This window comes from Sus scrofa, chromosome 15, assembly GCF_000003025.6.
Source record: "Sus scrofa isolate TJ Tabasco breed Duroc chromosome 15, Sscrofa11.1, whole genome shotgun sequence".
Classification (NCBI taxonomy): Eukaryota; Metazoa; Chordata; class Mammalia; order Artiodactyla; family Suidae; genus Sus; species Sus scrofa.
In genome coordinates, this window is record NC_010457.5 from 87,324,844 (window position 1) to 87,464,502 (window position 139,659).

Consider the following 139,659-nt stretch of genomic DNA (forward strand, 5'->3'; position numbering starts at 1 on the left):
TCGAGAATGCGATTTGAAGGTGCCAAAAGGTCTACCCAAACACATCACCTTCAACAGTTTACAGCACTGCCTCTTATTCCCACCAACAGAGAAAGTGCTTTGCGTGAAGACGCCCTCCAAAAGGTTATAGTTTAAAAAATATTACCTCGGAAGAATTACCCATTAGTGATAGCAAAACAGGATTGACACATTTTAGGGAGATTTGGATGATAAAAGTGGAAAAAAGAAAATAGAGCTGTAGAGGGTAAACACCATAACACAGGGGAATTAAGACAAAATTCATCCAATATGGCCTTGGTTGGATATGGAAATTATCTATCTAAAACTATCTTCTCATTTGGGAGATATAAACATAGTTTCAAACATTTTAGATAGTTTAAAACATTACCATTTGCAACGGTAAAGTTTAACAGCAAAAATTATCTATGTATAACACATACCTCACCACTTAAACTTTTGGTCAGAGATTCTTAAGTGAGGGTCCTATCGATGGACCCCTATAGGTATATAAAACTTCAAATATGTATGAGAGTCTGCAAAGCACCCTAGGAAGATTGTCCAAAGAGTTCATCATATTCTCCTAAGTAAAATTGGCCCTCCACACCTGTGGTTCTGTCTGCATCCACAGATGCAACCAACCATGGATCAAAAATATTTGAAGAAAGAAAAAATGCAAGAAAGTTCCAAAAAGCAAAACTGGAATTTGCTCCCTGCTTGGCAGCTATTTACATAGCATTTACGTTGTATTTACAACTACTGCCATAGTATTTATGTTATTATAAATAATCTAGGGACAACTTATAGAGGAAGATGTGCACAGGTTATAAGTAAATACTATGCCATTTTATATGAGAGACTTGAGCATTCATGAAATCTGTCATCCTCAGTGTGTATGGGCACGGTCAGGGGTATTCCCCTCAAAGATACCAAAAACGACTGTGTGTATGAATCCCTCAGCATAGTTAAATTAGCACAAAAGTAACCTGGCCCAGCTGCACTTCCTACGTATCACCTAAAATTAGTGTCTGCTGGAGGTGGGCTTTAACAGCAAAGAGAATACAGCATACAACTGTTTTGAATTATGTATCCTCGTGAACATCCAGGGCTACATTCAAGCTGATGTTTTAGAAAACAAAATATGGTATGCAAAATGACCAAGACCAGAGTAACATTACACACCACTAGTTTGCTCAAATTATCTTTCACCTTTTCACTGTGCTTCTGCAAGAGTAGATAAAACTCTTCAGGACTAGGGTTTTAAGTAAATAATATGCAACAAGGAAGTGAGACAAGTATGTCAATAAAAGTTCTTAGGAAAGGATTAGGTGAGTGGAATGGGCAGTCAATTAATTAAAAATACTTCTTGAAATGAACAAACTTATCTGATTTTCTTGGTGAGCTATTACCAGGTTCTTTGGAGTTCTTAAAACATTTTCTTTACTCGGTGTTTAACAACAAATGTGGGCCAATTGCTGTGAGTTAATTGAAAAGGATTGTTTCCTAGTTGCCAAGAAACGGCTCTTTCTTACATTATGCAGGCCATTATGTGCACAGATCAAGCTTCCTGATTTTTCTTTCAGGGTTTAAGAATATAGGCTACTGTGATTTAGTTGTCCCTTGAGGAGAGGAACTCCCAAGTCAAGAAGGATTTCAGGCGGTGTTGTTCCTTTTCAATTTACCAGGTAAGATTTGGATTTGAAAGTACTACCTTCATTCCTAATGCCTAACTTTTCCTAAATCTCTTAAATGCTTTTGTGAGTGAATGAGTGAGTATGAAATGATGATTTTACTTGGGATAATTTCATGTAAAATCATGCTAAATTTATTTTCTTCCAGCTGAAGTTTCTGAGAAAAAAAAAAAAGAGGTAAGAATGGAGGTCTGTAAGATTGGTTTTAGAGTTTGTCTCTTCTTGATTTCAGAATAGAAGATACATGTAAACCAAGGATTCTGAGTTTATTTAGGGTTGAAATTCTGAAATTACTTACTGCTATGGAAGCAAATCTTTTGGAGAATAGATTTCATATCTGACTGGTTCCAGCTGAGAGGTGGGCTTTGTAAGAAAGACTTGTGGGTCTTATATAATAAGTTAGTTACTTGTCTCTTAAAAACAACAAAACCTCTCTCCATATTATCTCATTTCTGTGTTAGCTATTTTCCTCATTATTTTGTCTTAAAGATAAAGATAAAAAATCAGGGTCCTTGCACCCAGTGTAGCTTACTAATACATGTGATATAAACAAAAAATTCACCCTTCTTCCTCAGGAAGGAAAATAGCATTTGTTGCTTCAAAATTGGTTGCTCCCAGGCAATGCAGGGCTCACTGGGTAATAATGTGGGGCAGGTTCTTGACAAGGTCTCTGTGTATTGAGTTTGTTGCGTCAAATCTTCCTCCAACTCTTAAAGCATTCATACTTTCATGGGCTTAGTTTGAACTCTGCAATCCTGTGAACTTACAACACACAGTTGACATAGACTATATATTAAAAACAAGCATTGTCAAATTTGCAGAGGAACCTAGCTGAGTGCTGTTATTGATCCTTTCTTTTGAAGTCATGTTTTACTTCCTCTCCTCCATGGATCTGGATTTCCTAGGAATACATTTCCTTTACAAGGAAGATCATCAAAATGAATACAAGTCAGGTTAAATATTTGTTTTCTCATTAGGTAAGTTTCCATTTGTTCAGTTTGAAGACACCTGAGTATAAAGATGTCCTCTGTAATAGGAACCCTAGTTGATGCTGTAAAGAAATCACTGCAGCATGCCTTTACCTGATTCTGTGATTTGAGTTTTCCACAAGTGAACCAATACTCTCGTAAGGAAACTATTATGCAGAATAAAGTCAATGAAGTGATAGTTGAATATGACATGCAGTCCATCCATTTATTTTTAACTTGTCAAACTGGAGTCTCCTTTCTTGAATTTACATATATTTTAAAAATTAAAATAAAAATCACAGTATCATCAAAGATCGCAGATTCAATACACTATATTTTTATTAATGTAGAAGTAAAATTAAGCAGCCCATTTAAATAAATGCATGGTTTGTAGTTATGTAAATTTGGTGTGACTTTTTACCATTTCTGTTGGAACAGTGCATTTCTTTCTAGGTGAGTTTGTAATTAAATTATTCCATCTATTTAGGGGACTTATGGCACTTAAATAAATCTATGTTGGTATAATCTCATTTGCCAGATTATCTATACTGGTAAAATTTTTGCCTAGTAATTTTTGTATTTATGGGATCAAGTTGGCCGGTGAATATGTGGAATGTGTGGAGTAGAACTGAAGTCAGACAGATAGAGGATCTTAAGGCAGATTTTTTTTCCATCTAGCAAACCAGTTCTTCTTTGTCAGTGTAATAGTGATTGTGTTATTAATAAACTATTACAAATATTTAACAGTGAAACAAAAAATCTTATTTTCATTTCTAAGTGATACTTTTTAAAATAAACAAATATTAACGGACTTCCTTCTCTGTGGATTAAGAATTTTGCAAAAAGAATGATGTTTACCTAGGTGGATAGGAATCAGTCTATAAAATTTTATTCAGCCATAATAAAGAGACTGAATTGCATTGACAGTTTATAGATCACAGTGATTGAAATACTATAAAATGATAGACTTTGAAGGGCACTATTGATTATTGAATCTAATGGCTTTGAAACTTTATTTTGAGGAGTCCTAGTGTTTCCCCCATAGCATAATAACAGGGTGAGACTATGAATATAGAGGAAATAGTTGGCTACTAATGTAGGGAAAACAAACTGTATTATCAATCAGCGTATGCTTTTAGAGTTTGTCAGCAAGAACACAGATAGCCTAAGTATTTGACAAACCCTTTGCTAAAATCAATATACACTTCTCTGACCTACAACTCAAAAAACCTAGTCAAATATGAGATTAATTTGACGTATCTCATTTATAGTATGCTCAAGAAGTCTTTGGGGAGTCAATTCTTCTATTACAGGCACTCAGCATATCTTTGATTGTTCTATTGTTCTAGAATTATTCCAGGGATTCTTACTAAGTAACTTATGAAGTTTTTTAACCACTACCTATTTTTAATTTTTTCTGAAAATTAGGATTGTTTATTTTATAGTACAACTCTTAAAATAATTTCAAAGAATTCCAAAAATATTATTGTGCCTTTGATCATTTTCCCATATGCTTTTGATATTAAATTTATCTAACTTTACAAATCCAGAATAACATGTAAAGTGCTTTCTTACTCTCTTACCTAAAAATGATCTGTTTGTAATATTAGATTATTTGTAAATGAAGATAATGCAAAATATTTTAGTAATTTTAATTGTCCTATTGCCTACCTATACACAATAAGTAACAATCTTTATCTTGCTCTGATAAGTCACAGGGGACATTCCTTTCTTTTGCTCTCAAGGTTTTTCTTTTTTTTTTTAAACTGAGATTTTAAACTTCTCATCTGTAATGATAGGATATTTGAATCACTCTTCTAAGTTCCTTTTTCTGTGGTTGCTTATAAGTATTTCTAAAACCTGATAATGTTGTCTCTCTTTTCCTTTTGGGCAGTCCTCAATTTGGCAATGTCTGAGGATATTTTTTGGTTGCACAACAGAGGGGGTGGGGTACTCCCAGCATCTTGTGGGTAGAGGCCAGGGATGCTGCTAAACATCTCACAAGGCATAGGACACTCCCTGCAACAGAGACATACCAGATTACAAATGTCAATAGGACTGAGACTGAGAAACCCTGCTTTTCAGGCCTCACATACCTTATTGTGGATAAATACATGATTGTTGGTTAGAATTTTTGTTTTCAGAACACACTGAAATCTCATGTGCCTTCATTCCTTTTATTTATTTATTTAATTAGGTCTGTAGGATCGCACCTAATTTTTAATTGAACTTTCTGGAATCTGCCTATATAAAGTCTAGGAATCATGATCTAACTGGATTGTCCAGTTTTCCCTTCCTTGATTATTACCACAATAAACATGACCCATGTCACATCCATATTACTAAATAGTGCTTTGTCTGAACAACTTGTACAATATTTCCCTCACTGCTTCTACATGTGGATAAAGAACTCATTAAGTGAGAAAATGATATCATATGTTTAATTGTGTGCTCCTGATTTCATGTCCAATATTTATTGAACACCTATCATGTTCCAGAAAAAGCTTTTGTTGGAAATTCAGTAGTGGGTAAGATAAAAATCCTACTTTTGTTGTAATTACATTCTGGTGGAAAATCTCCCTTTATTCAACTATTTTTGATCCTGGTCTATTATGTTTTCAAAAAAAAATAACAACAGAATCCGACACATTATAAATAGTTGCAAAAGTTTGTTTGTATATATATTTTTTCATGTAAACGCTCTGATTCTTGGGGACTGCCAAGAAACTTTTTATTAATTTTTGAATTCACTTTCTAATAGATGTCTCTATTTTCAACTTGCTAGATGTGCATCCTAGAGAAGACTGACTTTTGGAAGTAAATTTTGAGTGAAGGGAAATAGAATATTTGATGAGTTGAAATAATGTTAGTAAGAAAAGTCTGTCATTTAGGAAAAAAAAGACATAAAGATGGAAAATTGTAAGTGGCAAGAGGCCAGTCATGCCTGAAATTTATTTTATTTGTTATGCCAAGAAAAAAGGGAAAAGGAAATAAAAGAAAGGGAAAAGAAAAGGGAAAAAAAAGAAGAAAAGAGAGCAGTAATGTTTCTTTTCAGTGTAACTGTAACTCAGTGTTACTCATTTCTTTGGGTGTATATTTCTATCTCTGGTGAATTCTTTAAATTTTTTAAATTATGTCATAGTTTATTCCTCAATAGCCATTGATGAAGTTACTGGTTTCTTCTTCAAATAAAGAATGAGAAGCATAAATGAAGTATTATAATTTAATATTCTAATCTAGATATTTCTTTTGATTTTAATTTATAGTTTTTTTCCTTCCCAAATGCTTTCTTAGCATATGTAAAATCATTTTCTTATTTATACAGAAGTTAAAAATTCTCCTAATATGTTAAAATGTGATAAAAGGGATTTGATGCTCTAAAATTCTTAGACTTTATAATCTTATCAGTTTTAAGTAATCATTTAGCTTATGAAGATTTTGTTTCCCAACAGCTATGATTCTCACCTCTTTCTGCTTTCCTGTTAAAATAAATAGAGATCATACCCAAGTAGGAGGTTATTGGTATAAAAAATTCCAAAGAAACAATATAAATGTGGCTACATAAAGTGTTTAAAAATTCTGTGAGTATATTTTCTGGAGTATACTGAAACATATGAAATTGTCACCTTTATAGGTCAAACTCCAATATTGGCAAATTTCCTATGATTCAACTTAATACATAAAAATTAAAAAGCAAATATTATTTCCCCAATATAATTTTATATGATAAATTCTGACAGAACTTGATAGAGCTAGAATATAAATATAGTTCCATTAGCTGTTTAAAAAAATTATAAAAAGACACTGCTAGAAAATAATATAGTCTTTAAGAGCTTTGAGCAGGGATTGACAATTTTGTCTGGGGCCAAATCCAGCCTGTCTTATGTTTTTGTATAGCCCATGGGGTAAGAATTGTTTTTAAGTTTTTAAACAGTTGAAAAAAAATTCAAAGAAGGATAACACTTTGTGGCACATGAAAATTATATGAGATTCAAATTTCAGGGTCCATAAATAAAGTTTTCCTGGAACAACCCATGCTTACTCATTTACATATTGTGTTAGGCTGCCTTTGTTCTACAAAGACAAAGTTGAGTGAGCAGAACACAGGTATTATGGCTTGAAAAGCCTGCAATATTTATTAATCTGGCCCTTTACAAAAAAAAGTTTTGACTAACCCTTTCTTAGAGTCGAACTGCCAACCTTCAAATGGCATTGACATCACTTCTTAGCTCTGTGGTTTAGGTAAGTTACTTAACCTCTGTGAGCCCTAGTTTCTACATTTTAAAATAGGCATCCTGGAGTTCCCATCGTGGGTCAGTGGAAATGAATCTAACTAGGATCCATGAGGACTCAGGTTCGATCCCTGGCTTTGCTCAGTGGGTTGAGGAACTGGCATTGCCATGAGCTGTGGTGTAGGTTGCAAATGAGACTCGGATCCCATGTTTTTGTGGCTGTGGCGTAGGCCAGCAGCTACAGCTCTGATTCGACCCTTAACCTGGGAACCTCCATATGCTGTAGGTGCGGCCCTAAAAAAAAAGACAAAATAAAATAAGCATCCTAATACCTATTGACCTCATAGGATAATTATTAGGACCTGGTTCATCAAAAAGTACTCATTAAATGTTACTACAATTAGTAATATTCTCCCAAGGTGCTACTGTAAATAATTGGGGGGGGGGGACTATAGAAGCTTGAAAAACTCAGATGGGTGACAACTGTTGGACCACGGTACTATGATATAACAACAGTTGTCAGCATTCTATGGACCTGGTAGTAAAACATAATCATTTTCCCATAGGAATGATTTTAATATTTACACCTCACTCACACCACATGGAACACTTCAAGTTAAAAATATTAAGTTTCTAAATTTGCAAATGCTAAGCAGCAAAATAGGGGCTGTTTTCTCCCTGAGACAGTGAACATCTGCTGAAACAATTTGTCCAAGAGAACATTTGCCTCTGCTGGTCTTCTTTAAAAAACTTTTCTTTTCTTTTCTTTCTTCCTTCTTTCCTTTCTTTTCTTTTCTTCTATTCTCTCTCTCTCTCTCTCTCTCTCTCTCTCTCTCTTTTTTAAGAAATGGAAAAAGGATCATTGTTTAACTTCAACTCTTCTCATCTTCTAAACAATTTCTCTTGGGACAAGACCTAGGATTTGACAGGTAAAGGGGCCTCAGCTTTTTATTTATTTTTTCCTATTTTCAAATAAAGGTGAGTAGAATTTTACTTAGAGTACCATATTCCTTTTTCTTTCTTCTGTGAATATTGTTTGAAAGACCATGGGCCTTTCTAGATGATTTGAGATTTCTGTAGTGAATTGAGCTCCACAGCACTTTCTAGGTCTGAGAAAGACTAAGAGGTGGGGTAGTAGTTATCACACAGCAAAAAAAGGTCAAGTTTTAAATTAGAAAGGCTTTTAAAAAGTTGCTCAGATCTATTACTTTTTGTATGTGAAGTTAGAGTTGTCTGAAGGGAAGATGATCCAAAATCTTGAAATAAAATAAAATGTTCCCAAAGCTAAAATCCAATAGCATCCCCAGCGATAATGGACAGTTAAGTAAAACTGCAGATAAACTTCAATTCTAAGATGTACCAGTCAGGTTACCTCTCCAGCTTTTCTGCATCACTTTCCCCTGGGAAAGGTGAAGAGAGGACGCTTCAAGCGCTCAGCTTTATAATGCATACTTAAGTTGGTGAACAGTAACTATTAGAGTCCTCTGGGTAAACCAGCTTGAATTAAAGGTGCTTCTTTTGTTACTTGCTTTAAAGTAGAGCTTCTGGTCCTTGAGGATTACATCAAGAGCACTGAGTCATATCTGAAATGAGGAAGGGAAAGTGTTGTTAAATTTCATGTTGATTCATAAGAGTAAGCATGAAAAGTTGTTCATAGTATTTCAGTGGGGGCAGGGAGACACAAAGGGAGACCAGAGAATTAAATACCTGAGCAAAGAAGAGTTCCTATTTGCCATAATAGATTGAAGAATTTTGCTGTTTTCAAACAGAGGACTCTGTTTTATGTATATATATCTAGATACATATATATACACATATTATTCCTGATTTTTTGTTGTTTTCTAATTATCATTTTTATTAATAAAATAGTCAAGTATATAAATTAAAAAGAAAATATTTAGCTACTAAGTCAAAAATATTTTGCCACCTGCTATGTATTTTGTAGCCAGTTAAAATCTTTAGCATTCTTTGGTGCAAAGCCTTAAGATGATTGTGGGGCAGAGGGAAATTTTCCTCTGTTAGAATCTTTTGGATGATAGTCAAATACTTCTGTAATTTCCTTCACTATTTTTAGCTCCTTTGGCATCACTTATTTCAAGTATGCCTCTGGAATGTCAAGAAGATGCCAGGTATCATTTTTAATATTGTATTTTAATATCAGGTAAAATTCTTCTTAGAGACTTCAGAAATAAAGGCAGAGTGCTTCTTTCTTATCTTTTACCAAAATGGAGAACTTTAATTAAGACCCCATGGAGTTTATGGTCAATCTCCTACCTGTGAAAGTAGATTAGAAAGGAATTTTTATCCTCTGGCAGTAATAGATTTGCTTTCGGGGGTTGTGTGGGAGGAAGAATTAAGTAAAAGAAAAATCAGAATCTAGTTTTGTCATTTGGGTTATCGAATGGTCCAAATATTTGGTCCAAAGCCAATGACTTCATTGGAGTTGTTTTGTCCTGAATATTGGCATTTGAGTGCTCCTCAGTTAAACTTCTTAGAATAAGGATTCTGGTAATATTTTGGAATAAACTTCTATGGTTATTTCCCCTGTTGAATAAGTGTACAATGAGAAAGGCTATCATGGAATTCCCTTAGTGACTCAGGATTAACGAACCCAACTAGGATCCATGAAGATGTGGGTTCGATGCCTGGCCTTGCTCAGTGGGTTAAGGATCCAGCTTTGCTGCTAGCTGTGGCATAGGTCCCAGATGCGGCTTGGATCCCATGTTGCTGTGGCTGTGGTAGAGGTCGGCAGCTGTAGCTCTAATTTGACCCCTAGCCTGGGAACCTCCATATGCCATGAGTGTGGCCCTAAAAAGCAAAAAAAAAAAAAAAAAAAAAAAAAAAAAGACTATCATTACTATCATTACTGATTACTCTAACTCCCTGAAATAAAACACGTGAATTTTGTTGTGTTGGCACCAACAGGGAAAAGAATGGTAGAGCAGGAGAGACCTCATGGGATCATCTAATCCATACTAAAATTATCCAAAATAGATGGTTCTTTAGTCAAAGGTTTCCAAGGGATTTGTTACACTGGCAACTGCAGTTATGACTAGGCCCACAACAATAAAAGAGGCTTGCTTGCCTTTCTGATCAAGAATCATTGCAATATCAAACAATGGATGAATTCTTTCCTAAGAAGCTTATGAGTAATTCAGGTTTCTACAAGCATTCCAGGAACAAGATTCTTTTTGGTTACCAAGATCATAAGTGTGATTTTGGCTCAAAGGCTTAAAACCAAAGCACATATGCTATGTCTCATTTGTTCTCTGGGCCATTTCTCTTTCCATTCCTCTAGATTTTTTTTTTTTTATTCTATCTTTGTTATATCAAGAAATAAGTATTTTTAGTTGGTCACCTGAATTAATCTACAGGGCCAACATATTTGAACTAAAAACCACAAAAAAGAATTAACAGGGAAAACTCTTTCTAATTCCTATCTCATTGTTTTTAGCTTTACGACCTTAGGTAAGTCTCAGTTGTCTCCTTTGTATAAAATAATAGCAGTAACATGAGTTTAGATGACTGAGAATCTTTTTAACTACAACAGTCTACATCCCATCTATTGTAAAGCAAAACTGTGACCTTTATCATGAAGAAAGGACAGTGGGAGGGGAAACGCGTGAGGAATTTTTTCTCATTTCTCCCACTCCCACAAATTCTGCAAATGGCTGAAACTGGATAGTCAAAACTTGATTAGGTATGTTAATTGTTTGTGCGAAGTTTCACACCAAGTTTTTGAAGCTGAAGAGGTGAAAGAGTCTAAGCTACAATCTTATTTTTCCTATTTTTAACTAATTTCAAGACTTGAAAACTGTTGTATTTTAAAATACTGAGTAACATATCATGTGTTAGTTTCTCAGGAAATAACAGTTAACCTAAGTTAATGGTTGACTTAATATTGACTTCTTCCTTCTAATTAATAAATTATAACTTCTCATCCCCTCCCATTTTTGTAATAAATGTGCTTATCCTGCAAATGCCCAATATTTCCAATATTCCTTTGTTGAAATCCTCCAAAAGTTCAAAATACTCATACTACAAGGAGAAAAAATTGCTAAAAATTTGCTTTTACTTTTAATGATTTCGTTCCATACGTGTAAATAAATACACTCTTCTCTCTTAGAGTCCACCTCTTTATATATGGCGTTGAGGAAGGAGGAGACTCTCTTATTGATGAACCTCCTATTCTGTTCTTGAGATTTTTCTCAAATGGCAGAGAGAATTAAAACTACTGGAGAGGTCTGATAACAATAAAATAACCAGTTTGGGTTAGTGTAATTAACAGAGACTGGGAAAAGGAGCAAAATTGAAAGGACTAGTTACATTAACATTTCCTGAATTGTTATTTCCGAAAACGGAAACATTTTGTCCACTTCCCATTTTGTGGAGCTATTGCATAAATTTTCTGCCATCACAAGTCCTAGAGATAGTGAGTCTTACTTAAAAGTTGAATGTGGAAAGCCTCCTAAATTTCTGCCAGAGTAGACTTGGTTTCATGTGAAATATCTAGGAGAATATCTTTCCAATAAGATGATGTTAGGAACCAGCTTTTATCTTTCAAAGATAAAAAATACTACATTTTGGCTGTCTCCTGCTTAATATGTCAGGCTGATTAAGGTTCGGTTAGCTCAGTGACACTACTGAGCATTACCAAACATTGCAAATAATTGTTCATGGACAGATAAGAAGAGCCAGTGACCAACTAAAATGTTTATGTTTGTATTTTTCTATCATGGCTGAAAAGTAAATAATTTAGAATTTTCTACAGAATCTGTAGAACTTGATTTACTCAAAGTTTAAAACATGATCCATGGAATAGAAACAAAATAATGTAAATAGTTTTATACCTTACATTGGTATACAAACTCAGAGGACATTTCGAATCAAATACTTGTGAATTTACAAAAGCCACATTTTCCAGTTTCTTGTCATGGTATATACTTTTTTTTTTTTTTTTCTTTTTAGGGCCGCACCCAGAGCATATGGAAATTCCCAGGCTAGGGGTTGAATTTTAGCTATAGCTGCTGGCCTATGCCATAGCAATGCCATATCTGAGCTGCCTCTGAGATCTATACCATGGCCCACAGCAACGCTGGATCTTTGAGCAAGGCCAGAGGTTGAACCTGTGTCCTCATGAATACTAGTGGGGTTCGTTATCACTGAGCCAGGACAGGAACTAGAGTCATGGTATATTCTACTAGATCTTATTTGAAAATTAAAATAATTTTAATACAGATTGCATGGGTCTCAACGGGAAGAGAAAATAATTTATTTTTCATTAGAGTTCCTAGTGGTAACCACAGAGAGATCCAGGAATTTCATAAGCGCAATCATTTATCCATGAAAATCACAAATGAAGGACATGATTTTTAAAAGATTAACTCATCAGGATAATTTCCAGGTACATAATTTATTTTCTAAACTGCCCTGCATCAAAGAGTCCTCTCTAGAGAATAATTTAAACAATATGAAAATAAACTTTAAGGACCTAATATATAGTACAGGGAACTATACTCAGTATCTTACAATAATCTGTTAGGGAAATGGGATTCCCTTATATGATATCTGAATCATTTTGCCTGAAATTAACACTGTAAATCAACTATACTGCAATAAAAAATTTTAAAAAGAAAAAAAAGAAACAAAAATCTTTTATTATTATTATTGTAGTTGATTTACAATGTTTCATCAAGTTCTGTTGTACAACAAAGTGACCCAATCACACACATTTCCCTGTGCTGCATAATAGGATCCCACTGCCTATCCAGTCCAAATATAACAGTTTGCATCCTCAAAACCCCCAAATGACCATCCATCCCACTCCCTTCCCTTTCCCCTCCAGGAATGCTAAGTCTACTCTTCTTGGCCATGATCCGTTTCTGTTTTTTTGTTTATTTGCTATTTTTAGATAGGATCATCTGTTCCATATTTTAGATTCCACAAATAAGTGACATCATATGATATTTGTCTTTTTCTTTCTGGTTTACTTCGCTTAGTATGAGAGTCTCTAGATCTATCCCTGTTGCTGCAAATGGCATTAGTTTATCTTTTTATAAGTGAGTAATATTCCACTGTATATACGTACCACATCTTCTTAATCCATTCATTTTTCAGTGGACATTTAGGTCGTTTCCATGTCTTAGCTATTGTGAATAGGGCTACAATGAACATACAGGTGCATGTATCTTTTTCAGTGAAAGTTTTGTCTAGATATATGCCCAGCAATGGAATTGCTGGATCATATGGTAGCTCTATATTTAGTGTCAGTGGGGTACCTCCATACTGTTTTCCATAGTGGTTGAACCAATTTACATTCTCACCAACAGTGGAGAAGGGTACCTTTTTATCCACACCTTCTCCAGCATTTGTTATTTGTTGACTTGTTAATGATGGCCATTCTGACTGATGGGAGGTGGTACCTCATTGTAGTTTTGATTTGCATTTCTCTAATAATTAGTGATACTGAGCATTTTTTCTTATGCCTGTTGGCCATCCATATGTCTTCTTTGGAGAAATGTCTATTTAGGTCTCGTGCCCATTTTTCAATTGGGTTGTTTGTTTTTTAGTTGTTGGGTTGCATGAGTTGTTTGTATATTTTGGAGATTAGGCCCTTGTCTGCTGCATAGTTGGCAAAGATTTTCTCCCATTCTGTGGGTTGGGAAAAAAAAAAAAATCCTTTAAAACATAAGACGTTTAATATCTTTTTCTTCATGATATATTTCACTGACTTAGTAGATTTTCCAGGTAAGAAGGAACAAGTTTTATGCTGAAATTTAGGTACTTTTTTTAGTTTAGAAGTTTTCACTAATAAAAACCTGTATTTTGCTGAAGCTCTGAGACATAAATAAAAAATTATCCAACATTATTTTCTTCTCCAGACAATATTATCTTTTGTGTCCCAAAACTCAGCTCTCCCACCTACTTGGATATCTCATATGTGATACAGATACCAGCTCTTTTAGGGCTTGGAGCCACTAGTCATGTGTCCAGAATAACCTACATTCACAAATAGAATACTTTTGTTTTGCATAGAAATGAAGAATGAAGAAATTCAGAAGTTAGATTTCTGAAAAGATAATTTAAAATATTCTGACTTAGCTATCCACCCATGTATCAGCAGCCTGGTGGCCCCTGTCACCCCCTTTGCTCAGAGTTGCCTACCATAGTTTACTAGAAATGGTCCCACTTTTGCCCCTACCCTGGGTCTCAGAGAGTGAAACATAATTTTGTTTTCCTGCTGCCACCCCCCACCTCCCACCCTCCTTCCCAGCAGATGTGATAAAGGTCAGGGGGTTCGTCCTCCCCCCTTTCCTCTTTGTTTTCAGTTCCTACTACTGCTGAATTATCTCTTTCACATCCTTCCTCTTGTAGCTAACCGCTTATATCCATTCCGCATAAACCCAAATGTAAAGCACATGAATTTTCAGCTAGTTCCCTGAAACACCATCACACCAGGCAGTGGGTTAAAGATTTGTGTGTATATCTTGGGATTTGAGGATGGCACGGCAAATAATGTGAAACTGAACAGCCATCTCTGTGCATTGCCAGTAACCAGAACTTTTGCTTAAGTCTTGGCTCCTGATGTCTTGCAAGGCCATCTTCCCCCCCACCCCAGTGATCCTCCACTGCTTTTCCTGGTCTTGGAATACTTGATTCATCCATCTCTGGTGGAAGCAAAACATTCTTCTCACTTTATTATGCAGGCAATGTTTCCTTTGTCCAATTTTTAGCTGTTTTAGACAAGCTCCAAATGCAGAATCAAAGATGGCTTACCAAGATGCTTTTGCTAAATAAGACAGTTTTTTCCATGAGAAATTTTTTTACCTGCTTTTGAGTTACCCACTTCCACCCCCACTCCAGGTTTTAAAGCACATTCTGCATACTGAAGCCATTCAGCCAGGAGGGTGTTAGGTTTTTGAAGGGCCCTGGGAAGAGACCTAAGATTCATTCCTATGTGTCCCTATTCCCTCCTGCCCATATCCAAATTCCAAGCCCTGATGATTCTGCTGGAAAAAGGTCTCTTCCTTTTACAACTACTCTAATCCAAACCAGCACGGTCTTTTCACAAGTATTAGTTTAACAGCCTCCTAGCCTATTGTTGGGAGGAAAAACTTATCCTCTACCAACTTATGTCCAAGTGGTTGGGGGCCTGCAAATTAACTGAAGACAGATTAATAGGAGAAATGTTAATTTTCACCTATAAGTGAGAGCACCCCATAAAAACAGCTACGAGTGAGGGTTTACATACAAGCTTAATGAAGGGAGTGCAGTGAGTTTAGGGATTCAAAGGATGGAAGATTCTGATGAGGCTTGTGTATACAATTTTTTGGAATGTCCCAGTGCCTAAGACCAGGCATCTTCCTGACTAGAGACTTTCCCAGAGGCTAGGTTTGTGGCAGCTGAATGTCATAAAGCCCTGCACTAGTCAGATAAGAGAAGTTCTGATAAGATTACTCTCTGCAGATGTTCTCATTTTGAAGTATCTGCATACCATTTTGGTGGGTTGATGGTCCTCTACCATCTCCTACACCCAGTCTTGCTTTCAAACCCGTTCACATTGCAGCCAGAATATTTCTGAAACACCTGATCATGACACTCCCTTTCTTAAAAGCACTTTGGTGGCTTTTTGTTGCCAAGGATTATGATTTATAATCCTAGATTTATTGCTTGCCTTAAAGCATAAAGAACCAAAGGATAAAATAGTACACATCTAGCCATGATGGCCAAGTTGATTTACATGGCAGGAAAGGTCAGGCAAGTGGGTAAATTATGGCACAAAAAAATTAATCTTTATTGTCATACCATACTTTGGACCTATGTTTCTCAGATTTTACTTCAGAAATCAGTACTTGGGGCAGTGTGCCAGGTACCAAATCTCTTTCTCTTCCTTTCAATTTTAATTAACATTTTATTGCTTTAGGCCCTTACTGAAATGCCTGGTAAGTAAGTTCATAAGCTTATTCTTACTAGTGTTAATAAGTTAATGTACTATGCATTTTCACATACAGTGTTTCATTTTAATTAGGCCCTTCCTGACTTACTCCACAAGATGACTTATAAAAGGCATTTCAGACCCTGAAGCAACAAGCTGAGAAAATTTGAGTAAATGGGCTTTGAACACCTCTTAAACCTCAGGTTCTTGCTCTGCCCATGAATAGAAATGACCCTGAGTGGAAGAACGCTATTGCCTTTGTATAATCTGCACCCCTCAAGAGAGGGTTTCATGCACCTCTGTATTGCTCTATTATGTAGCACAACTTCAGTGTAGCAAGAGGGATATTTTGCTATCCAGCTGTGATTCCTGCATACTTGAATTGTTTTTTTTTTTTTTTTTTTTTTGTCTTTTTGCTATTTCTTGGGCCACTCCTGCGGCATATGGAGGTTCCCAGGCTAGAGGTTGAATCGGAGCCGTAGCCACCAGCCTATGCCAGAGCCACAGCAACGCGGGATCCGAGCCACGTCTGCAACCTACACCACAGTTCACGGCAACGCCGGATCGTTAACCCACTGAGCAAGGCCAGGGATCGAACCCGCAACCTTATGGTTCCTAGTCGGATTCGTTAACCACTGCGCCACGACGGGAACTCCTGAATTGTTTTTTTAATTTTTTTTTTTAATGCTTTATTTAGGTATAATTTACATGCCACAAAATGCACCCTTATTTAAAGTGTATACTTTAGTTATATTTAGGATATTCTCAGAGTTATGCAGCCATCGCCACTACTTAATTTTCAAACATTCTCATCAGCCCTAAAAGAAACCCTATGCACATCAGCAGTAATTCACTATTCCTGCCCCCATCATCCCAACCCACCTCTAGGTAAAAAATCATCCATTTTCTCACTCTATAGATTTGCCTTTTCTGGACTTTTCATCCAAGTAGAATCATGCAATATATGGACATTTACAACTGGCTTCCTTCACCTAACATAACGTTTTCAAGATTCATCCATGTTGTAGCAGGTATCAGTACTTTATTCCTTTTTGTTGCCAAATAATTCCATTATATGGATGTCACCATTGTTTATCCATTCATCAGTTAATGGACATTGGGTTGCTTCCACTTTTTCATCTATTATATATAATGCTACTCTGAATACTTGTGTGCAGGTTTTTGGGCAGACATGTTTTCAATTCTGTTGCTTGTATACCCTGTGGTGGAATCATTGGTCATATGGTAATTTTATGTTTAACATTTTGAGAAATTGCCAAACTGTTTCCAAAGCAGCTATACCAGTTTATATTCCCATCAGCGTTGTATAAGGTCCAGAGTCTCCACATCTTCGGCAACCCTTATTATTGTCATCCTAGTGGGTGTGAAGTAGTATCTCATTATGGTTTTGTTTTGCCTTTCCCTAATGACTAATCATGTTGATCACCTTTTCATGACCTTATTGGCCATTTTTTAGTATATCTTCTTAGAAGAAATATCTATTTACATCCTTTGCCCACCTTTAATTGTATTATTTATTTTTTATTATTGAGCTATAAGAATTATTTGTATATTCTAGATATAAGTTGTTTGTCAGATATATGATTTACAAAGATTTTCTCCATTCTGTGGGTTGTCACACTTTTTTGTTGGTTTGTTTGTGTACTTTCATTTATTTATTTTTTTCTTCTAAGAGTTTTATAATTTTAGCTTTTAACTTAGGTCTAGGATCCATTTCTGATTAATTTTTGTATGTGGTGTGAGGTGGGTATGTAACTTCATTCTTTTTCATGTAGCTATCTAATTATCCCAAAACCGTTTGTTAAAATGCCATATATTTTTAAACCACACACTAGGAAGCTGTTAAGTTTGCAGTTGTTTTAGCTATCTGTAACTAATTACCTAGTAAGCAAATTCAACTTTGAGAGACTTCAGGTATCAGTGTTTGGTTCTGTAGATTCGAATACACCATATATCTCTTACTGCTTTTTAATATTTTGTGAATTTTGTTCTGTTGAATATCTCAGGTGTTCGGATGCATTTATCGTCCCCAAAACATATAATTTACTATATTTAAAGTTAAAATGGGTGGGAACCACTACAAGTAATTAACCACAAAGAGCTAGCAATTCATCCTTATTTCTTCAAGCAAAACTTAGTGAGTACCTGTGGTGTGCCATGGATATAATGCTGGGAACATAGTAATGAACAAAACATAGTCCTTGTCCTCAAGGAATATTATCTAGAGAGAAAAAGCAAAAAATAGATGAAGTAGATGTATATGTGAGGTGTTGATGTCAACACATGTTTAGAAGAAAATGAAAGCCAGAATAGGGGACAGAGAGTGATGCAGAAAGGTTGCTAGTTTATGCAGTGTCAGAGATCTCTTTGATTAAGACAACCTGTAGTCAGAAACTGGAGGCTGCAGGGAACTATCTATGCAGATATACTATGGAAGAGGGAACAGCAAGTGCAGTGACCTGGGATGGAACTGGTTGGCTTGGCTCAAGTTTTTCTGTAATTCTAACACCAACCGGATAATTTCTCTACATATCCCAATTTCACCACAATTTCTTTTCTAAAAACATTTTGCCATAATGGATTGTATTATTATACCATACCAACAGAGATTCAGTTTGAATGTTCCAAAATTAGATAAATTTAAAATAAGATAAAAGCAACAACCCTCCTCAACCTTTTCCTGACATTTTGTACCCTTGCTGAAGCACCATTTCTGATGTTGCAACTTGAGTCCAATTTAGTAAACATAACCGAATGCCTATGGTGATATTTTCCAAATCATTATTTGTGGACCATATTTGTGGTTCAGAACTTTCACTAGGGATTGACATTGCATAATTAAAGATAGTCAGGCTTCTGTAATGTATAAGTGTGCTTGTTTGCTTGTATTCTGACCATCTGGAATATAGTAAATGCCACCATGGTGACTTAATTCCAAGGACCTATATGTTGAGGAATGTGGATGACTTATGAACAACTTACCTTGAGTGTCATCAGCTATGACACACTGGGTGTGTCTTTTATGGGGTCAGTTCATCACTTATGCCACATATGACTGTGGTAATTTAATGACTCACTGGAGTTAATGTTAGCAAAGCAGATGTCGATTCTTATATGCTATGTTCCCATAGACTATCAGTAACCAAAGAGAAGATATATTTGCTATGAAAATTTCAATGCATTTTACAGACATTACTTTTCTTAAAAAGTCATCACTTTTTGAGAGTAATACCTTGAGAAATCAATGCCTGACAGTTCTCTGTTCCTCCTTGCCCCTGTTTGTTTACTTTGGGCAGTTGGCAGATCTTAAGTGGTCTGGATATGTGAAAGCAAAGTGCTTTGATGCTTTCAATATTTAAACTTGGAATAGTCCAGAATTCCCTAAACTAAATTAAAATGCAAATATGAAATGCCCTTTGGCCCTTTCACCAAATATTCAATTCCTACCCACTGCCTAAATTAAAATAATCCTTCTTGCCTCTGAATGCACATTAAAACACTTTGCTCTTGCCTAGCATTTCCTACGTCTTGTTTTCCACATCATGTTATACATACATCTCTTGACTGCCATCTCCTAGGAGCATATCCTAGGGCTATAGAGGGTTCTTAATAAATATTTACTAATGTATTATTATTATGACCTGGAAGTATTAGGGAGAGAAATATCACAGTGATCCCATGGGGTTCAACTTTGTTACTATTTTGGTTTCTTAGTTTTGAGACAGGAGGGAAGGGGGCAGGGTACAGCCTTTAAAAGAAAGACATACCTGTTGAGGACATAATCTGGTTAGAACCAGTTAGGACCAGATGCTGGAAGATTCAACTTCTAGTGCACCTTGAGCATCATGATACATTGTAGTACATTGGCTAAATGACATAACCACATGCTCCACGACAGTTCTGAGATTGATCAAAAAGTGGGCAACGGTACAATTCCTAGAAATCCCTGCCCCTTCCTCCAAACAGTTGGAATAATTCTCCCACTCATTAGCCTATGAAATTACCTAGCCCATAAAAACCAACCCATATTTCAGAGCCCTCTCACCTTCTGTGATGACCAGCACTCTATATGGAGAATGTTTCTCCCAGGGCCTCTCACTTTCTGAGACAGCCCACTCTCTGTCTACGGAGTGTGTATCTCTAAATAAATCTACTTCTTACCTTACTTTTGTCTCTCACTGAATTCTTTCTGCACTGAGTCATAAAGAACCTGAGCTTCATTAAGTCCTGAACAGGTGTTCGATTTCAGCTGGGAGACTGTGAGTTCAAGTCCCCTACTAAGCCAGGGATTGTGGGTTCAAGTCCCATCTGAAGCATGACTGGGTTCAAGTCCCAATCTGAACTGTGTGGTTTCAGTTTTGTTTCTCTAACTGCTTTAGTTTAAAAAAAAATTGGAGAGGATGAGTGGGAAGAAAAGCTTAAAGTATGTTATTATTTTGGTGATATTTTTTCCTTTGGTTTTACCTGCCCTGTAGTTAGAAATGGAATTCAACTTCAAAACCAAACCAAACCAAACAAACAATGTATTGAGTCCTAATGGCTATTTCCTTTGAATGTGGCCAGAATGATAGTCTTTAAGGGGTGTTACCAGTTTACTGCTTTGCCAAGTAAGGAAGGTGGAGCTGTGTGGGAATGAGGCTTTGTTTAGTCAGGTTGTATATGTTGTGCTGAAACATGTTGGGAAAGGCAAACCAAAGTAATGTGGACTCACTATGAAGTCACAGTCTGAAGCATACCTTATAAAATTTAGAGATTTTTTTTGCCATTCTTTTGGAAATCACATGCTAGAATTGTTAGAGAAAATCAACTCATGTTTTATATAATATATATATGTATGTGTATATATATGTGTGTGTACACACACACACACACACACACACACACCATCCCTTCCCTAATATTCATGGAACTTAAAAAAGAAAACAAATAAAGGCCCACATACACACATCAAGTCATAAATCATGGTAAGTATCTTCAAATAAAATTTGTCCTCTCCTCCTACCTTAAAAAATATACCTTCAGGCAAAGTTTAAATTTAAAATTCTTTGACAACCTTGAAGCTTCATGTTTAAAAGTAGAGATCCTGGAAGAGCCTTGCTCTACAGAGAGCAGCCCAGCAGCCCAGCACCCCCACCCTTGGCTACCTCCCACCCATCCCCAACTCTATCCCACAAGGTGAGAGGTCTCAAGAGTATGCAGGTGGCCATACTCACAGATTCATATCAGATCCCCTGCAAACAACTGCCTCTTGGGCATCCCTCAGGCCTCAGTGTGTTTCATACCAATGGAACAAGCCAAGCCTAGGGAACAGAGCTAGGGAAGAAGCAGGCTCATAGCATTTGAAATTCCAGGTCACCATAGAAGGCACAGAGGCATGGCTCATGCTCTGAGTGGGCACCACCCTTTAGTTCCTGGATTCTTTGTCTTGTGCAAAGGGGTAGTCTGAGAAAAGTCAGAGAGATTCTCTGAAGCAGAAGGTCCAGAACAGAGGCCTGCTTGCCTGGGTCAAGGAGCCTTACTCTGTGTGTGCACATGTATGCCTAACTCTGATTCCTGTATATCTTTTAAAGATACAGGGAGCTCTCCAGTGGCACAGCAGGTTAAGAATCCAGTGTTGTCGCTGCTGTGACTTGGGTGACATGAAATTCCTCATGGCATGGTGCAACCAAAAATAAAATAAAGATAGAAAATTTGACATATACTCATTACTGGGGGGAGGTATAACCTTACCGTTGATTTAAAAGGGTGAACAATACAACAGATTTATCACTGGGTACACTACAGGCATTAATTGCCTGTGGATATCTAAATACTTCAAACAAATAATGATAGGTTATAAAATACCGAGACTGAAGCCCCTTTCAGAAAGGCCTAGAAAGCTGTCAGGTTTTCCTGTTCTAGTACTGAAGGATCAACTCAATCTCATTCCTTTCTGCACTGCTCTGCCCCAGGGAAAAAGAGGAGGATTTTCTCCTGCTGCAAAGAGCCCCGTGGGGACTGAGGGCCTCCTTCAGCCTGCGGTTCCCCACCCTCCCCACCCCCGCCCCTTCGGTATCTTCACAACCTCTTACCTCGAGTGCCCCTGCTCCTCTCCTATGCATTTTGGAAGAGATTTTCTTAAAGTTTCACAACCTGTTAACCTCATGAGCTGCTCTTAAGCAAGAGAGTTAAAGCTCAATCTTTAGTCTTTTGAACAAGAAAATATTGATTTTTGTAGGATGGTGATATTTGAAAAGGAGATAATCAACAAAACAAAGCCTGTGAATAAGAAAAGATTCTTTTTTATGTGTGGATGTGGCTGAGAGGTAATGTTTCAGCTGGTGTCTGTGTCTCAGAGGTGGAGGCATCAAAGATTTGAGTCTAGGTAATAGGAAAAGCCATGAAGGTATGTAAGATGCAGTCAAGGAATTCTTCATAAAATGAATCAGATATTTAAGCAGCTGCTGCAAACACGCATATATGAACCACTCTGGTTTAACACTGTGTTTAATAGTCCTGTGTAACTTGAGGTAGTGCATCTAATCTGCTAAGACTGGTTTGCCAGAATTTGAAATGAGACAAGATATTTTACTCATATTTTAAGCGATCCACATCCTGGATCATGATCCTTATGACTATTTGTAGGGCTCCTTACTACCTAACCATGTTCTCAAATATGTTTCTACTCTGTGAAGAAGACAGGGTATAATTGTCCTACATAAATAAACAGAGGGAATGAGCAAGCATGCGGGCTGCCTGGGGACAAGGACATCTTGCTGCCTCACCATCCTCTTTCCAGAACCTAGATAGAATCCAGCATGGCCCCTAGTAGGGTCCTTGTAAGTATTTGATGGCTAACAAAAGAATAAGTGAATTAATGGAAGTGACTTACATCAAGAACTGACTATGGTCCAGAGATTTGAGTTTTAGTTTGATTAGTATTTTGTATATTACATGACATTAAATCTTGTAAGTGAAGAAAATGAGAATCAACAAGGTTATATAACCTCTCACAATAGCACAAGTTATGAAATGATGGACTCACCTACCAATATACTGTCATTTTATTACTTTTATTCCCTTATAATATTTATACACATCACAAATGCCAATCTCGTTAGCCGTAATTGGCCTATCAAGAGTATGATAGGTGTATATAGTCAGTAGCTTCCTTTCACGTATGGTTTGAAAGAGGGAAGCCAGTAGTCTATAATCTAAAATAGCAAAATTCTGTGCACTAGGGAATCCTGGCTCTTCTGCATCCATGAAAGGCAGGATTCCTGAGCAGACCACTGATTTCCTTCTGGTGGCAGTCAATCATCAGGGACCTATAATGGCCACACATAGCAGGAAGGACAGTGTCACTATTCTCCAGAACTTCTCTTTTCAACTTTGACTTCCCAGACTCTGGGCCTTGATTAGCTAGAACTGTGGCTCTTGCCAGCTGTGCTTGGCGTTACCTGACTTCCCTGGACTCCAGCCTAATGGATAACAGCCTGTGCCCCTCCCCGCCTTGTGTCTCCCTCCCCTAGGTTTCCTGAGGCTCTTGAGAAGTAAGGTATCTGCCAGAATCTACCTGGCTAGTTGGACTCCTCTGCCTGTTCACTTGGCCTGCATAACCTCATAACCACCTAAGCAGTGAACTGCAGAAAACATTAGGAGTCCTAAAAAATAAATGGAAAATAAATTAGCTCTTATTCTAAACTGCCTTCTTTGTTACTATATTATAATACTGATATGGGTCTTCTCTCTGTTCAGATAGGCCTAAGAGATGGCTCTTCAAGAATATAATGAGTATCAAGTGACTCTTTTCTTTTATCTGCAGGTATCTGACATTTGCAAAAAGACTGTAATGTGTGTGTGTGTGTGTGTGTGTGTGTGCGTGCGCACGTGGTGTGGGTGTGTACTGGATCAACTCTGAGTTGTTCTAAGTGTTGTTAAATGTTAGCTTGAACTGAAATGAGATGGTCTTGTGAAAAATAAAATGAAATCTAAACTGTAAATATTGATGAAAACCAAATAAGCCACTATGTGAATAGTGTTCCTGCCATCCACAGTAAGCATCTTTACATAGGATAACTTAGTGACTACCACAGTTTAGAATGAGCAATTAAAAAATTGTCACCAGTTTTTAATGTCTTCAGGGGATTATTGTTTTCCTTGTCAAGGAGAAAGAGGGAGAGGGAGGGAAAATGGTAATTAATTTTCTCTAATAAGAACTTAATGTTACCTATACTGTCTCACTGCAAAATGATGTGTACTAAAAAACATGCATTCTTTAATGTGAATTGTATTCATCATTAAAGCTATTTCAAAGTCCTCATGGGAAAGGCAGAGTGTTTTCTGGTTTCTAACGTGTGAAACCGAACAACAGGCAGATAAAATCTGGGAAGTTGTTCAACTGAACTAATTTATTTTAAATGCCTGATATTAAATATTTGATTAAAATTTTCTTTACCAACACTCAGTTTAGAATAGTAGAAAATGTTAATTTCAGAATGTCTCAGACACTAAAGATACTTGCATGTTGTAACTAAATTGGTTTATACAGAAAAAAGATATTTTCAGACTACATCAGAACTAAAACTGTTGGCAACTGGGAGTTTTGTGAATTTGTGGGAAGGCAGCATGGCTTATAAAATGAGCAGAGCACTGGGAACAAGAATTGCATTTGACTTCTGGTTCCAACTCTGCCGATAACTAGTTTTGGTGAGCTTGGGGAGGTCATTTGACCTCTGTAGACCTCACATTTTTCTCACTGCAAATAAGGGGCTGGGCTCTGACTTCTAAGGTCAAATAAAGTTATGAAATCATGTGATTTTTCTAGAAGTTTCTTTCAAAATACACATTTCTCTTTTATTTATGTCTGGGCCTATCCTACAGGTATTATTGGACTTTATCCAGTCATAGCTGAAGCAAACAATACAGCCACTGAAAAGCTACTTGCGTCACTTGGTTTTATTTTTTCATGCTCAAACAATACCTGGCAAATAAAGAAAGGTTCCCGAATTGTGATTGGCACAATGATACATGGTCAGCTGCACTGAGAATTTAAGCAAACTATATATATCATCAGGGTGCAGAATGAAGGTGAGGGCTGATCTGCAATTACTTGCATGTGTGAACCAAGCCAATGTTGTAAATTGTGGGGGTGGGCCAAAGGCCAAAAGCCCAACTGTGTTAACACAGTTCCTTTATGCATATTTCCAGTGCTGTTATTTTAGCACAATTTCCATCCTCTCCTATTCACTGGCTTTCCCACTAGAATGAACACAAGGTCAGCAACTTTTTCTACCCCAACTTCCCCTAGATCTTCTATGGCTTTTACCACTGTCATCCACACTTTATTCTTTATGTCCTCTTATTTCTGTGGCATCCCGTAACCTTCTACTTTGGCTTTCACTCTTCTCTTTATACCTTAAGTTTAGCCACAATATAAGATATATTCCTAGACCATCTGCACTTTTGTATTGGCTCTCACTCCCTTAGAGTTTTCTTAACAAATTGTCACTGATATGTGGATAGCTCCAGAACTGACATCTTTATTTTTGATGGCCTTTATACAACTTAAAAAATGACTGTCGGGAGTTTCCATCGTGGCTCAGTGGAAGTGAATCTGACTAGGAGCCATGAGGACGCAGGTTCGATCCCCAGCCTCACTCAGTGGGTTAAGGATCTGGCGTTGCCATGAACTGTGGTGTAGGTCACAGACACAGCTTGAATCCCACATTGCTGTGGCTGTGTTGTAAGGCCAGCAGCTGTAGCTTCAATACAACCCCTAGCCTGGGAACTTCCATGTGCCATGAGTGTGGCCCTAAAAAAAAAAGCAAAAAAAAAAAAAAAGGGGGGGGGGCAAAAGAAAAAGTCTTTGTGGTTTTTAGAATGTATTATTTTTCAACTCAAAGGCTCTTGCTCTTGTATATGACATAAGATGCATATGTACTGCTCTTACATGAAACACATTTGTAGTTTCATGATGTAGTTTCATACACCCTCTTCCTCTTCTGCTGTCTAGCACCCTAAATCACTTCCCATACCTGCTGCCCAAATCAGCTCTCCTCATCTTTGTTTGTATCATCCTTTCTTTGGTCACCCAGTCTTACAACGGAGAAACCCTGCCTGCTCTTCCTGTTCCCTCTTCCCCTGTATTCCTTTATCCTGTCAGACAGGGCATGGATTCCTGCATCACATTATTTTTCAAAAGCATCCCTCTGCATTCTCTCTGCTCTCCGCTCCCCCAAGTGAGAACACCCTGAATCTGCAATATTGTCGCAACCTACTATCTACTCACTTGCAGTCTCCATTCTCTAACTCACTTCTATATTCCTCCTGAAATCTGCCAGCTGGAGCTTTGTAAAGCATTTTATACCATGCCTCTGGATGGTCAACAGCTTTCCAATGACCCTAGAATGAAGTCTAAACCCTGAACATCCAAGACCCCCCACAACTATCTGATCCCTTCAAGAAAAGTTAAATTGCTGTGCTTTGAAACAGAAGAGGGATTATTTAGATCTGATAATTTTAATATAAGGGGAGTTTTGACTCTTAGCATCATCTGTTTAATCTCTTATCTGCAGATCTATTGAGAGATAAAATCTTTCTCTGCAGAGAGAAATAAGAACAAACAACTGTGGAAACAGATTTTTAGAAAAAAATACATTGACAAAAGGAATAAGAGGGGCAGAAAGCAGAGGGATTGGCTTCCTGTCTGAGTGAGCCTCCCTCCCAAATCCTTCCTTTGGAAGCCTAGAGAAGTAAGCCTCACATGAAAGCATTTAGTTACAAGGTCAGATGAAAGTGAAGCAAGAATCAGATGTGTTTATATGTTAAGGCCAATGAGAAAGACTTAGGGGTTAAGGAGAGAAACTGCAATTATTCTAAATATTTGCTATTGATCCTTAAGTTGGAATAAAACACCTTTAAGAAGGACTTGTCCTGGAGTTCTCTTTTGGTGCGGCTGGTTAAGGATTGGTGTTGTCATTGCAGCAGCTTGGGTCATTGCTCATTGCTGTGGCACGGGTTTGGTCCTTAGCACAGGAACTTTCACGTGCTGCGGATACAAAAAAAAAATAGAAGAAGAAGGACTTGTTCTTATTACAATCCTTTATGAATTTATACAATTTACTTTAGATATACTCCAAATAGAAATCAAAAGTACTGCCTTGTGAGACTTTCTGAAAGCTGAAAACACATGTAGATGAAGATCCTCAAATACAATATCCTTATGTTATCTAGTAGAACTGGCAACTCAATCTGATTATTTGAACCACACTCCAGAAGTTATGAAAGATAGTGAAATGCAGTACAGAATGTACAAGTGCTCTGCTGTCAGACTGACCAGGTTCAAAGCCTTTATTAGCTGGGTATCTGTGAACAAGTTACTTAATCTTTCTATGTTTCAGTTTCCTTAACGGTAGAATATGAATAATAACACTACCTACCTCATGGGGTTGTGCTGAGGAAGGAATGAGATGATGCACATAAAGAGCTTTAAAAAGTCACCAAATACATATTTGAGTACTTATTTACAATGCTGTAAAGTGGACAGAATTGTATCTAAGAAGCCAAGCCATAGAGAGACTGCAATTTGCCCAAAGTAACGCTAATACTAAGCCCCACAACCTTGACAACTTTCTCCAAGCTGCCTCCTTGCTTTTGTATTGCTGGAGGTATGATAATGGATCAGACACTGGCCCTGTCATCCAGGATAACACTTTTAAAAGGAAGAAAAACAAGAAGTGAGTGGACACTTCTGCACAGTATTTAAGGGCAGTAAAGAGGTTTAAGGGCCTCTTTAATTCTTCCTGCACAGGTTCTCCAGGAACACTGGTAAAAGGACATATAACTCAGCCTGAAAGGGATGGGGCTGGCTTCCTTACAAGATTACAGCTAAACTGCGTCTTGAAGTGTGGGCAGGAATTTGACCACAGGTTTCAGGAGGGTGGAGAGTGTCATAAGCAGAGGAAACAGCAGACAAAGGAGTGGAGAGGTTATTCTGCATGCAAAGGTGCAAGGCTATGAGAGAGGACACAGAACATTCGATGTTTACAATAGACCAGTTTGGCTGGAATGTGGACTTTGGGTAGGACTGGGGAAGAAGGTGAAGCAGTTTTCTTCGACCAGCTATGAAAACAGAAGTTAAGAAGACGCGGTACAAATGCTTGGACACAAGGCACGGCCCCCAAATAATCAGTACCCTTAGATGGACAGACTGGTACTCATTTACTTTGAGGCATAAGTCAGAATCCTTTTAAATATAATGTATGCCTCAGGCCTGGGGAGGTCAGACATGTCATAGGTTGTGTAAGTTTTAAAGGGGAAATGACCTCATTAACTATTGAGAGAAATCTCCACTTCCCTCTTTCAGGTGTTCTTTCCTAAGGAAACTTTTCTGCCTTAGAATTGTATGTTAAAATTCCTTTGTTTCTGAAGGAAAAACATCTTCCTGTGAAAAATACTATTATTGGTGTTTTAATCTAACCATTCTCAGAGCAGTATATCATCTATAGAATATCTAATACCCTGTAGATAGGCTACAGAGAAGTGTTGGTTTAAGGGCTTCTTTAATCCTTGCTCCTCACAGTAGATGATCTAAAAATAATAGTGAGTTTTAATAGTCAAGTTTATTGTTAAAAACATTTAATAAGTCATTAAAATCCAAGCTGGTTGGGCACTTAGGAAATTTCAACACAGTACCTTCCATATTCTGAAAAACAACTGTGTCCATTTGATGCCTCCCTGGACAGCTTGTAGAAAAGTTATTTGCATGGTGACAGCATACTGAGAAATCATCTATCTTAATGCTGTTAATATCAGTGACAGCAGAACTCCTCTTTGTATATAGTCTTTCATTCAGTTTAACCAATAAAGTGTGACTAAGCGCCAGGCACTGTGTTGAGCACTAGGAATGTATATGTGAAAATATAAAATATCCATGATGTAATATGAGAAGTACTAATATAGAAGCATGCATCAAGTCCATGTCTGACTTGAGAATCTAGAGAGAAGGTCCCCAAACCTGGAGAAAACAACAATTAAGCAATTTGGTTATTTTTTCCCTCTGGGATGTGGGAGGGTTGAATCATTTTTTAAATAGATCAGAAAAACATCTGATTAGCACTAACTTGTCTGGGGTTTGATCCTAATTCAAATGAATGATTATGTTACTGGAATTGTTAGTTCTCTTATCTTTTAAAACACCCTGATCTCCCCTTATAAAGTGTTCTAAAAATGCAAATTATGTAATACGTACCTGCTTAACTAGAAATGTTTCCTGTAACATTTATGTAATAAATTATGAAATATTTTTAAAGTCAGGTTCGCTATCTAAAGAATGATAATATTCCTAAGAACACTTAATGTGGATATCGTAATTCATATAGAGATCCTTTGGAGATTCTGAAAGCTGCAAAACCTATTCTTCTAACACTCTGAAGAAATCTTCGTTGCCTTTGAAGTAGAAATGTTTTAATGTAATAAACCAGTGAGCTCTTTGTCACTGTAATCTGAATTCTTTAATCTACTATGGATAATTTATTATGGAAATCACAATTTTTAATCCGAACAGTTTCACATTAAAATAATTTAAAGGAATGTCTTTGTCTAGCCTGGGTCAGAACTTATATTTCCCGCTTTACATGAAATTTGAATTTAATACTTCCGCTAATTTTCCATGTGAAGGTGATAGAAGTGTCCCTTGTCAGAGGTGCTGTTATTGTTACTTTAGCTCATTTCTTTTTTTCCTAACTTCCTCATCCCCAAAATCATATGGCAGTGATATCGATTTGATGGTGTATTAATGGGATTTACATTTCATTTTAAAAATTAGTGACTTCTTGGGAGGTACCGTTGTGGCTCAGCAGGTTAAGAACCCTACATAGTGTCTGTGAGAATGCTGGTTCAATCCCTGGCCTCACTCAGTGGGTTATGGATCTGGTGTGGGCACAAGCTGTGACATAGGTGGCAGACATGGCTCAGATCAGGAGTTGCTGTGGCTGTGGTGTAGGCTGTCAGTTTCAGCTCCAATTCGACTCCTAGCATGGGAACTTCCATACGCCACAAGTGTGGCTGTAAAAAGAAAGAAAATAATTAGTGCTTGCCTATTTTTTTAGGAGTAGAGAAGAGAAAAGAAATAGTGCTGGTCCCATGTATTGGAAATACAAGGCCAAACTATACCAAATTAATTTCAAATAAAATACCTATTTATGATGGAATTAACTATAATAGAAGATCATGAATAAGACATGTTTCCAAATCTCCCCAAATGTTAGAAACATGACATAGTTATCACCTATTATAATATTAAAAAAGGCATCCTGATACGTTTGACAGGTAGGTAATGCCCATTTAACATATGAATATTTTACCATTTCATGTTTGTGATCATAATGCCTTTCGCTTATAGATAGAAATGCTTCTATTTTTTTCCCCAGCTTTGTTGAGATATAGCTGATGGATAACATTGTGTAAGTTAAAGGTGTACTTGTTGATTTGATACTTAGAGTATATTGCAAAATGCTTACCACCCATAGCTAACACCTCTATCATGGCACATAATGACCATTTTTTATGGTAAGTACATTTAATATCTACTTAATTAGAAACTTGCAAGTATTAATACAGTATTGTTCATTATAATCACCATGGTGTACATTGCATCCCCAGAAAGTATTCATTTTTAACTAGACGTTTGTTCCCTTTGACCAAGACTTCTAAAATCCTTTCCAATGTGTTTGATCCTCCCCAATCTCAATATATAATATATATATAATAGTAATATATAATATATATTAACTTTAGGGAGTGGGAACTGTGGTTCAATCACCTTTCTTAAACAGAGAAAATGTAAAATGTTTTTATGTTCTAAAACAGTGGTCAGCAAATTATGGCCCAGAGGACAAATTGACCCATCACTTGCTTCTGAGAATAAAGTTTCATTGGAAGACAGCCCTGCTCCTTCATTTGCCTATTGCCTTTTGTGGTACAGTGGCAGAACCGAGTAGTGACAGAGAACTTTAGGTCGCAAAGCCTTAAAACATTTACTGTCTGGGCTCTTAATAACAACAAAATATTTCTGACCCTGTACTAAGCAATTTTCCCTTAAAAATCATATTTAAATAACCTTTTAAAAACTGTTTTTCTCATGTTATGATGTGAAAATTAATAATGCCCAATACATTATATGTACATTTATTATGAGAAATCTGTGTACTGCAATATGTAAAATATGGAATTTCATAGCATTTAATACAATATTCTATAACATAGGAAGCAGGATATTAAAATATGCATGTTGATAATAAAATAATTAGGAGAATTTTGAATTTTTGAACATGGTGTGACTAGCTTGAACTAGAGAAGATGTTCAAAAAAGTCTCCTCTTAAAAGTGAAACTAATAGAGCCCTTATTTAGTATGGCATGCAAATGCATTCCTATCAACATTTCAGCTTAGCTTATACATAGCTAGTTCCTAACAGAACCAATTATCAAATAATTCTTATAGCCTTAAAATATGCACTAAGGCTGATTTAACCTTACTTTTGGACATCATTTCCTATTTGGGAGTTTTACACTTGAGCACAAATATCTGGTTATTTCTTTAGAAATATTCTCTTCAGATAAGATGTACAATAATTCTGTGACATATAATACAAATTGTACCAATGATAATAGATTCTCATCAGCTGAATGTACACATGAACTAAGTATAGATTTCTGGAAGGCATAGACAACTTCAAATTATTGCCTGCCTTCTTGTATACTCTTAAGATACTTAATTTTAGAGAAATGGGAAAATCCAGACTCCCCTTTATTATTGCTAGAAATTTGAGGAAAATTTAATTTGGAACATAAAATAAAGAACTGATGTAGATAAGTGAAACACAGATGCACAGTAAAGTTAGAGATTGTTTTTAAAAATGAAACAACATTTTAACCATCAGAATGCTTTGCTTTTGGTTTTATCTTGATGTATTTCAGCTATTGAAAAATAATGGGAAGTTCCCTTTGTGGCTCAGCGGTTAATGAGCCCGACTAGGATGCATGAGGATGCAGGTTCAATCCCTGGCCTTGCTCAGTGGGTTAAGGATCCTGGTGAGCTGTGGTGTAGGTTGCAGCCGGGGCTTGGATCCTGCATTGCTGTGGCTGTGGGATATGCAACCAACTTTAAAGTGTCTTTTCATGGCTATGCTATATTTCTTGTGGGCTTTATCAGAAGTAGTTATTTTCAAATGCTTATAGGTAGCATCTATTCCACAAACTTATTCCATAATATATCTTCCGACCATTACCTTTGTTTATCTATTTTCCCTTGTAACTTATAGCTTAATTAAAACAAATGAAAACATTGATGATCTACTTAATTCAAGGCATGAATATAGTTTGAAAGAAAATCTTATTTAAGCTTCTCCAATAGTTTCATGCTAGATACTCTTTTCTCAAGGACTGGTCAACTGGGACAAAGATGAATACAGCCGAGATAAAAAATTCTATTTGTTCATTTTCTACTCCTACTTATACCCCAGTGTTTTCAAAAACTTTCTAGCTGGTTCCCTTTAGGAAGAAACATAATGTCATAATAGACATAAAGTTCAATTGCTAAGGACTCAGTAAATGTTAGTTCCCTTTTTTCTTATCTTAGTTCTTTACACTTCCCCTGTCAGGCTTTCCCAAGTCAAAATCACTCTCCTCACCCTTGCCAGAATTTTTTTTTTCTTTTTTAATAACAGTGCGTTAAAAGCTGGTTAATGTTGGTGCTGCAGGAAGAGGGAGAGAAAGTAGGGCCAAAAATCTCTCACTGCTTCTCTAGGCAAAAAATTTCCCCTTTGATTCATTTCAGACCTTATTTGCTTTTCAACATGTTTAAAGTGATATTTTAAAGCACTTGCCTGTATCACTAAGGTGATAATTACCATATACTGCAGTTCCTCATTATGGACCTCATTAATTTGCAAGTTTCTGGGTATCAGAAACAAAATCTTAGTCCTCATTTCCTATCTGGGTCAAGTAAATCTCCTTGTACAAAAACATAACACCACTATTTATCGAATGAATAAGAATGTACATGGACTGAGTGATTCTTTTTTTTTTTTTTTTTTTTTTTTTTTTTTGTCCTTTTGCTATTTCTTGGGCCGCTCCTACAGCATATGGAGGTTCCCAGGCTAGGGGTCCAATTGGAGCTGTAGCCACGGGCCTACACCAGAGCCACAGCAACTCAGGATCCCAGCCGCGTCTGTGACCTACACCACAGCTCACGGCAACGCCGGATCCTTAACCCACTGAGCAAGGGCAGGGACCGAACCCGCAACCTCATGGTTCCTAGTCAGATTCGTTAACCACTGCACCACGACGGGAACTCCAAGGACTGAGTGATTCTTAATTTAAGTGTATTTAAAATTTTATATAGCCTGTCAGTATAAGGATATTACAGTAAAAAAATAATAATTTTTAGTAAGTTTTATCAACATATTACTTTTATTTGAAAAGTTTATTTCATTTAGGAATCATTTAGCAATAAATACTACTAAAATTATGTGTGTCTACTCACATATATACACACACATACATACACATAGGTGAATCGGGCTTTTCATTGAAATTTTCACATTGTAAATCATTTTGTAAAATAAAAAATTTTGGTAAAAAGATTAATAAAATCAAAAGTTGTTTTGGTCAAGCCAAACTGACAGCTAAGCACTTTTATATTGATAGCTGAGTCAAGTTTATCTGATGGGGAAACCAGAAATTCTAAAAAAATAATGGACATTGGCAGTCATATTGAAGTACTCTGCAGTTAAAAGCAGCAACGGTTTATTTAACAGGTTGCTTGGAATCTAGTGAAACTTACTGTTTTGGTATTTTGCCTGACTTTTTTTCCATTTACAAATGAATCAGTGCCCTGTACAAATAGTTTTTAAAATATAGCCAAAATGAAATGTCCTAATTTCACCAATACATTTTATTAACTGGAATGATAGTACTATTTAGTGGCATTTGCCTAACACTGGGTTTGTGTATTTCTTCACACATTCTGTTAAATGAACACCCGCCAAAGCAAATATCTGACTGATATTTGTACCAGATTGTTTCTATGTAGGAACACTATGTTACACTGCTTGCTTCCTTGAAGAAATACAGAAGATTAGAAGTTGTGAATGTTGAATACAAACTTCGGTTTCTTTTTCTTTTCTTTTTTTTTTTTTGGAAATGCTACCTCAGAATAGATTTTTTTTTTTTTTTTTTAAAGCAAGAGAGATTTATTAAGCATCAGAGGGGCGTGGGCTGCGCTCAAGATGGTGCCAGCTCTGACTGTGAGGAGGTGCTAGGCTTATAAAGGATCTGTGGTGGGAATCCGTGGCTGGATGGAGTTCATGCCCAGAACGTGTGGCAGGAACGGTGAAGAAGGAGGGGAAGGTCAAGGGTGGGGTAAGGGGGTCCAGTCCCATGACAGAGGGTTAATCCTTGAGGAGGTTAATCTATGTAGGTGTTGTTTTCTGCAGGCCATTGTTTCTTGCTGCCCAGCTTGAGAATTTTTAAAACTGAAATTTACTGATAATGAAAGATACTCACAAACCAGAATCTAAATTTCTCCAAATTCAAAACTTTAATCGATCCTTGATACTAATTTTTAATCAAACATCAACCATTTTTCATAAGAAAACATCTAAAACCACTGACCCAATACAACAATAGAACACCAAAACAGTCTAGGTGTGAATTTTTTTTTTCATTTGTTTTGAAATGTACTGCTTGCATTATAAGCCCTTGTAGTTTACACAAATGGTCTCTGAAGATCGAGTTCATTTTTTTTTTTTTTTGTCTTTTTTGGGCTGCACCTATGGCATATGGAGGTACCCCGGCTAGGGGTCGAAGTGGAGTTGTAGCCACCAGCCTATACCAGAGCCACAGCAACTGGGGATCTGAGCCATGTCTGTGACCTACACCACAGCTCAGGGCAACACTGGATCCTTAACTCACTGAGCAAGGCCAGGTATCCAACCCGTGTCCTCATGGATGCTAGCAGGGTTTGTTAACTACTGAGTCATGACAGGAACTCTGAGTTCATTGTTTTTTTTTTTTTTTTTTTTTTCCCACTGTACAGCAAGGGGGTCAGGTTATCCTTACATGTATACATTACAACTATATTTTTTCCCCCACCCTTTCTTCTGTTGCAACATGAGTATCTAGACAAAGTTCTCAATGCTACTCAGCAGGATCTCCTTGTAAATCTATTCTAAGTTGTGTCTGATAAGCCCAAGCTCCCGATCCTCCCACTCCCTCCCCCTCCCATCAGGCAGCCACAAGTCTCTTCTCCAAGTCCATGATTTTCTTTTCTGTGGAGATGTTCATTTGTGCTGGATATTAGATTCCAGTTATAAGGGATATCATATGGTATTTGTCTTGGTCTTTCTGGCTCATTTCACTCAGTATGAGATTCTCTAGTTCCATCCATGTTGCTGCAAATGGCATTATGTCATTCTTTTTTATGGCTGAGTAGTATTCCATTGTGTATATATACCACCTCTTCCGAATCCAATCATCTGTCGATGGACATTTGGGTTGTTTCCATGTCCTGGCTATTGTGAATAGTGCTACAATGAACATGCGGGTGCACGTGTCTCTTTTAAGTAGAGTTTTGTCCGGATATATGCCCAAGAATGGGATTGCGGGGTCATATGGAAGTTCTATGTATAGATTTCTAAGGTATCTCCAAACTGTTCTCCATAGTGGCTGTACCAGTTTCCATTCCCACCAACAGTGCAGGAGGGTTCCCTTTCTCCACAGCCCCTCCAGCACTTGTTATTTGTGGACTTATTAATGATGGCCATTCTGACTGGTGTGAGGTGGTATCTCGTGGTAGTTTTGATTTGCATTTCTCTTATAATCAGCGATGTTGAGCATTTTTTCATGTGTTTGTTGGCCATCTGTATATCTTCTTTGGAGAAATGTCTATTCAGGTCTTTTGCCCATTTTTCCATTGATTGATTGGTTTTTTTGCTGTTGGTTGTATAAATTGTTTATATATTCTAGAGATTAAGCCCTTGTCAGTTGCATCATTTGAAACTGTTTTCTCCCATTCTGTAAGTTGTCTTTTTGTTTTCTTTTTGGTTTCCTTTGCTGTGCAAAAGCTTTTCAGTTTGATGAGGTCCATGGGTTTATTTTTGCTCTAATTTCTATTGCTTTGGGAGACTGACCTGAGAAAATATTCATGATGTTGATGTCAGAGAGTGTTTTGCCTATGTTTTCTTCTAGGAGTTTGATGGTGTCCTGTCGTATATTTAAGTCTTTCAGCCATTTGAGTTTATTTTTGTGCATGGTGTGAGGGTGTGAGTTCATTGTTTTTAAGGTTGAGGAGATGTGTGCAAGCCTGAACAGAGAGAAGAGTGGAGACAAGGCCAAGGTTTCTGCTGTTTTTACACAAAGCCTCCACAATTCCTCCAAGAAAGAACTGGTGGGGGTATGGAAGGGCCAAGGAGGCAGGACCCCTCACCTTTCCCATCATACACATGCAATCTCTTTAACAAGAGTTACTCTGCTGCATCTCTTTTGCATATTTGAAATTTGGGGTAAGAATGAGTTTGGGAAAAGCAAAACTCTGTTCCTAAAAAAATAATTTGAAAACTTCTGTATTACCTCATGCACCCTAAGGAAGACAGGGGGAAATATCATGGACACCTGAATTTGAAATGATGTCCCTGTTAGTAGCGAACATGAGAAACACAAAAATTGCATGCCAAAACAAGGGAAAAGGGGTCCTGAAGGTAGTTCTGTGTGCAGGTAAAATCCTGTTTATTATTTTTATCTTATACTTTGTTGACTTAGTGTTTCTAGAAATTTGAAATGTACAGAAATGAACAATGAATAAACAAAGTATGGTAGATAAACTTCCAAAGTATTTCAGAATGCAGGAACAGGTGGAGCATGTAAGAAAGCACTAGAATGAACTAGTTAACAGAAATCAGAACAATGGAACGTTAAATGAACATCCTGACAGTAAGAGCACCATATGGACTAAAAGACTCAGGAAACGCTTTCTGGAAACGAGCCACTCAAGTAAGAGTAGAAGGTACAGGAGATGGCAACCCTGGTGGAGAGAACAACAGACACGAAGGAGGAAGAATGATTCATTGAAGAGAAAGAGGATAAATCCAAGTGGAGAGGATTGTTTGTGTCAGTGGAATAGGAACTTGACTTAGTAAAATGGGGTTAAATTGAAGAAACACCTTGAAGGCAATTGAGTACATTAAACTTAGTGTATGGATAAGGGCAGTATGGTACTACCTTTGGTACTCAACAAAAGAAGTGCTTTAGTGCTCACACACTGGCAGTGATCCGAATATTCAAGGAAGTTTCTTTTACTGTTTTAAAATTACTGGTGGTAGAAAAAAAGTGTAGGTGCTATGCCACTCTAATAGATGCTAAATTATTTTTAGAGATTTAAAATCACATATGCTGGAGTTCCCGTCATGGCGCAGCAGAAATGAATCCAGCTAGGAACCATGAGGCTGTGGGTTCGATTCCTGGCCTCGCTCAGTGGGTTAAGGATCCAGCATTTCTGTGAGCTGTGGTGTAGGTTGCAGACGCAGCTGGGATCTGGTGTTGCTGTGGCTGTGGGGTAGGCCAGCGGCTACAGCTCAGATTAGACCCCTAGGCTGGGAACCTCCATATGCCGTGGGTGTGGCCCTCAAAAAGCCAAAAAAAAAAAAAAAATCACATATGCCAATAGTAGACACACATGGACATTTTATACTGCTCTCACCACTGCGTTGTCCCAAAAAAAGCTTAGGAAGAATACACCATGATCTAATATACCATGATCTAACCCACATGTATGTAATATATATATATATAATTAAAAATATATTAATTTTTTTTTTCGCTTTTTAGGGCCACACCTGCAGCATATGGAAGTTCCCAAGCTAGGGGTCGAATCAGAGTTGCAGATGCTGGCCTTCGCCATAGCAACAGCAGTGCCAGATCTGAACCATGTCAGTGACCTAGACCACAGCTCATGGCAACACTGGGATTCTTAACCCACTGAGCAAGACCAGGGATGGAACCTGCATCCTCATGGATATTAGTTGGGCTCATTACCTGCTGAGCCATAATGGGAATGCCCTATAGTTAAATTTTTTTTTATCATCCCTTTTTAAGTAACTTGGAAAATAAAGAAATTTTGTTTAATTACCGTTTGAGAAATGACATTTGAAAAAAATTTGTATCTCGTAGGGTAGAAATATTATTTGGATAGAGTAGAAAAATAATGGCTATTAGTAGATAATTAAAATTGAGAAAGGAACTTTCCGTAGGAAGACTAGAATGAAATGACCCTCGAGAAGTATTTTTTCTATTTTTATAACTTTTATTTCTGTGTCTTTGTTATAAAAGACAGAGACAAAATTTTACCTAGTATAAATAAATAAGGAAGGAATCAGTGGACTGTAAATATCCTTCCAAGTCAGGTCAATGAATGGTCCCTAGAAAGAGTTTATTCTAAGATTTTACTTTTTAGGGGGAAGCAGGTAAATCATTTTTCAAAAAACACATTCTATTACAGAGGTTAAAATCATTCTCAAATGAAAATATTTCTACAACAATATTTTTAAACTTCTAGATATATTTTTTCAATTTCCAATGTTTTCAGATCACTTAACTGAATAGTAAATGTTCCCACTCTTCTTCCTTTCTTTTTCTTTTCTCAAGTTCACTCTGGAGGTGTGTGGCTATACATGCAGGTGCCATGGTTCTCCTTTCTAAAATCTGATATGGAGAAAATTATTTTTCTAAGAAAATTTTCTCCTTCTTGGAAATTACCTGGTTTTGCTGGATACATACTTTGATATGCTGGTTGAAGAGTGTGCATGGGAAATCCATCAAAAGTATGTTTGCGTGAGAATTGTAATTGGATAGTTATCTAAAATGCATGGCTTCTATAACTGCAGTGTTTTTGTTTTCCTCAGAAGGCAAGTTTGGAAAGAGAATGGAATTGCATTTAAATACAATTGTGTTAAGAAAGGGAGAAGAGAAGAGTGATGTCTAGTTTCAGATCAGAGCATAGTTTTGAATGCTGATCTGCCTGCCCGATAACAATGCTGATCATAATCTTCTCTTTGGTAGCCCCCTCCATTTCCCAGCCCTGGAAATCCCAGTACAATTGACTTCACTGGCTGTGGTATTGTGAGGCTGGATTTGCCTTGAGGGAGGGTGTGGGGGAAAGAGCAGAGGCTTGGTGATCTAATAATCCCTGGATTGCTCCTAAGCATAAGTTGTGTACACATTTGCAGATGCACGCACGCAGACCTGTGCATGCATGCATACAAACATATACCCCCAAGTCAGCTTAAGCCATTTCCAATTGACCAGGGAGGTCAGTTCAGGTAAAACTTACTGTTTTTGAATCCTTGTGGTTGTATTCACAGCAGAAAATGGAACTTTAAGAGCATTCACAAATTGATTTGGCCCTTTGACAAGTCTTTAGAAATGGATAGAAAATTTGAAGCTTTTGGTGCTTCTAGGGTCGCAAAGGTTGTGAATATGATCATTTAGAAATTTTTCTATCATTTATCTTGTTTTCTTTTGCCAGAGGTTATCTTGTACTTTGGGGATATTAAGAATCAACACCATATATTTAAATGGATAAAGGACTTCATTCCAATTTTTATTCATAACTCAAGAAACTCCATGTCAGAGTGGTTGAATTACTGCTTTTCCTCATATATTACAAATGTTGACTCTGTTAACTCTTAAGACAAGTGTCAAAAGAAGCTCTTTGTTATATAATTAATTTTAACACTGGATAATCTCTGTTGTATGGCCTTATTGTTAGGTGCTTTACCAAGTAAGAAAATATCACACTTTCATTTGTCCTATAATAACCAATATTTTCTGAACTAGAATACATCTTAGAAAGCGTCCAATCTAGCTTAACTACGCAGATGAAGGCATTATGTTATGCATTTCACAAAAAGGATTTTTATGGAATACCACATAAAGATGTACAACTATAATCCAGAAAACATAGCTTTATTTCATACTGAAGGACTTTCACAAAGAACCCTTTTGAAAATACTAATTAGAATTTGCAAGTTGATACTTAGGATTGAACAATATGTGTTATTGACTTGCTCAATGAAAGGGCTGATAAAGCTGCATTAGTTAGGATGCTTCTGACTATGAGTAACAGAAAATGCAACAAGAACTGGCTGAACTGTAAGGAAGATTTGCCCAGCATTAAAATGTTAAGGTGGTCCCGGAGTTGGTTATTCAGCCAGTCAATTACTTTATCAAAAACTTAGGATCTATCCAACTTTCCATTTAGCCATCCTGAGTGTCTTGAGTGATTGGTCTGCATTACTATTTCCTAAATCTGGGAAACTTTTCATCTTGGTTTTTTTTTGCAGGCTAACTCCTCTCATGGTCATAAGATGACTACCATCTCTTAGTATTATGTGTAGATGCCAATATCCAGTTGAATAAAAAGGATTCCCCTGGTAAGGAAGAAGGTGGATCAGGTAACCGATGATATAGGTCACCAAGGCAAATCTGAATTTTTGTTGACTAAAATATAATTTCCTCTAATAGTAGGTAGTTAGTTCTATAATAGCATATAATTCAGCCTGCCTTCTGATTTAGGGGTAGGATTTTTTTTTTTTTAATGAAACTTTATTTTTGTTTCTGAGGCTCTTAACTTTGTTAGAATAGGGAAAACCCATATCACTGCAGGTGAAATTATTAAAATAATTTTTCTTGAGTATTCTGAACTAAAGGAAAAAGTTGGCTCATTTGCACATTTCCCTTTTTCTACACTATTCCTAGGGCACATGTTAGAGGTTCTCCATGTACATGGCTGCTGGCTCTTTCTTCCTCCTTTATATTAGTTGTTCCTGTTACCCATGGCCAACCTCAATTTCCTGTGTTCCATTCCTCCTCCACTCTCCCACCTTTTAAAAATGTATCCATGTGCTTAGGGCCTTCTTCGTGCTTAAGTGATAATGGTTTTATACAGCCTAGATTAACTGTGCTAATATTTACTTTGCTAATGTGTTGGACCTCTGAGGTAATTCAAGGCTTTAATCATTTCAAAAGTTCAACCCCTTTAAAAAGCTCTTCAGGAATGCTGCCAGATTACACATTTTGGTTGGAATGACCATTGTGGCTTCCCTATCACACTCAAGGTAAGGCAGGTGGCTACAAGAAAGGTTGGTTGGCCTATATGACTCCACTGCCTGGAGTCTGTTCATTCTGTCAGCCTGATCTCTCATCTTATGCCATCTTTCATTCCCTCATCAGACTCACACTGCAATCTGCTGGTTTCTGCAGCCGTTTCTCCACCCTGTTTCCTGTCTCATCTTGAGTGATTCATATGTGACTTCAGTATTTATAGAGATGCCCCACCCAACACCCTGGACTCATCACTTCTTGACCTCCTCTGCTGCATAGGCCTTTAACTCATTTGGACTTCAATGATATACTACCAGTGCTAGACCCCAGTGCTAGACCCCAGTGCTACCTAGTCTTCACCTCTCTTAATTACATTTCACAATCATAATGGCTTTTTTTTTTTTTTTTTTTTTTTTTTTGCTTTTTAAGGCTGCTCCTGCAGCATATGGAAGTTCCCAGGCTAGGGGTCGAATCAGAGCTTCACCTTCTGGCCTACACCATAGCAATAGCGGGGTCTGAGCCACATCTGCGACCTACACCACAGTTCAGAGCAAATTCAGATCCTTAACCCACTGAGTGAGGCCAGGGATGGAATTGTCATCCTCATGGATACTAGTCAGATTCGTTTCTGCTGAGCCACAACAGAAATTCCACAATCATACTGTCTTAATCAGAGTTCCTGCTCCTTTCAACTATCCTTCTTCCCTACTTCTAGCAAACTAACTCTGGCTTCATGAAGAATCTAAAACGTCAGGAAAGCAGCAAAGATCCAAGTCTTCAAGCCTCTCTACAACCCTGCTTCTTTCTTTCCTGCCCTCTCTCTCCCATCTAGCCTGCATTCTATGGTTTATCTCATCAAGTTAGCCCCCTCTACTATCCTCACACTAAAGCTCTCAGCTCCTCTCCTGGAAGAATCTAAAATATTCTTTTGAAATTCCACACCTATGTACTTAAGCCTGCTAAATAAAATTGTATCATTGACATCAGCATTGTAAAGGGGTAATGCTCTTAGAGCATGGACTCTGAGCTTAACCACAAAGCTCAGTTCCTGGCTTCTCCACTTACTAGCTGGGTGCCCTTAGCAATTTAGCACAGCCACTTTCTGCCTCATTTTCATCATCTACAAAAAGAGAATAATAACTGAGCACATCTCATGGAGACATTATGATGAATAAATGAGCTAATATTTATAAAGTTCTTTCAAGAGGATATAATTGTCAAACAAACAAGTATTTTACTTCTCCCTTGTAATTTTGATTCCATTTTTAATAACAGCTGTTACAAACCTTCACTCTCTTTAATTGTCCAAATCGCTTATGCGCCATCACTTCAGCAGATGATCTGGCCTAATTATCCAAGTACAAGTAGGACACTGGGTGTTAATTCCTTTATCTTCCCCTGAAAATTTAACTATATTGTTGCATTTATGTCTCCTTCCAATCTAAAAGAAATTACCTTCTAAAATTAATTTCCTTCTTCTCAAGATCTTATCTCTTCAAATATCTAACTTTTCTGTATGTATTTAACCTTTCTCTGTCTAGTTGTTCCTATCTTTAAGCAAAAACATGTTTTATTCCTATGCATTCCTCTCAAAAAATAACCAAAAATCCTTTTTCGACTCTACTTATCCTTTTAAATATTTTCCCATCTTTATCCGTCTCTTCATTAGTTGTCTACATTTACTGTTTCTATCTTTACCTCTTGACTGTGTTACTGAGAAATGATAGTAACTATAAGAAGGTCTGATACTAAAATCAATTAGGAATAAACTCCAAGGCATCAAAACATTAGAACTTGGCTTTTTCCCAAGCTTACCCAGACATAGATATTCATAATTCTGAATGTTCGTATATTTATATAATGGGTTTCCTGCTCTATTGTTCTATCTAACCAATTAATTGTTATCATTTGAATACCCCTGCTATTTCCTGTTTCCCTCTTCTAAAAGGAATTAGCCCTACAGACTCCCACTACAATCAAGGCATCACTCTTCACCATTCCACCACAATTATTGTCAAGGTCAGCAATAACATCTCTATTGCCAAATCCAGAGGTCAATTCTCAGCCTTCATCTTAATCAACGTCTTAGGAAGTTGGTAGAGTTGGCCATTTCCTCTTCTTGAAAATCTTTTTTTTTTTTAGTTGCCTCTGGCCACCACTTTCAGTTCTCTTCCTTACCTTGCTAGTTGACCTTTCTTAGCCTCCTTTGATGGATGCCTCTTATTTATCTGCCTCTAAAATGTGGAGCAGCCCAAGACACTATCCTGAAAGAGATTATCCTGTCATTCTTCACCAATCCCTCCCTCGTGGCCCCAAATGACTTTTTTGAGCTCTAGATACCATCTACATGCCAATAACTTCTAAACTTACATCTAGTCCAGATTTTCGCCTTGAACTCTATACTCATACATCCAAACGCCTATTCAGTATATCTGCTTGGTTGTCTAACAGGCTTTTCAAAATTAACACATCACTAAGTTCCAATTGTGGCTCAGCAGTAATGAGCCTGACTAGCATCCATGAGGATGTGGGTTTGCTCCCTGGGTAGGTTCAACCCCTGGCCTTACTCACTGGGTTAAGGATCCAGTGTTGCTGTGAGCTGTGGTAGCTCAGATGCAGCGTGGATCTCACATTGCTGTGGCTGTGGTACAGGCCGCAGCTGCAGCTCCGATTCAGCCCCTAGCTTGGGAACTTCCATATGCCAAGAGTACAGCCCTAAAAAGCAAAAAACAAAACAAAACAAAAAAACCCCAAAATTAACACATGGAACAAACTTTTGTTTCTCCCAGAACTCCTTCATTTTTAGTCTTCTCCATCTCAGTCAGGGAGAGTGTATGAACTTAATAGCTTATACTGGTAAAAGAATGAAAGCCAGTAAAGGAGACTGGGAAGTAATAAAATATAAAAATGTAAGGTCAAAAAAGAAATAAAAAGAATAGTGAATCCTGAAAAAATCTATAAAGATACCTATAAAATGAGAGTTGAAAGGATAAGGGCTGACCAGGATCATATATAAAAAATGGCTGTCTGGTATTAATGATTCCAAACACACACACACACACACACACACACACACACACACACCCTTACAATATTTAAGCCAAACTTGTACCCAGAGTTCTACCTCTGTACTCTATTTCTGATTGCTTAGGGCTATATCTCTATATGTCTTATAAATACCTTATTTCCAATATGTCCAACAATGAACTCATATCCTTTCTTCTCTTATTTGCCTTACTCTCAAACAAATTAATGCCACATGCCTAATCATTCTAATTCTCTATCATATTGAATGACACCAATATCTATCCATTGACCTGAAGTGAAAAGCAAACCCTGGGGATCATTCTCTTTCTTCCTCCCCACCCATTTCTAATCTGTCAAATTTCATTGCAGCCCCTATCTCTACTGGTCTAACTTGAGTCTTTATAAACCTCCTTCCTCCTGACCCCCCCACCCCCTCCACCCCACCAGAATAATAATAACAATAAGCCTCCTAACTGGTTCTCTTGTCTTAGGACTTCTCATGCTCTATTCTTTCATTATATAGTTACAGCTATCTTTCAATAAAGCATTTTAGTTAAAAACCAGAAGCTGCTTCCAGCGTCCCACTGGCAGTAATACACTCCTTTAGAATAGCACACAAAGGCCTTTAAAATTTGGCTCTCACCTACCATTTCAACTTCAGTTTATGACAGTTTCCCATGTGCCTTAACACAATCAAGCTGAAGTACATTGCATGGGGCCAAGCACATACCTCCCACACTTCTGCCTCTGGAATACCTAGAGCTTCCAAAATTCAAATAAGTTTTTCTCCTTAAATTGTAAATGCAATTTCAAAAAGTTTGGAAAATAAAAGAAAATAATTTAGCCATAATACTGTTATTTAACAGAACATCGTTTTTTCCCTCCTAATGTTCCTCTATGAATGTACATATTCGTATAGTAAACATATAATTTTGCATAATATTCTCAACATTTTATTTAGCTATGCTTTGTCATGCTGCTGAAAAGAAATATCAAAAATTATAAAATTTATTTTGAGAAAAAGAAAAAATGAAAGGAAAAAAAAGGGTGGGACAGAATTAACTATGAATAAGGTTTAAGATGCATACCATCATGACCTACTCATGTATCATGGGTAAGCCACACATTTGGCTCTCAATTTTCTAGTTGCCAGTATAAAAACAGGAATTTTGTCAGCTATCCAACTCCCATTGCCCATGAAATTTAAAAGAAAAAGATGTCCTTGTAATTTCAATTTTTCATGGAACGAATATTGTAAGAAGATATTTCTCCTGAGGTCCTCCTAAAAAGAATACAGGGTGATATACTTAACAACTTTGGAGAAAGATTCCTTATTAGAGATGGCACATCTCATTTCATGTCATTGCTCAGATTGAGACTCAATATAGGCAGATGCCATTGTACATATTACAGAGTGATTTTGTAAAAACCATCTTACTGGGAATCATTTGATACCATCAGCTCTTTGCTGGCCTGCTTTAAATCATGAGTAAATATAATATATATTTAAAATAAAATATATAATGTATTGAAATACGTATCATTTATGTTAAATAGTCACAGTAGTGGCTGAAGTTTTATCCTTTAGAAAAACTTTCTGAACATTGTTTCTCTTCAAGATAGAGTTTAAATAGTTGGTGGAAGACTTGATGGAGAATAATGTGAGTAAAATAATGTATTCATATATGTGTGACTAGGTTACTTTGTTGTACTGCAGAAATTGACACAACATTGTAAATCAACTATAATAGAAAAAATAAAAATCTTTAAAAAAACAAAAATAAGATAAAATAAGATAGTTGGTGGAAGTTCCCTTGTGGCGCAGCGAGTTAAGGATCTGGCGTTGTCACTGAAGTGGCTTGGGTTGCTGCTGTCACCAGTTTGATCTCTGGCCTAGGAACTTCCACATGCTGCGGGCATAGCCAAAAATAAAATAAAGTAGGTTTTAAGTGAAACCTTAAAACATCATATCCTATATTGGGCAGTTGAAACTTGCTTGAAAGACCAGATCTTAGGTGAAGAAGTAAAATCATCTTCTTTTTGATCATGAACATCATTCCCTTTGGGAAAGTCCTCTGAGTGCAAGAATCTGGATGGGCCAGGGATGTTACAGTCTCGTGTTTTGTATCTAATAGAGAACAGGATGTTATCCCAGAAAGACTCAAACATGAGCTGAATAACAGGTTTGTTTGCAGAGATCTCACTGTCTCCAGCCTTGAGTCCCCTCCCAAAATATGGCTAGGTGGAGCTACAGATTAGGGGCCAGAAGTACCAAGTTTACTTCTGTAATATTATATGTTGGCAAGAAGCCCAGATACTAAAGTCTTTGTTTTTACATTCTCTGAGTTTTTCAGAAGATTCGATGAAGATTTTTCTAGCTTTGCCTTTATTAATATTTGTGGGGCTGTTGAGATTGTCTTTAATTCCGTCACTAATGAAGATGGCTAATCTTAGGCTTCTTAAAGATTTTGGGCTCAATTTTCCTCCTTTAAAATGAGGGAGTTGTAGTAGGTAATTGCCTCTCCAGGATTCCTTCTACTTAGGAATCACATTGACCCTCTGCCCATCAGCTGTAAGAATTCTCTCAGTTTGAAGGCAGTAAGTGGTTGCTAATGTTTCTTTAAGAATGGACCTCAAGTATGGAAAGATAGTCACAAGTATTGCTAAGAGCATGGGACTTACAGGGAAAAATCCTGGTTCCACTCTGTCCCTTACTAGTATGTGGCCTGAGGCAAGTATTAACCTTTCTGAAGCTCACTTTCCCTATCTGTAAAGTAAGAATAATACAAGTCCTCATGAAATTGTATTAACAAGACACTTTAAATCCAGGCCTAAATACAGTGTCTGGCACAAAGCAATCAAAAGTATTCATTTTTAACATCGTTATTTCCTTGAGTTCACTGAAATAATAATGTCCTAATAGCATTTCTCCAAGTTGAATATCAGCAGTAGTGTAATTACAGTCTTTAAAGGTTTTAAGATGCCAACTTGGACTGACTTGTTTAAAAAAAATTGGGAAGACATAGCTCAGACGATTGTTTTAAAAATTAAGCAAAACAACCTGTGTGCTGACCTTGACCCTGTAGTTCTTTTATTTAACACCAGTCTATTAACAAACACAACTTTAAGCTGTTTGATTAATACTAATGTAATCCAGACCAAATATGCTACCTAACAGCAGTAATAAACTTTCTTGCCTCAAAGAAATTTTAATGGAGGTTTGCTTTACCTTTCTGTTTATTTTAAAACAAGATCGTGGACAGTCCTTAGTTTATGGTTCCCATCAATATATATTTGGTCCCTTTAACTTCTGATCATATGTAGATTATATTTCTATACAACTAAATACAATAAAATCATTCTTAGATAGAAGAGATAAGCTTTGAAGGCCAAGTACTTATTTTACAATTCTAAAACAATTGCTTAACCACAAAAGGAAAAAACTCCCCCAAATGTGGGAAACCAGAGTCCTTTGCTGTGCTCTTAACTACAGCCGGAAACATGTGTTTGTTTATTATGACCCTAGTGCTCCCACAGCCAGATTAACTTTCAAATACAGAGTTTTCATTCGGCTTAACCAACAATTGTCACCCTGACTATGGAAACTGATAATTTACAGGGAGTTCAAGGAGAATACTTGGATGATTACATCCACTAGAGCCTGGCTTGTCCTCACTCTGTGAACAGGGAACACATTTAGGAGAAGTTCTCTCTACAGGGTATATTAATTAACACGCAGTAATGTGCTGCGTCAACCTTTGTCAAAGATATCTTTCAGGGACTATCAAATTTTATAGTGAAAGAGTTCTGAATTACCATTACATATTAAGAATATCTCATTGTTCATTCTAGGTTTCTCCTCATTTGTGAGATGTGAGCCTCAACTGATTTGTAAAAGGTTGTAGAAGAGTAATCAGTTGTATTTATTTCTGCAAGAAAGTTCTCTGCAGGAAAAAGGGTGAGTATTATGTTTTATAGATAGAAAAGTAAGAATCTATACTGATGCATAAATCTTGAATATCTTCATGTTAAAATTCAAAATTTATCAAACCATTGTATAGACATATATTAATTCAATTTTAAAAGTTCTAGTTCTTAGGAATTAGCTGATTTTCTGTCTCTATAGTTCTATTTCCTTTAATATTTTATTGTCTGATTAACTCTCATAGAACTTCACTTATTTTTAAAAGCAATTTTAAAGGACTGCATACTGAATTTATACACAAGTTTCTAAAAATAGGCTATTATTTATTTGTCAAAATGATTTAATCAGAAGAAAGATTAATGGTTACATCTTACAGCTTCTGAATAAAGGAAGACAAAAGAGGGGATTTAAAACTGTCTCTAAGCTCCAAAGGATACACTGGCTCTGCCCATTGTCACAGTACTGGTTGAGACTGAGTGTCCTTATTCTGATATCTTACCTACTCAATCTTGTACTTTTTAGTTAGTGATGGTAAGGAAAGTTGATGGAGCTGAATGTAAAGAATAGCCAAAAATGGTTTAGCAGAATCCTGTGTGGGTCTGGCAGAAATCCCGCGCTCTCTCCATTTTGTCCACCCTCAAACTTGCCAAGCCTTGTTCACTTTGGCTTTATTTTAAAAATGCATTTCTGGTGAGTGAGGAAAGGTTTTGTACTGTGTTTTCAATGACTCACCCAAAATAACTCCATTCAGCTTGTAAATGGTCCTGTTCTGAATGCAGATTGTGTTTGTTCTAAGATGGTCATGAAGGGGCTGCAGAAGGGAGATTAGAGAGGGGAAATGTGGTAGGAGAGGCCAGGGCAGTTTATATTTATTCAGGTTCAGGAACACATCAGAATTATTTTTTAAAAAGACATTTTGTGTGTGTGTGCACGCGTGCATGCATGCGCACGTGGTGTGTTTTAAAAAACCATTTATGAGGTCTTTATAAGGTCTGTACAAGTTAAAGCTTTTTTTTTTTTTTTCTTGGTCTTTTTGTCTTTTTAAGGCTGCATCCCTGCGGCATATGGAGGTTCCCAGGCTAGGGGTCCAATAGGAGCTGTAGCCTCCAGCCTACACCACAGCCATAGCAACACGGGATCCCAGCTGGGACTGCAACCCACACCACAGCTCATGGCAGTGCCGTATCCTTAACCCACTGAGCGAGTGCCAGGGATGGAACCCTGCAACCTCATGGTTCCTAGTTGGATTTGTTTCCGCTGCATCTCGATGGGAACTCCTGTACCATTTCAAGCTTTTAAAGATACATCAGTATTACACAAATACCTAGTTCATCTAGTCACTAACCTCTTTTTCTGATCCTCATAAAATGTGGAAGGAGAAATTTACATGTAAACATATAATTCTAAATATATGCATAATAAAATCATTTTTTAAAAGTTCTAAATACCTTCAAATAAGAAGAATCATACAGGTAACAGAGCTAGAAATTAATCTTAAATTAGGAAGAAAATGTGTATCAATAAGTTGATTATGTAAAAGAACAGTGTTAAAACCGGAAAATTCAATAATGACATCCTCCTGTTTTGTTGTATACTGCAGAAAAATTTTAATATCAAGTGGCATACACTGAGCACTTGATGTAATAGATATAACTTTCCAAAGTTTTTTGATTCAAAATATCAGAGACCTTTAAACGCAATATTTTAGGGCAGGACTGAAAAGAAAAAGAAAAGGACTGATCTAAACACTAACATTAAAGCTTCACAGATGAATTAAAAACATTTTGTTACTATGTCCAGTTATAAGGGTTTCAAAATCTCCTTTGAGTTGTTTCATTTATTTATGAAGCAGACCAAATTAAGCTTATTGTTATATAATTCGCTTCACTTCATTGTTGATGAAGAATAGATGAGCCACTCTTACCTGTTGCTCAGAAACACCAGAGAATTGAGCCACTGAAAAGAAGACAAGGTTTTAGAGGAGGGTAAATTTAGCATTATGTGGCAAAATGAAGAAACTGTGATCTAGAAATCGTGAAATGGGTGGTAAATGACAAGTTTTTCCATGCATAAATCAGAAAGCCTATAAACTTATGCAGATTATGTAAATAATTTGCAAGGCAAAATTCCAGTGGTATCCATACCTTCTTCTTCTGTGTACTTGGAATAAGTAGGGAAATCAGAATAGCCAATTGTTATGCCATGTTAATGCTTACTTAAGAGGACAATAAATTAGTATAATAGGAGTTTTTGCTAATGTGGAAAAATTCAAAGAATAAGTAATACGTTTAAATTATTAGACCTTAAATATGCAATTTACTACTTTAAAATATACATGATAACCAGAAATCCTTTAATGGTTAATAATGACTTAATGGAAAAAAACCAATCTAAGTCAGACTAACCACCATTCCACATAGTTCAATTATATGATTTGTAAATAAACCTCTGAAAGTTTTGGAGGAATGCATTTGTTCAGTAACATTTTCCTTTAATCCCCTTTTATCCTATTGTAAATCATTACACTGGTATCCCTAGAAATATTAACAGTTACATTGAAGGGGCCCAAAATATTATATGTTGAAATGAATTTTAGAAAGGCTGAGTTAAACAAAGTTAAACAGTTTTATTTATTTTTTATTTTTAAAAAATTTTGGCCACACCTGGGGCATGTAACAACCCTGAGTTCTTAACCACTAGGTAAGACACCAGGGTCTGTAAACAGTTTTTCTGTTTTTTTTTTTTAATAAATCTGGAGAACTTCTCAAATTTTTAACATTCATTGTGATTGGGTTGAGGTTGGGAGAAGCAAGAGTTCCCCAAGTTTATTTTATATAGAATTATTTTCTCTAGGCAATTCTATCATTAAGACAAATAGAATCTGGAAAGTGTAAGGTAAGTAGAATGGCAGATTGAATAAACAAATCAGCATTTTATATTTAAATTTGGTAAACTGCAACATTAAACCCCCCTCTGATCAGATTCCTAATTATTAAGATTTTGATGTATACAATAAATTTTTAGTTATGTAAATACTTAAGAAACAATACCTTAACTAGAACCAAAATGCCTTAGTTTACCCAATAGTAAATCTCTTTTTGTAATTTTGAGGTATGTGTTTAAGGCCTAGAAATCAAAAAATAAGTTGCATAATTAAATTGAGCATAAGTTTTCACTTTTGACATATGCTTTTCCATTTAAAATTGCCTAATTTAATGAGAGTATGTTCTCTGTTCTAGCCTGAATGTATACCATTAAAGAAATTCAGCTGCATAAGCATGAAGACAAATGTCATTTACTGTAAGAATAATCCCCCAATATGAAATTGATATTTGTCTTCTACAATATAATAATTCCAATAGCTATACTGAGCATCTACCTTATTTCATGTAAATCTTATATTACCTTGAGAAGTAAGTTATCATATTGCTATTTCACAGATAAGGAACACGACAGCCATAGATATTAGCTGCCTAACCCTATGCCATACAACTAGAAAGAGAAACAGATTTGAAACTTCAGTCTGACACCAAAGACCCTACTGTTTCCAATAGGATTATCCACCTCTAATATAAATTTCTTCCTTTCTCCAACTTGTAGGCCTTAGTAACTCAAATATTATTCTTTATGTAGAACTTGTGCAAAGTAGGTTGGCAGATGGTCTACAATATAGCACTTATTTGGAAAAAAAATCTTTGAAGAAGCAAGCAAACAGCTAGACTCTCCTCATGTGCGGTGGCATTCATTTTTGGATAAATGAAACACCTTGGGCTTTTTTTTTTTTTAATCCTAAAGTTGAGAATACAGTTAAAACCTCTTACTTTTTTTTTTTTGGCTTTTTAGGACCGCACCTACGGCACATGGAGGTTCCCAGGCTAGGTGTCAAATCAGAGCTGCAGCTGCTGGCATATGCCACAGCCACAGCAATGCCAGATCCTTAACACACTGAGGGAGGCTAGGGATTAAACCTGCAACCTCATGGTTCCTAGTTGGATTCCTTTACACTGCATCACGATGGAAACTCCTCTGAAACCCCTTACTTCTCAAAATAGCTTGCTGCTTCAAGGATTTCCTTCTCTATTACTTCTGTACTTTTAACTTTTTGTGTTAAAAATTATCATGTATTAGAAAACATACGGTTGTGCTAGTGGAGATTCAACAATTGCTGTACTCTATTCTAGTGTTACCTGCTGGCATTTTTCCTATCTTTGTTATTTCACTTGGTTTTATTTTTAAATATGAAATATGGTTCATTAAACTCAAAATTTATTGTCTAAAGGAATTTAAACATCCAAACTAAATAAAAGATAATGAGCCAGAGAGAAACAACAGAAAGCAAGTATTTTATCCATTTGTCCATTCTGAAGAATGTAAAGCATAGAAAATTCACCTCAAGAGAACTCAATGTTCCTTGTGGGATCAGCATTGTATTAAAAGTGTAAGGTGTGCAAGAAGAATATAGAATACGGTTCTTTAATCTCTCAATTTATAGTCTTGCTAGGAAGTCAAACATACCTGCAGAAGCCAGTCATATTATTTACTACACAGTTCAGTCCCAAAATAAAGGATACCAATATACCCTTTTTATATCAGGGAATTATGGGAGAGATGTGAGCAGGAGTGGTGGAAAGATGTAGTTGGGGGAAAGTTCTGGCTCAGCTGGATCTTAAAGATCATGAAGATACTGGAAAGAAAGAACAGGAACAAACTGAGAGGAAGGGATCAAGAGTCAACAACAGTATATGGGAATGATGGAATTGGATAGGTTGAGGTCCATAACCACCCTGAGTGAAACTGTGAAGACAGCATACTTTGTTCTCTGTGGCTACTGTTCAGCTCTGACAGTGCCTTCTCTCCAGATACCCCCCTCTCTTGCTCTCTTCCTTAACTTTCCTACAGGCAGTTAGACTCTGGCCTGTTTCGAAGGACCATTGAACTATTAGCTGCATTTTGTTACAGGACTCTTGAAGCCTGGGAAGTTTTTAAGATTCAAGAAAAGGTTACTAGTGAAATGCCAAGCCAGTGCCATACCAGTATCACTGTTCTAGAACCCCTTCATATTTCACAGCATAAGGCCCAGAGTGATATCGTAATCGTTCTGGAAAGTTAGTCTGGATTTTGGACATGATCTTGTACATATTGGTAAACCACTGTCTGATGTTCAATGGGACTTTATGGTCTTTCTACTAATTAGACTTTGAAAATAACAAGAGGGGATGCTTAAACTCCTTTTAAAACTAGTTCTAAACCTTGACATAATTTGTATCTGGCAGCATCACAATCCAAGCAAGTATTTCTATTTTTCCCAGGCATTCCCTGCTCTATTTTTCCTTCATGTCTCTACATCCAATCTCAATATGGAATTTCCAGTTAAATACTCTTTCCCAGTTCACTTTCATACTTAACCACGATGAATAACTTTCTTAAGCAGGAAAGCAGCACTCCACGAAGCTTGCTTTTTTCCAGTTTTGACATTTTGGACAAGAAATACCAACCGTGCGCCTTTCTCCTATCTTTCGTCACAATTCCTTGGACTCCTCCAAGAGTAACTTTCAGTGGGCCCAAGCAGACACTTGTTTGGAGCGGCGAGGAAGGGTGTTTAGTGAAACTTGGCCTTCCCACATTTCTCCAGTTTTGGGGTGAAAGGGGCACTTGAAAAGGAGCAAAGATTACTGTGGAACAAACAGGCAAACAAATCTCGCCCACCCCGCGGGCGGCGGTAGGGGGCGGGGGGCGGGTCACTCCTCTCCGCGCTCGCCCCGCCCCGCCCCGCCCCGCGCGCCCCGCCCACGCGTCCCCGGCCGGAAGGGGGCGTGGAACGCCGCTGAGGGAGGGGCGCGCTGACGCCTGGCTGCCAGCCAGGCCCCAGGCTCGCCTGGAGGAGGCGGGAGGCGGAGGACTGGGGGTGGGGAGCGGAGGCTGGCTGCGCTCGGCTCTCGGCGGTGCTTGCTCGGGCCACTCGCGCTCCCGCGCCGCGCCCGGCCGGCTTCATGTGAAGCGCTGGCCCTCCGCCCCCCCTCCCTCCCCTTCCTTCCCTCCCTCCCTCCCGTCCCCTCCTCCTTCTCCTCCTCCTTCTCCTCCTCCTCCCGCGCCCGCTCCCGCTCCCCGGGGCCCCCAGCCCGGCCGGGCGCTGACAGGGGCGGGGGTCCCCGCCGTCGCCGTGTCTCTCACAGGGTCCGGCTAGGTCTGCGGAGCCCCCGGTGTAGCCATGGACCGGTCCCTGGTGGCGGAGGCGGAGGAGGAACTGGAGTGGCAAGTGGCGAGTCGCAGGAGGAAGGCCTGGGCCAAGTGCCGCGGCTCCTGGCAGGCGTCGGAGACAGAGGACCTGTCCACAGAAGCGACGACGCAGGACGAGGACGAGGACGACGAGGAGGACCTCCCCGGAGCGAAGCTGCCGGCGGCCGCGGGGAGAGGTCGGTGCGCCCGGCAGCAGCGGGCGGGGAACTCGGGGAGGTTCGGGCTGGCGGGCGGGAAGTCTCGTGCGTTTTGGGCGACTGCTGTGAGTTCTGGAAGATCTTCCTGGGCTTAATAGGCCGAGGGGAGAGGGGACACATCCGACCTTTAAACGCGCGCGCTTGGCAAGGCGTCTTCAGCGTCAACAGAGACACCCCGGTGCCATCATTTCCCTTCTGATGGTCACTAAGACGCATAGCTTAGGCTGTGTTTTGCCCCAGCACGTTTTCCTTCCTGGGGGTGTCCGGGTTGACCCCGCCGTCGGAGTCCCCCCGGGGTCGGTAACGTGCTGTCCCCTCGCTCTGGCCCGCAGGAAACGTGCCCAACGAGAAGATCGCGATATGGCTCAAGGACTGCCGGTGAGTCCTCGCTTGCGCCGCTCGCGTCCCGGAGGGAGATCCACGCAGATGGGACGCTTGAGCCGAGTGATTCGGGCCGTCGTCTCTTCCTTCGGGTCCCATGGACCTTGTAAGCAGTAAACCGGAAAGTGAGCCGGCGGATAGCTTCCTCCGTTAAGCGCTTAGAAATGGAAGTGCTGTGACCGCTGATTATTTGGTGACCGTATTGACTTTTACAGTTGTTAGGACTGTTTAGCTCCGGTGTTAGCATCAAAGATCAGAACGTAAAAATAGATAATCTTAGTATGTTATCATGCTTGTCATATTTTTATTTGAAGGGGTTTTCACATTTCACATGGTATTTTATTTTGCTTTTGTTTTGACATCTGTACATCTGGCATGCAATCATTTCCCTTTCAAATGTGTTTTAGATGAACTTAATTTACTTAACTGTACTACTGGGCTTTAACTGTATAGTTGGTACCTTAATTCTGCTTGGAGAGCTATGAAAACTAGCTAACTTTATTCTAGTTTACTTCTTGGACATGCATTTGTCAGATGGCATTGGAATTCACAGAAGGGAAGTAGAGCTTTGAAGGCATTCAGGCTGCATAAATCTGTTTAATTACACGCTTTGGCAACTGGTACAAAAATGATAAAGTACAGAGGAGATAAATCATTTTACTACAGTAGTATGTGCTTGTTTCATGTTTTAATTTTTTCTTACTTATTTGCTACTTATAAGATCTCATGAAGAATGTTTACTTTTTAACTTTTGTTAACATGTTTGCTTTTATACATGTTTTTTGCTCTCTCGATTTGGGATTTTCTTAGTCTTTTTTTTCAAGTACCAGAGTTGGGAAAGTTTTGGGGGCGGGGAAGGGGGAAGTGAGTCTCATGTATGCCAGTTTATTTTTCTCCCATAAAGGCATACAATATTGGTCACTACTTTCTTGAAATCCTGTTTTTTGGTGTGTTGTCTGGAGCTTTACTGAACTCTCTTCATTATAGAACTCTTTAACCTTTATTGGGGATGTCATAGACCCTTCTGAGATTTGATGAAATACTCGGACCTTCTCTCTAAAGACCCTCACACAAAAAACTGTTTAGGAGAAGAAGCATGTTATGTTTATTTTATGATATATAGGATTTAAGATTGTATAAGAGATCATATCATGTAGACATTAAATAAGTGCATCTTTTAAGATAAATGCGATAGGCAAATGGTAATGTTCACCAGGACACATGGTCTCTGAAAATTCCAGTTCTTTTTTTTTTTGTTAATCTTGATTTATGTAGGCAGGTTCTATAGTCTGTTGCTTCCTTCCTTCATAGGTTTTTTTCCTTGCTCCTTACTGTTGCACCTATTCTGTACAAAAGGGACATTCATTTGTACTTGGGAAAGCTAGAACAAACAGTCTTTATTGTTGACTTTATTATCACAGATTTAACTGCTAGGACATATGCAACTTTTTTTTTTTTCCCCCCTGTAACAGTTTAGGAACCTTACCAGAGTTAGGCATTTGTCTACTTTGTATATTAATATACAGATGATCTGAAGACAGTGTCCCCCCCCATAAATTCTCAGATATTCTTTGTTTTCTTAGTTTTCCATATCCTGAGTAAAGATACCATGTTGTCTTTCCTTAAAGGGATTCTTTGTTTTGATTTTTATTTATTTATTTATTTATTTTTTGGTTAAGTGGAAACAAATTGCTTGAAAAAGGTAACATCAAAGAAGGGATAGAGTTTTTGATAAAATTTGTAAGAGAGCAATTAAGAGCGAGAGACTTGTTTTTGAAGGAGAATGTCTGTTTATTTTGCTTGTTTGCCATTTTCTGTTGGTGCACAGTCCAGTCAAGACATCTGCAGAAGGAGTCATGCAGGGTTTTGTACGAAAGTAGCCATCAGGGAAGAGGAATGACTTTTTTGAAGGCATAGAGTTTTTATTAAAATACATACAAAAACTTAGCTCAAAGGTATAATTATCTTTATGGTTGTTGCTTATGATTCTTTTCCATTTCAAAAGCACTAAATTTCAAAGAACTGCCATTGCTTGTATATTTGTTTGCAGAAACTTAACATTTAATTAGCAATTCAGTAAAATTTCTTAAAAACTAATATTTTTATGATTTTTCCTATGTCTGATGTGAATTTATAACAGGTATAAATTGTTACTGACAAAAGGCTTATATCAAAAAATAGAAGTTTTATAGTAAGACAGTGTTTCTTTAACTTAGAGAAGGAAAGGAAAACCATTTTTTATTAAAAAGATTTCAGTGTATTCTGTGTTTGACCTACAAGAATGTGAAAGAATTTTAGTAAAGGCTAGTTCTTAAAGTTGATTCTCAAGTCATTTTTTTTAGTAATTTTCTTTTCAGAGTTAGATGAAGAAAATATGTATTTTTTAAATTTAAAAGCATAAAATAATTTCCAAACATCTCCATTTCTATCAGAAAAGACAGTAGTTAGGGAAAGGGAGGCACTGAATTGTGCTCTAAAATGCTAGCTGAGATTTAAGAAAACTATTGATTGAGCCTAGTTTTTAACTAAACTCTGACTTTTTATTGAGATAAAGATTTGTATTCTTTTAGTTTTGTTTCCTATTTCTAGGTAAGGGATTGAGTGGAGCAGATATTTTTTAATACCTGTTGTCATTATCTTTTTCTGCTGTTGTGAAGAAAATGCCAATTCATGTCGTTTGTAATTGCCATTCTTGCTCTTAATTGCTGGCAGATCAGACATGTAATTAAACCATTCCTGGTGAGCTAACTTGATGATAGGTATTTGCTTAGTAGGATATTACTTATGTAATCCACTTGTATTCCATGTGTGTTTGGGAGGAGAGTTAAGCTATGATTAGAAGCTTGCTTAGCTATAACCCTTGAAGTGTAAGGCTGTGCAGTGACAGCTCTCCAGACAGCTTTTCAAGACTAAGGTTTATATGTTTATGTGGTTTCAGTACCCCTTTGGGAGCCTCGCTGGATGAGCAGAACAGTAGTACACTCAAGGGTAAGAGAAAGTTGCCTTTCTAAATCTGTTCTTTATGAGGGTCCTACTTTATTTGTCCTCTGAGTGAAAGTATGTGTGTATGTATGTATGTGTGTATATATGTGCAAAGTGTAAAAGTGATGTTCATGTTTATAAGATACGCTATTCTAAGCTGAAAGCTAAAAGGGAGAAACCTTGTCATGAACCATAAAACAGTGGTGCATTTAAACAAGTTACCAGACCTTTCCACAGTGTGAAACTCTTTATTGTCCAGTTAAATGTTATAAAGGCTAATTAAATACAAATATATGATATGTAAACATGAGGAAAATATATATTGAGTGGATTAGGTCAGCTTTAGTGTAGCATTTCTCTGCTTACATTAACTGGAGTTGCCACACCTGAAATTTTACCGCCTGTGCAAGGCAGAATTCTAAAGTTCAAAGTACAACAAGAATGTGCAGGTAGTGGCAGGGCATATAGGAAACATTTATAGAATCAGGAAGATCTGACTTGAGCTCCTGACTTAAAATAAGGGGGTAAAAGGAATGATTGAGCTGGGATCTGGTTTTCCATGAAACTCTTGGGTAAGATATGTTATCTAATCAAATATCTTAAAGGCATAATAAGTATGAAATAGTCTGTAGATTGGGGCTCCTAACAACTTTACCTGGCTGCAAATCAAGTTTTCCTTTAAGTGAAAAGTTATATTTTCTTTTTGAACTTATATAATCAGAATAATTTATGAGTACATTCAGGTCTAAAACACTTTAGTGTGTCTTATATATTGCTTGGTCGATTTGTTTTAATTAAATCAGTGATTTTATGTGGGGGTAAGGAAGAACAGAATACCAGGATGAATCTTCTAATGATTCTCTCAGGTGTGCTTGTGAGAAATGGAGGAAGTTTTGAAGATGATTTGTCATTGGGAGCTGAAGGTATGTATGCTTATTTGGAAGAACTGCATTTTCTTACTCTTTAAAAAAAAAGAGAGAGAGTCCAGTGCTTTCAGCGTTATGATCCCCAGAGTTAAATTTAAAATTCTTGAAAGTGGTTCAGGCACATTTTATAGAAACTTTTCATGTTAATAATCTAGTCAGAGCCTGTAGGATACCTGTAGGAGTGGTTCTGGAAAACCATTGTGAAACTTCCATGTCTTCCTTGGGCATAAATGCTTAAAGGAACTATTTGGGGGCAAACAATGGTGATATAACAGAGGGAAGAATTGTCCCACAAAAGGGAGGAAGCTTAAATATTTATAGATGAAAAGACTATTGAAGTTTATTTTAGTGTGAGGTCGCCTTATGTCAGACTTAGAGCTGCAGTTGTCTTCTTTGCATTCAAGTGTCTGTCTTTCCCACTTACTCTTTTTCCAGCTTTTTAGAAGATTAAAGGGCAAAGACAAAATAAAGTTATTAGAATTTAATTAAAAGTCATTTTGCTGATGTGTATTCAAGGCTGTGTTAGGATTGTAAAAGTGTAATGTGCTAGGTTTAAATTCTCACAGGTTATATAATCTTTATTTATATGGATTCATAATAAAGCTTTCCATGGTGTAAAATTAAGAATTTTTTATTTTTACTAGTATTTTAAGATTATTGATAACTGTATAGCTGGGCTGTTAATGTGTACTTTGTATAAAAAAGGAATTTTTAAGGACTTTATTAAAACTTCTTGAATTGTAAGTTGATGAATAGTGAATTTATACACTGAATTTAATATCCTTGATCTTTTGCTGTTTTAAATCAACTTATTTAGGACCTTCTAACATTGAAAACTCTAGAGTATATGAATATATTAGTTTTTGTATTTCTGTTAATATGTTGTAAAGGAGTTAACTCTATAAAGAGCTTAAAAACTTAACTGCTTCCCAATCAGTATAGTTGAACACACTGTTCAACCCTTTATTAAAATGCATTGCAATGTTACTGTACATAGCACTTTTGATATATGCCTTAGTAGTTTCACAATATGGAATTTTCTTTTAAGACTTCATTTTTTTTCTAAAAGCAGTTTTAGGTTCACAGAAAAAGGGGAAGGTCCAGAGATTGCTTATGTACTCCCTCCCCCAGATATGCATAGCCTCCCCCATTATCAGCATCACCCACCAGAATAGTATATATGTTACAATTAATGAACCCATAGTCCTTAGTTTACACTGGAATTCACTCTTGGTCTTGCACATTCTGTGGGTTTATACAAATGTGTAGTGACATGTATCTATCATTTTGATATCACATGGTGTATTTTCACTTCCCTAAAAATCCTTTGTGTTCTGTATGTTTATCCATACTGAATGATTTTATTGGAAGCCAGATTCATAAAGGAAGTGCCAGAGAAGAGTGGAGCTATTATGTTGTTTTACTGAAAATTGTTAAGATTATTTTCATTCATACAATAAATATTTATTGAGTGCTGTGTGTTAGACACCTTTCTGGTGGATATACAAAGAAATGTAAGAAATTGCCATGCCCCTGCAGATCAGAAAAGAAAAAAAAAAAGGTCTGGTGTGTTGAAAAAGATATTCTTTATATTTGTCTATAAAATTTAAATGCAGTAAATTTATCTCACTCTAATCTTAATAGTTAATACATTTATTTGATTTGAACTTGTAAGTCTAGGATAAACTTGAAAGGTAGTTTTTAAAAGAAAGCTTATGTTGAAATGAGTAAAAATTTTCAAAGTATGTGCATGAAAAATTGCTTGTAACTAGAGTGAATTACCAGCCTTATAAAAACCACATTAGAATACATATATTCTGTTGTCACACTTAAATAATGCTAAATCATGTTTTTGCTTATCTGGTGTTCTTTACTAACAGCTTTTAAATTTAGTAATTAGAACCACATATCTTCTTTCTAATTTTAAACCATTTAACAAATTTAATTATTTATGTCTTTTTATTTTAAACATTCAGCGGAAGTAGTTTTACATTGCTAACAAACAAAAACAAAAATGCCCTCCAAAAGCTACTGATTCTGTTCTTAGCTCTTTGTGTATTACCTTTAGTGGTGCAGATTTAATGAGCCAAGACAAGAGTTTTGCATATTAAGCATTTAGCTATAATAATGTTGCTAATTTGCTTTCTTAATATTATATTGTAGTAGTTACCGACCTACTAACAGTTGTGCTTTGCATTTATTCTTTTTACCTTTAGCCAACCACCTCCATGAAACCGATGCTCCAATTGAAAACTGGTATGTAGTTGTGTTTGTTTTTTTCATTATAAAAATGAACATTTATGAAAATAAGGTTTTATATAATCTAACTTTGTTTATAGCAATAATATCTTGGCCAAAGAGAGAAGACTACAGTTTCATCAGAAGGGGAGAAGTATGAATTCCACTGGATCCGGGAAAAGTAGTGGGACAGTCTCAAGGTAAGTTATTCTGAAGTTATGCTGCAATTATGTGTTGTGTTGTAGATGACCACTCTTATCCCTTTTTCAGTCTTGAATTTAGCTTGATAGTATGAAGTCGAAAGGAATCCCAGAGTGTGTCATGGATCAGCATAATTGATAGAAGCGTCTTTTTTTAAAGTTAAGATTGACTAAAAATTAACAAATACGGTAATAATGATGCAAGAGTCCATTAATAAGTATTTCAAACCTTATCAACAGCATGAAAGATGAAATCCGTAGTGGAATAATTTCTGTGTCCAAAAAACTCCATTCTGCTTGGGCCTTAAGTTACTCTGACATAAAAATCAGAAGAAACCTTTCTAATTCAAAGCTTGATATTTAAGTATAGATTTATCTTTATACAAAACCAAAGTATTTAAAACTATATATTTTTTGTAATATTTTGCTTTGCTCATCATCTGTAATGCAAAACAACTGTCCGTTTGAGTATAGCAAAACCAGTCAAGAAAATTGGTAATAATAATGGTGTAATCTTAGTGCAGAGAAAATTTTGAAACTATTATAACAGTATTCCTTTAGTCATTGACCATCAAAAGAATTATAATGTAACTCTAAATCCTGGTTTTTTGTTTTTTGTTTTTTGTTTTTGGCTGCACTCGCAGCATATGAAGGTTCTTGGGCCAGGGATCAAACCTGCACCACAACAATGATTTGAGCCACTGTACACTGAACCTTTAACCCACTTAGCCACTAGGGAACTCAAATATATATTTTTTACACTGTATATTAAAATAAGTAAATACATGTGCCTGTGGGATCGGTTTAAACTATTATCCAAATTATTGTTTGGGAATTTGAGCATTTTCTCTGAAACAAATTGAAATTTCGTTCTGCTCAAGTTCTGTCTCTAACATTCCTATTTTCCCCAGTGAGTCTCAGCTTGGATTATCACAGGTACAAGATAAGGGTTAATAAATGTTTAATTCCCAATAAAATTAGAACAAGAAGTTACCTTTGTGTAATCCATGCTATCCTTAACTTCACTCCTCCTACTTCCTGAGTGCAAGTAGTTAGAGAAAAGTTGAAAGTAAGCTCCTCCCTCACTTTCCTGAGATCAGCTGTGACCTGTATTGCCTCTTCCAGGACAGCCAACGATAGCAGAAAAACTCAAGATCTGCTTAATATCCTTTGGTACCAAAGTTGTACCAACTTTCTATTGTATTTTTCCTTTTCATTTTTTCTTTAATCTATTCACTCCTTGTTCTCCTTATCTGTCATTTAATTGTTTAGTTGCTTGAAATCTCTTAAAATGACCAAAAAAATAAGGTGAGGGATCCCTTAGAGAGTCTTTTCTTTAATCTATTTACTCCTTATTCTCCCTGTCTGTCATTTAATTGTTTAGTTACTTGAAATCTCTTAAAATGACCAAAAAAAAAAATAAGGTGAGGGATCCCTTAGAGAGTCTCTTACTGAGTGTGTTCTTAGGGCTTAGCTCTTTTTCCTAATAAGAACAGCTTGAGAGAACAGACCTTTTTAAAGTGTTATTTATTGCATTTGGTACACAGTGTATAAAGGTGCTGAAATAAATAATGGTTGAAAGAGCAGAAGCTCTAGAAAAATATTTTATTATAAGAAAGCAGGAATATGAATTCCTTTATACAGTGATGTGTGGACTGTAAACTTATTTTATATCTTAATGTTTTCTTTTTCTTTTTTAGTGTTTCAGAATTGCTGGAACTTTATGAGGAAGATCCTGAAGAAATTCTGTATAATCTTGGATTTGGACGAGATGAACCAGATATTGCTTCTAAAATTCCTTCCAGATTTTTTAATTCATCATCATTTGCCAGAGGAATAGATATTAAAGTATTTTTAAGTGCTCAAATGCAACGAATGGAAGTAGAAAATCCAAATTATGCTTTAACAAGTAAGGTTTTTAAATGTTAGCATATTATTTTAAAAATTATGGCATCCACGGTAATGTCTTATTTTTTAAAGGCATATTAATTTCTAGGTATAGCAGTGGAAATTTAATGACTGAGGTTGATAAAATAGCTGTTTTACTTATTCTGAATTTTTATTATTCTATTTATAGAAGTTAATTTACCTATTTTTCCCTCCTCCCCCTGCCAGTTCTTGATTTACTTAAGTATTACCTTGTAGAATGTAGCTTACTTGTAGAACCTTATACTTATCACCAGATTGCTTTTGTTCGAGAAGGAAAGAAGTAGAGGAGGGGTCTTGTTACTATTAGTTGAAGTCAGTCAATTTTAGGTGCTTTTCTGTAAATATACAATAGTATATTTGATGATTTTTCATGTTATGTCTTTGCTTATTTTTTCTCTCTTGACCAGAATCCAAAAATGGGGTCTCTAGGTGGTCCTTAGATTAGCTTTAAGAGCTCTATACATTCAACCTCCCTTCTCTTAGGTATAAAACATATACTTAACTGTACTTTATTAGAACATATGGAAGACTTCAGGACCTAAAAGCAGAATCACAGCTATAGATCAATAGATAGTCCTTTCTGTTTTATTCAGTTTTGTGCTTTTTTTTTTGGATCTTTCAAAATGTAAATTCTAGTGCTTAGAGTGAAGAATCTTTTCTCTTTCTCCACAGTAAATGTGGAGAAGCTTTAACTGTTAAATAAGGAAAAAAATCTGGTTTCATAATCTTTGTGATCTTGGTTCAGTTATTTGAATTTTGAACAATAGTAATGTCCTGTTACTGTATGTGTGTGTATATATCTACATGTAAACATAAATATATTTATAATTAATGATTTTTTCTTTTTATAGGCCGTTTTCGTCAAATTGAAGTGCTTACTACTGTGGCCAATGCATTTTCTTCTTTGTATTCCCAAGTCTCTGGGACTCCCCTGCAGAGAATTGGAAGTATGTCCTCAGTGGCCTCCAACAAGGAGGCAGACTCACCTCCACCTTTAACTCGAAGTAACACTGCAAATCGCTTAATGAAAACACTATCAAAACTAAACTTATGTGTTGATAAAACAGAGAAAGGAGAAGGTAGTACTCCTTCCCCAGCAACTGAAAAAGGAAAGAATCTAAATGTTTCAGTGGTGGAAGAAAGTGGCATTAAAAATGATCAAAAGTCTCAAAAAATTGTGAAGAAGAAAGACTCTTCTTATATGTTGGCTACAGTTAAAGAAGAAGTATCAGGGAGTCCAGCAGCTATTATGGAAAATGCTGACATTGATAGACCCTCTGAAGAAGCAGACAGTAATTTTAACCAAGAAACTGAAAGCGGGCATACTCAGAGCCATGAAAATAAACTGGGTGAGGAATCTGGTATTATAGAAACTGATTTAGGTAGCGATTCCAACTTGTCTAGCCACAGTGACCTGGAAAATAGCGGGGAGCCAAAAAGTGTCGCTATGTCCACAACTGAAAAAGAGCCATGTGCGCCGTTGACGATCCCGTCCATAAGAAATATAATGGCACAGCAGAAGGACTCCTTTGAAATGGAAGAGGTAGGTAAAACATTACCGAGACCTGTTTCACAGTGAATTAGGAAAAAAGGTGCCAAAAATGAAGGGTGCTAATAAATTTATTCTAGGAAAAAATTACCCTAATTTTGACTTGCCAGGTTTTTTGTATTTCATAAACTAAGAGGTGCTCTCAGGATTATGTGATGTCAAGAAAATGGCCCCTCTAGGTCTTCTGTCGTCCATTGCTGATACTTGAAATTTAACTCTTTCTCAGTTTAGGCTTTTGATGCCCTGAGAAAGCCCTGAAGCACCCTATTCAAATTCAGATCAATATTGCAAAATAGGTAAAAACACAGGCTCTGAAATCAAACAAGTTTGAGTTCTGGGCCAATGAATTGCTCTGTGCCTTTGGGCGAGGTTTTCTTAGTGCATCTCTTCTTAGTGTGAAGATTTTGAGCATAGATAGAGGTATAGGCATAGCATGATTTTGAGTATGGGACTAGAAAGAACATAAAGATATGTATTTGAAGGGGAGAAAGGGGGACCCTCCAGGAAGGTTTGAAAGGCCACTGAACAGGATTTCTGCACCTTCAGAAGACCATTGTTTGTTTACATTTTTTTTTTAATCTAGTGATAGTCTTAATTTTTTTACATAAATTTGAATTGGACAAGATAAAAATATTCATTCAGATGAGGATCAGCTAAAACTTAGGCTTAGGAGCTATATATTTTGGGGCAGAAAACTGAAGTTTATTAAGCACCTACCTTGCAGCAATCAAGGCCACTGTATTAGGCCCTTGAGTACTTCTCTTCAGTGCATGAGGCTAGCAGTGCTGGTCTTATTTTACACATGATGAAACTGAGCCATGCATGTACTGCTGATGAGTTGTGGCTATAAATTATGTAATACTCAATTTTTTTTTGTTAAAATTTATTATAGAATAGTTTTAGTAATAATGAAGCATTTTTTAGAATCACACAGGATTATTTTAGGAACTAGGAAATGGGATAATTTATTCTGCCCATAAAATGTCCCCTTAGGTGAGTGTGTATCTTTCATATCAGTTAAGATTTTTCGTTATTGCAAAATTTCAATTACTTTCTTTTTTTTTTTTTTTCCTTCTTCTTGGTCTTTTGTCTTTTTAGGGCCACACCCCCCGGTATATGGAGGTTCCCAGGGGGTCGAATCAGAGCTGTAGCTGCTGAGCGAGGCCAGGGATTGAATTTGTCTCCTCAGGGATTCTAGTCCGGTTCATTAACCACTGAGCCATGATGGGAACTCCCCCCAAATTTCAATTACTAATACACCTTTTTTTTTGCGGTCTTTGAATGCATCTTAATAGTTTAATTCCAATTAAAAAGTGAAATAAAAAGGGAACAAGAGCAGTCCTTTTAAATATTTTTACTTTTTTTTTATAAGATTCTTTCTCATTATAATGAGTTCAGAAAATGACAACTTCAATTAGGACATTTTTGTTCCATTCTGTTTTTGACTTTGTTTTGGTCTAAACTTGTCCCAACATTCTTATTAAAGTATAACTTCTTGCCTTCTTTAGGGCCCCTTTTTCTATGCCAATGACACATGACAGTTTCCTTGTTTTAATACAGTTGCGGAGTACAGATGTTTGTTACATACTTACTGATGTAGGTGACTCAGATGAGAAGATATTATTATATGTTGCTTTTTAATTTCTAGAATTCCTGATTTCTAGGCTTTAGTTTTTAATTACTGATACCATACTTAAAACATCTTTACAACTTTTATAAGGTGCTAGATATATGTACTTTGACAGCAAGTGAACATTTAATGATACGCTGGCTTTTTTTTTTTTTTTTTTGCTCCCTCTGCTGGCAGAAGCAGTTAATGAAGAAAGTAACTTGACATTGAAATGAACTTTTTTTTTTTTTTTTTTTTGAAGTACAAGAGTATAGGCGTTGGTTTAAGAATAATGGAAGACTTCTGTTTTCAAAAAAAGAATGTATGGTCAACCGTAGACACACTGTAAATACAGGGAATTTTAAGGATAATCCTTATTTAGATATACTTCAAACATAGATAAAAACCTCCTAGAATTGTGTTTTTATCCCTTTGGGAACTTTAGAGAAAGCTTGTAGAACAATGGATAAAGAAAGGAAATAATGTGTTTCTTTAATTTCCTCTTCTCCCAAGTTTGTTGAATCATACTGACAAATGAAGAGAACAATCTTATTAGAGCAAATTTTTAGGTCCCATTGAAATAGGTTGTTACAATTTTTCTTTTGGACTTCTTTCCCTTGAGGTTTGATTCCTAGTGGGAACTTTCTTCCTGTAAAAACAGTGAATAAATATAAGTTAGAGAACGCGTACTCTCTCTCTCTCATTGTAAGCCAGTTTTCCAGCAGATTAACTGAATGCCAGCTGCTTTGGGTGGCTGGGTGGCAGAAAATGTCGCAGATATGTCACTGTGCATGAAGCTGCCTAATACTCTGAGGCAGAAGGTAAGACCTGACAGTCACCAGGAGCAAAGAAGGGAATATTTAAATGTAAAAAGAGTTAAATAGATGACAAGACTAAAGTTATGGAGAATGAAAGTGACTATCTCTTATGATGAAAAAAAAAAAAAAGGCCAGAGACTGTTTCAATTACAGGTCAGTTTGCCTTATGAAAAATAGCTTGTAGGCTATGTTTAAATGTATCTAAATGTTGTAAAACTATTCTTGAGTTTTCTAATTGTTAGTAACTTGCTTAGATAATTCTTATGATCTTATTGAGAAATTATTTATATTGAATAAATACATCATGATGTCTCTCTAGAACCATAGATAAGTAGTATGAACAACTCATAGTTAAACCAGAATGATTCTGCACCGTGAGCAGTTGCTCATCTTTTAATAAATGAAAAATTTCTCATACTTTAGAGGAAAGAGAACTTTATCTGTGTATTTCTATAAACAAGTTGTCCTTTGTCTCTCTCTTTTTTGTCTTTTAGGGCCGCACCCATGGCATATGGAGGTTCCCAGGCTAGGGGTGGAATTGGAGCTGTAGCTGCCAGCCTACACCACAGCTAACAGCAATGTCGGATTCTTAACCCACTGAGCTAAGCCAGGGATCCAGCCCATGTCCTCATGGATACTAACTAGTTGGTTTGTTACTGCTGAGCCACGATGGGAACTCCTGTCCTGTGTCTCTTTACTCTATAAATAGGTTTACATTTAAATATAAATATTATTGGCATTATATACAATTTTTTAAGCTGCTCAAATTTTAGAAGGTGTTTCTGATCCTTTCTTTATACATATTGTTGATCTAACTAATGTCCTTCATTACTTATTTTTAGCCATTAAGTTTTGGGATTCTTTTTATTAGATTTACTAGCCTTGGTTAAAGTAATTACAAATCAGTCAGACACCTGACAGTTAAGTTGTTTCTTTGGCCTTTCAAATTTGACTGTATGTATTTTGAAGGCAAATAACATGTCTGTAGTTGAATAGGAACTTGAACATGACATACACACTGACGTCTGTTGTTTTAAATCCCAATTAACCACTAAGTTTTGTTATTCGATATTTATCTAAGAGAATGTTAACTTTTTTGGTTTTCACCTGACAGTAAAAGTAAACCATATATATATGTGTGTGTGTATATACAACTTGAAAGTTTTTTAAAAATGAAATTTTTCAACTAATTATACAATTATAAGCTAGCATAGAAGGATTTTTGAATTCACTTTCCAGCTTTTTCCTTTTATGGATAAGGAAGCATTTCCCTCCAGTATTTCAAATTGCTTGGCAGCAGTGGCTCTCCATCGTCTTTCCGAGGGATGCAATGCCCTTTAGTATCAGTGCCTTACCCAGGGGCTGTCAGGGTATGGAGTTCTGGAGATGCAGAGGGAGATCTGTTGTAAATCTTCACCACTTTACCAAAAAATACATTGCTTACGGTCACACTTGGTCATCCTAAGGACATGTGAGGTAGGAGCTCCAAACTTTATTTTTCAGTTAAGAAAACTGAGATAATTATCACCAATAATTCAGATAATTGTCTGAAGCCATTCAGCCACTAAGTGGTACGAGTAAGACTTGACTTTGAGTCTTTGTACAAACCAGCTCCTTTTGACTACAACATATAACTTGGTCAAGATCAGACTGGTTGATAGGGTCAGACATTGCACAAGAACTCAGGTCATCTGATGCATAGCTCCGTGCCTATTTTTGGAAAATTAATGCTTTCCTTGAATTGTTATGAGGTATCATTTAAAATGAGGCAGAAGAGTAATTTCTGAAGTTCCAGTTTGGGTTTTCTGCTATATGGTTCTCTTTAAACCTTAGAGGAGAGTTACTTGAGTTAGAACATTCTACATATTGCTGCTGTATAAAAAACACAGTACAATAGTATTGTGCCTCAAAGATGTGTTTTAGAATAAATGTGACAGATGTTTAAAGAGCCAAATTAGGTGTCTGCTGTGGTAACAAGACATTGACTAAAAAAGGTAAAATCTTGAAGTTCCCACTGTGGTGCAGTAGGTTAGTGATCCAGCTTATCTCTGGCATTGCTGATTTCTGGCCCTGGGCTGAGGTTCATTCCCCAGCCCATTGCAGTGGGTTAAGGATCTGGCATTGCCACAGCTGTGGTGTAGGCTGCAGATGCGGTTCTGATTTGATCCCAGTCCTGGAACTTCGTATTCCTTGGGTAAGGTTGAAAAAGAGAAAGAAAAAAGGTAAAATCTTTGATTAAAACATTTTTAAAATGTAGTAACTCAAATGTGTGGGTTATTCTAAAGTTGTTTTCTTAAAGCTTTAAATTCTTAAAGACATTGAGACCAAGTGATTTTATTATTTTGATTTAGTGGGTTTTTCGTGTTTTTGTTTTGTTTTGCTTTGTTTTTGTAATTTTTATTATGAAAAGTTTCAAACTTACCAAAAGATTAAGTAGTATGATGAAAACCCATTATTCATCACTCAATTCGATTATCAATATTTAGCTATAGTTAATAAAAGACCAATCCTGTAGCAAATGACCAGCATCCCACTGAGAATTTGAAACCATGGAATAGGAAAATCTAAGTTCTATGTTTGCATTATAATTTCTGTGGTGCCCCTCATCTTGAATTTGACTGCTTTTCTCTGCACAACTTTAACCAATAATGGAACATGATAAGCTATGAAATTCAACCATTATCACTGGCAAGTCTGTTTCTGTCTTCAGCAAGTGATTGATGATTTTGCTGAGTAAGTAGGAAGAAGGACCCTAACCTTAGTAGTTTTGTAGTAAAATATGATCCACTCAACTCCCTTTTAAGGGCCTTCTTTCACTTAATTCTGGAGTTTGTAGTGGCAGGAGAGAGGGAGATTTTTATTTTTTGGCCATAGAGTAGCATCTTGAAGGTAGTATAATGAAGATACTTATTTATTAAAGTCATGTTATCTTGTGACTAATTTTATAAATCTAAAGAATAAAATATGTGATAATTCTATTTAAAAATGAGAGGTTAGGGAGTCCTTTTGTGGCACAGCCAGTTGAGGACCTGGTATTGTCACTGCAGTGGATTGGGTTGCTGCTGTGGCTCTGGTTTGATCTCTGGCCCGGAAACTACCATATGCTATGAGTATGGCCAAAAAAACCTTTTTTTTTTTAATTTTGTAATGAGAGATCATAATCTCTTATCTCAGCTGAGATTCCTAGAATATAAGGAATTATATTAATATAATTAAAGAGACATTTGGATTTCTCTTACAGTTTTTTGGTCTGTTTGATACTTAGTTTACAGAAAACTCTTTGAAGTAGGCTAGGCCTAAATAGAGACTAATAATAGACCTTTTGTTGACTATAAAAAGAAAATGCATTTTGTTTCGTTGCACAGAAAACAATGGTTTCCTGTTGAACTTATGTGTGCTGCTTTGAAGAATATGATTTTTCAATAATAACAAAGAATAGTAGAAACCGTTTTATACATGATTTATAGGTGATGGTTTTAAATGACAGTATGCTTTCATTTTTAAAAGAAACATAACATTGGATTCATGGAACTGTGTAGAACAAAGATGACAGAACAGTTTTTAAATTGGGTAATATTATCTTTAACCTTTGGAAACTTTTTTCATGTTGGTCATTCCAGGCTCATTCCTATGGAATATTTCTTATTCTGGAGTGGATTTGTAGCTCAAAATTATGAGGGTTCTATCTAAAAGTCTGTTTATTTGCTCTCCACTTTGTTCAAGGCTGAAAGCCCAAATGTTTGACTAGTTTGCCCACTTTACTAGGATGTTATTAATTATTTTAAGAAATAATCATTACAGGGTAAAGTGTTGGGCATTAGTATTTTACCTCCCCGAATGTTTAAAGTTAATACAGAATTATGTTAGGGTAGATAGAGTATTTGGGGAGTGGGTGTGATGAATAAGGAATCTGAAAACCCTTAAATTATGTGGTCGTTCAGGTAGGGACAAAAAAAAACAACATAAAAGGACAGCTTGTGGGTTTGATACCTTCTTTGAACATAGTTTTCAGGGAGCATTTATGCTTAATATCTTTCAGTGTTTTAGTCCTATAATGAAACCTACTTTTTTCCTTGCAACTCCCAAGTTATTTATATCTTAAAAGAGTATTTGTGTCAGGAGAAAGAAGTCTTACACTTGAATGGTTTTTGATACCTGAAAATTTGTGGAGTTTTATAAGGTTTTGCATTGGGACATGATGTGCCATTTTTTCAAGGTGCAAAACTTGTGGCTATCCCAAGTGTGTGCCGCAGTGAGTGTATTAGCATTTCTCTTGGGATTGACCATACACTTTGAAGTTTAACATTTAGAGAAGAACTTTCCTTTATGGGTTTGTTTTTCATTTAATAGCAATTTTTTAATGAAGTAGTTTATACACATAGTTACTTTTCTTTGCTAGCTAGAAACATGCAGTCCTGTCAACTGAAAAATTGATCATAAAATTTAAATGTGGGACATTCTAACAATTTTGAGATAGAATATCTTGCACGTTTTAAATACGTAAAGCTGGGAGTTCCTGTCGTGGTGCAGCGGAGACGAATCCGACTAGGAACCATGAGGTTGTGGGTTCTATCCCCAGCCTCACTCAGTGGGTTAAGGATCTGGCATTGCCATGAGCTGTGGTGTAGGTCACAGACGTGGCTCGGATCTGGCATTGCTGTGGCTCTGGCATAGGCTGGCAGCTACAGCTCTGATTAGACCCCTAGCCTGGGAACCTCCATATGCCATGGGTGCGGCCCCCCCAAAAAATATATATGTATATATATACATATATGTGTGTGTGTGTGTGTGTGTGTGTATATACGTATATATATGTATATATACGTATATATATGTATATATAAAGCTTTGGTACTTTTCTAGCTAGGTTGGTTGTTTTGCAAATGATTAAGAGATATTCTTCTTTGCCATAGATTCTTTAACCTTTAACTACTTAAAATTCTTCTTTAGGTTCAAAGTACAGAGGGAGAAGTTCCTCATGTTCCAGCCACTTACCAGCTAGGCCTTAACAAGTCAAAAAGAGGTAAGAAGACCAAAATCCTCTAGGTCTTGAGCACATTGCGAAGTGTCCTTGGGTGATTTGGACGAGGGTAATTTTTAATCTGTCAGTATTTGTTGTGCTTATAAGTGTAAAAAGAAGATTAAGAACTCAGGCGTGGGAGTTCCCATTGTTGCTCAGGGGTTAACAAACCCAACTAGTATCCATGAGGACATGGGTTGGATCCCTGGCCTCCCTCAGTGGGTTAAGGATGCGGCATTGCCATGAACTGTGGTGTAGGTTAGCAGCTGCAGCTCCGATTTGACCCCTAGCCTGGGAACTTCCATATGCCATGGGTGCGGCCCTAAAAAGCCAAAAAAAAAAAAAAAAAAAAAAAAGGCTAGTTAAATTCAAACTATAGATCAAAGGTGAGTGGCTGTAGATATTGTTCTTCTCTTGAATTATTAATTATTGACTAAAGAGCCTTTGAATCCATTTCTTTCACTTTTAACTTGCAACAAGAATACATCTGACATCTTTAGTCAAAGCTTTTGAGATTTAGAGAAAAGGAGATTTTTAAGATTTAGAGAGGAAGTTAAAATGACCACTGAAGGTAGGACTGTTTATTTTTAGAACTTTACACTTGCTGAACCACCCTGTTTTTTTGTTTTTATTTTTAAGCAAAGATTCATATGTATGCCTAGAATAGGAAATTACATGTTTATTCTTTTCTGATCTCTGAAGTGACTTCATAAGAGACAATTTGCATACAGTGTTTCTTTCATTGCAGTTTGGTACTAAGAAACAGGAGCTGCACTCTCACTAGGTCACCACATTTCTGGTCAGGCACAAAAATGAGCTTTCCTGATTAATTTTCCTCCCCTTGTGAATCCATAAATATATGTGTTCTTGAGCTGTAAGGCAGAGTTTACAGCCCTCCAGGAATCTCTGCTTTAGATTGGTAGACAAGGGGTGCATTGGAAAAAGCTGCGTGCCTTTGTCAAAGCGGGGACAAAAACAGTATGATAACTTTAAGATCTTTGAAGAGTAAGCTTCCTGTGGTGGGAAAGATGAAATGTGGTTTGTATTCACATCTGCTTCTTCCTCCTATCAGTGTAGGAACACTTATTTCTTGTGGCATAAGTAAAAATGTTAACGTTTTTTGGAATCATATCTTTAAAATTAACAGTAAAATGGTTTTGTGTGTGCATAAGAGAAAGGGAGAGAGAACAATGTAGTGTTTTAGTCATTTTTGATTAGCCTGTCAAATGTTGATAATATGATATGCAACTATCTTAGATAATCATAGTGGCAGAATTAGAATCACTGGTTAACATTTCAGAACATTAGTAAAAATGCCTAGAGTACATGTATAAAAATATTTCACACTTTAGTGATAGGACTTTTAGTAAGTTACAGTGATCTTAATCTCAAACCCAGTTCTGGTTTATATACTGAAGTCTAGAGAGGCTTAGTGACTCAACTCTTATCACAAGCTAACCATTCAGTAGGTATGTTAAGAATGGTGCAACATTTTCTTATTGCCAAAGATTTACAGTCTTTTCTCTGGTGTAGCTAAATAGTAGATGGGTTTAGCTAATAGAGAGGTGTTGTTTTGTTTCTCTATGACTTTGGATAAGTAGAATTTCCATTTTGTTTTGTTCTCACTTTAATGTTTACTCTAACTTCCTATTTTTTAATTGGAAATAATCTCTTAGCTCTTCATTTAGAGCAGAGGTTTTTTTATTTATTTATTTAATTATTTACTTTAGTTCTGCCTTCTTTGGTGAACTGTGTTTTTTGTGAAACTGAAATGTCTGGCTAAAGAACCTGGATTGTGGTTTATAGTTTCCAAGCAGTTTCACCTACATTCTGCTTAGTGTCTGAAGTAACCCTGTGAGGTAGAAGAATTATCATACCATTTTTTGGAGGAGAGAATTGCTTGTGATGAGAAAGCTGAGACTTGAATCCAGGCCTCCTTGTTCTTCCCACTGCCTGACACCTGCTCTGAAACCTAAGCAGTTTATGCTTGCCCTTCCGTGTGTGAATTTAGACAGGGCCACCCACAGAGGGGTGCTCTCGGCACAGACTTTACTCTGCTGTGGATAAAACAGATCTTAGCAGAGAGAACCTGAGCAGAGATGGTCAGTGCTTCCTGGGCTCTTTGGCAGCTGCCCTTTGCCCAGGTGGAAAGAGCAGTTTCACTTCTAAATCCTTTCAGCACCTGTTTCATTCTGTTGTTGAAGTAAGAGATGGTTATCATTGATTCATTCAGCAAACATGTTTTATTGTTGGCTTGCTCTGGGTACTTGGGATACAAAGAAGAAATAAAAAGTTCCTGTCTTCAGAACGTAGGCAGTCTAGTTTTATTAAAAAAAAAAAAAGACATGCAGGCATATAATTATGATGGCTGTGATGTTAATCATTTTCTCAAAGAATGTAATGCATAATTAGTACCTAAGGTGACAGCTTACTGCAACTCAGTTTCACAATTATTCCAAATTACCTAGATTTACCAGGGATATTTTGTTAATTTCAAAATTATGTTATGGAATTCTTTTAAATTTTTAATGGGAAAAATATTATTCCATTTAATGTGGCTCCAGATTGAACCTAAGGTTATAATAGTCAAGCAACCTTTAATTAATTTTGGATTTTATTCTTTTTTTTTTTTTTTTTTTTGGTGCTTTTAGGGCTGCACCCGAGGCACATGGAGTTCCCAGGCTAGGGGTGGAATGGGAGCTGTAGCTGCTGGTCTGCACCACAGCCAAAGCAAGCTGTATCTGTGACCTACACAGTAGCCCACTGAGCGAGGCCAGGGATTGAGCCCATGTCCTCATGAATACTAGTTAGGTTCGTTACTGCTGAGCCATGATGGGAACTCCTTATTCACATATATTATCAAGTATTTTCTATCAGACAAATCTTAAATGAACGTGGACTTGGTAGACACTTTATTTAGCCCGTTGCTTTTGAAGTTCTAACAGAACCTGACTGTCTCATGAAGCGTCTCCATCAGTGAATTTAGTAGTTGTAAAGTCTGCCCTACTCTGGTATTTACAGTGTGGCTTGGGCATATAATCATGCCTGCTGTGCTTAGTAGATATTTTTATTTTTATTTTTATTTTAGTTTTTGTCTTTTTAGGGCCGCACCTGTGCCATGTGGAGGTTTCCCAGTTAGGGGTCAAATTGGAATGTAGTTGCCAGCCTACACCACAGCCACCTGGGATCCGAGCCGCATCTGTGACCTACACTACACAGCTCATGGCAATGCCTGATCCTTAACCCACTGAGCAAGGCCAGGGATTGAACCCCTGTCCTCACGGATACTAGTCAGATGCGTTTCTGCCAAGCCATGATGGGAACTCCCGTAGTTGGTTTTTTTAAATTACTTGAAAAAAAATTTTTTTAGGTTATACCAACCAGGAATTAGATGTTTACAGACCAAAAATAAATAAATAAATAAATAACAAGTTTATTATAAAACTAATACTATTATGTATCAGTTGAATCTGACTTTCATGTAGTTGTTAAGAAATTATTGTTTCAGGAGGTCCCACCTTGGTGCAGTGGGTTAAGGATCCAGTGTTGTCTCTGCAGCAGCTTGCATTGCTGCTGAGGTGTGGGTTCAATTCCTGGTCCAGTGCAGTGTGTTAAAAGGATCTGGTCTTGCTGCAGCTGTGGCTCGGATTTGATGCCTGGCCCAGGAATTTCATATGCCACAGGGCAGCCCCCCCCCAAAAAAAAGAAAAGAAGGAATAACTGTTTCATAACTTACAAATGTTTGCATCATTTGAAACATCACAGGCATTTGAGTACTATTGCATATAAATTATTTAATTTGTTGGCCTTAATTGTATTTTTATTTTACTAGGAAGGTAATAGAAGTTTTAACATTTTACATTTAAGTTTCTAATTTTGCTTACTAAATATCTTTACATATTTACATAATGAAAATTGTTCACTTTTCATAAATAAAATGAACTTTTATTTTTTTTTCCCACTGTACAGCAAAGGAATCAAGTTATCCTTACATGTATACATTTTTTCCCCCACCCTTTGTTTTGTTGCAATATGAGTATCTAGACATAGTTCTCAATGCTACTCAGCAGGATCTCCTTGTAAATCTATTCTGAGTTGTGTCTGATAAGCCCAAGCTCCCGATCCATCCCACTCCCTCCCTCTCTCATCAGGCAGCCACAAGTCTATTCTCCAAGTCCATGATTTTCTTTTCTGAGGAGATGTTCATTTGTGCTGGATATTAGATTCCAGTTATAAGTGATATCATATGGTATTTGTCTTTGTCTTTCTGGCTCATTTCACTCAGGATGAGATTCTCTAGTTCCATCCATGTTGCTGCAAATGGCATTAGTCATTCTTTTTTTATGGCTGAGTAGTATTCCATTGTGTATATATACCACATCTTCCGAATCCAATCATCTGTCGATGGACATTTGGGTTGTTTCCATGTCCTGGCTATTGTGAATAGGGCAGTGAACATGCGGGTGCATGTGTCTCTTTTAAGTAGAGTTTTGTCCGGATATATGCCAAGAGTGGGATTGCGGGGTCATATGGAAGTTCTATGTATAGATTTCTAAGGTATCTCCAAACTGTTCTCCATAGTGGCTATACCTGAACTTTTATTTTTATTAGAGCTAGTTTTTATTTCAGCCGGTTGTCCTCCAGGGTTAAGATATTAATTGCATTTATCACAGTAAATTTTAATTAGTGCTTAGTTAATAACTGAACACTAAAAATTTCTGATCTTTTTTTTTAGTTTTAGTTTTAATTCAGGTTACTTCTTGTGTTTTGAAGCCACAGTTTTTCATAAGTGACAGTACTTTTCTAAGAAAGACTACTGTTGTATTCATATATCTGTTGGGAATCATATATCTAATAATATTGTACTCATTGAAGACTTGTTTAGCAGTTTTGTGTAACTACATTTCTTTTGTAGATCAACTATTACGTACTGCAAGTCAACACTCTGATAGCAGTGGTTTTGCTGAAGATTCAACAGACTGCCCCTCCCTTAATCATCTTCAGGTAAAATTTCCTATTTTATTTAGGCACTATGATTTACCTCTTTATATTTAGGTGATTTTTCACTACCTATATATTTCAAGACACTCTGTTATAATCTTTATTTTTCAAATAATACTAAGACTACAATTCTGAGATGCAGATGTAGTCTGAGTGTTTAACTACAAATTTTAGGTTACACTAATTCTTTATATCTCTCTGATTGAATATTTAAAAACAACAACAACAAAAAACTTCTCCATTATTTTTGGATCACTGGTATGAACAGTTGTTTTAATCCTTAACCTAATCTGTCTGTTATTTTACCATCATTGTATGTCAGTATTTTACAGTAATTGTTTATTTAATAACTAAAGCTATGGATCCATAGCTTGCTGAATATTACCTGACTTTTATGCTAGAGAATGTCAGATAACCCAGATAATAGGCATATCTTTATCTTCAGAGAGCTTATAGTTTATGTATGCAGTAGACAGAATGTACATGAGAAGTGTTTAAAACATCTATAAGCAAATTTTAAAGAGAATTGGAATGAGAGAAAAAGAGAACCTTAAAAGGAGCCTTTAGAAACATAGCATCAAGAGGTGTTTCTAAGGAGACTCAGAATAATCCAGCAAGCATAAAAAATGGGAAATGGAGGAGAAATTTTTAAAAAGAAATTTGGCTATTGGGGTGAAAAGATGAGAATTTGGTCATTTGGAAATTGAGTAGTTGATGGAATAGTTCTGAAGCAGTAAGTGAGTCAAAAGCATGATTGGGAAGTAAATTAATGATAAGGAAGAGAAGATATAACAGTTAACTGTTTTCAAATAAGAATGACAGCTTAAGGGTTATAGGTCTTTTCATCTTTTTCATATAGCAGTAACTCAGGGAAGCTGTAGAAAAAGATAGTTTGATGCAGAAAAATCTGAGATGAAACTGGAGAATACCCTCGTTCTGGAGAGGATGTGATCAAAAGTACAGGTTGGAGGGGTTAGCTTTGAAAAGAGTCAGTTTTTCAGAATGGGGAAGAGGGACTGATGGGGAAAGGTATAGGGAGTTTGTGGTGCTGGGGGGAAAGTTGAGAAATTTTTGTCCATTTTCTCCGAGTCAGTGTCACGTGTTGGAAGAGAAAGAGACAGGTGTTGAAAAGGGGATTTGAGAAAATATAAAGGCCTGGAATAATCTGTGAGAAGGTGAAGGGATTGTTGATCAGGGGCACTGAAAGCAGTTTAGAACAGCACCAGGGCCAAAAGCAAGGTGGGAGACTTTATAAAAGCATCATATCAGTTTGGTATTTTGTTAATGCTACTTCTTACTTGAATTCACCATCCTTCCACCTGTTTTCCTTTCACAGGTTCACGAGTCCTTGCAAGCCATGGGGAGTAGTGCCGATAGTTGTGACAGTGAGACAACAGTCACATCATTTGGTGAAGACCTTGTCACACCAACAGCACAAGATCAGCCTTATTTTAATGAATCAGAGGAGGAGTCTCTTACCTCTCTTCATATGGGAAGGGAGAAAGCAGTGACGATTGCTGACAAAAAGTCAGATGGCCAGGATTTCCCCCAGTGCGAGACTGTTGAGAGTACAGGAAGTCAACCACCCACCTGTAGTGCAGGGGCTCACATTACTGAAATTACTGAAATGAAAGGAGATTTGTCTCCCGCACAGCCAGTGGACCTACTGAGGGAAGCAAGTGCTGAAAGTGATGTGGACAAAAGCAGTGAATATGAATTTGCCCAGTATACCACCCACCATATTCTTAAATCATTGGCTTCTATTGAAGCTAAATGCAGTGAGGAGGGCACTGAAAATACAACTGGGCCTCCCTCTTCTGTGGACAGAGTAAATACAGCTTTGCAAAGAGCACAGATGAAGGTTTGCAGTCTGTCTAGTCAAAGAGTGGGGCGTAGCTTGTTAAAATCAAAAGATCTGTTAAAGCAGAGGTACTTGTTTGCAAAAGCTGGCTATCCTCTAAGAAGGTCTCAGTCTTTACCAACCACCTTGCTGAGCCCAGTCAGGGTCGTGTCCTCTGTCAATGTTCGTTTGTCCCCTGGAAAAGAGACCAGGTGCAGCCCACCTTCCTTCACTTACAAGTACACACCGGAAGAGGAACAAAAATTAGAAAAAGAGGCAATTGAGCACGATGGTCAGTCTTTAGTTAAATCCACTATTTTCATCTCTCCGTCATCTCTGAAGAAGGAAACAGCTGCCCAGAGTGAGGCGAACCAGTTGGAGGCGTGCCAGCAGCGAAGGACTCCCACCTGCTCACTGTATGCCCCTGCCCCTGTGTCTCAGTCCACCTGCTCCCTTCACTCTGCCCACTCCGAGTGGCAGGAAAGGCCCCTGTGTGAGCACATGAGAACTCTGAGCACTCACAGTGTTCCCAACATATCAGGCGCCACCTGTAGTGCCTTCACGTCCCCTTTCGGGTGTCCTTACTCACATAGACATGCTGCCTACCCTTACCGGCCGTGCTCCGTGAACCCTCCCTCTGCCATCGAGATGCAGTTGCGAAGAGTGTTACATGATATTAGAAACTCACTGCAGAATCTCTCACAGGTATGAGAAAATGTTTATCTTTCTTACCTTTTCTCTTTTATTGCTCCGAGCAACTCTGAATTGAGAAGCCAGAACCCATCAGGCAGGAAGGAACCACCTCAGCTTCACTTTCCTCCATGCCTGAACTTACTGTACCTGCTGTTCTCCTAGCTCAAGGGAGAAGCTGTAATTAATTCTGAACACAGGGACTTCCTCTGCTCACAGTCTCCCTCCTTCTGTAGAAGAGATTTGCTCATTAGGTCTCCTCCCTTCTTTAGCCTCTCCTCCGTTGTCTTTGTCTTAGTGGAGTGTGTGTATTATTAAGAAAACCTCCCCTCTCAGTATAGTCTGTCCTTTTCTCTGCTGTCTGACAGTGTTCACCATCTCTTCTCTCTATCTTCCCTCGGCCTCTGTGTTCTCCTGGTTACACTCTAGCTCTCTAAGCTTTTTCTTCATCTACTGACTCCTGGTACTGGTCTCCTGGCACAGAATTAGTCTGCTTCCACTGGGTTAAAAGACTGCATCACCTCAGAAGAGAAAAAAATCAGGTAATGTGAATTTGAATAAAAATGGTCTCTTTGTTTTGTCACTTTTAAAGTCATTACTCTCAGATTTGCTAGTGGGCTGGAAATAATTTCCAAAAACTTTGGAAAGAAGTAAATTGACTTTAGGTTTTCTTTTAACATTTCCTTTCTACATCTTTCTCTTATTTTAGACTTATTTTAGACTGTTGGGGTAATGAAGAGAATGACAGTGTAATATAATGATCAGGGAGTTAGGAGGCCTAGAATGTCTATAATAGGTCTTTTATCACCATGCAATAGTAGACAGGAAGCCACTTTCACAGTAGAAATTAAAGTTGGAACTTTCCAAGTCATGTAGTAAGATACACCTTTAAGTACTGACTTTATCCTCATGATAATTGTCTAATAACTTTGTCTAACCAGAAAATTTCTCCATCCTCCTTGCAAAATGTAGTTCTGTCTACAAGTGAGACCTTTCACCTTTCAGCTGCAGTTATGTGAAGTTGGGGATACCCAGGGTCCTGTCCACCTGCAGCTTGTGGTGCATCTGTTTAGGCCAGGTTGTTCTGCTCTAGATGTAGTCTTCTCCCCATTTCCCATGAGCAACTCAGCTCATTCATTCCTCCATGCTCACCCTACCCCACAGTAGACCCGGTCTCGCCAGTCCTGCTCCTTGTGTGTATATTCCCCCAGTATAACTGCATGCAGGCCTCTATGTAGTTGTGTGTTCCTAGGTATCTATTTTTATATATGCCACTTTAAAAAACAAAAACAAACCCTGGAATGCCCTGTGCTTGCTTTTCTTTGACCAAGTCCCCTTTACTGTTAAGGCTCAGCTCAGGTGTCACCACTGTCGGGAACACTTACCTAATCTGGATTTTTGTTTGTTTCCATCATAGCATTCTCCACACCACCCCTAGCAATATTAAAATTTATCTTTTCTTTGGCATACTCCTTACACTGTGAGAAATTTGAAGACTGGGAACATCTTTTGTCTTCCTTTTTTCATTTTCACACCCTGAAATAGTGATGTCTAGTAGATACTCATATGTCTAAGAATGAGTGTAATGATTGCTTGTTACTCTACAGCCAAGTCAGGAGTTTCTGTAATCTCAGAATGACATTTGCCATTGCTGCTACGTTTCTGAGTTTTGTTTTTATTTTTCTTCTTTCTCGGGGTAAGAGGGAAGTCCTGTAAGACAGATTTTAGTTATGTGTGTTCTGTTGTTTTTTCTCATTCCAAATACATTGATTTATACTTGAAACAGAATAGCTAGCATAACTTATTTGGTTCCTGCTTTCAACATGAAGTAGTTTTTTGTTTTTGGCCTCAAAAAGAAAGATGTGTAGGTCCCAAATTCCTCCTTTTAACACCTTATATAATTTGGAAATAGTCACGGTAAATTGATTTCTAATCATACTTTGAACTCTTTTGAAGTACCCTGTGATGAGAGGACCTGACCTTGCTGCTGCTCCATATAGTCCTCAGAAATCATCTCTTCTACCTCTTTATGAAGTAAGTCCTTACTTAAATCTTTGCATTACAAAATTCTTTGTGTGGTTTAGAAGTTAATGCTGTTATATTGTATTTTAGAACACTTTTCAGGAGCTCCAAGTAATGAGGCGGAACCTGAACTTGTTTAGATCACAAATGATGGATTTAGAATTGGCAATGCTTCGTCAGCAAACCATGGTTTATCATCATATGACTGAGGAGGAAAGGTAAAAGTTCATTTGTCATACTGTGACACTTATTTTTCATTCTAAAAAGCATTGTCGGAGTTCCCGTCGTGGCTCAGTGGTTAACGAATCCGACTAGGAACCATGAGGTTGCAGGTTCGATCCCTGGCCTTGCTCAGTGGGTTAAGGATCTGGCGTTGCCGTGAGCTGTGGTGTAGGTTACAGACCTGGCTTGGATCCTGCTTTGCTGTGGCTCTGGCGTAGGCCGGTGGCTGTAGCTCCAATTAGATCTCTAGCCTGGGAACCTCCATATGCCAAGGGAGCGGCCCAAGAAATGGCAAAAAGAAAAGAAAAAAAAAAAAATAAAAAGTATTGTCAACTTTAAGTTGGGTTTTATTTTACTGCTGTGGTCTCTATTTTGTAAATGTGTGTAAATAAAATTAGGCATGGTGTTTTACTAAGTAAACTTTACTGCCTTTGGTAGATTAAGAAAGATGGTGGTTCCATGTTTTTTTATTGGTTGGGCTATTTGTGATTGAGGATAGAGGAAGAAAAAACCAATTCTCCAGGTGGTTACACCTGCAGTTGCTGTTGTGCTAATTGGAGTTTCAGCACCTTCTAGTAGCTTATGAGAGAATTATGAACATGAGTTTGTAAACCACTTTTTTTCAAACATTGTGCTTACTCTGCACTGACAGGTATGAAGTTGATCAGCTGCAGAGCTTGAGAAATTCAGTGCGAATGGAACTTCAGGACCTAGAACTGCAGCTGGATGAGCGCCTGCTGGGGCTGGAGGAACAGCTTCGCTCTGTGCGCATGCCTTCACCTTTCCGCTCCTCGGCACTCATGGTATGCTACCATGGGTTGGCATTAGTTTTCACTCAGGACTTCTTATAACATTCCACATAATTTAGGACAGAGGCCTTACTTTAAAACACTTATTTTAGGGAGTTCTCCTGTGGCACAGCAAATTAAGGATCTGGCGTTGTCACTGCAGCAGCTCAGGTCACTACTGTGGCATGGTTCAGTCCACATATGTGATGGGTGTGGCCAGAAAATAAATAAATAAGGCACTTATTCTAATAGTGTTAGAGGCATGCAGAGTGTTCATGCCTTCAACAGTTGTATTCTATTTTTGCCAGAATCATTCAGTCGTAGAATATATTGTTTTGAACGTAGAATATATTGTTTTGAAATGTTGAAATACTAAACTTTTCTTTTTTTGAATAAATTTGATTTTGTTAAAAGTAAAATGCATGAATAGACACACACATATGGGGCAGAATAAGAATGTGTGTGTGTACACACATACATACATGTATAGCATAGAATATGAGTAATCATCGAAGAATATCTTTTTCTATAAAAGGTTTCGATCCATTATTCTGAGAAATGTGTGTTGGTCAGAACAGAGAAGCAGAACATCTGTGCAACCTCTAGTCACTGTAACACATTTTATGGGATCCTGTGATAGTTGGGGTGACCTTAATGACATAAGACTGCTTCAGAGCAATAATTAGTTCACTTTACTATAAAACACTTGCAATTTGAAAAAATACACATATGCACACATATATATATATTGTTCTTGCTTTTTCAGGGGATGTGTGGCAGTAGAAGTGCTGATAACCTGTCATGCCCGTCTCCGCTGAATGTAATGGAACCAGTAAGCCTCTTTCTTTCCTTTTAAATCACTGGGAAAGGCAATATTTCATAAACATACAGTTTTCCTAATAAAGATGAATTGTTTTTTTAAAATATAGAATTTGATAAGTTAGTTAAATTGATTGAAAGTGAGTCTGGTACTTCTGAAGGTCTAGTGCCATCTTTGGCCACTAGAAAGCAGGTTAATTGCAATAGTGATTTATCATTATGGCCTAAAGAAAAAATGCATCATAAAGAGTAATTTATACTCTGGGAAAAATGTGCTGATTCCAGGTCCTTTAGGTAATTGAATCTGTAGGATGACTACTTTTTGAACAAAGGTTTGACTTTTATTATATTTTAATCAAATTGGTTCATTTGGGGCAATATGAGTAGCAGTTTTGTTTTGTTTTTACCAGTTACTCTTCTTTATAAATAATTTGGACACCCATGTGGGACCAAGTAAAATTTCACCTTACTATAGTTACACATTTTATGGCTTGATATCACTGTGAATTTAAATTTTCCTTGCTCTTTTTGTGAATGAAATTGAATAGTAACTAAATGAATAAAAATCATTTTACAAGTTAAATGATTTTTGGACAGCTAGGATTTTAATCTTTAACTACCAATCTTAATTTCAAGAGAGAAGAATTAAAGTTTTTCCGATTTCCAGGTCACTGAACTGATGCGAGAACAGTCATATCTGAAGTCTGAATTAGGCCTGGGCCTTGGAGAAATGGGATTTGAAATTCCTCCTGGAGAAAGCTCAGAATCTGTTTTCTCCCAGGCAACTTCGGAGTCATCTTCTGTATGTTCTGGTCCCTCCCATGCAAACAGGAGAACTGCAGTACCCTTTAGTGACTCAGTGGGCAAACCCAAGGCCCATCTGATACCAAGCAAGAAAGTATTCCGAGCATCGGTGGCCCTAACACCAACTGCTCCATCTAGAACAGGCTCTGTGCAGACACCTCCAGAAGTAGAAAGTTCTGAGGAAGTTGGAGCAGTTGAGGAGGCCTTAGAGGCTGTAGGACCTAAATCTGAAGTGGAGAAAGAGCATGGAAAAATCTCATTATTGCCAGCTGCTGAGGAAATACATAAAAATGTGGAGCAGGATGAGTTCCAGCAAGTCATAAGGGAGGTGAGTAAAATCTGCGCTTAATTAATTTGGAAGAGGTTTTATTTGAACATTAATTATTTATAATATAATTCCTTTGATTCACTCTATTCAGTAATTTTCCCATTGATCCAACTGGTGTCTGTTAAGATATGTTTGTAATGCCATTTCTGCAGATTTCATATTCCAGTCTGAAAAAATTGGAATTCTCTATATTTGCTTTGGTGAAAAAAGGTAGGCATAGGGTTCAGAATAGATGAACATGTGATGAAACTCTCTAGACCTCCATTTCCACGTTTGTAAAATGAGGGATTACAATTTAGATCTCTTCCAGGATTAAAGGTGTCGTTTTATTATATCAATTGACATAAAAAAATGGTATAATTTTAAGTATAAAGAATTTGATTTGGTTTAGTGGGAAGAGAAATGTGGAAATTACGTAAGTTACTCAAAGAAAGAGGTATTCCTGTCATGGCTTCTTGTGTTAAGAACCCAATATAGTGTCTGTGAGGATGCAGGTTCGATCCCTGACCTTGCTCAGTGGGTTAAGGATCTAGCGACCCCTAGCCTGGAAACTTCCATATGCTGCAAGTGCGGTTGTAAAAAGAAAAAAATTCTATTACACATAAAGATAGAAATAGAGAATGAAGAGTTTTATCCTTTTGATAGCAGTGTGCAAACCTAAAGCATTTTTCCATTTTGCTCCCTTAAGCGTAACTCTAAGGCAGAACCATAATTATTCATAATTTTTTCCAACTGAGATACTAAAGTCCATGGTGAAAAAGGATCATTTGTTCTTTTCAACAGTTAGAGGAATATCTTGTACATTAAAAAAAAAAAGAAAAGAAAAGAAACAGTTTATGTGTCTTAATGAGATCCTTAAAGTCTAGTAGGAAGGTAAAAAAGACTAGGAAACAATTGAGAAAATCATACAGAAAATCATTTAGTGTAATGTATTAGAGAACTAAGAATTTAGAAGTGGAAAAGTCAAAATGAGCCAGAGAAATTAGGGTCAGTACCTCTCTCATTTTAATCTCTGTATTTCCAATAAATTCGGTAATGTGAAACTAATGTATTTTTAGAATTTGTGAGTAGCATAAACAAATTTCTAGTGATTATCAGTCAAGAATGGTGGCAACAGACCAAAATTTTCCTTCAAATGGCCCATCCATCTTTTTGGTCCAAAGAGGTGCCATAACTTATACGCACATGACAGTAGCTTGAGAAGTACATTAAAAATAGTTTTGCTATAGTATGATACATGCATTTCTAAAAATCATTGTGCTGTGCAAATTTGTGCAGAGAAACCTCAGAACTTATGAGGAAAATAGGATTAGGAGTAAAACACTCAAAACTTGTCAGTGACATATTTAAATAAAAGTAGAAACCTAATAAAAACAGGAATACTATTTTATAAATGTTAAGTGGTTAACAAATATATAAATACTGCAATAATGTTACACTTTACCTTGAAAAAGACCTGAGCTTGCTTGTGGAATTGTACTTTTGAAGAGTTGTAGCTTGTGAGATATTGTAAAGTGGTAGAGAAAGGTGACATGAAATTTAGCAGAAAGTTTTGTGTTGTTGTCTTTTGCTTTTTAGGGCCACACCTGCGGCATATAGAGGTTCCCAGGCTAGGGTCTGAATCGGAGCCGTAGCTGCTGGTCTATGCCACAGCCACATGGGATCCGAGCCTCATCTGTGACCTATACCACAGTTCACATTAACGCCGGATCTTTAACCCACTGAACGAGGCCAGGGATCAGACCTGCATCCTCATGGATACTAGTCAGGTTCGTAACCTGCTGAGCCACAACAGGAACGCCCTAGCAGAAAGTTGTAATGCCAGATATGGATAGATGTGGTTCATGACACACAGAGAACTGAGAGAGCTGATGGGGGTTTAATGTTTGTACATCCTGAGCACCACGTTCCTAGATTCAGCTGACATTCAGACAAATTCACATTTACAGTACAGGTATCCTAGCAGAAGAGACTGCATGTATGTAATTTCTTCTCATGATATAAATGACCAACTTTAAGTTTTAAAAGGTCTTAATTCTATAAATGTGTATGTCTTATAAGTATTATTTTTGTAGGTTGGTTGTGGCTAGCTAATGGTTAGCAGGCTCTGTATATCCACCTTGCTCTGTTATGTGTGACTGATTATAATCTAGTCTTACTTCACATCAAAGATCAGTTTTTGAGTAAAATTAAGTAATTATTTTCCTAACAGGAAATAAGTTTTATTACCTGAGGAAACAAGTTTTAAGATACTTTTTTTTTTTTTTTTTTTTTGCCCCCTAGACATGTGATGTTTTCATTCCCTTTAGCTTGCTTTGGTTTGAAAATTTTCCTTGGAAATTCAGCTTTATGTATTCATTTGGCACAATTACTCTTAATGCACACTTGAGTCCTAATTTTTATAGTTGTTAGTGGATGGCCTGATATGTGCTGTGAATAATTTCCGAGGAGTAAAGCATTCCTAAACTAGACCATTGATTTTTTTTTTTTTTTTGGCTGATAAAACATATATATATATATATATATAGAAAGGTTATATAGAGAGAATTCCTTAATCATTTATAAGAACTTCTTGTTAAATGTGGAAGATTTTATAATTTAAAGACATTTAAACTGACATGCAAAGCAAATGTTTGAAGAATTTTTCAGAATTTGTTATTAAACCTATTAATTGGAGACTCCCTAATTCAGGATTTGGCATAGTTTGGAGGAACTCTGGCATAACATTGACCGTTTTAACTAACTACAAAGAAGCAAGCAAAATATATAGTAGATCAAACAAGGCATAAGAGGAATATTGATATCCTTAAGAAAAAACTATTTTGAAGCACTTTAAAAAGCTTATGTAAATAGATAAATTAGTCTAATACCATCTATAATTTTAAAAAATTGTTAATATCATCTTAGCTCAATTACAGTGGTGTTCTGTTAAACTTTGTTTACAAAATGTTTAAAACTCAGATTAGTCTTGATTCTACTCATTTAAAATAGACATAATCTTTTTACTTAAATATACATCATATTAGAGTTCCTAGTGTGGTGCAGTGGGTTAAGGATTGATCCAGTGTTGCTGCAGCTGTGATGTAGGTTGCAACTGCAGCTTTGATTGAACCCCTGGCCTGGTAGTTTCTATATGCCATGGGTGTGGCCATTAGAAAAAAAGAAAAAAATAACGCACAAAAAACAACCTGGTACTGATTTCTAATTTTTCAAAAAAGCTTATTGTATCAGCTACCAAGAAAATTAAATTAGATTCTGTGTTCCCAGTACATTCTGAGTCCCTAACCCCATTAACAAAGCCTCTATTCAGGAAGGCAAGATTTAAGCTTGAGTTGAAGAGTTTTGCAGGTGAGGATTAAGCATGTTTGGCAGACACTTTCAGGGAAGTTTTCTTATTGCACTCATGAGTGAATGAAAACAATGATGTCTGTCGGCCTTTGTTTCCATTATTTCACCATCTGTGAAGTTTTAAAAAGAATGTTTTCATTATTTGTAGCGTGTTAATACAGTAGAATTCTTTTGAAGGAAAACACTGAAAATTCTTTCAAATATTTAATATGCTTATTCAAGAACTAATCTTTTGGTAGATTAAAGATACCTGTTTCCTATGCAGATTGTAAATGTTGTCATGGGGATGTGTACACGCTGAATTTGTTCAGGTGGTCTGTGATGTATGTAATCAGTGGCCTGAAAATGTTTATAGTTATTTCAAAAAAAGGTGATTACTTAACAGAATGAATGAGTACAGGCTTAGAAGCAAATGGAGCAGAATTAAATGTCAAAGCATAATCATAGATTGCTTTGTGTGGAGAGTTCTTTGTTTATTGATGTCTCCAGGAAGGCTTGGTTCATGCCTTTTAGTATCTTTATTACATTTCATCTGGCAAGCTTTAAACATGTATTTTGGTAAATACACAGCTTTCCTGTTCTTTTATAATTCTGTTAGTGATCACATGATATAGTGGCTGCCACAAAGGAAGCACTCTGTAGATACATATTAAATGGATATGTTGCCCCACACTTCAAATTTGCTTTCAGCCTGTTTATTTGCCAATGAGCATTCCTTCCTTAATCATAAGTAGTCTGTCTTCAGCCAATACCACTTTTTGGTAGTTGTTTTCATAAAGGCAACTCTACATACAGGCAAGTAGTGTGTCTTCAGCCGGTACCACTTTTGGTAGTTGTGCTCATAAAGGCCATCCATCACACCAGTTTTCTAACTTTCTAATTCTTTTCACTTTTCTGTGGCATGGGAGACTTTGGAATTTATTTGTTCCTTCAGTAAATTATCAAAGATATTGTCATTTTCAGTAATAGTCTGTACTTTACTTTCTGTTCTTCTTTGCATCTCTCAATCATGCTTTTGCTCAGTCTGTCTCATTCTCTCACTGTCATTGATGCATTCATTTGAACATTGATCGAATGCATACTGTATGTCAGGGTACATTGATAAATGAGATCCAGCCCTGTCCTCTCCCTGAAGTTGCTCACAAAGAACACTTTCCATCTGACCTCATCCTGTTCTGCTTCCTCCATACCTAGTAGGAACTAGCTTGTCAGCTGGGCTTCTGTTTGCTCACTCCTATCCACTGTTCTTGGACAGTTTTCATCCTTACTATCCTCTGAAGTCATCCTTAGTGACCTACCAAGTTAATGTTTGCTATTCTCTGAGAATTTTTAAATTTTTTCCTCTTCTAGCCCATACTGGCCTCTCATTTCTCAAAATGTATTCTGTTCTGTTCTTATGTCATAATAAATTTACTTACTCCTCTTAATATTTTATGAAACAATATTCACTTTGTGCCCATATAGATTATAACATCCTTGACAGAGATTTTTTATGTTTTATTCCAGTTATGTCTGTAAACCACTGCCCACCCCCACCCCCCAATGTTGGCACACATTTTTGGTTTGTAGAGAATATTTTTTGGCTAGTTTTTTTGGTTTCTAAAGAATACTTTTTGGCCAACTTTTTTTGAATGATGAATTTTTTTTGTTTTGTTTTTTGTCTTTTTGCCATTTCTTGGGCCGCTCCTGCGGCATATGGGAGGTTCCCAGGCTAGGGGTCTAATCGGAGCTGTAGCCGCCAGCCTACACCAGAGCCACAGCAACGCGGGATCCGAGCCGCGTCTGCGACCTACGCCACAGCTCACGGCAACGCCGGATCGTGAACCCACTGAGCAAGGGCAGGGATCGAACCCGCAACCTCATTGTTCCTAGTCGGATTCGTTAACCACTGCGCCACGACGGGAACTCCCTGAATGATGAATTTTTTTGAATGATGAAGTATGATGAGATGTCCATTGGACAACAGTAGTGAAAGACTGTGCTACTCGTTGTCTTTTGTAAATACAGATTTACAGAGGATCTGACTCAGCACACTGCATTTGCGCTTGTATATTGTGGCAAAGAGATTGTAGCTTTCATAATATTTGTACCCAATACATATTTGTTTAAAAAAATGAACCTGAAGTACTATGGCTTTCACAAACTTTGGACGATGTTTAAAGTTTGGAAATATTGGTAGAAGGTAATATGAGAAGCTTCTATTTATTTAAATGTATTTCAGTACAGATGGTAGCTAAGGAACATTTGTTTCTCTGAATACTTATGTGTAAATCTGTATTGTGTACCAATTTTGCATGACATTAATACAAAGCCATTTTTGGAAAGACTTCAATTGAGATGTGTTCAGGATGTACTTAGGAACATTTTAGGAAATAGATCAGGCTGACAGGAAGCTGCAAAAATATAGAATTTTAAAAGCTGGTTGAAGTGTCTCAAGTGCTAATTCGGGAAGGCATTATCAGTTTGTTTCAGGAAATACACATTTAAAGCCTTCACAAAAGGCTATTTGGAGGCGATGCTGTGTCATTGGAAAAAGGCGAGGATAGGCATGTGTAGTGTTTGAGCATCTGGAGAAGAAAATCTTGATGGACTTGTCATTGCCTCTAGATCTGTTTGCCTTTTCCAACAATAAAATGACATGTAAATCCTTATCTGAAGCAAAATTTTCAGACAAGTGGCAAACATACCATACAACTAAGTAGATTTTTTTTAGAGTGTATGGTTGTTTAGAGGATGATGTTTTAAAATTAATTGTACTAAATTATCATTTCTTCTTTCCACTTAAATGTGCATGTTAGGTTAGAATAATACATAACTTCTTTGGATACTTTGTTTTCAGTGACTATGAACAACAGGCAATACACTGGTATAGTATTTTCTTAATAATGAGAATACTTACATATCTTGCTAATTACCATACAAAGATAGACATTAATAAAAAGCATAGAAATGAACCTAACCTTTAGTCAGTTCTTCTACGGTATTTTGTGTCGTAGAGCAGATAATCTAATGAAGTTTTAAAATCTAACATTCTTCAATATTCTCAACCTAAAAATCGTGATATTTTGTAATGAAGTTATCTGAGTTACACTAGATGAGCCCTCAGAATGTGGTCTGGGCTTGAGGGTAGATGGATATGGTTCCCCACGGCATCTCAGCAGTTCATGAAGGTTGTAGTTTTTGCTGTTGGTTAGCTTACTGCAGGAATTAAATGGTATTTATTTATGTTTTTCTGAAAATAGAAAAAATGAGTCATATTGTTAAAGTCCTATTTTCCTTTTTTTCCAATTCTAGATTAAAGAGTCTATTGTTGGGGAGATCAGACGGGAAATTGTAAGTGGACTCTTGGCAGCAGTATCTTCAAGTAAAGCATCTAATTCTAGGCAAGATAGTCATTGAGTGGAATTTATAGGTAAATTTTTCTGAATTTCTTTATTTAGCTAAATTAAATCAGTACTTTTTTTTTTAATGCTTTGGGTTTTTTTAGCACATAGGTCTGTTTCTCTAGCTAAATTTTGATTTATAGGAAGTGTATGTTATCCTTCAGTGTAAAAACCTCTTATAGTCTGTTTTAAATTGTAAGCAAGTCAAATCTCATAATCTCAAACCTCCACAGGATTATCAATATTTTGTCATTTTATTGAAATTTCTTTATACTAAATAAATTCTGGATTTAGGGAATTTGGGACCTTCAAACCTGAATCTTTTTTTTTTTTTTTTTTTTTTTTTTTTGTCTTTTTGCCTGTTCTAGGGCCACTCCCACGGCATATGGAGATTCCCAGGCTAGGGGTTGAATTGGAGCTATAGTCGCTGGCCAACACCAGAGCCACAGCAACGCCAGATCCTTAACCCACTGAGCAAGGGGAGGGATCGAACCCGCAACCTCATGGTTCCTGGTCAGATTTGTTAACCACTGCGCCACGACGGGAACTCCCTGAATCTTATTTTGAAAGCACTGGTTATAATGTTATTTCAGATGTACAATTATGGACCAGGATTTCAAGAATTAGTCATAAATTTTTAGCGTCTTATTTAATTTTTTGCTTTTAAAGACACATATCCCATAGGTCCATATCTAATCATGTCAGAATATATAAAGGAGGATCATATATATATATATAATACATATATAAACATTTAGAGAATATTCTCATCTTCATTTTAAAGACCTTTCAGTAATAATTTTAAAATGTTTAATGTTTACTTCTCTTTTTTAGGGTTGGCATGGGTCCCATTAGCTGTTTGATGTTGAAGTTACCAGTGGTAGACACTGGTGGAGGTGTCATTTGTGCTTCAGAAGATACTTGCTGCTGAACTGGGCTACTGTATACAGTGTAGAATGTTTATCTCTTCTGTGCATCTCTTTTTAAAAAACATAGAAACTAGGCACTTTGCTGACTTTCTTTTCTAAACTATCAAAACTATAGTCATTTGAAAAGCCTAATATTTATTTGTATGTCAATATTTTCCAATTGATTCCCTATGTAGAATTAATTTTAAAACTTGAAAACTTCCAGACTTAACCAACTTATAAATAACATATTTCTTCAGACTAGCCTCTTAAAACACTGACCTCTATGAGGTATTTACTGTGCAATAACTGATTCATTTTTTGAGAGCTTGAAACAACCAATGATTTTCCCTCCACTGCTGTTAATTAGTGTCACTTCCAAGAAGAAAAATTATTCTGTTGTAAAAATTGCTCTTAATTCTTGAGGAGGTTACTAATAGCAGTAGGATAGAATTATATGTTATACCTACAACTACTTAATGTTCTTACACTGTAAGCATTGTTACTTTACCCAAGACAAATGTAATTTTATTATAGCTCTGTAGGGTTTTTTTTGGAGGGGGGGAACATGCCTTATGTTAAACACTATGTACTTTTCTTCATTGTCCAGACTTCTTTATTATAAGGGGATGTTTCTTCTTTAAAAAGACTAAATAGTAGTATATTGCCAAATAATGGAGCCTGTGACTTGAATGGATAGAAATGAATAAGCTGGTTTTGTTTTTGCAAAATGGAAGTAATTTAGATTTGTTTTTCTCATAATAAATAGTTTTAATTCAGTTTTAACCAGTGAGAACTGTTTGTTTCATGGTGGGGTGGGGGCGGGAGTGTTTTCCTATTTGGTTTTATATCTGTTAAATAAATGTGTAAAGTAATAACCAAATGTTATTAGCATTATTCTTTAGCATTTATAATTTTCAACTATTATATTTCTTTGTGTGAAATTTTAATCAAAAGTGGTTGAGATGTTAACAATATACTTTGAAAGAGTATCTTAATAGATTTTTTAAATGTTCGAATTATCACACAAAGGCCGATTCCTAAAAAAAAATTAATAAAGTATTTATTTTGCCTAATTCATTTTTAGCAGTTTCTTTTTTTAAAGCACAACATGAAGAATGTGGATTTGACAAAATGAGTAACAAATACGGTCCTAAAGAATTGGTGCATATAACCTAAAAGGCTGAAAGGCTCTTCTCCTGAGGAGGCTTCTAGGATGTTTTCAAAAGTGCAGTTAAATCTTGGCCACCCTATGGAAAGAGCTCACACTGATGCCTCTTGGTCTCATCTAGTCCTGTGGTCCTAATGATTGCTATCTGAGACCAAACTTTTTCTTTAAATGTCCTGTTAGGAAGTTCCCATCGTGGCTGAGGGCAAATCTGACTAGCATCCATGAGGATACAGGTTTGATCCCTGGCCTCGCTCAGTGGGTTAAGGATCCAGTGTTGCCGTGAACTGTGGTGTAAGTCACAGAAGCAGCTCAGATCTGGTGTTGCTGTGGCTGTGGTATAGGCCAGTGGCTACAGCTCTTATTCAACCCCTAGCCTGGGTATAGCCCTAAAGACAAATAAATAAAATGCACTGTTAAACTACGAATAACAGACAGTAAAATAGCTTATACTTTGGTCAAATTATTAAGTGATTTTTTTTTTTTTTTTTTTTTTTTGGTCTTGTCTTTTTAGGGCTGCACCTGCAGCATGTGGAGGTTCCCAGGCTAGGGGTCTGATCGGAGCTGTTGCTGCTGGCCTACACTGCAGCCACAGCAATGCCAGATCCGAGCTGTGTCTGTGACCTACACCACAGCTCACGGCAACGCTGGATCTTTAACCCACTGAGTGAGGCCTGGGATAGAACCCAGAACCTCATGGCTCCTAGTCAGATTTGTTTCCACTGAGCCACGATGGGAACTCTGTAATTTGGTTTTTGGGTCCAATAATAGTAATGATATGTATAAGCCAGACACTTAATAGTAGTACAGGCATCACTGATTTTAAACTAATCAGCTTTGTAGCCACTTACAGTTCATTTCTGACAAGATACAATACCTAGAAATTGAGAATTAGAGGTGAAACAATTGCAAAAATAGCCTGAGCCAATGGGCAAATCGCTTAACACAGTTTATAAGTCAAATAAAATGAACTTCAGTACTACTGGAGTTTCATCTTTACTCTTCTCATTTTAAAACTTTGTGTACTTGAAGATTTGAAAGCTACCATATTCAAGCCACAATGCTAGCTGCTGAAATGAAGAGGTTTCTTTTTTTAAAATGGTTAATTTTAGAAGTACTAAATGAGAAATTTGGATACCATAAAAAGAATTTGTAAGAGTGTAGCCTGGGGTGGTCAGAGAAGTAAGTCTTTGCCACAATTTATCTTTTTTAGGGCTGCACCCAAGGCATATGGAAGTTCCCAGGCTAGGGGTCAAAATGGAGCTGCAGCTGCAGGCCTACAACACAGCTGACAGCAACACCAGCTCCTTAACCCACAGAGTGAGGCCAGGGATTGAACCTGTGTCCTTGTGGATTCTAGTCGGTTTCGTTACCACGGAGCCACAACGGGAATGCCAAGTCTTTACCACGACTTGGTTTGAGTAAAGTCTTGAAAAATAGGAACTGGAAAGGATGGGGTTTAAGTAATAAAGAATATTAGCACTCAGAAAACTAAATATAGAACTACAATATGATATAGCAATCCTACTCCTGGGCATATATCCAGACAAAACTTTAATTGAAAAAGATAACATGCATCCTTATGTTCATTGTAGCACTATTCACAATAGCCAAGACATGGAAACAACTCAAATGTCCATTGACAAATAAATGAATTAAGAAGATGTGGTACATATACACAATGGAATACTATTCAGCCATAAAAAGGACAAAATAATGCCATTTGCAGCAACATGAATGGAACTGGAAATGCTCATACAAAGTGAAGTAAGAGAAAGACAAATACCATATAATATCACATATCTGGAATCTAATATATGGCACAAATTAACCTATCTACAGAAAATAAACTCATGAATGTGGAGAACAGACTTGCCAAGAGAGAGGTGGAGGGAGTGGGATGTACCAGGAATTTAGTACATGCAAACTATTGCATTTGGAGTGGATAAGCAATGAGGTCCTGCTGTATAGCATTGCTGTCAATCTCCTGGGATAGACCATGATGGAAAATAATAGAAAAAAAGTATGTATATATATCTGAGTCACTTTGATTTACAGCAGAATTTAGCACAATATTTTAAATCAACTATAATAAAAAAATGTAAAAAAAGAATATTAGCAAAGACTACCTGGAATGCATAAACAGTTTGAATTACTACATGAATGATAAAGGTATGTTTTTAGTAAGAGTCCAAGCTGTCTATAGCTTGTATGTATTGTGCTAAGAGCCTAAACAAAGAAGGCATAGGAAAAAAACTTGAAATGGTGACATGGAAATTGGGAATTGCTGTGAATGATATACCATGGACAAAAACTGGCAGCTTCTCAGACTTGAAGTACATAGCATTCTTCAAAGAATGTTAGGTTGAATTTCTGTAATATTCAAAATATGTACTCCAGCAGTTAAAACTATTTGCTCAGCTGGCCATCTTTTTTGTGACAACTATTTTTAGAGCAGTTTTAGGTTTACAACATACTTCAACTTGTTTTAGAGGAAAACGAGAATGCAGTAAAGTACATGTAAAATAATGTAAAGAAACAGCGTGTTTAGAGGATTCCTGAAGAGATGGTGTCCTGACCTGCCCAAATGGGAGTGTGGTGCTACTGAGATAATAAAGCAAAACTGAAGCATAGTTTTTTCCCTTCTGGAAAGGAAGAATTGATAGCACATAGGAAGTGGGAAGGTGAAATATTTTCCTTATAATTAAAACTTAGGGTCTAAGTTTTAGTAAGTTAGGTATAACTGATAAGAGTCATTTATGAATATAGAATACATATAGTTAGCACTTATTCTGGCTGCATTCCAAATGTACACAGTTAAGATGTCTTACCCAATTAATAGTTCTCTCCTATACAGGTTTTTATTTCTATTTATTACTACTAAGCTAGGCCCTCTACCTCTTTTTGGTTCTTTTTCACAGCTGATGTTCTATTTCTCATATTGATTAAGTAATGACTTGCAAACAGAATGTCAGAGTGCTGAGCACCACATCCTCAAAGATAAACATTCTTATCAAACAAATTTCAGGGTCCATTTCCTCATGAAGGTCTTTTTGGATACCCCAAAGGAGACAATACCTTTTGTGTATAATGACTAGCTAGCTTACTTGTTCACTCTGTTCCCTCAAAAGATTGCTGGATACCCACCCTTTTTAAAGTTCCAAATTTAGGAAAAAGGATATATGAAGAATGAATAAGAGCATGTTTTAAGGAAAGGTAAAAAAGTACATTGTTTAGACCTTTGAAAGAATCAACACAGGAAATAGATTGTCTTTATTTTTGTCCATTTTTTTTAAAATGCAAAAAATTCTTTAATGGATAGAAGAGCATGTTAAATGTAACATGAGTTGATATAATATGAAAGCATTTTGAAGAATGGACTTCAAAATGACTTATAAGTGGAGTTCCCATCATGGCTCAGTGGTTAACAAACCTGACTAGTATCCATGAGGAGGCAGGTTCAATCCCTGGCCTCACTCAGTGGGTTAAGGATCCAGCATTGCTCTGAGCTGTGATATAGGTCACAGACACAGCTTATTTCCTGCGTTGAGTGGCTCTGGCATAGGCCAGCAGCTACAGCTCCGATTGGACCCCTAGCCTGGGAACCTCCACATGTCGTGGGTGCAGTCCTAAAAACACACACAAAAAAAACAAACAAACAAACAAACAAAAACTACTTAGAAGTGGGAATGAGAAAAGAATCTTGCTAAGGAGAAAAAAACTGAAAGAAACCTGAAGAGTTTACTTTATATATACTACTTAAGTGAGGATCACATAACTATAGGAAGCATGCATTTTGTAAATATTTGTATGTTCTTGTGGTTTTACTTACAGTCTATTGTTTTGATGCCCTTATTGATTTAGATTTATAAAAATGTTCCTTGAATCAGTCTTGATGTCATAAATACACTTTTATGAATAAAAGTAGTATTAAATGATAAGTGTACTCAATTTGGACATTCAAATGATACATAAAAGATTTGTTTTTAAAGCATTCAAATGATATGTTTTAAAGCAGAGATTCATGTTTTATACTAAATTATTTTCTGTTCTTAATTCTAATGTGCATAAATCTAATTTTCCTAAGAGAGCAAATTGACAGTGTTACACACTTTATAAAATACACTTCTTTATAATTGCATGCCTTTAAAAACAGTTTTAAATGTCATGTATTTGACTTCAAGAAGTATAGAAATGTAAATGCTACTCTTTGTTCATAAATACACACACATTTTAATAGAATATCTATTTTTTCCAGTGTAATTAAGCTTATATTAGTCATCAGAATGTTTTTGTTAAATAAAAGTAGTTAAATATCATTCTTGCTACAGGTACTTTGCCAGAAAGCAAGGTACTAGATCACTAGAAAGGGTAACAAAACATTTAAAGTAAGAGAAATAGTATATATGAGGTTCCCTCATTGACTTAAAGTTGTACATGTTTCTAGTGGTTAAGGCTCATGCTAGTTCAAACCTCTGCTACTTAGAGCTGGGATGGTAGTAATAGTGCCTATTTCATAGAATTGTTAGTATAAATATAAATACATTTGGCACAGCTCAACAAGACTTGTGGTTGTGGTAGTGGTGATGGGTAGAAATAGGGTAACATAGATGAAGTTTGGCAAATTAAGCATTATATGAAAGAGAGAACATGAACATACAGAGTCAGGATGGAATAATTTGTCTTCATTGTGGCCTTTCAAACAATAAAACCAGGGACTGGCAAAGGACCCTGACTGTCCTGTTATGTGAAGGGTGAATATTTTTGAGCTTCAACTTTCAACAGAGAAATTCTGTTATTTAAAACAAAAAATTTTTCTCATGGAATACCACTTAGAATAATACTTCACCTGAGATTTGTGGAAGTGAAGACTCTGATTGAGTAGGTCTAGCTCCTACTTTCTGGGATCGAAATTTCTGCATTTATAGAAGCACTCAGGTGAAATTGAGGCTGCTGGTCCATGAACTATACTTTAGTATCAGTGATTTCTATTAGTATGTCTTATTACCTATTTGCCAGATACTTTAAAGGGAGAAATTTGCTAAGCAGGTAAAGGAATATTTATCTCCAGTGAGAAGTCATCTTAGAGGCCTTCCTTCAGGAGACTTTTTATTACAACACAAAGTTAGGAATTGAGAACAAATGTATATCAAAACCAGACAAAGACACTACCAAAAAGAAAATCACAGGCCAGTATCTTTGATGAATACAGAAGCAAAATTCTCAACAAAATATTAGCAAACTGAATCCAACAACACATTAAAAAAGGTCATACACTGTGACCAGCTGAAGTCATCCCAGGGTCACAAGGATGTTTCAACATACACAATCAGTGTGACACACTACATCAACAAAAGACAAAAATCACATGATCATCTCAATAGATGCAGAAAAAGCACTTGATAAAGTTCAATATTCATTCATGACCAAAACTTTTACCAAAGTGGGTATAGAGGGAACATATCTCAACATAATAAAATCTGTGACAAACTCACAGTCAATATAATGGTGAAAAGCTGAAAGCCCTCCTGCTGAAATCTAGAACAAGACAAGGATGCCTACTTTCACCACTTCTATTCAACAGAGCATTGGAAGTGCTAGCTATAGCAATTAGATGAGAAAAAAGAATAAAAATATCCAAGTTGGAAGGAAAGAGGTAGAATTGTCATTATATGTCCTTATACTATATATAGAAAATGCTAAAATCTCCACACATAAACTACTAGAACTGATAAACTCATCAAGGTGGCAGGATACAAGACTAAGATACAGAAAGTGGTTGGATTTCTTTAACAATGAAATCAGAAAGGGAATGCTTAAAAAAAAATCCCTTTTAAAATTGCACCAAGAAAATAAAATACTTAGGAATAAATCCAACAAGGAGATGAAAGATTTAATGATAACTGTAAAACATTAAAAAAGGAAACTTAAGATGACTCAAAGAAATGGAAAGCTATCCCATGCTCTCAGATTGGAAGAATTAATACTGTTAAAATGGCCATACTGCCCAAAGCAATCTACAGATTTTATGCGATCCCTATCGAATTACCTATGAATTTTTCACTAAAGTAGGATAATCCTGAAATTTGTATGGAACCATAAAACTCAGAATTGCCAAAGCAACCCTGAGGAACACGAACAAAGCAGGAGGCATAATCCTCTCAGACTTCAGTAATACTTCAAAATTATAGTAATCAAAACAGCATGGTACTGGCACAGAAGCAGACATATATATCAATGGAATAGAATAGAGAACCCCAAAATTAACACATACCCACAGTCCATTAATCTACCAAGGAGGCAAGAATACGAAATGGGAAAAAAAGTCTCTTCAGCAAGCGGTATTGGGAAAGTTGTACAGCTGCATGTAAATGAAAAATATCAGAACACATCCTCAGACCATACACAAAAATAAACTCAAAATGGCTTAAAGACTTAAATATTAGACATATACCATAAAACTCCTAGAAGAGAACAAAGGCAGAACATTCTCTGATCTAAAACATACCAATATTTTCTTAGGTCAGTCTCCCAAGGCAACAGAAATAAAAACAAAAATAAACAAATGAGACCTAATGTATAACTTTTACACAGCAAAGGAAACCAAAAACAAAATGAAAAGACAACCTACAGATGGGAGAAAATATTTGCAAATGATGTGATCAACAAGGGCTTAATTTCCAAAATATACAAATAGGTTGTACAACTCAACACAAAATACAAACAACCTAATTAAAAAACGGGTAGAGCTAAAAGATATTTATCCAAAGAAGACATACAGATGGCCAATAGGCATAAGAAAAGATACTCAACATCACTACTTATGAAATACATAAGAAATACAAATCAAAATTACAAAGAGGTACCAACCTCACACCAGTCAGAACGGCCATCATTTAAAAAAAAAAAAACCAAAAAACAAAAAACTACAAATAACAAAAGCAGGAGAGGATGTGGAGAAAAAGGAACTCTCCTACACTGTTGGTGGGAAGTTAAATTGGTGCATCCACTACAATGAAGAGTATGGAGGTCAGAAAGTGAAATACAAACACCATATGATAACGTGGAATCTAAAATAAGACACAAATGAACATGCCTATGAAACAGAAACAGACTCACAGAAATAGAGAACAGACTTGTGTTTGCCAAGAGGTCTGGGCGGGGGCGGGATGGAGTGGGAGTTTGGGGTTAGCAGATGCTAACAATTATATATAGATGGATAAACCAGAAGGTCCTACAGTATAGCATAGGGGATTATATTCAATATCCTATGATAAACCATAATGGAAAAGAATATGAAAAAGTATACAGGTGTATAAATGAATCACTTTGCTGTACAAAGCAGAAATTAATGTTGTAAAAAAACTATACTTCACAAAATAAATTTTAAAAAATTGAAAACACATGTAAGCAGAGCTCATGGGAAGGAAACCATGAGGGAACCTACCTAAGGATTCACAGGAAGTACAATGTTCAAGAGAGGCTTGTGTGGAAGCAATAAGAACATGAGCTGGGAGTTCTTTTACTGTCAATGATAATAGCTAGTAACTCTACATATTGTGTTAACTAGACAATGAGAAAATTCAAAGCCAGTCTGAGTTCTTCTAGAGTCAATCAGTCAAGAAACAGAATGAGACCCAAAAAGGAAGACCTAGCTCTGGAGATGCTGGAGAAAGTGGAGATAAGCTCTAGGGTGTAGAGTTTGTTCTGGTAATTAGTGTTTGGAGAAATTTCCCGTTCCTTTTGGGAAGGGATTAGTGCTATAAAACCTGTGTCCAACACATTGTAATATGTTATGTATGCTCTTGAATTAACTGTTTAGTAAACCATTCATGGATGATTCATGGTTTTTGTTTTTGTTTTTATATATCTCAGATAACTTCTTGTATTATTTCTCCAGTCCCAATGTTAAAAATCCCTTGAGGTCTTGCAAAGTAGGTATTATCTAATGAGTTGATTCACAAACATCTATCACAATCCTGTGTCTCAGCAGATTGCTCTTGATTGAATCACAGTGCATCAGACAAATCTTGGTTGTGAATGTTCTGATTTATTTTGGTTAGAAAGTATTCATACCATTATTAACCCATTGAGATATGTAAAATAAGCTTATTCATAAAACTATAATGTGTTTACCAAGGCCTCATCAGACTGCGAAGACAGATGGGACTGCATTCATGGTGATAGCCATTTTATCTTTTTCTATCACTTGCTGAGGCCTATCCTCCTCTAGATCTCATTTGTTTACATGGGGATCCCTCAAGAGTTATTCATATGGTTTCACAGTAGTCCTTATCTGTCAATTTCAAGTGATTTTTCTCTTCTCCAGCTCCACAGCTCTTCCTCTGGGGTCCTCAAATGGCCAAACTTGTGATGACATCAATGCTGTTTGGCGTAGAAGAGAGAGCTTCTCTTGCCATATCACCACTTACTACACTGGCCAGAAAGCAGCACTTATAACCCAGCCTTCTTGCATGAATCCCCCATGAACACATCTTTGGTCACTTGTACTTTCACTATCATCTCCCTGGGGCGTGACCATGGGTGAAAAGCTCTTGAGACAGACACTTTGCTGTTCTTCCCACCTCCTGCAGGTTCCCTTGCTCTCCGCCAAAACACCCTCCTGCAAATCAACTCATTCAAACTGATAAGGGCTGAATCTTTGGCCTCTGTGTAGGTATAAACTGATTCCTTCTTACTCTTAGGAACAGACAAGCACTTCAATGACAAAAGTTAAGCATTCCTATTTTTTATTATTTTTTAATTCCAAAGGTTTATCACAGATTCATTTATACACAGATAATGAACAACTTTGAGTACAAAGCACTAATGACAAGGTTAATTTTTTATAGCCTTATTTTACCATTTGCTAAATTGCTAATTTTGCTAGCATTTGAATCAAGTTTCTCAAGATTCACATGAGATAATTCTTATTTTGGTACAATTTATTACTGTTGCCTCTTTTAATTGCTAAAGAAACCAAAAGTGGAACACAAATGTCATCACAAATTCTGTCAGATATAATACTAAACCATTATTTAGAGTAGATATCAATTTCCTAGAAGAGTCTTTGCTTGGTCCCTTCTGCCTGTAATGCCCATAATGGGGAAGGGAAATAAATGAAGCAGCCCATCTCTTGTGAGATGTTCTACTTCTTTAGTTTCTAGATACACTTTTGACAGGAATTATTTGTAGAAAGACCAGTAGCATGGAAGGAAATTCATCCATGATCAGAAATTATGTGAGTTATAGAACACAGTTGTAATTGTCACATGATTGGGGGGGCAGTTTCCCAAAACGGGCTTAACATTCCAAAGATTTTGGATTGTGTCTCTCTCTAGATAAATTATCATTTTCTAAAAAAGAAATCCAAGTGAGAGAATGCTTGGATTCATTAAAAAAAAAAAAAGCTGGAACTAAACATGAACCACCAGTGAAACTGGTAACTGTTTATTTACAGTTGTCTTGGTTTAGGGATTAGCTAAATTAGAGCAAAGCTGGAAGCAAAGCAAGCTCTTCAAAGTACTTTATACCTTCCTATTAATAACAAGAATAAAGGGAACAGCGAAGGCAGTTGGGGAAATCAGTTATAGCCTGAACTTAAATCCTTTGCTAAGGAAACAATTCTATGGTTGAAAAGTCCTAATCACAAATACTAAAGAGCAATATGTATTTTTTTATAGTATCGTCTTAATTTCAGCATTTCCTTTCTGCTCTTTTTTTCTTTCCTTACTTCTTTCCCTTAAGACCTAGAAATTATTTTCTTACAGAGGGATTTCTTGATCCTCACTTTTCTGCTCTGAGAATATTTTTTTCTTCCTCCAATCTGTGCATTATCATATATGACTATGGATTAAAATATTGTAACTGGATTAACATATAACATTTTGTCAACAAAAGTCCCTTTCAATGTCATTCTTGTCTGAACACTGCATTTGAGATTTCAGGTTATATACAAGTTAGTTCTTCATGTGACCTGGCCTACATGTTTGAGTTTGTACCGACTGAGTCTGCTAAACCAAAGACATCTTTGGTCACTTCCTTTCTTTTTACAAGAAGATATTGCTAAGAATATACATAACTATCCTCCTACACTGTTTGTGGGAATGTAAATTGGTAAAACTACTATGAAAAACAGTATGGAGTACCTCAGAAAACTAAATATAAACTATAATATGATCCAGTAATCCCACTCCTGGGCATATATCCAGACAAAACTTTCACTGAAAAATATCCATGCATCCCTATGTTCATTGCAGTACTATTCACAATAGCCAAGACATGGATACAACACAAATGTCCATTTACAGATGAATGAATTAAGAAGATATGGTACATATACACAGTGGAATACTACTCTGCCATAAAAAAGAACAAAACAATGCCATTTGCAGTAACATGGATGGAACAAGAGACTCTCATACTAAGTGAAGTAAGAAAGTGAAAGACAAATACTTCTATGATATCACTTGTATCTGGAATTCAATATATGGTACAAATAAACCTCTCTACAGAAAAGAAATAACCTCATAGACATGGAGAAAAGACTTGTGGTTGCCAAGAGGGAGAGTGAGGGAGTAGGAAGGACTGGAAGTTTAGGCTTAGCAGATGCAAACTACTGCATTTGGAGAGGATAAGCAAAGAGGTCCTGCTGTATAGCACAGGGAAATATATCCAATCACTTGTGATGGAACATGATGGAGGATAATCATGAGAAAAAGAATGTACATATATATATAACTGGGTCACTTTGATTTACAGCAGAAATTGACAGAACACTGTAAATCAACTACAATAAATTTTTTTTTAAAAAGAATACACATAGCTGAAGGGAGTAGAAATACATAAGCATTAGGAGGCCCTGTCTAGAGGCAGAAAGATATTAGCTCCAGGCTTAGCTCTGACACTTTCTTGTTTTAGTCTCGATGTCCTAAAACAAAACAAAACAAAAGCACCTTCCTTTTTGGAGTATTGGGGGAGATTAATAAGGTGTACGTAATAACATAAGGACATTTAGGATATTGTCTAGCATATGGGAAGAGCTCAATAAATATTAGCTATTAGCAAGAGGTAGTAATAACAGAAGAAAAAGTAAAAATACACAGCACTGTATTAAAATATCAAGATGATATACTGTATTATCCAAGTCCAGTATGAGTGAAAATACAGTTGCTGACATTCCAACTTTATGTTAAATAAACCACAATCACAATTATGTGATTTGTCCTGCTTAAGCTTTATTTCATTCAGGAAAAGCTCAACATGAAGGACATTTGTCAGACTTTTATCTTTTCTATTGTTTATAATACACTTAATTGGCACCACAGTAAATGATTAATTAAGATATTTGCTAAGGATGAGATTATTTACCCTGTATCATCTATTTATAGGATTTGGGGTTTCAAACTGGAATCCTTGGTTTTGGCTATTTGTTGCCATTTATTGTTTTTTAGAAGAATGCCCTTGACAACAATACTGTCTTAGTACAATCCTATTTCTTTTCTCTTTCTTATTTTTTTAAAATGAATTGATGAACCACTGAGTTGAGCTTTTAAAAATCCTCTGAGCACAGAGATTCTCAGGTAAGCAAAGGCAATTATCAGAATATGTATTGCACGTGTAGGTATGTTTATGCACATATGCACGGGCATGTTGTTTTTATTCAATTTTATAATTTTATGTCTGGAGAAATATTCCTTTGAAATACTAGCCTTTTAAAACATAGCCTCTCAAAATCTTCCAAACTGGTAGGGTATGGGTTTTAACAAGTTGAGAAAAAGTTACAAATTATGCTAATTTATTATTAACATTGAAATATTAAAATAAAATACTATATCCAGATCATTTTATATTTATTTACTTTTGAGAGGTTCTACTATTCATAATATTAGAGTTTAAATTGGTATGTAACAAGTCAAGTGGTTTTCAAACTGATGTAATTCTGAAAGTCGTACAATCTAAAGCTGAATTAAGTATTCGACTGGTAGAAACTGCAAATAACTCCAACAATTTTTAAAATCCACTACAATGAGACAGTCAGCATATTTCTCTGGAGAGAAGAATTTAGAGCTCTTGGTGATGAGGATTGCTCAGAGCATAATACTTGCCTAGCCATGACTTGTGTGTCATAGAGATTGAAAATCAGGAAGTATAGACATCAGTAGTTCATGACCTTGAGATCTCATTACAGGCAAGGAAAAGAAAAGGCACTTTCGAGAAGTGATAGTCACTGCCAACTTCCTGGTTTCATCTTCAAACAAGGAACATTTAGAGCTCTCCAAAATATTCTGGCACATTGCTAGAAAAACATCCCATATGCAGCAAGTACACTTTCCCAGTCCACTTTTTATGGCTGCTGGTACAAAACCTAACAGTTATTTCTCAAAAATTATGGGACTGCTAATTAATGAAGATGTTAATTTGCAAAAATAACTCTTAAAAAGGACTTGCCAATATCTAAAATTAGCCCCTGGTTTGGTGGGTATGTAGTTATTAAAATGTGTATTTGGCTTCTCTTTGAGGAGGCATGTGTGAAAAATTTTATATACTTGAGCTGAACTTTACAGAAGACTCTAAGCATATAAAAATACATTTATGCATTGTGCATATGTCATCTCTTTCCCTTCAAGGACGTATTGCATGCAAAGATTATGTCATTTGAAACATTAGCCATTTTTTCCCCCCTTTGTTGACTAGCAAAGTAAAAGCCCCATTAAGTTCTAGTTTTGCTTAGCAAATATTGCTTTTTTTTGCTAGGTAACTTGCTTCTTTACAATAAGTCCTGAACGTCTCTTCCATATCTAACCACCTCCACTACTACTATCTTTGTTCAAACCCTCTTAGTTCTTGCCTGAGTTATATTCACTTGAGTTATAGTAGTTCATCTGTAGTCCATATTCTTCTACATTGTTAGAATTATTATTCTGAACACAAATATGATTCCATCACCTTTGCCCAATTGTTCAAAGCCTTCCAAAGACTCCCCATTGTTTTGAAGTCCAAATGCATCCCTTTTTATATCTCCAAGTCTCATTTGTTGAAAGCCTCAGTGTGCAGCTGGGCTCTAGCCATATTCAACCATGCTGCTCCACCCTTCCCTGTATTTGCATGTTTTGTTCTCTCTGCTTGGAAGTCCTTTCCTTTTTCACCAGTGCCATCCACTTTAAGCATCTCTTCCTCCAAGAAGCCTTCTGTGATCCACCAAGTAGAGATCACTGTTGCCTATGCCTCCACTTTACATAGTACACACCTTTATGTGTGTGTATATGCCAACTTTACTAAAATATATTTTACATACAATTCACCTATTTAATGTGTATGATTCCATGGGTTTTAATACTTTCAAGGAGTTATGTAACCATCATCACAATTAATTTTATTTTCATTATTTCCCCAAACATCCAGTACCCCTCAGCAGTCACTTTCTGTTCCTCCCCAACCCACTACCATCCTAGGCAACTACTAATCTACTTTCTGTCTCTAGAGATTTACCTTTTCTGAACATTTCAGATAAATGGAATAATAAAATATATAAACTTGTGTGACTGGCTTCTTTCATTTACTGTAACATTTTTAAATTCACTCATGTGTATCATGTATCAATTCTTCATTCCTTTTTACTGTTGAATAATATTCCATTGCATAGATACACCTTATTTTGTTTATCCATAATCTTTTTTTTCTTTTTTCTTTTCTTTTTTTTTTTTTTTTTTTGTCTTTTAAGGCACACCTGCAGCATATGGAAGTTCCCAGGCTAGTGGCTGCATTGGAGCTTCAGCTGCCAGCTTATATCACAGACACAGCAATGCCAGATCCGAGCCCCATCTGTGACTTACACCACAGCTCACAGCAATGCTGGATACTTAACCCACCGAGTGAAAGCTAGGGATCGAACCCCTCGTGTATACTAGTCAGATTTGTTTCCACTGAGCCACAATGGGAACTCCCATCATCATTCAATGGAAATTTGGATTGTTTCCATTTGTTTGTCTCTTATGAATAATGCTGCTAAGAATTTTTACATGGAAGTTTTTGTATGGATGTATATTTTTATGTCTTTTGGGTAGATATCTAGACGTACACTTTATTGGGCATATGGTAAATCTATGTTTAAACTTTTGAGGAAATGCCAGACTGCCTTCCAAAGTGGCTGGTTTGACAGGGTCACCAAAGGCTTAACAGTTATTTGTAAACCAAATTACATTTCTACTAGCAGTGTATGAGGGTTACAATTTATCCACATCCTTGACAAACCTGTAGTTGCCTTTTTTTCTTTTTTAATGGTTCTAGCTATCCTAATGGGTGTGTGGTATCTCAGTGTGTTTTTTGTTTGTTGTTTTAAGGCCTCACTTGCAGCATGTGGAAGTTCCCAGGCTTGGGGTCAAATCAGAGCTGAAATTGCAGCACTATGCCACAGCCACATCAATGCTAGATCTGACCCGCATCTGTGACCTACACTGCAGCTTGCGGCCACGCCAGATTCTTAACATACTGAGTGAGGCCAGGGATCGAACCTATCTCTTCAAGGACACTATGTCAGGGTGAGCCACAGTAGGAACTCCTCGCTATAGTTTTGATGGAAATTTCCCTGTACAATATTGAACTTCTTTTCATGTGCTTACTGATCACTTGTATATCTTTGGAGAAACATCTATTTGGATCTTTTGGTCTTGGAATCCAGTAATCATTCTGCAAGGAAGGTTAAAATACCTTGGGAAAAAAGGCCTATGTGGAGAAAAACAGAAGTTTTTGGCCTTTGGCTTAGCTCCCAGTCAACAAATAACAACAAATTGCCAGCCATGTGAATGAGTTATCATAAGTATGTATTCTCCAGTTGCCAGGCAAGCCACCCCAGATGCTGCCAATGTAGAGTTGAGACAAGCTATCCCTCCTAAATCCTGCTCAAATTGCAGATTAATGAAGAAAATAAATGATGGGTGTTTCTTTAAGTCACTAAGTTTGGAAGTTTGTATATCAATAGGCAACTACCATTATTTTGGTACCTAAAAATGGAATACTGCCATAACAAAACCAATGACATGTGGCTTTGGCCTTGGAACTGGACTGTGGAGAAAAGTTGGAATGGTGTTGAGGAGACTGTTAGTGAAACCAAAAAAGTCTTAAGTAGAGAGGTTGTAGAAGACCTCAAAAGTCTTGAGAAGGCTATCAGCAAAGCCTTGAAGAAAAAGAGAGAAAAATATCTTGGAATTGGAAGGAAAAAGAACCTTTGTTAGGTGATGGCAGAGATTTTGCTAATATAGTCATTTGCAATAGTACAGCAAAGAGGAAATGTGTCTAATAAACTCAATGATCTAGCTAAGGAGATTTCCAGGCAGAATATTCAACATGCCACCTGTTTTTTTTTTTTTTTTCTCTTTGCCTATGATAAAAATGTGAGGAGAGGAAAATGACAAAATAATAAACTATTAAATACAAAATATATTTATATTGCTGGGTTTGAAATAAAATTATTTTTCATACCCAGATTCTCTAAAACAATTACTAAGTTTTAAAATATGGCTCTGGAAAAGATAAAATCCAAGATGAGTCTGTAAGATAGTTGTTAATACCTCAGACAGATTTAAGACAGTTGCTCATAAAATATTTAACAAAGGAAAAGTCCTTCAGGAACTTTAACACCTACCTGGTAACATCATTTCAGTTAAATAATAGTTTCTAAGATTCTTAAGGGTATTCTTCTACAGCAATCTCAAAAGAAGCGTAATAAGGGACTATTTTGTTTTTACAAGTGTTTATTTTGAAGATCTCTATGGATTAACTTCTAACAGAGTTGGTTATAAATTGATACATAAGAAACCCACAAGAATTTTTTAAAAATTATATCAGCTTAGACTGAAAGCAAGAGACATAAAATGAAGAGGGCTTTGGATCCCCAAACTTTTAGATGCGGGAGGCAGGCCTTTTTAATTTACATCACCTTTGTGCTGCATCAGATTATGTATTACCTTGCTTGGGTGATGTATTTTCCTTTATGTGTCTTAAATTTTCATGTTTCTATTTTCAAAGGACATTTTTTCTCTCTAATACTACCGGAATTTTAAAAACAAGATGTTGTCCCCAATCCATGAATTTAGTAAGTTTTAGAGGCTTCAAATAAACTATCACATGGACTTTCAGATTGAAAACACTAGAGTTTTTTTTTTTTTCCCCCTCACATAATATATTCTCCTCCCATCCACTACCCATGTACATTCCTCCAATAGTTTATGATATCCTTTTATCTATTTTCTGGCTGTATTCTGTCTTTCTTAAAGTGTTTTGGCCAGAAATACACTAATGTTTCAGAGAAGATGTATGCTGCTTTTGTCAAAGAGCAGGACAAGGTTGTATCTTTTATTTGCCATAATTCTTGATGACCATGGAGATATTTGTCTTACTAGATTTGGTGTGATTGAAGAATACTTAAATATCTTTAGCAATAAACCCCAGAGCAAGGTGATTACATTGTTAACTGCCTCTATTACGAACAGTTCATGGATTATGGGGAAAAAATGAGAAGCAAATGTGTCAAATATGGTCAGTAGAAAGAGTAAATGTTGGCAAAATCCTGTTTAAAAACTGACAGGTGTTTCCTTTTATTTACTTCAATTATGTTACATTTAAGGAGGTGAATTTAAGTTAAATATATGTGAAATACTTCCTTTTGCATTTGGCATTTTGGGAATGGAAGCTGGTGTTATAGCAGATACACATTTGGGATTGTCTCAGACACTGTGTGAAGTGTGGTTTCCCTGTGCAGCATGCATTGGCAGCATCAACAGTAATTAAGTACCACTTGAGCTGCGTTCCTTGTAAAACAATCCAATTATGGTGAGCCCACAGACCTTAGCTCTGGTGATAATTTCCAGCATGAAATGTTCACAGGATGAAATGGAAAAACATCAGCAGCTCATCCTTTTCTCTGTCACCCTTGTTTATGGAAAGCTAAAAATGGGAAGGAGCTTCTTTTGTTTGTGTTTCCCAAGCTTAATAGAGACATATATAGAATTCAGTCCAGTGAATTAGCATTTCTAGGAGAGTTCTATACAAATGACTTTCTACTGTTTGATCAACTAGTCACTTGTTCTGGATTCAAAGTCATTTACATAGAAAGAAACAAGCCCAATTTCATGGTCATTAATTCAAGACCTAATGTTCAGTGGTTGTCGGATCTCACTTTTTAGTTGTTTATCATTTGATTAGTCCAGTTTTGTACAATTTAACACAATCAACTTCTGTCAGATCTTTATTCCTGATTGGCTCTGGCAGGATAATTTTTACATTAATTTATGCTTATTTCCTTAGTTTTTTCCTCACTGTGATTAGAAGACTCTAGTCAAAATTTATAATCCCTTGCTTCAGGGTTATGACGCAGGGCTGATTCTTCGACACTAAAAAAGAAGCTGCTCTCCTAGACCCCACACTTAAGAGAGCTCCACTTTGGCCCTGATCTTTTGACTGTTTGTAAGCAAACCCACCACTACAACAAGACAGCCACTACAACCCTTCCATGACTGGGTACTTGGAGGTGTGGGAGTGATGCAGGCTGAGTATTTTCAGATCAGGCACCCACTGTTCAACTCTGATGACTTATTGAGAACATGGGCTAAGAGAAGGACTTCTATAGAAAGACAACCACATACTTTTTCTTTAGGATTATCTTAAGGAAGAAGGAGGGACAATTTTGTGAAATTCAAAGTTCACGTAAAAGTAAACAATCCAATAGAACATCATATCACTAGGTTAAAAGGAAACTAAGACATTCCAGACAAAGGACAATGGCTGAAAGAACTTAGAGGGTCTTAAACTGTAGGTTCCCAATTTTTTTTCATGTCCATCTATTTTCCCAAAATGAACATTAGTGACACATATAAAAGATCTGTGTACTGCTTATCTTGAGGGTCAACTAGTGAGCTTGTGCCTAAGGTTTATATATTTTTGAGAGATTAGCTTAAGGGGTGGTGTGGAAAAAACTCTGATCTCTTGATAATAGATGAAGATTATTGCCTTTGGAATGGATAAGCAACGAGGTCCTGCTGTGTAGCACAGGGAACTATATCTAGTCACTTATGATGGAGCATGATAATGTGAGAAAAAAGAATCTATACATGTACATGTAACTGGGTCACCATGCTGTAGAGTAGAAAATTGACAGAATACTGTAAACTAGCTATAATGAAAAAAAATCATTATATGAAAATAAAAAAATAGAAATTTCTATGCAGGTTGACTAATTCTATGACACAACTGAGATGAGTTTTAATTCACTCATTGTGAATCAAATGTGCAGAAATGTAGATTTGTACTCTAAAACTGAGCTTGCTTAGCATCTCATTTGCTTTTGATGCACATCAAAACATAATTTTCAAAAAAAATTAAAATCATGACTCTAATGTAAAATCAGCAAGTGTCAAAGATTAATTTAATTACTAAGTGAATTAGAGGGATAATGAAGTTAATTGAAAAATGTGCCAGACAGGCAGAAATATTATAGTTTTTTTAAAAAAGAATATCAGAATAAGATTGCTAAATTAAAATTTTAAATTTTGTGTTTTAATCTTTTCTATTACATAGAAATCATTTACATCTCTTTAGGACAAAATTCATATGCAATGCTATGGACAAAAAAATTTGGATTGCTATCAGTCTTCTACAAGTTAACATTTATTTTCTTATAGTTGTTAAGATATCCTAAGTAATGCGAATATTAAGTCAAAATAAACTATATACCCTTAAAGAATTAATCATTTGCCTGTTCTCACTTTGGGATTTTTCTCTTTACTGTGCTGATAAAGTTAATTACATTTTTCCTCAAATGAGAAATAAATACAGCGTGTTTCTTCCTGCGTGTGAGTCAAATAAGAGAGTGAAATTGTGACACATATATTTTGGCATTTATTTTACATAAAACTAAAAAACAGTATTGATGTTATTTTTTTAATTTAAAAGTGTGTTCAGAAGTCAAAATAAAATAGTTAATAAAATTAAAAGTTTAACAAATCTAAATATAAAATTTATAAAATATTACAAATCAAATTAAAAAATATGTTTATAAATGTGTATCACATGCACACTTATGTTCATAGTAGCACTATTCATAATAGCCAAAACAAGAAAACAACCTAAATGTCCATCCTAAATGATAAATGGATAATGAAGATGTGGTACATATATACGTAGTGGAATATTATTCAGCCATAAAACGGAATGAAATTGTGCCATTTGCAGCAACATGGATGCAACTAGAGATTATCATACTAAGTGAAGTCAGAGAAAGAGAAATACCATATGATATCACTTTTATGTGGAATCTAAAATATAATGCAAATGAACTTACCCATGAAATAGAAACAGACTCACAGACTGATTTGTGGTTGCCAGGGCAGGGAGGGTTGGGACAAGCAGATGTAAGCTATTATATACAGAATGGATAAATAACAAAGTCCTACTGTATAGTATAGAGCAATGTGACGTGTTAACTCCAAATTGAGGACTACAGTTACATAAAAGGATGCTTTCTAAAGAGGGCACCACTGATTAATGCAAAATTTTAAAGGAGTGTAATTACTCTCTGGAAATGTATCAAGATATAAGTGATAACAACTTCATTCTTTACCACTCTTGTGCTGGCTGATTTTAATATTTTCTCTGTAATAATGGTTTTCAGCAATTTGATTATCTTTTGCCTTGGTGTAGCCTGAGTTCCTTGGATGAGATTTTTGGATCTGTGGGTTTATACTTTCATCAAATTTGGAATTTTTTTAGTTATTATGTCTTCAGATATTTGTTTCTGTTCTCCTACCCTTCCTTTCCTTCTGCAACTCCAATGGCATATATGTTAAACTTTTGATACTGTTCCTCCCCATACACCTCTTTCTCAGTGCTTCATTTTGAATACTTCTATTTCTTTTTTTTCTTTTTTTTTTTTTTTTTTTTTTTTTTTTTTTTGTATGAGTGTATATGCCACACTCACGGCATATGGAGGTTCCCAGGCTAGGGGTCCAATCGGAGCTGCAGCTGTCAGCCTTCACCAGAGCCTCAGCAACATGGGATCCAAGCCTCATCTGTGTCCCACACCACAGCTCATGGCAATGCCAGATCGTTAACCCTCTGAGCAAGGCCAGGGATTGAACCCACAACTTCATGGTTCCTAGTCGGATTCGTTAGCCACTGAGCCATGATGGGAACTCTCAGAATATTTCTATATCTTCAAGTTTATGGATTTTTAACTCTATTTTCTTGGCCACACCCATGGCATGTGAATTTCCTGGACCATGGATCAAACTCATGCAATTGTGACCTGCGCCACAGCTGCAGCAATGCCAGGTCCTTAACCTACTGGACCACGAGGGAACTTCCTATGGATTTTTTTTCTGTTAATCTGTTGTTAATACCATTCAATAAAAATTTCAAGTTCAATATTATTTTTATCTCTAGAAATTTTATTTGGTTTATGTCTTCCATTTCTCTCATTATGATTATTTTTCTTTGAATATTCAAACATATTTATAATTGCTTTTAAAGTCCTTGTCTGCTAATTCTATCATATCTGCCATTTGGGGGACTGTTTTTATTAACTGCTATAGCTCTTGTTTATGAGGCATATTTCCTTGTTTCTTCACCTGACTGGTAATAATACTGGGTATCATGATTTTATGTCATTGAGTGCTACTAGATTTTGTAGTGTTCCTTTAAAAAGTGTTGAATATTGCTCTGGGAGGGTAAGCTACTTTCAGATCAGCTTGATCTTTTTAAGGCTTTCTTTCAGTTTTTTTCATATGGGTCTATAGTTGTCTTTAATTCCACTACCAACCCTGAGTATTCTGGTTTCTCTAATGAAATGTCAAGTGTATTCAACAACATTTCTCTACTCTGATGCTAACTCAAGTGATTTCCAGGTTCACCGGGGTGGGGACAGTTCAATTTATAGCTCCCTAGTAACAATCTTCTCCCAGCTGTTGTTCTTTTGTCTGGCCATGTTGAATTGCACCCTAGCCACCAAGGATAGGTATTCCATTAAAGACCCCTATGCATATTTCTAGAGCTCATTCTCCACACAGCTCCCACCTCTCTGGTAATCTTTCTTGCAAATTTTAGCTGCCTCAGCCTCCCTCAACCCTGAGCTCTAACTTCTCAACTCATTGTAATTGCCAGGATCTGTTTGGGTTTGCCCTCCTTGTTCTGGTGTCCAGAAATTACTGGGGCAATCACAGGGCTCCTCTTAGTTTCCTCCTCTCAGAGTACAGTTACTCAATGTATAAAAACAGCTGTTTCATCTATTTTGTCTAGTTTTCTAGTCATTTGCTGTAGGAAGGAAAGTTCCATAAACAAGTGTGCTTTCACAGAAGGATGCATCAATTTAAAAACATTCCAGCATAAAAATAGAATGTCAACAAAAATTATTGTGTCTGTTACCTAAATATAGCATGGTATATAGGAATGCTAGCATGCCAACAAATGGTGTAGCAGCCACTACGTCTGGAGGAAGTAGACCAACTTCTCAGAGTTGACTAGAGCCCACTTCAGCTCTTGCTAGTATTTCAGATCCAATGGGATTTTCTGTGATTGCCATTCATTGTCTGGTTTAGGGGACTCCTCATTACAGTTCTCTGCTAAAGGCTGCATAAACTCCAAATAGATCACATGGAAATTCCTCAGATGGAGAAGAAGGGGCTGCACATAGGGTGTCATCATAGGTCTTCTTGGTCTAAATATGCCCTCTTGCTTTCCACTTTATGGCACCCTAGCCGGTGTGGGATGGAACACTTTTTGAGGCTGCCTCCATTTACAATTTCAGGCCTTAAATCAATGAAAATTTCTTCTATCCATAGAACTAAGCTACTTGAGAGTTTTCTGCCATCTAGTTTATTGTCTAACCTACCCTTCTTTCCACCTAGGGAGAAGGCAGGGCAGGGACCTTTTTGGAAACCCATCTATGATTCGCTTGCTTGTCCTACTACCTTCAGGATCCTTTCCATAGGGTTTGGCCTGAATTGTGTCCCCCCCAATTCCTATCTTGAAGCCCTATCTCATACTGCAGATCTATTTGGAATAAGAAAATAACTGATAAGGATAGAGCCCTGGTCTGATAAAATTAGCATATTTTTAAGGAGGCACCCACATCCTTGTTCTCTGCCAGGTGAGGCCACAAAGAGCAGGTGACCACCTACAAGCCAGGAGGAAAGTCCTCACCAGGAACTGAGTAAGCAGGCAGCTAAATCTTGGACTTCCCAGCTCAGAAGTATGAGAAATAAATTTCTACTGTTTAGCTACCCAGTCTGCAGTATTTTGTTATTACAACCCAAGAAGAGTGTAAGACACCACACCTGAGGAGAGTTTTGTTACTTTTTTGTTTCCTTTCTTGGACTCAGAAACTGCCCTTCTGTCATCTCCGGTATGCTTCATATTGAAAGGTTTTTGGTAAAAACAAAACAAAACAAAACACTTTTTTCAGTCTTCTAGGCTTTGTTTCTTGACATTTAAAGGAAAGACTATGAGTTTAAAAACAAAAACAAAACAGAAAGCTTCTCTCTCTCAATCTCTAGCTGGCTCTTGAGATAGAAAACTATATTCAAAACTATCTTTACTGAAATTGATCTTAGGAATGTAATTTTGGAAGCCAAAAGCCAAACTCTGACTACTGACTCTTTTTCTTTTTTGATTATAATAATCTTAATCTCCTGGAGGTAATAAAAGCTCTGTTTGAATAGGGGTGAGATTTTTTTTTTTTAAATACAAGGAAGTGCTGAAAAGAAAATTAATGTATTTCAAAACATTATTTCACTACACAAATATAATACAATGTTTCCTACACATTCATAAAAAAATAATAGAGAACTAAGTAAAACCAAAAAATAGCTTTTGAAAAAAAAGTAGTATTCTGTTCTAAGCTATTTCTCCTTTCCCTCTATCCTACAGTACTGCTAGAACTCAGACAACAAAGTCCTTTTCTTTCTTGGCAGAGTCTCTGGTATGGAGTTCTTATGGGCAGTACATGCTTGGCCTCCACACTGGTCTCAGAATTGCTGCTTGTCTGACATTTTCTATGTCTTACTTGGAAGCACAACACTGGGGTTTGCTGAGGTCTTGCCATCTCCCCTTGGTCCTGGGTCCTGGTGTGCAGAAGCACCTCTAGATGAGTCTACTTAATGAAAGAAAATCTACTCCCCCCCAACAGTATCACTTTATGTGGTATCTACAAAGAACAGCCTTCATTGTTTTCTCGGGTCCTATTTGTAGCACCAGGTGCTACATGCTTCTTGATCTCTTCAATTTCTTGAGAGATTTAGAACAATATTTTCCATGGGCAGAGATGCAGGACACTCCATATGACTTCCCATTGAGTCACCAGGAATTATCAGCTTTTACCACAAGATCAGCAAGTTTCCTACAATTCAAGCATCTTCCTACTTCTTTCCCTGAGTTTTTTACGAATGTGCTATGTTTCCTGAGAATTCTAAGATTGTTTAATCCTTTTTGTGGAAAGTTAGTTCTTGATTCGTTTTTTTCCTCAAGAGTACATTTACAACCTCTCCTCAGGGAACATCAGAATCTTTTGCAAATATACTTACTGTTTGTCCTGACATGTTAGAATTTTGGATGAATATGTACATTAGGTCTCTCTGAAATCTAATCCAAGCTGGTTAAAATGACAGAGAGGATTTATCAGCTCATATAACTGGAAGTTGACATGTAAGTTGGCTTCAGGGTTGGTTTGAGTCAGCTCCAAAGGATTCAGTTTCCTTTTATCTCCTCTTTTTCTCTTGCAGCTTCAGCTTTTTCTTAAGTCTGGTTCTTCTTTGTGGCACAGGATGGTTGTGTCAACCCCTGTGGCAATGTGTTTCTCTGTGCACGTCTATGGAAGAAGGACGGGAATGTTTCCAAGAGTCCTTTTAGGAGTGGGAGGACACTTTTTCTCCAGAAACCACCAGAAACCAGAAAACCTCTCCTTTGATCTCGTTAGCCTGAGATTACACATCCTAGAATCAATAACTGAAACCAAGGATCGGGATTATGTTCATTACTTGGGCTTCAGCCACTTGTCCCACAGCTAATTAGATGCCCAAGAGAGGCGAAGACATCCGAATGACAAGTGGAGTAATGACTTAGGAAAAGGAGAGAAATTTGGAGAGCTAACCACAATGTCTATTATATCTAATGACTCAGAAGAGAATAAATGTCTTGAAAGGGCAGAAAAGCTAAGTATTTACTTATGCTAGGCAATATATGTATTTCTGACACTGCTGGGGAGTGTCTGTCTAGCCTAGGTTATCTCTTTTCTTTGAGAATCTCCCTGTCCTCAGGGATGGGCTCTGATAGTCTGTTTTCTGGACAAAGGTCACTGGATCAGCGATAGACATCTGGTCCAGACCAGGCCAATTTTCATTCTTCTTTAGGAATTTTGAAGTAGGATTCAAACTAAGTATCTATGGCCTATGGCCACAAACATGTAACACTGGAAGGGGCTGGGTAGGTGGTTTGTCTAGGTGCATAGAGAAACCAAGAAAGAGAGTTTGGGCAGAGAGAGGAGAACAAAATAGATTATGAGTAGGGAGAAGTAGAGGTAAGGTAGTTGTTTGACTCTAGAGAGGGAAAGACAGAAAAAGCTTCCTTGGTTCCTGATGACTTTCACATTCATGACTTGGTTACTCCTGAAGCCCATTATCTGTGGAACAAGTTGTTGAGAAGGAGCTCAAAGGCAAAGATCGATACAAGAGAGTCCACAGAACAATTCCCTCCCCCTACCCCAATCTGCTAGATGTTAAGGGAGAACAAGAGGGTTCTGCCAGCTTGATCAGGTACCCTAGCTGATATAGGAAGAAAACTATGGAGTAGAGAGATTTCTATCTGTGAGCTTTGTATTTTCTTCTCTGTACTCACAGAACTAGAAAGATACTTTATTTTCACTTCAGGCTAATGAGCGAAGACAATGAGGAGATTCTGATATTTGTGCCCTGGAGATTAAGGGAGCTAGACAGTGGTGTTAGACTTACGTCTGAGAAGTATGAAGTCAAGTAGTGTAAAGACTCTTCCATGGTGGTATGCATCTCTGCTGTGGTTGGTTTGTGGGGACAAAAATGAGCCTCTTCCAAAAGTGAGTTTATCTGAGTTATCTTGAAAAGGAATCTCTTCCAAAAGGACAGCCTCAGTGGGTTATGATACATGAAGAAATGGTGAATTGCTGGATGCTCAAAACAGAGCTATCCAGGAGAGCACTGCAGCTCATTCTTCTATTCCTTCTCTTCCCAGGTGACTTTGGAGAGGCTGGAACTGTGGTAGGAGCATAGGCACAGGATAACCTGCTTCCACAGCCAGGTAAGCCCTCCCCTCCCTATTTGGACCTCCATTCTGGGAATGGGGAAAACTTGACACCAAATAAGAGTTTAAATATTTTGTTTCTTTACTGAACTGGACTCCAGCTTTGCAATTATTAGACTAGACTGGAATTTTGAATGGCAAAACATTACCTAAAGTGAGTATAAAAGCTACGGACCTACACAAGTTTTATATTTAACAGTGAGAAATTATACATTTCTTTTCTCAGTCATTTTACCATTGACTGAGGTGTCATATAATCATTTCAATGACTCTGCCAGGTAGACATGGTTATCTCAGTAGGAATTCTTTGTTCTACTCTGTGATTGAGGACACTGAGGCTCAAAAAGCCTCATGGAAGGGAAGTGACCATGCAGTTCATTTTACAGGATGAACAGGTTTTCAGTAGGCAGAGTAGAAAGGAGGGGCATTTTAGGAGAGAAAAGAATGAAGAAGCTGAAGCTAAATAGGGTGTATTCCAGGAACCGAGGGACTCTAATTTGGGTACAATACAAGGTCTAGGCAGGGTTAGTGTAAGATGAGTCTGGAAATATTTTAGATAGATAATAGCATGGCGGTTCTTTAACACTACTTTTCCCCTCACCCCTCCTCTACAACTGCCTCCTTCTCATTCCCTGAAGAAAAATGAGGGTAACACTTCTGTTTGACCTATTTGAGAATGTGCACTTTGAAATGTAGGGATTATGTGACAGAATCCCACAAGACATTGGGGAAATTTTCAAGAGCCTTTGAGATAGGTAGATCTAGTTTTGAATTCATTACTTTTATAAGAACACACTATCTCTGAAACTCATATGACCCTAGAGGACTACTGTGAGGGATGAGTAAGATGAAAATGAGGCAGATACGTAAAGTAACTGTGTGACTTTAAGTGAATCACAAATATCACAGGTCTGTCTCTCAGTTTGCCCATCCCACTGTGTTGTTAATGACCACCAAGTCAATGTTTGAACTATGTAACAGTCAAGATTTTTTGGCGGGCAAAGCAAGGTGTTAATTTCTCAAAAATGCTCAGTACATGTCAAGCCTAACATTTTATGTGTCCAAAATTAAACTTTTTATCTTAGTTACATAAAAAAGGTTCTTTTGGAGATGGTGATAAGGACATTTCATCTGAAAGTATTACAATTTGGGACTGAAAAATTTTTAATGGCCTTATTTTAAATGAACAGAAAGGTACTTAAGGAAGGTAGAAGTTGTAGGCTTTCTTTTCTTAGGAAATCAATACTCATAAAATTCAGGGTTGGAATTGAGAATTAAAAGCCACAGTGAGTTCATTTTAAAACTGTAGTCTGTCATCTTTATTTTCCCTTTGGATAACATAGTGTTTATATCCTGAGGTCTATTTATGTTGCTGCAACTCTTCCCCTGACTTTGAAGTGAACTTTGCTCAGTGCTAGAATCAGAACATGAGGGCTTAGAGATCATGTAGTCCAACCCCCTCATTTAAAGAGTAAATTGAGGTCAGAGAGGAAAGTGAATTGCCCAAACACCTCCTCCGTTTCCTCCAAGCTGTTAAATGGAACCTTCTGTTGTTCTTAACCACAAGACCCAGCTCTGAAAAGGCAAGAGCCCTTCTTACCCTGCATACATAAAGTAACTGTGTGATTTTAAGTAAATCACAAATATCACAGGTCTCAGGCCCTGATCTTTCAGTAATCTAGACGGTGCTGGTGCTTAGCCTTAAAGAGAGAAAATGCATTTAACTCTGAGCAGAGTATTTCATTCTCAACAGAGCCTGATTAGAAACTCTGTCATTTCTTTTTTTCTTTTTAGAGTCCACCTGTGGCATATGGAATTTCCCAGGCTAGCTGGTGAATTGGAGCTGCAGCTGCTGGCTTACACCATAGCCACAGCAACACCTGATCTAAGCTGAGGGTGTGAGTTTACCACAGCTCATGGCAATGCTAGATCCTTAACCCCTCACTGGCATTCTTGATGTAGTTTAGGAGAATCAGTAATGACTGACTAAAAAGAAAAAAAAAAAAATCCCTGCTGCTCTTCTCCCAAATATGCTTCATCTAGTTGCCTGAGAAACAGTTCCATAGCCAATCAGCACCTGATCAACAATTGAAAGCATTCTACTCTTGGAACTTCTTATTTGCAGGTTCTTTTGAAACCATTTCCTCTGTCCAGGGCATCTTAAAGCATGTTGGCACCTCTCATCCCACCAGCAAGCACACTCACTTGTTATCACAGCTCACTGTCAGGTCAGAGAACTGCTTAGTTCTTTAGGCTGTTCTTTCAGGGTCCCAGAAAACAAATTTCATTTATTTTGTATTTTAAATCTGGCTGTCCCAAAGTTTCATTATTTGCAAGAAATATGTTTATTTCTTTCGGTGTGATTCAAATACAAACTGAGATTTAGGGAGTTCCTGCTGTGGTGCAGTGGAAACAATCTGACTAGTATCCATGAGGATGTGAATTTGATCCCTGGCCTTGCTCAGTGGGTTAAAGATCCAGCCTTGCCATGAGCTGTAGCAAAGTTTGCAGATATAACTCGGATCGATCAGATCAGATTTGGCGTTGCTGTGGCTGGCAACTGTAGCCCTGATGACCTCTAGCCTGGGAACTTTCATATGGTGTGGGTGCTGCCCTAAAATGCAAAAACCAAAAACCAAAACCAAAACCAAACCAAACCCAAAAAGAAAAAAACAGAAAAAAAAAACAAACAGATTGATTTTATTTATATAGTTGTCTTTAAGATCTCGTGGATTGCAGACAGAATGAATGAATCAAAGACAATGAAAAAATGAAATGAGTAGAAGCCAATTAGAGGATTTGGGATTGCGTAGGTTTTGCGTGAAGAGAAGCTAGACTTGCTGTAGCAGTAGGCTTCCTGTGTGCTCTACATAGGAGATACCAGGTGTTCCCCCTCTTTACCTGGTGAGCACAGTAGTCATTAGGCTTAAAGGGCAACGATAGGCTCTTTTACCTGGAGTGCCTATAATGCAAGAAAGATACTTCCATAGAGTCCCTTTACTTGTTTTTAAATACCCCCAAGTGCAATTCTGCCGCGCACAACACCCTGTTCAAGGATGATCTAGAGCAATGGTTCCCAAACTGAGCCCAGGGGCCCAGAAGCCACTCCAAGTGAACTCGCAGGATCCCCACGGGAGAACTTTAATTGTCGAGGAAAGCACAGCGCCATCTGTTGGACATCACGCCAACTACTATTATTAGTTGCTCAGACCCGGCACTTTAATAAATGGAATTGCTAGTGCTTCTTTTGGCTTAGGGACATGGTAAAAATTAACTGAGACTCTGAAAATCTCCAACCAAGAAAGTTGGAAACCTCTGAACAAGGGTTGAGACTTCCGAAAGATCACAACTGACAAAGGAGCTAGAACAAAAACAAAACTCAAGCATTCCACCTTTCTACTTATTGCTTACAGACTCTGCTTTGTTCTCAGCTGTGTAAGCAAAGGCAGATATCCGTGGTTTGGAGCCAGGCTCCATCTTCAATGCCTGTTATCACTTTACTGCTACTTGACTGGTTATGAACATTTTCCATGTATACCTTAGTAACTATATGTATAGGTAGATAATATTTATCTGTGTATGTGCATATACGGTTTTTTTTTTTTTTTTTTTTCCAGAGACATTTTCTTAAAAGTTATCTTTAAAAGCTAAATGCATGGGTTTCATGCTACAGAATGCATTAGAGATGAAGCTGTGGCATTCTCAAATTCTAATTCAGGTCCATCATGGTGAGAGGTATGGTATGGAATCAGTCTCATCCTAGATGTTGTAACCTCTGTCAACTTTCAAGCTCTTTGATGACGTATTAGCCCATTTATAAAACAAAAAAAATTGGAGGTGTTATTGAGCTTTTGTGCTTATAAAATATTCTAAGATGCTCAGATAACAGATGTGACCCACAGGAAATGCCAAGCATGAAACGGTCCCGAAAACAGATCCCCTTTCGAAGTGACGGAAATTTGATCATTGAAAACTCCCTTGATAAGAATTCTGTTCTCATCACTTGTGCCTCTTCTTTGACATTTGTTCCATTTTTTTTTTTAAACAGTACCTTGAAATTGGTTGATATTCACAACCTGCAAGGGGGTCATTGAGAAATTTTTTAAGGGAGACCTGCACAAATATAATTTCTTTTCCACCAGACCTGCACAAATATAATTTCTTTTCATGTATGTGTGTGTATCTCCTCCCTTTCAGTATCTGTTCGTCATAGAAATAGGTGTTAGGAAAATAACTGTCTTAAATTCACTACAGTTCTATTTTGGTCTGCCATGCTCCCTTATTTTGGAATGTTTTCTAGGCAGTATATGGTAATGCAAAGAGATCAAATTAAATCTCCCTACCTAATTCACACAAGCCTTTATAATAACATGCTTTCATAACATGCTCATGCTTAGGTGACATCCACCGGCTAAGCCATTATTTGAGGTAACTTTGGAGGAGGATCTTACACATGTTTTTCATAAACAACACTTTTCCTGATAAAATAAAAAGATCCTCAATCCTAGCAAACAGAGATAAGCACTGCTGAAATATTGGCATGCTTCTCTCTAGCCTCTTTATGCACATTTTTTTTGTTTAGCTCCTTTTGTGTCAGAGGTTCTTTTGATAACTGATTACTATTCACTCCAAGTCAATCACTTAATACTTAACACCTCTCTTTTCACACAAACCTGTTTAAAAGGCCAATTTAAAATAATTTTATGTACAAGTTAAACTGAAATTGAGGTACATATTTAAATATATTATTTTTTAAATTTCCATCTGTTATGTTATATCATTTTATGATTACTGACTTGGTAATTAATTCTAAAGCTCATATCACCAGCTATTCATATTGCAAAACTTTAAAATGGATTTTGAGCTGCCTAAATTTGATCAGCTGTTTGAATCATTAGTACTGATGTGCTTCTCCACGGGATAACTGTGCTAACTCATGAAGCAAGCTCACAAAATCACACTCAGTTCATGAATCTTATTGGTTTCATCTGGGACAGGGAGTGTTTCCCCATTCCCAACTAAAAAATATTTTAAGTCCTCTGGCTTATTAAATCACAACATGGATTCATACATAGAATGAATATTATTTCAGAGCTAGTCCTAGATAAAATTCATTAAGTTAGATTGTCTTCTGCTCAAAATTGTTTGAGTCTTTTTTCTTTCTTTCCTGTGGCCCAGGTGATAAAAATCTAATATTGCTGCTTATAGTCTGAGGAATGCATCTCTCATGCCCTATTGAGTTACCCTTTTCAGGCAAGGCTTGTGCTTTGGACCTTTTCTGAACATCATTCCTTCTATCCACAATCACCAGCCAGTGGTGGGTCTCCTGCGCGCTGAGCGACTACACTGCTAATCTTCTTGCATTTTGCTAAAATGCAAATCATTGATAAATATTTCATGAGAAGTTGGCAGACAAGATGGCGTACAAAGAGCCTGAGCTCACCTCCTCTCAAGAACACACCTAAATCACAACATCCTGCAGAACAACACTTGATGATAAAGACTGGAATGCCCCAGAAAAGATCCTCTACAACTAAAGACATAAAGAAGAAGCCTCAATGAGATGAGTAGGAGGCAAACTCTTGATATAATCAATCCCATACCCCCGGGGTGGATGACCCACAAACTGAGGTCATTGCAGAGTTTCTCCCACAGGAGTAAGACTTCTCAGCTCCACATCAGGTTTCAGCCTGGGCATCCGACACTGAGAAGTTGAGCCCCTAGAGCACTTGGCTTAGAAGGCCAGTTTGGGTTGACTGCAGGAGCTCTGCAAGACTGGGGGAAATAGAGACTTCACTCTTAAAGGATACACACAAAATTTCACATGCATGAGACCCAGGGCAAAAGCAGTAATTTGATAGGAGCTTGGACCAGGCCTACCTGCTGGTCTTGAAGAGTCTCTTAGAGAGGTCAGGGGGAGGTAGGATGGCTGTGGCTCACCCTGGGATTGGTAGACACCAGACAGTTAGCTGCTTGAACACTCCTGGAGGCTGATACCATTGCTCTTTAGCAACAAGACCTAGCATCACTGAATAGCCTGCAGCTGCTAGTGCTGGGATGCCTCAGGCCAAACAACTAACTGGGTGGGGACACAGCCCCACCCATCTGCAGACAGGCTGCCTAAAGACTAAAGGGCCCACAGCTGCCTCTAGACAGGGCCCAGCCCACCAGAGGGCCAGGACCCAGCTCAACCCACCAGTGGGCAGGCGCCAGAAACAAGATCCCACAATGTAGGCCTGACCTTCCTCTGGGACCAGCTGGGCTCTGGCTCTGCCCATTAGCAGGCCAACACAAGCTTCCGGTCTCCCCAGGCCCCATAGCCAGCTGTGTCTGGAACCAACCTCTGCCACCAATGATCTGAAATGAGCTCTAAGATCCCTGGGCCCTGCAGTCAGACTCAAGGAACCATCTCTACCTGCCAATAGTCTGGTCCTAACTTCAGGATCTGGCTTCACATGCCAGTGGGGGTGGGAAACAGCCCCAGAGTCTTTGAGATCCTGACTCCACCCACCAGTTAGCCAGCACCAACCCCAGAGGGTTTCCTACCATTCTGCAACCAGCCACCTTGTGACCAGATCATACTAACCAGCAGCCACAACCAACAGAGCTGGGGTCCAACAAAACCCATTAGACCACCCACACAGAAGGACTATGCAGCCCTCTTAGTGGAAATTCCTAGAGCATACAGCTTGGGTGAGGAAAGGGGGTGCACTGCAGGGACACACATGACACCTCCTATAGAGGGCCATTTCCCTAAGGTCAAGAAACATAACTAAATCTAGCATACACATAAAAATACAAATAGCAACTTAGACAGAATAAGGTGGCACAAAACATGTTCCAGATGAAGGGGAACAAGATAAAGCCCTAGAAGAAGAACTAAGTGAAATGGAGATAGGCAATCTATCAGAGAAAGGGTTCAGAGTAGTGATCATAAAGGTGATGAAAGAACTTGAGGGAAGAAGAATGCTTTATGAGTCATATCTCTCAGATATGTCTCCTTTTAATTAAAAGAATCCAGGAACCTAATCCCTAAAACAGATTGTTTAGGGTATAAACTCTAGGCAATAAGGAATGTAGTAAGTATTTTTAGGGGGAGTGGGAGAGAGAAAGCTATACCCATGTGACACTGGGTTTCCATATGGCTCTTTGGGGTCCAATTCTCAGAGGATGACTTTGACATGAGAATCTGTGGGCAAGGGATTTGTTAAGGCAGTATTTTTAGGAGAAGGCATAGAATTGTAGAGGAAGCCAGACAAGGAGGGGGAAGAAGCTAATCAAGGGAGCTCTTGCAGATCAAGTCATAGCCCTCACCTAACCCATAGGTAGTAGTACAGGGAGTTTGTCTTGTCTTGAGGGAAAGGAGCTGAGCTTACATCCTTCCACACCAGTTAGTCGTTGGCTGCAGCTGCCCTGTGGGGTTTATAAGCTCCCTGGCACTTCTAGCTCTATGCAGGAGTAGCCAAAGGGGCTCCAGTAACCCAAAGGTGGTCCTCTGAAGATTGCAGCTATGAGCTAGTCAAAGCACAACATATAGAAGTGGAGCAAGGGGCTCATAAGAAGATCCAAGGTGATGTGGGTGGAGCACTGTCTATATCCACTGTAATCACATAAACTTGAATAGGAGCACAGTGGGTGACCAATGTCTATGCAGTCAGGCCTTGGGCAGTGGAGCCTTCTTCCCAGGAGTAATCACAATACAAGCTCAAGATGTGGAATAATGTAAGTACCCCAGAAGTATTTCTAATACTTTCTCCCAGTCAGCAGACTCTTTAAAAAGATAAGTTGATCTCTGAGGATCATTTTGCTTGCTTTTTAGCCTCGTATAAATGAATCATACAATATGTATTCTTCTGTGTCAGGCTTTTTCATTCAACTTACTATGAGATTCATCTATGTTGTAGCATCTAATGTCAGTTCTTTTTCTTCATTGCTCTGGAGTATTCCATTGTACTGCTGTTTCATGATTTACTTGAGCACCGATGGACAACTGGATTGTTTCCAGTTTGGTGCTATTATAAGTAATGCTGTTATAAATCTCTTGTAAGTGTATTTTGAAGCCCCAATATTTGCATTTCTGGGAGGTATGCTGGATAAATACCTGAGAGTAGAGTTTGATTGCATGGGCTATGCATATATTAAGCTTTCAAAGATAGTGCCATATAGTTTCCCAAAGTGATTGTGTCATTTTAACTCTCACTTGCAATTTATAACTGCAGTTTCTCTACATCCTGAAAAATACTTGGTAGTCTCGATCTGTAAACTTTAGCCATTCGGAGTGTGTTGTTTTTTTATTTGTTTATTTTTATTTATTTTTTAAATTATAGTTGACCTAGTGTTGTGTCAACTTCTGTTATACAGCACAGTGACCAGTAATACATATATTTATATATACATTCTTTTTCTCATACTATCTTCCACCATGTTCTATCCCAAGAGATTAGACATAGCTTCTTGTGCTATATATACATGGTTGTTTTTTAAACTCATTAAATTGAAAACTCACAAATAAAATTTTTGCAGAAATTTTCCTCAAATCTAGGAAATCCATTTAGAGAAATGCTGCTATTGGTGAATAACTACTCTTCCTACACATAAAATGAATGCTAAATATTGCTGTTTTTTTTTTTTTTTTTTTTTCTTTTTATGGCCATACCTGCAGCAAATGGAAGTTTCTTGGCTAGGGGTTGAACTGGAGCTGTAGCTATGGCCTGTGCTACAGCCACAGCAATTCAGGATCAAAGCTACATCTTCTACCTACACTGCAGCTTGTGGCAACGCTAGATCCTTAACCCACTGAGTGAGGCCAGGGATTGAATCAGCATCCTCACAGAGACAATGTTGCATCCTTAATCTGCTGAACCACACGGGGAACTCCTACTATTTATTTATTCAACTCATAAACTTGTTTTGTAAATTTTAAAGTCATAATATGTACTTGATTTAACCAAATCTCTCTTATATCGCTCATTCCTAGACATCAAGACCTGTGTCTGTTTGAATTTGCTCCATATAGAGCATATTTTAATGTATACTACTGAACACATTTTTTACCCAATTTTTTTTTTTTTTTTTTTTTTTTTTGTCTCTTTGCCATTTCTTGGGCCGCTCCCATGGCATATGGAGGTTCCCAGGCTAGGGGTAGAATTGGAGCCGCAGCTATAGGCCTACGCCAGAGCCTCAGCAATGCGGGATCCGAGCTGGGTCTACAAACTACACCACAGCTCACGGCAACACCGGATTCCTAACCCACTGAGTAAGGCCAGGGATTGAACCTGCAACCTCATGGTTCCTAGTTGGATTCGTTAACCACTGAGCCACGATGGGAACTCCTACCCAAAATATTTTATGTTGGCTAGTCTTCAGCCTAAAATTTTCTATCTCCAGTTTAAGATAGAGGCCCCCTGGTAGAAATATGTGGAAATACTTTGACATCTATATGAATGTAAAGAATTATAAATGAGTTATTTTAGTGTGAACTGGGGAAAAACACATTATCATTGAAGATGTATAAGACTATAAAAAATTTATATTTTTCTGTAGGCTGAAACCAGATAGCAAGCAGGAGGGAGGTGGCTCTCTGACGCTGGACTATAATTTCAGAAGACTTCGAGCATTGTGTCCTTCAGATATCAGTGTCACTCTGTATCATTTTACTGGTATGACTTTATCTTTTTAAGTGTTTAAGACTTCTGTTGTAGCCAATTGATTGTTTTCAATTTAGAATCAAATGGCCTTTATAGATGGCGCCCCAATCCCCACATCATTCAGTCACATGATCTGTATATTATTTTTCTCCTTGCAAAACTGAAAAAATCTTAAAAAAGAAAAGATAATGCTTTTTATTAAATGCTGCCTCCACAAGTGGTATATAATTCTGCAAAGCATCTTACCTTAGTCCTTAGAGCCAACATTTTTCTTATCAGTTAATGCCTTATCAGAGAATTGTAGAATCAGCCATAGAGTAAATCACTGGGAATAGGTGGTTGAAAGAGAGAAAAACAAGGATAATAGAGAATTGTGTGAAGGGAGATGAATGCTACTCACAAATCTCTGTCTCTCTGTCTCTGTCTCTCTCTCACACACACACACAGAATAATTTCCTCACTACTTTACCAAAGCCTGGTCTTACTCATTTTAGGATGAATGAGATCGGTGTGGCTTCTCTCTGTAGGATGCTGTGAGAAGATCAGTGGTCCGGTAAGATCTGTTAATTTCCAATACCTACTTCATGGAGCCACAGTGACTACACAGGAATGGTATCTTGGCCATCTTGTAGCCATTTTCTCTTTCCCAAATGGGAGCACTGGGGCTCAGAAAAGGGTCAAGAATAACCCCAATATCACACAAAATATTTTGCATCTCTCTCTCTCCTCACCAGTTTCCATTGTTTTCTATTAATAGGAAAGTCAGAATTCTCTCTTCCAAAAGCCTTTGTGGTTTTAGATTTCTGTGTCCTTGTTCACAAATTCTCCTCACTTCCAACAACTGGGGTCACAATGGGGATTTCCAACATCTTGATGCGGCATATGGGGGTCACTTTCTAGTGGGAAGATTTATGTGTTCAATTACTCTAGTGCACAGTCAATACATTCAAGAAAAGTATGAACCAAAATATGCCCTACTATTGTTCTGTGACTGTTGTAATTGCTGGAACTCTATTAAAATACATGAAAATCACAGAAAATATTTTAACAGGTAGTAAATCCATTATACACCCTAAGTAAAAAAGTTGAACTCAGAAGATCAGAAATTTTGAGATTTTTTTGTTGTTGTTGGTAAAGAGCCGGTAGGAGGATCCTGATGGAGAAATCAGCAGAGAGAGAGAGTTGTAACATAAAGGCTGTTGCTGGAGAAGGAAGGCTTTACATTGTCTTAGCATTTCCTAAAGAAGTTAGAACAACTGTGCTCAGGTTGAACAAATCAAAGAGAGGGAGGGGCCCCTGGGAGCAGTTAAGACAATTAATTAAAGACTTCATTTGGACAGTCTGGGCCAGCTAGCTTGCTCCTCACCCTCACCCTCCACCTTCTGTACAAAAGCAGTTGGCAGCAGCAGTATTTGCACCAGGATATACCCTGGAGGATTGTTTCCTATAGAAATGAGTTACTTTTCTAGAAGAGTCCTTGTATGAAGAATGGGGCTAGCGATGAAGGGAAGCACAGCCTGAGCTAACTGGAACTTCACCTTCACAGCAAAGAGGATCCACAGGACAAATTTGAGGATAGGGCACTCTGAAATGGGAATTCCAACACAGGCTACTGCCATGGTGCACATTGGACCAGGTAACATACAACAACTAGCAGGGCTGGGGAGCTCCAGACCCTAAATGTAAGTTATTTGTATACCATGCAAAATTTCCCATGCTGATCCTCCTCCCAAAGATCTAAGGAAACTCTATATTTGGAATTTAATGGGGTTTTTTGTTTGTTTGCTTTTTAGGGCTGCACCCATAGCATATGGAGGTTCCCAGGCTAGGAGTCCAATTGGAGCTACAGCTGCCAGCCTACACCACAGCCACAGCAACACCAGATCTGAGCCATGTCTGCTACCTACACCACAGCTCATGGCAACACCAAATCCTTAACCCACAAAGCAAGGCCAGGGATCGAACCTGCATTTTCATGGATCCTAGTTGGGTTTGTTAACCACTGAGCCACAATGAGAATGCCCCAAAAATCCTGTTTGATAAAGATGCACAACCATAAATATAAATAGCAATCCCAAACTGTAAGCTAATTGAAGAAACTTAAACATGATAATGAGTCATTCAAAATATGGAAAAGATACAAAAAATTTCTGAGTAGCATGAATAGAAAAACACTACCCACATTTAGACATACCCTAAAGTAGTCTCAGAATACCGAACATAAACATAAAATCCTAAGGGTTTCTCAGAAGAAAAAATTAGAGTGACTATGAGAGAGTTCTCTCCCAATTAAAATCAGAAACACTGGATGCAAATTGACAACGGAGAAATATTATCAAAGTTGTGAAAGAAAAAAACAATTATTAATCTGGAGTTCCTTACCCAGCCAAATCCACTCATGTGGGAGAGCAAAATAAATATTTACAATTTTAGATATGCAAAGACTTAAAAAGTCTACTAACTATGAATCATTTCTAAAAAATTTACCAAAGAACACAGTTCAATAAAACTGAATAAATCCAAGATGAAGATGTGGGATATGCAACAATGGTGGCCAAATAAGGCAGTAAAATGAAATAACATGTCATAACACTGTGCAAAGGGAAAAAAAAACCCTGAAATTAAAAACACTGTTTCATCATGACAGACGAATGTAGTCTGGGGACAGGGATGTGGTGTCTTTGGGGGCAGATATAGACAACTAAAGTTATTCATCTAGGAGTTCCCATTGTGGCACAGTGGTTAATGAATCTGACTAGGAACCATAAGGTTGTGGGTTCAATCCCTGGCATTGCTCAGTGGGTTAGGGATCCGGCTACAGCTCCGATTAGACCCCTATCCTGGGAACCTCCATATGCCATGGGAGCGGCCCTAGAAAAGGCAAAAAGACAAAAAAAAAAAAAAAAAAGGTATTCATCTATTAATTGCTAGTATAATTAGTTTTTAATAGGGCAGAAAACAATGTCTGAACAAAGCCTCTGAAAGCCCAGAGGATTCTGAGAAAAGTTTTCAGAGTAGGGGACATTTGAATTCAGTCCTTAATGAAGAGGTTTTTGTCAAGTAACAAAGTTGCAGTAGAAGGATATTCTGAGCAAGTATCTACCTGTACAAAGTTTGCAGGGCTATGCAAGGCCTGACTTATTGGAGAGAGAATAAGTTTGGTGATGATAGAGAGTGTGTGGTCTGAAATGTACCTGGAAAATAAGGTTTTAAAGTTTCTTTCTTCTCTAAAGGGCCAGGTGATGATCTGAGTGGACTTATCTTACTTTCTTAACTACCTTCTTTCTTCTGCTTTTGCTCCATGACTCATCATTTGCCCTGGAAAATAAGGCTTAGCACATGACAACCTGCTAGAAATTTCATGTTCTTTCTGAATTAAGTATGATATCTTGCTTCCAAAATCATTGTGCATATCTTACACAAACAGTACAATGAGTCATATGCTTTTAAAACTAGGTGGTTAAGAAGTGATACAAAAAGTTTATAATATTTCAAACTCTCAAGAAACAGACTTTGTGATAGTACATATGATCCTCATAATGGGTTGTTGTGAAATAAATATGATCAATAGGCAACTCTGATACAGATCAGACTACTGACCAGCATGACCAAGAAACCATGGCAGATGCCCTGAAACATTCAATACAGGCTTCATGTTCTTACAAAGAAGTTTGCCTTTACTGGAAGTGACTCATCTTAATCAGTAAATTATTCTAGTTCTTAATATTCCATCATCTAAGATTATTTGTGGACATGAATAAGCCTACATTGCACACAGACACTTGGGAAAACACTTAAGAAAGGTTCATGTTCCATTCTAGAGTCTACTCAGGACCAGAAGATTGCTAACGGCAACATGAAGCCAAAAATTGCAATCATCTTACAAAGAACTTATTTTGGGAATTCCTGTTGTGTCTCAGCAATAACAACCCAACTAGTATCCTTGAGATGCAGGTTTGATCCCTGGCCCCACTCAGTGGGTTAAGGACCCAGCATTGCTGAGAGCTGGGGTATAGGTTGAGACATGGCTCGGATTCCGTGTTGCCTTGGCTATGGTGTAGGCCTGCCGCTGCAGCTCTGATTCAACCCCTAGCCTGGGAATTTCCATATGCTGCAGGTGTGGCCCTAAAAAGAAAAAGGAAAAAAAATAGAACTTATTTTTTGCTGAAATGGAAGTTAGAACAAAGAGAACATATATAAATTACTAAATATGTAAATGCATTTTACATAAGTATAGGGGTGAGCAGAAAAAGTAGTAAGAAAGCATTTATCAATTTTATAATGATAAAAAGGCTAAATGATGGGTGTTAAAGTGCCAAGTTTAATCATTTCTTGAGGTCTAAGTCAAAAGAAAAGGGATTTTGGCAAAGTAAAACTTTTTCTGACATTGAAAGTACAGAAAATAATTGGTTTCCTTATGGAGATGTTCTAATCAAATATATTTTTTGAAAAATTAAAAATACCCTCGATATGAACATAATACTACAGTCTCACTGACATCTATATTGTATGAAACTTACAAGTCACATGCAGACTTTATTTAAAATTATATCCTGTTTTCTTAAAAAAATGAGAAGCTTGTTAAATCAATTACTAATGCTTAGCATAAAATTAGACATGTGTTTCAGTTACGACGAATGAAATAAAGTTTTTATGCGTTATTTGGTATGACTGGTGGGTTATTTTTTGGGTCTGGAAACTTTCAAAAATTTTCTCATATAGATTGATGGCAACTGCTTCTTTATATTATGCTATTTCAGCTTACAAAGACTTTTATAGGAACACTAATTTCTGATAGCAGGGGAAACATGTATACATTTTAAATTGGATTCCATAGAGAATATTTGCAGGTACAAGTGAATTGAGCAGAAAATGTTATTAAAACATTTCCCCAAAACAACCAAGCATTAAATGAAAAAGTCTTATTTGCTTTTTTACGCCATCATAGAACTTAGGTTCTGTTTTTGTCATAAATTGTAATTGGAAAAGACTGTGGTCATACAAACCCACTGCATGGGTATTTGCTTCCACCCTGAGATGGGATTCTTCTATTTTTTTGGCTGTTCCATAGCATATGGAGCTCCTGGGTCAGCAATCCTTTAATTGCAGGATTAATGCTGGATCCTTTAACCCACTGTGCCAGATCGGGGATCAAACTTATGTCCTGGCACTGCAGAGATGCCATCAATCCTGTTGCTCCACAGTGGCAACTCCAAGACGGGGTTCTTCTAGAAGTAAGATAAACCTGAAGCATCTCAATAGCATCTTACACACATAGCGGGCCCTTCCTGGAGTTTCTCTGGGCAATCCAGGTTTCCTAGTTGCACTCCAGGGTTGTAAGAAACTATTTGAAACTGTCCAAGCATGAAGCAGTGAGACAGAAGATAGATTAAACCACTAGCAGAGGTCAGTGTTCTACTGGAAGAAGCCCCTAATCTGAGAACCATGAATAAGAATTCTCACTGTTCCCCAGAGGTGAGAATTAAGCTGGCAGCAGCAACAGGCTGGGATCTACCTGGTAATTTTCCACCAGTTACATTCCCTTTATTTACCTATTTATTTTTGTCTTTTCATCTTTTTTTTAAGGGCCACGCCCACAGCACATGGAGGTTCCCAGGCTAGGGGTCTAATCAGAGCTGTAGCTGCTGGCCTACACCAGAGCCACAGCAACACCAGATCCCAGCCATGTCTGCGACCTACACCACGGCTCATGGCAATGCCAGATCCTTGACCCGTTGATCGGGGTTAGGGATTGAACCCACAGCTCATGGTTCTAGTAGGATTTGTTTCCGCTGCACCACAACAGGAACTCCAGCTACACTCCCTTTAAAAGCTTACATATGTTTTAAAGTAAAGCGCTTCATCATCTGAGGAGCAGAGTGTTTTCCTGTTTTCTTCAATCACTTAAAATAGTCTCTCAAACTTTGTCTAGATACTCATGTTGCAACAGGAGAAAGGGTGGGGGAAAAAATGTAATTGTAATGAATACATGACCCCCTTGCTGTACAGTGGGAAAATAAAAAAAATTATTAAAAAAATAGTCTCTCAATAAAGGTAGTACACAAATGCTTTTGCTGGTATCTGTAAAATGGATGAAAGGGTTAGGAGTCTACCACCATTTTGATGAATATTGAATTGTGTCTGACATCGATCATATGAGGTTACAAGGCTCCAACCTTAGGAGACTTACAAAACGCTGCTTTGTAAGTGACGAATCTAAAACCTGGAGGGTAATGGAGGTTGATTGTTCTCTGTCTAGCATTTGATGACATGTTTTAAAGAACTCAACTACAAATAGGCTATCAGCCAGAGAGTTATCTGTTGCCTGTTTTGTTTTCTTTAGAATGTCCTGTCTATTCAAGTTCCCTTTTTGAAAAACATCTAAAAATGTAAGACTGGGAAGGACTTGGAGAGAACTTGTTCCTTCAAGGCTTCTCAGACTGATGCATATTCCCAGAACTTACTTCACATTTTGCCTGATCACATTTTGTCATACATGTAATACCATATATAGTTTGAACCTTTCTTCTGAGCAAAAGACGTGAAATTCCTTAAGGTTTAAGGAGCTTCATTTTCTATCCTGTTAATTCTCTCTCTCACCTTTATTCCTTCATGCTGTTTTAATTATGTAATATTAAAAGTAAGGAAATAGTCTATTTGTCATCCATGGCTTAGAGAATCAACAAGGCTATCAAGAAAATAATAGTTATCTTTCAAGGAAATTCCAAGAAAACAAAGATTTTCCTGATATTTTCCAATTGTTATTGTAATGCCTATGCATTATATTACATGTATCATTAAGTATATTGAAAGGCCCTTTGTGCACCCGCAGTCTTTCCTGTAACATTGCTGTTAGAGGTAAATATAAGAGTGTTATGAACAGTGTTCTTTTGCATTTGATGATGAGGTAAATTCAAGGCTCTTATGAAAATAATGATCTCATCCAAAGAATACTGTCCTGAATTAAAAGACAAAACATGTTTTGTGAAAAACTATTCTATTTAGATTTCTTTGACTTAAGGGAGAGTGTAAAAATAATTTTTTATGCATGAAAATTAGACCTTTTAAAGAAAATAATACTTTAAAAATTATCTTTGCTATTCTGGAAACTGTTTATCATAAAAATTAACACCTGCCTACTGTATAAAATAGAAAAACAGAATGAAGATGTGACATACAGTCCTACCTCCCAGAGATAATCCCCTGTAACATCTCAGAAAAGATTCTTTCAAATGTCTTTTTCACAACACACACAAAAATAGAAAAATGTGTATATGTATACATCAGTATGTGACTTATGTGAACACATGTATTCATATAATTATGTATAGAATACTAAACATACTATTTAATAATCTACCTTTTTTTTAAAAAAAAAAACTTATTTATATTTAACAATACACTGTGTGGAGTTGCCATCATGGCTCAATGGTAAAAACCTGGCTAGTATCCATGAGGTTGTAGGTTTGATCCCTGGCTCTGCTCAATGGGTTAAGGATCTGGAGTTGCCATGAGCCGTGGTGTAAGTCACAGACATGGCTTGGATCCTGCGTTTCTGCGGCGATGGCATAGGCCAGCAGCTGCAGCTCTGATTTGACCCCTAGTTTGGGAACTTCCATATTTCACAGGTACAGCCATAAAAAGCAAAAATACAAAAACTCAATACACTGTGAAAAAAATGTTTAAAACCATATTTGAAAACCATACCAACAACTGGGGTGAAATTTTTAAAGTTATTCCAAATACAACCCAGTAAAATACCATTATAACATAATTTTATTTAATTATATCATCAAAAATTGATAAAATGTGAAGAATTTTACAAATGGATATTTATTTATTTATTCATTTCTTTTTGTCATTAAGAAAGAGAGGCCCATCCACAGCTTCCTAGAAAGGAAATGGGCCTATTATTCAGGAATCCTAAGTAGTAATTCTAGAACAGAAAATAGATGTGTAATCGAAATAAATTGCCTATACTTATTCCCTTCAACTTAAATATATATATTATATATAAATATTGATAATATTTAATTAATATTAATAGGACATCCTCAAGTCTTGCTCATCTATAAAACCAACCTAAAAATCTCCACTGTACTCTTGCTCTGTGCTGTAAGGTCCTGTGTTAGAATGAGACATTTTTTAATTGCCAAGGTTTTTTTTGAAGAACTAGTCTAAAATATTGTTTACACTTACCCATCTCCCATTCTTTCTCTCATCCTATTCAGTAAAATTAAACAGATGCTTGTACATTCTCTATAGTTTTCTTTTTTTTTGCTCTTTTTTTAGGGCCACACCCATGGCATATGGAAATTCCCAGACTAGGGGTCTAATTGGAGCTACAGTCACTGGCCTACACCACAGCCACATCAATGAGGATCTGAGTCTCGTCTGTGACCTATACCATGGCTCAGGGCAATGCCTGATCCTTAACCCACTGAGCAAGGCCAGGGACTGAACCCCCATCCTTGTGGATACTAGTTGGAGTCATTTCTGCTGCTCCATAATGAGAACTTCCTCTCTACATTTTTTAAAGTGCTGATTACAACTTTCCTAAAGAAACTCTCTTCAGCCTTGATTTCCATGTTACTGTTCTTAGCCTTCTTACCTCTTTGACTAATTTTGTTTCCATTTTGTCTTCTCTTTCATCTCTTAGCCTTTGAGTTTCTCAAAATTCTATACTTTCTTTTCCTTGAATCAACATATTCCTTCTCCTTCTTCTTCTTCTTGCCACTCTCATGGCATATGGAAATTCCCGGGCAAGGGATCAAACCCATGCCACAACAGTGACCCAAGCTGGTGCAGTGACAACACTGAATCCTTACACTGCTGTGCCACAAAGGAACGCCTGGTTCTACATATTCTTGGATTAATTTATCTACTACATGTCTTCAACTGTTTATTTGACAATGACATATACTTATGTGTATATCTTTAAGTCAGATCACTCTTCTGAATTATAAACCCACATATAAAATGGTCAGCAGTAAAACAAAAATAGTGATTTTTAAAATAGCCAATAATTGCTGAGTTGACTCTACATCCCTGTTCCAAACTTAGTGGCACAAACAACAACTGGTTTTCATGCCAGCCAACTCTGCAGGTGAAGAATTCAGATAGGGTAAAGTGAGGATTGCTTGTCTCTGCTCCATGATGTCTGGGGCCTCAGCTGGAACACACAAAGAGCTGTAAGTGACTCAGACGACAGGCATTAGAGGCATCTGGAAGCTCCTTTACTCAGATGCCTCATGGGATGGCTGTAGTGACTCAAAGACTGCTCTTTGCTGGGGTGTGGACTAGAGTTAACATAGAACCACTCCATGTGGTTTGGGCTTTTCCCTGTACACTACCCAGTTTCTGAAAGATTTGTATCCCTATTTTAATATATAATGTCCTAAGTGGGCACATCTGGAGTGTAGACAGACAAAACAGAGCAGGAGTGTTTTTCTCTGGATCTTGATGTCATCAGCTGTGAAGACTCAAATAGCTGGGATGACTTGAGTAGCTAGGGGCTAGAATGCTCTGGAGGCTTCTTACATCACATATCTAGCACCTTGGCAAGAATGACTGGAAAGCTAGGTTCAGTGGGGGTTGTTGACCAGAATGCTTACATGTATCCTGAAGAAGCACTGGCTTCTTCGCAGTGTGGTAGCTTGTGCCTAAGTGGAAGCATTCCCAGATGGAGGCACAAGACAGTGTTGCAAGAGAACTAAGCAGAATTAGTACATCCTTTTACACCTAGACTCTGCAGTCATAAGCCTCATTTCCTCTGTATTCTATTGGTTACAGACTCCAGACATAAGAAATAAATGTTTTTTTTGTTTGTTTTGTTTTTAAGACATGTAGTCTATGGTATTTTGTTACAGAAGCCTTAATGGACTAAGACAAGTGACAATTTAAACGTGGCTGTTGGTAATTTCAGACAAAAACTCTAAAAGAATTGTAAGAACTATGGAATTTGGAGCTAATTAGGGTAGCAAAAAATATCAATAGCTTCAGATGGCATCTTTGCATATGATAAGAGCACAAATGTTGTTTATATGAATGCTACAAAGTAAGGAAAAGGACAACTTATGTTTGATATATACTCCTTTAAAAGGCATGAAAATATTGAAAATATTGTAGTACCCATTAAAATATTAAAATAAAAGCAAGGTGTGGTGTTTAATAGGATGAGCTATAAACTGGGGAAAATTCAAGTATATTGAAATACCTTGTTTCCTGACATTATGAAAGATGAAGCCTTAAGTAGAGTTATTTAGAAGCTACTAGATGCCCAACATCTTGCTTGTTCTGTTTATCTTAAGATGGGATACAAAAGGATCTACTTTTAAGAAAGGAAGCCAAAGGAACATGTAGGAAATTTGTAGAGAATAACAGAAAACTGTACAATTAAATACCCAGAGAGGAGGAAAAAAGAAGTGATTCCTCTTATTGGCAGGATTTGAGGGTGCTTTTTTAAGGAGGTATAACTAGAGGATGGATCAATCTGGATAAAAGGAGAGCTTCCTAGGAAGGCTGAGGAGGCCACAGAAATGCTGGCTGTGGGGTCAAGTGAAGTCAAATGGAAGTCTTGAGGAGCTGTGGAAAATAGGGTCAGACAGATGTTATAGAGTACAATTAGGAAGGTCCAATGGCCTCTTGTCCTGATGTTTTACCTTTACTCATCATATCATTTATTTTGAAGAGAGATGGTAGGTATTGCTTGTTCTAGAGGTTTTAAAAAAATCTTTAATGATAGAATGCATTATCTAGAAAAATTTAAAGAAAAGCTGCTTCTTTCAAGTCAGCTTGACTTGACATAACGTCCAACTCTAGATTCTCAAGTGTGTGTTGATATATAATTTGAAGTGTAAGATTGTGATTACCTGTATCCAATAAACATGCTACTTTCTTTCCTTTTATTTAAATGCCATGTCATCTTAAGATTTTTTACAATGGAACTCTTGTGGTAGAACATCTAACCACTGTGGAGATTCTGATGCCTTCTGTCAACTTCTCTATGGGCTTTTATATGATAGCAGCCACCGTGATTAAAGCCCAGGCTTGATGCAAAATTGCCTGCTTTTGAAGGCTGGCTCTGCCACATATTCTAAGGATGACCTTGGGCAAATCACATAAACTCTCTGATTCTCAGTTTCTTCATTTTAAACTAGGAATGGCAATAGTGCCTACCTCAAAAGGTCCTTATGAGTATTAAATAAATTGATGCAGATAAAGCACTTAGGATTGTGTTTGGCACACAGTGAGTGTCACATAAGAGTTAATTATTACTATGACCTCTAACAGGGAGAAAAAATGTACACCTAATATTTAGTATAACTATACTCCCCATAGAAACTCATTACAAA

General features: G+C 37.0%; 1 protein-coding gene across 6 annotated transcripts; it reads left to right on the plus strand.

Moving 5' to 3' along the window:
- Nucleotides 1,574-93,249, plus strand: SSFA2 (sperm specific antigen 2). 6 transcript variants are annotated; one of them, XM_021076138.1, is made up of 21 exons: nt 1,618-1,682; nt 40,223-40,312; nt 47,862-47,967; nt 54,108-54,347; nt 54,701-54,746; nt 57,688-57,737; nt 58,598-58,654; nt 60,874-60,913; nt 60,997-61,095; nt 62,796-63,004; nt 63,876-64,567; nt 71,951-72,023; nt 76,936-77,024; nt 78,358-79,566; nt 81,508-81,585; nt 81,664-81,791; nt 82,448-82,598; nt 83,350-83,415; nt 84,070-84,534; nt 91,177-91,294; nt 92,100-93,249. In XM_021076138.1, exons 4-20 carry the CDS (start codon nt 54,143-54,145, stop codon nt 91,279-91,281), a joined length of 3,762 nt encoding a protein of 1,253 aa, XP_020931797.1. In that variant the 5' UTR covers nt 1,618-1,682; nt 40,223-40,312; nt 47,862-47,967; nt 54,108-54,142; the 3' UTR covers nt 91,282-91,294; nt 92,100-93,249. The 6 variants fall into 6 exon arrangements, with proteins under 6 accessions (XP_020931796.1, XP_020931797.1, XP_020931795.1 ...); XM_021076137.1 differs by lacking the exon at nt 40,223-40,312 and having other exon boundaries at nt 1,574-1,682; XM_021076136.1 differs by lacking the exons at nt 1,618-1,682; nt 40,223-40,312; nt 47,862-47,967 and having other exon boundaries at nt 53,748-54,347.

Excerpts from the sequence above, each read along its gene's own strand:
- SSFA2 (XM_021076137.1), top strand. The coding sequence starts at position 54,143 with ATGGACCGGTCCCTGGTGGCGGAGGCGGAGGAGGAACTGGAGTGGCAA. Across the intron at positions 81,586-81,663 it reads CTCTTCTACCTCTTTATGAA|AACACTTTTCAGGAGCTCCA; the intron begins GTAAGTCCTTAC and ends ATTGTATTTTAG. Across the intron at positions 84,535-91,176 it reads TCCAGCAAGTCATAAGGGAG|ATTAAAGAGTCTATTGTTGG; the intron begins GTGAGTAAAATC and ends TTCCAATTCTAG.